The 144,179-nt window shown below is 38.0% G+C and overlaps 1 long non-coding RNA gene and 1 pseudogene across 1 annotated transcript; both read right to left on the bottom strand.

Moving 5' to 3' along the window:
- Window positions 1-41,503: 41,503 nt before the first annotated feature.
- Window positions 41,504-107,473, bottom strand: LOC123390659. The gene is made up of 4 exons (XR_006605202.1): window positions 107,453-107,473; window positions 75,155-75,175; window positions 68,607-68,627; window positions 41,504-41,534 (listed from the first exon to the last, which is right to left on the bottom strand). It is a non-coding gene; the product is annotated as an uncharacterized LOC123390659 (long non-coding RNA).
- A 26,733-nt stretch (window positions 107,474-134,206) lies between these two features.
- On the bottom strand, window positions 134,207-135,635 carry LOC101688491 (annotated as a pseudogene).
- Window positions 135,636-144,179: the final 8,544 nt, after the last annotated feature.

Raw genomic sequence — 144,179 nt, forward strand, 5'->3', positions numbered from 1 at the left:
TCTACTTGAACAGCCATATAATAGCTGTTAGCCTATAATATAATAGCATATAATAGCTTCAAGTGTTTTTCTTTAATAATTTTTAAAAAAAATTTTTAAGCATAACAGTATTCATTGTTTTTGTACCACACCCAGTGCTCCAAGCAATCCTTGACTCTCTGATACCCACCACCTGGTACCCCTAACCTCCCACCCCCCCCACAACTTCAAACTTCAGTTGTTTTTCAGAGTCCATAGTCTCTCATGCATGGTTAACCTCCCCTTCCAATTTCCCCCAACTCCCTTCTCCTCTCTAACACCCCTTGTCCTCCATGATATTTATTATGCCCCACAAATAAGTGAAACCATATGATAATTGACTTTCTCTGCTTGACTTATTTCACTCAGCATAATCTCTTCCAGACACCTAGGCTTTAAAACAATGGGTAGGTAAAAATGATTATGAATTTATAATGTGCCAGTTTGTGGAAAGTATTAAACCCACTTCTAAAAAAAAAAACCTGTAATAAGGCAAAGCTTAATTTATTTTAATTTTCTACAACTCATTTTTATCTGAGTGTAATTGAGAGACAATGTTGTTATTTTTCTGATGGCAACATGCTGATTCAACAAGTTAAACATTATTCTAAGCTCTCTACAGGTGTACCTATCATCTTACTAGGAGCCTATCTCCCATTCTCTTCACCCTCTTTGGCCCACACTGCACTCCATCTCCCCTCTGGCAAGCATGGGTTTGTGCTCTGTGTTCAGAGGTCTGAATCTACCTTTCGTTTGTTTGCTTATTCTTTTGTTTTGTTTTGAAAGACCCCCTCTCCCCTTGCTAAAGGCTTGCTTAAGTAACCTGATGTCCCCACAGCACCCCTCTCCCCTTGCTGAAGGCTTGATTGTTCCCATAGCCGAATGACAACATATATCCTGCACAAGCAGGAGGTCTGTGATCACCCGGTCTATCAAAAGAAAAGACAAATAAAAAGTAAAATGTAACTGGGACTTTCCAGAGTGCTGACCCAAGGAACCACCAGAACGCCCTGACCCCAACGCCCAATCATGCCTGAATCAAATTAATCAATTAGACTCCTGTAACCATGCATATCTGCTTCTGTAGGATCGCTTCCCGCCACCGCCTCCCGCTAGAACAAACCATTATGTCCTTGCCTTGAACACAGTGCCTGACAATGCTTGATTTAAGTTAACCAATCAGATCCCTGTAACCAAGCATCTGCTTCTGTAAGCTCGCTTCCCGCCACCCCAACCCTGCCCTATATAATCTGCTCCCCAACTTCGCCTGGCGCGCTCAGCCCACAAAGGCTGATGCGTCCGCAGGCGCCTGTGTAACCAATAAATCTCTTGCAACTTGCATCCAGTGGAGGCTTGGTGTCTGCTTCTTGGGTGCGGATCGAGGGTCTTTCAGTTTGTGTTCCACATATGAATAAAATCATGCAGTATTTGTCATTCCCAGTCTGACTTCTTTCACTTAGTAGAAAGCCTTCTAGATCCATCCTTGTTATCACAATTAGCACAATCTCATCCTTTGTTCTGGCTGCATACAATTCTATTGTGTTTATACATACTCCCCCTTGTCTATCTGTCAATGTACTGGTAGATGGCTTCCATATCTTAGCTATTATAAATAACATTACAATAAATATGGGGGTGTTTATGCCTTATCAAATTCGTATTTTTATTATCTTTACATAAACACTTGATGAGAGAAAACAGAACAAAGCCTAGAATTTCCTGTGACTCATAGGTTATAGGCTTACAGATTACAACACTTCTGCAGCTCCCTTAAGGATTTCCTTTCATGTTTGACCACTATAGCTTTGTTCTTTTTAGTTTTATTTCCCTGTGGTAACCATAAACAGCCCCACCCAAAATATGATTGCAATTACCTTACGAACATTGGTTCACCAATATACATCTGAAGGGTCTCAGGATTAATGTTTTCCTAGAACATAGTAAATAAATTTATCTTAAGAGCAGCTCCCTCCTCAAAATCCTGGAAGCCTTGCTTCCAAATTCCCTTATCTCTTATCCCCTTATCCTTTATCCCTATCTCTTACCCCCACTAACTAAAATGTATAAGATCAGTCACAGCTCACAGTCTCTGTGCAGCTCTTTCTGCCCATGGGTCCTTTCCCTGTGCTCTAATAAAACCACCTTTTGCATGGAAAACTCTCAAATATTATATCTTGACCATTTGCTCACCAGCCTCACATCATTTTGGTGTCCAACATGGGGCCTTTCTTCTTATCTGGACTTCAACATCAGTGCAAAGTTCTCTTCCTGTGCTTCCATTTGAGGGACTATTCCAGGAATAAGGTCTCTTATCAGAACACTTTCATGTTGATTGCTCAAGATGCAACCATCTAGCCCATGGCTGATCTCAGGGGAGGGAAAAAAGCCTGCATTTTAACTGGATGCTAGTACCCTAGCTTCTAGTAATAAGACCCAAGAAACTTGATGCCTTCTCTTTATTCCAATCTTAATAAAAAGCTGTCTTCATTGGGCACAAGACAGCCACCTAAGTCACTAGAATGCCTGCCAACCTTAAGACTCTCCTCTGAGGTTTCTTCTTCATTGGTCCAATGTGGTCTCTTCCACATCACTTATCTAGCCACTTCTGGCCAAAAGAGAGCTATCCAAAACTGAATTAAAACCCAGCAAAGTGCTGTTTCCTAGGGAAGTTGCTGTAAAGACGACATGTGTTATGATGTTTCTTAGACCATGATGGATTTCTGTCTTTACAATTTTCCATCAGTGTCCTCTAATTACAGCTTGAATCTTACTTTTAGGTAATTTATCCCCATAAAACTTTTCTAGTGTTTTCCATAGGTTAAAAATGGCAGGTTCTTCATAGCATGTCACGGTATTTCAGCCAATTCACCAGCACCGATTTGTAGTCTAGATTGCTGTGGGGAGGTGGGGGTCAAGAACATCCCTCCTACATCCCTCCTACAAGGCTGGAAGTGTTCACAGCAGTTTTGTTCTAGGAACACCTCCAGTCACTTTGACACTGGGATCCTCTGACATATCCTGTATAAGACGTCACGGGAGTATGGGGGATTTTCTTGCTAATGGACCTGCTCTGCTTCTCTAGGAACATGGGATCTTCTTTAGTCCCCAAGGGCTCTCCCTTGGGGTGTCTTTTAACCCACTACCATCAATTCAGATCACAAGATTTAAGACAAAACTGATTTTCTCTGTAACCATTCATGGCCTCAGTTCTCCTTATTAAATGAGAAAAAAATGGCCATTCATGAGACGCTGAGATCTACCATTTAGATCTCTTCTGCAGGAAAAAGGGCAAGTGGACTGAGGTATGCTATGTCCAGGCCTTCATGACCCTAAATCAGGATCCTGACATTGACAGAATATGTTTGGCCCCTCTTCAGGCTAATAGTCCCCCTTCCAACTTGTTGGATGATGATATCTAAATAAGCCTACTCCTTCTAATAAACACAGCTTGACAGAGGAAACTAATAATGGGGACACTGGCTCTTTCACTGTTCTTCCTCTTAATAGACTCAGGTTATTCTTCTTGTATGTGGGTTCTTCTTCCTCATTCATTTACTGATTAATGGTTATGATAATTGGAGCCAATTATCAGTTAGTCTACCTCAAAACACAGCCCTGAAGGAATATTCCCACACAGGTGCCAAAACTCCTTTTGTTTCAAGGACATTCCTGTCTTCTCTGACCTGAAATGGACTCCCTAATTTCACTTTGTGTTGATGGCAGGTGAAAAATACATATGTTCCTTGGTCTGAGCTGATGAGCTTTAAGAATGGGAGTCCTCTTTATTTTGTCTTTTTTTCCCCCTCGTGTTAGTCACTCTACCATAGAGTGTGATCAAAAGTCAATTATGATCCCCAAACTAGACAAGGATCTCATCAAAAAAGAGAGCTATAGATCAATATCCTTGATGAACACAGATGTGAAAATACTCAAAAAAATACTAGCCAATAGGATTCAACAGTACATTAAAAGGATCATTCACCACGACCAAGTGGGATTTATCCCAGGGCTGTAAGGTTGATTCAACATCCGCAAATCAGTCAGTGTGATACAACACATCAATAAAAGAAAGAACAAGAACCATATGATACTCTCAATAGATGCTGAAAAAGCATTTGACAAAGTACAGCATCCCTTCCTGATCAAAACTCTTCAAAGTGTAGGGATAGAGGGCACATACCTCAATATCATCAAAGCCATCTATGAAAAACCCACCGCAAATATCATTCTCAATGGAGAAAAACTGAAAGCTTTTCCGCTAAGGTCTGGAACATGGCAGGGATGTCCATTATCACCACTGCTATTCAACATAGTACTAGAGGTCCTAGCCTCAGCAATCAGACAACAAAAGGAAATTAAAGGCATCCAAATCGGCAAAGAAGAAGTCAAATTATCACTCTTCACAGATGATATGATACTATATGTGGAAAACCCAAAAGACTCCACTCCAAAACTGCTAGAACCTATACAGGAATTCAGTAAAGTGTCAGTATATAAAATCAATGCACAGAAATCAGTTGCATTCCTCTACACCAACAGCAAGACAGAAGAAAGAGAAATTAAGGAGTCAATCCCATTTACAATTGCACCCAAAACCATAAGATACCTAGGAATAAACCTAACGAAGAGGCACAGAATCTATACTCAGAAAACTATAAAGTACTCATGAAAAAAATTGAGGAAGACACAAAGAAATGGAAAAATGTTCCATGCTCCTGGATTGGAAGAATAAATATTGCGAAAATGTCTCTGCTACCTAAAGCAATCTACACATTTAATGCAATTGCTATCAAAGTACCATCCATCTTTTTCAAAGAAATGGAACAAACAATTCTAAAATTTATATGGAACCAGAAAAGACCTCGAATAGCCAAAGGGATATTGAAAAAGAAAGCCAACGTGGGTGGCATCACAATTCCGGACTTTAAGCTCTATTACAAAGCTGTCATCATCAAGACAGCATGGTACTGGCACAAAAACAGACACATAGATCAATGGAACAGAATAGAGAGCCCAGAAATAGACCCTCAACTCTACGGTCAACAAATCTTCAACAAAGCAGGAAAGAATGTCCAACGGAAAAAAGACAGCCTCTTCAATAAATGGTGCTGGGAAAATTGGACAGCCACATGCAGAAAAATGAAATTGGACCATTTTCTTACATCACACACAAAAATAGACTCAAAATGCATGAAGGACCTCAATGTGAGAAAGGAATCCATCAAAATGCTTGAGGAGAACACAGTCAGCAACCTCTTCAACCTCAGCCACAGCAACATCTTCCTAGGAACAACACCAAAGGCAAGGGAAGCAAGGGCAAAAATGAGCTATTGGGATTTCATCAAGATCAAAAGCTTTTGCACAGCAAAGGAAACAGTTAACAAAATCAAAAGACAACTGACAGAATGGGAGAAGATATTTGCAAACGACATATCAGATAAAGGACTAGTGTCCAGAATCTATAAAGAACTTAGAAAACTCAACACCCAAAGAACAAATAATCCAATCAAGAAATGGGCAGAGGACATGAACAGACATTTCTGCAAAGAAGACATCCAGATGGCCAACAGACACATGAAAAAGTGCTCCATATCACTCGGCATCAGGAAATACAAATCAAAACCACAATGAGATATCACCTCACACCAGTCAGAATGGCTAAAATAAACAAGTCATGAAATGACAGATGCTGGCGTGGATGCAGAGAAAGGGGAACCCTCCTACACTGTTGGTGGGAATGCAAGCTGGAGTAGCCACTCTGGAAAACAGCATGGAGGTTCCTCAAAATGTTGAAAATAGAACTGCCCTATGACCCAGCAATTGCACTATTGGGTATTTACCCTAAAGATACAAACGTAGTGATCCAAAGGGGCACGTGCACCCGAAAATTTACAGCTGCAATGTCCACAATATCCAAACTATGGAAAGAACCTAGATGTCCATCAACAGATGAATGGATCAAGAAGATGTGGTATATATACACAATGGAATACTATGCAGCCATCAAAAGAAATGAAATCTTGCCATTTGTGACAACATGGATGGAACTAGAGCATATCATGCTTAGTGAAATAAGTCAAGCAGAGAAAGACAACTATCATATGATCTCCCTGATATGAGGAAGTGGTGATGCAACATGGGGGCTTAAGTGGGTAGGAGAAGAATCAATGAAACAAGATGGGATTGAGAGGGAGACAAACCATAAGTGACTCTTAATCTCACAAAACAAACTGAGGGTTGCTGGGGGGAGGGGTTTGGGGTGAAGGGGGTGGGATTATGGACATTGGGGAGGGTATGTGCTTTGGTGAGTGCCGTGAAGTGTGTAAACCTGGTGATTCACAGACCTGTACCCCGGGGATAAAAATATATGTTTATAAAAAATAAAAAAATTTAAAAAAAGTCAATTATGGAGGAGACAAGATGGCAGAGAACTAGGAGGAGGTGCCATTTCAACCTGTACCCTAAAGTGAGCTGATTACCTACCAAAGAACTCTGATCACCCATGAAATCACCTTGAGATTAGAATTATACATGTCTGAATTTCTACAGGGCAGAAGATGCCAGTGGGCACGTAAAGCAGAGTGGGAATGCCAGACTCATATCAGAAGATAAACAGATGGGGGAGGGAGCCACCAGAAGCGACCCATTGGAAAGTAATACCCCAATATGAGAGTGCCCAGCTACTGGGAACCAGCATTAACTTGGAGTCTGGTTGAAAGCACTCAAACAGAGCAAAGGATCTTGGGGGTAAATGGTGGGAATTGGGGTTGTTAGGGACAGGGGCTTAAGTCCCGGGACCCAGGTCAGCCACCCCTGGTGCTCAGCTAGAGTACGTGCATTGAAGAAACCAGGTCTTGGTCCCTGAGCCAGGAGTGCACCTGAGAGCGCATGGGGTGTGGCTCCTGTGAGGGGCTGGGAGCCTTGCCAGCCAGCAGAAACACAGCCTTTTTGCACTCCCCATATGCACACTACACCACGCTACCAGAGTCTGAGTTGCACCACACACCCTCCCCTGAGAGAGGTGTGTGCAGGTGCCAGCCCTGTGCTCTTGGTCCCGGAAATTCTGAGTACTCACAGCCTTGGCCAGTGGGAAAATCTCAGTATGTGATCACTCACTGCTTGAGACCTCTCTGGTGGTTTGGAGCTGCCCATACAGCCACCGCTGTCACTGTCGTGGTTTTGCGTATAAGCAGGAGTTCCTGTGTCCCCAGGGACCACAACTCAGAAGTGCTCTGCCATAGACCAAGGGGTATTTTATGTGCTCTGGAGCATCCAGAGGGGATCAGACTGAGGCTTCTCTCTGAGAGGGAGGTCTGAGTACAGTTTGCCTTCCTCTAAACCTCTAAAAACCATCGGAAGCATCAAGGCAAGAGAAAACAAATGAACAAAAAAACAAACAAAACCTCCAGAGGACAAAGGCCTGAAAAACCAGTTTCCTCAGAACCCCCCCCCCCTTGAGGGAGGTGGGAAGACTTAACTCAGGAAACACTGCCTGAAAAGCCACAGTGCAGGCCCTTCCCCAAGGAAGCCAACCAAAAAAAAAAAAAAAAAAAAAAAAAAAAAAAGACAAGAGAACAACCACCACAACTTCACAGATACAACTTTTATTTTAATTCATTCCCACTATTCTGGTTCAATTTTTTATAGATAATTTTTAGACCTATTTACCATCACAGTGAGATGTCCAGTACATCGAATTCCATAATAACCTTTCAATCTGAACTTTTTGATACATATACCTGCACTTTTCTTTTGCTTTTCTATTTTTTAAATTTCATTTTAGTTTATTCTTTTTTCTTACGTATTATGAAGTTTTTTTTTATTTTTTCAGCATAACAGTATTCATTTTTTTAAATTAAATTAATTTATTTATTTTCAGAAAAACAGTATTCATTATTTTTTCACCACACCCAGTGCTCCATGCAATCCCTGCCCTCTATCATACCCACCACCTGGTACCCCAACCTCCCACCCCCCCGCCACTTCAAACCCCTCAGATTGTTTTTCAGAGTCCATAGTCTCTCATGATTCACCTCCCCTTCCAATTTACCCCAACTACCTTCTCCTAACACCCCTTGACCTCCATGATATTTGTTATGCTCCACAAATAAGTGAAACCATATGATAGTTGACTCTCTCTGCTTGACTTATTTCACTCAGCATAATCTCGTCCAGTCCGGTCCATGTTGCTACAAAAGTTGGGTATTCATCCTTTCTGATGGAGGCATAATACTCCATAGTGTATATGGACCACATCTTCCTTATCCATTCATCCGTTGAAGGGAATCTTGGTTCTTTCCATAGTTTGGTGACCGTGGCCATTGCTGCTATAAACATTGGGGTACAGATGGCTCTTCTTTTCACTACATCTGTATCTTTGGGGTAAATACCCAGGAGTGCAATGGCAGGGTCATAGGGAAGTTCTATTTTTAATTTCTTGAGGAATCTCCACACTGTTCTCCAAAGAGGCTGCACCAACTTGCATTCCCACCAACAGTGGAAGAGGGTTCCCCTTTCTCCACATGCTCTCCAACACATATTGTTTCCTGTCTTGCTAATTTTGGCCATTCTAACTGGTATAAGGTAATATCTCAATGTGGTTTTAATTTGAATCTCCCTGAGGGCTAATGATGATGAACATTTTTTCATGTGTCTGATAGCCATTTATATGTCTTCATTGGAGAAGTGTTTGTTCATATCTTCTGACCATTTTTTGATGTTTGCCTATTTCGTGTATGTTGAGTTTGAGGAGTTCTTTATAGATCCTGGATATCAACCTTTTGTCTGTACTATCATTTGCAAATATCTCCTCCCATTCTGTGGGTTGCCTCTTTGTTTTCTTGACTGTTTCCTTTGCTGTGCAGAAGCTTTTGATTTTGATGAAGTCCCAGAAGTTCATCTTCGCTTTTGTTTCCTTTGCCTTTGGAGACATATCTTGAAAGAAGTTGCTGTGGCTGATATCGAAGAGATTACTGCCTATGTTCTCCTCTAGGATTCTGATGGATTCCTGTCTCACATTGAGGTCTTTTATCCGTTTTGAGTTTATCTATGTGTATGCTGTAAGAGAATGGTCGAGTTTCATTCCTCTACATATAGCTGCCCAGTTTTCCCAGCACCATTTATTGAAGAGACTTTTTTCCACTGTATATTTTTTCCTGTTTTGTCGAAGATTATTTGATCATAGAGTTGAGGGTCCATATCTGGGCTCTCTAGTCTGTTCCGCTGGTCTATGTGTCTGTTTTTATGTCAGTACCATGCTGTCTTGGTGATCACAGCTTTGTAATAAAGCTTGAAATCAGGTAACATGATGCCCCCGTTTTGTTTTTGTTTAGCATCTCCCCCTTCTCTGCTGAATTAATGTGCATGATATATTTAATTAACTAATTAATTTAATTTAAATTTTTTTTTCTTTTGACGCATACTGATAAAATATTTATTATGTTATGTTAGTCATCATACAGCACATCATTAGTTTATTGTTCCATGAATCATTATTTGTATTTAACATTCAGTGCTCACCACAACATATCCCCTCCTTAATACCTATCACCTGGCTACCCCATCCTCCCATCCCCACCCTTCTGAAATCCTCAGATGGTTTCTTGGAGTCCATAATCTCTCTTAGTATCTCTCTCTCTTATTCCCCCTCTCCCGCTTCAATTTTCCCTTCCTTTCCCTAATGTCTTCCATGCTATTCCTTATGTTGCACATATGAGTGAAACCATATGATCTTTGTCTGCTTGACTTATTCACCTAGAATATTCCCCTCCAGTCCCATCCAGGTCAGTGCAAATGGTGGGTATTCATACTTTCTGATGGCTGAATAATATTCCATTGTATATATGAACCACATCTTCTTTATATATTCATCTATTGAAGGACATGTCAGCTCCTTCTACATTTTGGCTATTTTTCCTGAATTAAAAAATAAAAAAAGATTATATTGGCCTGTGGGTGGCCCAGTTTCTTAAGCAGCTGCTTTTGGCTCAGGTAATGACCCCAGAGTCCTTGGATCAAACCCCACATTGGGCTCCCTGCTTAGTGGGGACATTGCTTCTCCCTCTCCTCCCTGCTCTTGCTGCCTCTTTCTAGCCATTGGAGTGGGTGGCATGGTGGAGTGTTGAAAATCTCAAGCAGTTTCCTTGCTGAATCTGGAGCCTGATCAGGGGCTGGATCCAACCACTCTGAGATTATGACCCGAGCTCAAATCAGGAGCCAGATGCTTAACTGACTGTTGCAGGTGCCGGTGTTTTAAAGTGTGTGTGTGTGTGTGTGTGTGTGTGTGTGTGTGTTTTAAGATTTTATTTATTTATTTACGAGAGAGAGAGAGAGCATGAGAGGAGAGAGGTCAGTGGGAGAAACAGACTCTCTGGCAATCAGAGAGCCTGATGTGGGACTTGGTCCCAGACTCCAGGATCATGACCCGAGCAGAAGGCAGTTGCTTAACCAACTGAGCCACCGAGGAGCCCTAAAGTACGTGTTTTAAAGTATGCATTGTGTACTTGTATTTTGATCTCCCCCATTTGTTTAAGAAAAGCTAGCTTTCATGATGGATATGTGACTAAGGATTGAGAAAACATAATTTGAGTGAAATCTGGGCATACATTCTTCTTTTGAGGTTGTTACACAGCCTTTCAGGTGTGTTAAGCTTTATGGCTTGACTTTTATGGGAAGGCTGTAGCATCATGGCTGTGTGTGTGTGCACACGTGTAAGAAATAAACACATCAGGGAAGGTTTCCATAAGATATTTCCCTGTAACTCTTGCATCAGTGTATTTCACCCATAACCAGTAAGGAGATTGAAACAGTCATTCAGAAAACTAGATATAGACCCCAATGTGTTCAGACTTCTCAAAGCCTAAACAAGAAACATGTGGTTCTTTTGTAGATTGGTGGAAGGAAAAGTTCCTGCCTTGTGACTTACTTTGAGTTCTTTCTGGGTCCTCCTACTGCTGCTCCATGGTGGCTGACCTTTCCTCAGCTTGCTGTGGTGACACAGATGTTGGCCCCATCAGTGGTGGTGGGTCTAGATGGAGTGGTCAAAATCACATAAGTGGGTTGGTGGGTGGGATGATATAGGATGTTAAGAGATACTATTCAGTTTGGAGTCCAGTCTTGTCCTTTTGGATCAGTTTTTAATTACTTCTCCTTGTAGATAGGGTGTGTGCTTGAATCATAAGATTCTAATCTCAGGAGGCTTACCCCTGCCCACATGCATCTAGTAGTCTGGTGGTGGGGGTGGTTAACGTGTGCCTTGTTATAGGGCAAGGGAGACCTCAAATGATTGGCAATTGTCTCTGCAGTGTCTGTCACTCTGGATCCGGGATCGACACATCCAAACCTTTCTGTTTCTAATGAAAAGTCTTGTGTGACCTGGAAGGATACAACTAAGGACCCAGGAAAACACTGTAGCATCTTAAGTCAGGAAGACATAACATCAGGGTGCTGTGTCTGGGTGGTGGATATCAAGAATGGAGATAGAAGTGAATGGTCTATGGGTGTCTGTAGAAAAGATGTAGAGAGGGCATACTGGTACCAAGAGTGCTCAGAAGGGGGCTTCTGGGCTGTGGGAGTATATTTGCAAAATTACTGTGCATATTCCAACTTTGTAATTCTGCTATTCTGTAGACAAGTTCCTCACATGTTGAGGGTTTTCCTGGATGTTGAGGAGGAGATGTAGGCTTCCACAATATGACTGATGGTTCCCATACATTCTTCTTTGCTCTAGCTTCCTCCTCTGGGACTCTATTTCCATACTTGATGTTGAAGTCAGGAGACATGTCCCTCACCATCTGCTCTGTGGTGGGTGGGCCTGCAGATACCCCTGTGACCTTTCCTTCTCCTTTGGAGGATCCTATGAGCCTCTCAGGGCAAGGTCTCAGGTCAGGATCTGATGTTGATGGTGCTCTTCCAGGGTCTGAATCTCCATTACTCCCCTGCAGCCCTGAAGTTATGTTCCAATAGGACCCCAACACTGTCCCAGATTCCTCATGGTGACTATTTCTGGAGTTGCAGACACCCTCGGTCAAAGCTTCTGGGTAGGTCCTGGATGACCTAGAGTCTTGCCTTCCTGGTTATGAGAATTGTCAGTTCACACCTTATGCTCATGTAGGAGAAGTTAAAAGTTGACTATTGTTTGTGCTGATTTGGAGTATGTTGAATTTTCCTATTGGAAGTCATATTTGTTTTGGTAATAAAAATTATTTCGTGGAGTCTTTATATTGTTTCTATATGAAAGGAGGTGAGGGCTGAATGACTGCAGAATTACATGGATTACATGGTGGGTTTTTTTTGTTTGTTTGTTTGTTTGTTTTTTTGTTTTTTGTTTTTTGTTTTTTAATCTAGCTTTAGTTGTGCAGATGAACCCAGAAGCGACAGGAGGGTTATCAGCTATATTTTAGAAAATCTACACTCTGGCCAGAGACATTGGCCATCCAAAAATTTCTAGAGAAATTGATGGCTGATGACTTTAAGAACAGATAATCTAATATTTTATTGTATAAACTTCCTATTCTGAAATAGATGAGAGACACTTATCATACCTTAGTAAATTTCTGTTACTTTGAAAAACTGTGCTGTGTTAAATCAAGTAATGAAGGATGAGGATCTGGGTTTCCCTTTTGTGTCAACACCAGTTGGAAAGAACAGAACTGCTACCAGAATAAAGTGTTCGTGGTGAAGAGATTTTCAGATGCCAAGTGAACTGAAGAAAGCGTTGATCATGAGCACGGTTCCAGGATCTATATACTGCCTCTCAGTACTTCCACTCCAATGATAAAGGTATCAACTACACAAGTATAAGAAATCCAGACTACTTGGACTCAGCCCTTCGGGCACAAAGGTGTATTTACTCCACAGGTAGAGAATTCTGATCTGCTATGCTTCTGGGAGAGAAGAGAAGACACAGAATTAGAAATGGAAGAAGGAAGTCACAGATAACATTTTCTGCCTATGACCCATGAAAGGTCTGTAGTAAGTACTGCATATTTTTTTTTCTTTCTTGTCATAAAATGTCTTTATTTGTATTTATGATCATTTTCTTCCTCTCTTTTCTTACCCTTATGATTTTATTCAAGTTGTTGATGGATATATTAAAACAGAGCCTCTACAGGCTCTGTTTGTATAGGAGAACACAGGCAGAAGATTCTTTGATTGTCTCCAAAGCCAAGGAGAACAAAAGCAAAAATGAGCTTCTGGGACTTCACCCAGATAAAAAGTTTGTCACAGCAAAGGAAACCATCAACAAAGCTAAAAAAACAGAATGGGAGAAGTTATTTGGAAATGATAAACTTGCTAGCAGGTTTTATCCAGAATCTGTAAAGAAGATATTAAACATAACAAATATGAACTAAATAATTCAGTTAAGAAATGAGTAGAAGACACGAGTAGGCACTTTTTCCAAAGACATCCAGATGGCTAACAGACACAAGAAAAGGTGCTCAACATCATTCACATGAGGAAATACAAATCAACACCACAATTAGATACCACCCTGATAGTTCAGAATGGCCAAAATTAATGACACAAGAGACAATAGGTATTGGCAATGATGTGCAGGAAGGGGAATCCTCTTTCACTGTTGGTGGGAATGAAAACTGGTGCAGCCACTCTGGAGAAAAGTATAGTAGTTCCAAAAAACCTAAAAATGGATCTACCACAAGATCTACCTATTACACAACTAGGTATTTAGCCAAACTATGGAAAGAGCCCAAATTCCTGTTGACTGTTGGGTAGTAAAGAAGATGTGGTATGGGGCGCATGGGTGGCTCAGTGGGTTAAGCCACTGCCTTCGGCTCAGGTCATGATCTCAGGGTCCTGGGATCGAGTCCTGCATCGGGCTCTCTGCTCGGCAGGGAGCCTGCTTCCCTCTCTCTCTCTCTCTGCCTGCCTCTCCATCTACTTGTGATTTCTCTCTGTCAAATAAATAAATAAAATCTTTAAAAAAAAAGAAGATGTGGTATGTATAATATATATATATATATATATATATATATATGATGTGGTATATATATATATATAACATGATGAAGGGAGGGAATATGACCATAAAGATGAATTTTTTTTTAATCTAAAAATGGAATTGATAAGATATTGGTTGGGAGAGTAAAGAATAAGAAAGTGGAGAGTATTTGCTCAGGCTGGAGACTAGAAGAAAGCCCTGTGATAGATTTAGGGTATATTTTGATCTATAAGAAGAAGTTGTATCCCATTTTTTTTTTTAAGGAGAAAAAGCTCTATGTGTATACAAAAAATAAAGTTAGATACAATTAAGGATAAAATATGAGTATAATAATGAAGGTTCAAAAAATATTTTTTATGAAAGGTATTGTTAAGATAAACTAGTTAAAAACATTAAAAGAGGAAAGAGTAAACGTTTAAAAAATTAGCATAAGAAAAAAATAAAATTAAAAAAAAATAATTAACTTTGCAAGTCTAAAGAATCATGGGGAGAAAGCCATGAATTCCATACTTCACTTTCTCCTCCTCTGGAATTCCATTGTTTTCCTTGGTAAGTGAATTTGGTCTTGGCTGGATTTCTTGTTGATCTTCTCCGGGAAGAGCCTGTTGTGATTTTCAAGTGTCTTTGCCTGAGGCGAAATTGTCCCACTCTTACCAGGGGCCAGGCTAAGTAATCTGCTTGGGTTCGCTTTTAGGAACTTTTGTTCCCTGCATACTTTCCATAGAGTTCTGGAGGACAGGGATGAAAATGGTGGACTCCCAATCTCTGACCCAGAGGAGCCAAGAGCTCAGGGCCCCACTCCTCAGTGTGCCCTTGGAGAAAAGTGCTCAATCACTCCCATCTCACTGACCTCCGGCTGTACTCCCAGCTCATCCAGCATGTGACCAAGCATCTCTATCTCTGGGACACAACCACGCCTGGAGTCTCCAAACCCCACAGATCCCTGCGCTCTTCCAGGATGGTCTCCCTGGATCTTGTGGGGTCCCTGCTCACAGAGAAGTGGCCTGAGCCATGGATCACAATTTAAGGTACCCTGAGTTGAGAGTTCACTCCTCAACTCTGTCTCTATAGCCAGCTTCCCCACTCTAATACCTGTGAGCTCTGCAACACACAGACACCCTGGATCCTTCTGTGACCCCACGGGACCTGAGACAATGCTGTCCCTGCGTGGGCTTCACCCCGGCTTAGCCTCTGGAGTGATGTTCCTCAGTGGAGCAGACTTTTAAAAGTTCTGATTTTGTGCTCTGTTGCTCTGCCACTTGCAGGACGCCAGCCCCACCCCTTGCAGTCTATCTTCCCATCAGTTTGTATTCACTTCTCCGCTGGTCCTACCTTTCAGAAAGTGGTCGATTTTCTGTTTCTAGAATTGCTGCTCTTCTTCTCTTTGATCTCCAGTTGGATTTGTAGGTGTTCAGAATGGTTTGATAAGCTACCTAGCAGATCTCCTACTACCTGATGTCATCTCAGACTGCTACTTCTCTGCCATCTTGACTCCTCCCCCATTTATTTCTTTGACAGAGAGAGAGCACACAACCCTAGGTAGAGGTAGAAGGAGAAACAGACTCCCCAATGAGCAGAAAGCCTGCTGTTGAGGTTGATCCCAGGGCCTTGGGATCATGACCTGAGCCAAAGGCAGATGCTTAACCAACTGAGCCATCCAGGCACCCAAAAATTTCCTGAGGATTTTCTCAAACTTCCCAAAGGCTTGAGTCATAAATGAAATCTTCTTGACTAATTAGACTTGCTTTATTTGGTATGTTAAGTTATCTGGGAAGAATTGTCAAACAAATAATTGTAAGCTTTGCCTTATGTTGTATGGGTAAATGCTATAATAGTTCTAGAAATTGTATGAAAAGTTTTAAATTATATTCTAGTATAAGGTCATCACTTCACATTCTAATTATTAAAGCATCATGTGTCATAACAAGAACCAAATTTCTTGATCAGCTATATTATAATGAACTATCATACCAGATCTTTAAACATGTTCATTTTTTTTTCTTTTTATTTATTTATTTTTTCATTTATTTATTTTCAGCATAACAGTATCATTATTTTTTCACCACACCCAGTGCTCCATGCAGTTCGTGCCCTCTATAATACCCACCACCTGGTACCCCGACCTCCCAACCCCCTGCCACTTCAAACCCCTCAGATTGTTTTTCAGAGTCCATAGTCTCTCATGATTCACCTCCCCTTCCAATATACCCCAACTCCCTTCTCTCTAACTCCCTATGTCCTCCATGCTTTTTGTTATACTCCACAAATAAGTGAAACCATATGATAATTGACTCTCTCTGCTTGACTTATTTCACTCAGCATAATCTCGTCCAGTCCCGGTCCATGTTGCTACAAAAGTTGGGAGATTATCTCAAAAGAATTTGCTGTGGCTGTTGTCAAAGAGGTTACTGCCTCTGTTCTCCTCTAGGATAGCAAAGCAGATTTTCAAAGGTTTATATCACCAATAACTAGTCTTGCTTAGCTTATGTAAATAATTAAGCCAAGTTTGTTAAAATTGGCTTGTTTATCAAATGCATTAATATTGATTTTATTATCTTTAATAAAGAGGGTGATTATAGAGAAAAAATGTTTCAATATCTCATCTCTATAGACACTAGATTTTAATAATCTTTATTATAAAGTAGATCCCGAATTCTTCTGGCTTCCTCAAATATCTGGCTATGGGTCTCAAATTAAGGTTTCCAGTCTTCTTTCATTCTCTTAACATCATTAAAAACTAAAATTGCCATTTTCCCTAAATTCCCCAAAACTGATGCTGGGCAACTTGAGGTCAGATTCAGAGAAATTGCAACAAAACCCACGTCCAGACAATCCTCTGTGCCTATTACTCTACTAGCCATTCAAAAGGATCAATAGAGACATTGAATTATAAGCCAGAGAAACCCATTTGATTCCTGCTGTCTGCTACCAATACATCTGAGGATGCTTCAAGGCTGACATCTGAAGAATCTTCTCACTGGCAGCACTCAAGATTCAGACAATGGGTGTGCATTTGCTCCAAGAATTAATCTATATTTTTCTTTTGTTCCATATTAATTACCCGATTGCTTGCTAAAGAAAACAGAATCTACATGATGGCTAGCAGCACCTGCCACACATTAAAGAGTTAAATGATATTCAAAATGTCATTACATTTTTTTTTTTCATTTTTTAAAAAAATTTTATTTTTTATAAACATATATTTTTATCCCCAGGGGTACAGGTCTGTGAATCACCAGGTTTACACACTTCACAGCACTCACCAAAGCACATACCCTCCCCAATGTCCATAATCCCAACCCCTTCACCCCAAACCCCTCCCCCCAGCAACCCTCAGTTTGTTTTGTGAGATTAAGAGTCACTTATGGTTTGTCTCCCTCCCAATCCCATCTTGTTTCATTGATTCTTCTCCTACCCACTTAAGCCCCCGTGTTGCATCACCACTTCCTCATATCAGGGAGATCATATGATAGTTGTCTTTCTCTGCTTGACTTATTTCACTAAGCATGATATGCTCTAGTTCCATTCATGTTGTCGCAAATGGCAAGATTTCATTTCTTTTGATGGCTGCATAGTATTCCATTGTGTATATATACCACATCTTCTTGATCCATTCATCTGTTGATGGACATCTAGGTTCTTTCCATAGCTTGGCTATTGTGGACATTGCTGCTGTAAACATTCAGGTGCACGTGCCCCTTTGGATCACTACGTTTGTATCTTTAGGGTAAATACCCAATAGTGCAATTGCTGGGTCATAGGGCAGTTCTATTTTCAACATTTTGAGGAACCTCCATGCTGTTTTCCAGAGTGGCTGCACCAGCTTGCATTCCCACCAACAGTGGAGGAGGGTTCCCCTTTCTCCGCATCCACGCCAGCATCTGTCATTTCCTGACTTGTTGGTTTTAGCCATTCTGACTGGTGTGAGGTGATATCTCATTGTGGTTTTGATTTGTATTTCCCTGATGCCGAGTGATACGGAGCACTTTTTCATGTGTCTGTTGGCCATCTGGATGTCTTTTTTTGCAGAAATGTCTGTTCATGTCCTCTGCCCAATTCTTGATTGGATTATTTGTTCTTTGGGTGTTGAGTTTTCTAAGTTCTTTATAGATTCTGGACACTAGTCCTTTATCTGATATGTCGTTTGCAAATATCTTCTCCCATTCTGTCAGTTGTCTTTTGATTTTGTTAACTGTTTCCTTTGCTGTGCAAAAGCTTTTAATCTTGATGAAATCCCAATAGTTCATTTTTGCCCTTGCTTCCCTTGCCTTTGGTGTTGTTCCTAGGAAGATGTTGCTGTGACTGAGGTCAAAGAGGTTGCTGACTGTGTTCTCCTCAAGCATTTTGATGGATTCCTTTCTCACATTGAGGTCCTTCATGCATTTTGAGTCTATTTTTGTGTGTGGTGTAAGAAAATGGTCCAATTTCATTTTTCTGCATGTGGCTGTCCAATTTTCCCAGCACCATTTATTGAAGAGGCTGTCTTTTTTCCGTTGGACATTCTTTCCTGCTTTGTCGAAGATTTGTTGACCGTAGAGTTGAGGGTCTATTTCTGGGCTCTCTATTCTGTTCCATTGATCTATGTGTCTGTTTTTGTGCCAGTACCATGCTGTCTTGATGATGACAGCTTTGTAATAGAGCTTAAAGTCCGGAATTGTGATGCCACCCACGTTGGCTTTCTTTTTCAATATCCCTTTGGCTATTCGAGGTCTTTTCTGGTTCCATATAAATTTTAGAATTGTTTGTTCCATTTCTTTGAAAAAGATGGATGGTACTTTGATAGCAATTGCATTAAATGTGTAGATTGCTTTGGGTAGCAGAGACATTTTCGCAATATTTATTCTTCCAATCCAGGAGCATGGAACATTTTTCCATTTCTTTGTGTCTTCCTCAATTTTTTTCATGAGTACTTTATAGTTTTCTGAGTATAGATTCTGTGCCTCTTTGGTTAGGTTTATTCCTAGGTATCTTATGGTTTTGGGTGCAATTGTAAATGGGATTGACTCCTTAATTTCTCTTTCTTCTGTCTTGCTGTTGGTGTAGAGGAATGCAACTGATTTCTGTGCATTGATTTTATATACTGACACTTTACTGAATTCCTGTATAAGTTCTAGCAGTTTTGGAGTGGAGTCTTTTGGGTTTTCCACATATAGTATCATATCATCTGCGAAGAGTGATAATTGGACTTCTTCTTTGCCGATTTGGATGCCTTTAATTTCCTTTTGTTGTCTGATTGCTGAGGCTAGGACCTCTAGTACTATGTTGAATAGCAGTAGTGATAATGGACATCCCTGCCATGTTCTAGACCTTAGCGGAAAAGCTTTCAGTTTTTCTCCATTGAGAATGATATTTGCGGTGGGTTTTTCATAGATGGCTTTGATGATATTGAGGTATGTGCCCTCTATCCCTACACTTTGAAGAGTTTTGATCAGGAAGGGATGCTGTACTTTGTCAAATGCTTTTTCAGCATCTATGGAGAGTATCATATGGTTCTTGTTCTTTCTTTTATTGATGTGTTGTATCACACTGACTGATTTGTGGATGTTGAACCAACCTTGCAGCCCTGGAATAAATCCCACTTGGTCGTGGTGAATAATCCTTTTAATGAACTGTTGAATCCTATTGGCTACTATTTTGTTGAGTATTTTCGCATCTGTGTTCATCAAGGATATTGGTCTATAGCTCTCTTTTTTGATGGGATCCTTGTCTGGTTTAGGGATCAAGGTGATGCTGGCTTCATAAAATGAGTTTGGAAGTTTTCCTTCCATTTATATTTTTTGGAACGGTTTCAGGAGAATAGGAATTATTTCTTCTTTAAATGTTTGGTAGAATTCCCCCGGGAAGCCATCTGGCCCTTGGCTTTTGTTTGTTTGGAGATTTCTAATGACTGTTTCAATCTCCTTACTAGTTATGGGTCTGTTCAGGCTTTCTATTTCTTCCTGGTTCAGTTGTGATAGTTTATATGTTTCTAGGAATTCATCCATTAGCATGGTAAATTCTTTTCCACCCCCTCACTTTAAATCTGGAGGTGTCTTCGGGCTTACAATGAGTTTCTTGGAGGCAACATATAGATGGGTTTTGTTTTTTTTATCCATTCTGATACCCTGTGTTTTTTGACAGGGGCATTTATCCCATTCACATTCAGGGTAACTATTGAGAGATATGAATTTTGCCATTGTATTGCCTGTAAGGTGACTGTTACTGTATATGGTCTCTGTTCCTTTCTGATCTACCACTTGTAGGCTCTCTCTTTGCTTAGAGGACCCCTTTCAATATTTCCTGTAGAGCTGGTTTGGTGTTTGCAAATTCTTTCAGTTGTTGTTTGTCCTGGAAGCTTTTAATCTCTCCTTCTATTTTCAATGATAGCCTATCTGGATATAGTATTCTTGGCTGCATGTTTTTCTCGTTTAGTGCTCTGAAAATATCATGCCAGCTCTTTCTGGCCTGCCAAGTCTCTGTGGATATGTCAGCTGCCAATCTAATATTTTTACCATTATATGTTACAGACTTCTTTTCCCGGGTTGCTTTCAGGATTTTCTCTTTGTCACTGAGACTTGTAAATTTTACTATTAGGTGAAGGAGTGTGGGCCTATTCTTATTGATTTTGAGGTGCGTTCTCTGAACCTCCTGAATTTTGATGCTCGTTCCCTTTGCCATATTGGGGAAATTCTCCCCAATAATTCTCTCCAGTATACCTTCTGCTCCCCTCTCTCTTTCTTCTTCTTCTGGAATCCCAATTATTCTAATGCTGTTTCATCTTATGGTGTCACTTATCTCTCGAATTCTCCCCTCGTGGTCCAGTAGCTGTTTGTCCCTCTTTTGCTCAGCTTCTTTATTCTCTGTCATTTGGTGTTCTATATCACTAATTCTTTCTTCTGCTTCATTTATCCTAGCAGTGAGAGCCTCCATTTTTGATTGCACCTCATTAATAGCTTTTTTGATTTCAACTTGGTTAGATTTTAGTTCTTTTATTTCTCCAGAAAGGGCTTTTATATCTCTCAAGAGGGTTTCTCTAATATCTTCCATGCCTTTTCCGAGCCCGGCTAGAACCTTGAGAATTGTCCTTCTGAACTCTAGATCTGACATATTACCAATGTCTGTATTGATTAGATCCCTAGCCTTTGGTACTGCCTCTTGTTCTTTTTTTTGTGTTGAATTTTTCTGTCTTGTCATTTTGTCCAGATAAGAGTATATGAAGGAGTAAGTAAAATACTAAAAGGGTGGCAACAACCCCAGGAAAATATGCTTTAACCAAATTAGAAGAGATCCCAAATCGTGACGGGGTAGAAAGGGGATAAAAAGAGGTTCAAAAAGGAAGAAAGAAAAAAAAAAGAAAAAAGAAAAAAAAAGAAAAGAAAAGAATTAAAAAAAAAGAATACAAATTAGAAAAATATATTAAAAAAAGTATATATTGGATAAACTTTCAGAAAGTGGTTGTTTTTCTGTTTCCAGAATTGCTGTTCTTCTTCTCTTCGATCTGCCGATGGATTTTCAGGTGTTTGCAATCTTTCGATAAGCTATCTAGCTGATCTCTGGCCAGCTGAAGTAGTCTCAGCCTGCTACTTCTCCGCCATCTTGACTCCTTATTCTCAAAATGTCGTTACATTCTTAAACACTGAAGTTACACTGATGTGCAAAGCACTTTTACAACTTTGAATGGCCTTGGGTATTTTGACAGCTGCAGAGGCTGGTACATGTACCATTATAAAACAGAATGTAGTTTATATATTCCAAATTATCACATGTATCACAAATGTAACAGGATTTCTAAACGATAGGAGTACTCAGATAGATCCTTCACATGATCTCTCCCTCTCCTTTAATGATTGGTTGAACTCCTGGAATGGAGGAGAATTTTGGTCAACTATCAAAGGTCATTTTCATGTACTTCTCTTTTTCATAATACTATTAACCTTATTTTGTTGTCTTTTCTTGTGTCTGCTTGGTGCTAGGATTCTTGCACTGCTATAACTTCTAGCTGAGAGATGTTCTTTTCTACTGAAAGAGATTCATATATGTCATCTACCTTGGATTTATTCAACTGCCTCTGCCTTTCATATTCCCATATATAAATTCCCACTGACCAATATTGGCCCATATGTAGGGACCTCTCTACACCCCTGTTCAGCAAAAAGAAGTTATAGAAGATAAGACCTTCTAGCCTAAGCAACACTAAAGAATTAAGGGTCCAATTGTTCAAGGGAAAAAATGATGAGGAGAACAAAAGCAAGAGAAATGTAGATAAAATTATATTCCTTACAGCTTTCAGTCCATTGATACATATCTGAGACAAGCAGAATGTGACATTCCTTAAGGAATTCATGGCTTATTTAATGTTGATGTTTTGCTAGACTTAAAGTGACTTATCTTGACAATAGCCAGACTTATCTTGACAATAGCCAGACCTCAGGATCCCATATGTCCCCTTAACATACAGGAAAGTCTCTAGAGACTTCCCTTATCTTTACCCCCAATTAAGAAATATCTAATCAGTTTCACATCTCCGTGACAGGCCAGTTCTTTTTGCCCGTGGATCCTCTCCCCATGCTATAATAATAGCAGCTTTTTGCACAAAAATGTCTCAGGAAATCTTTGTCAACAGTTGCCTTGGTGGCCACATATAAAATTTGAATTAGGATGCCTCCTCTTCTTATTCCTTTCATTTCCCTGGCTGATCTCAGAAATGGCTTCAGTTGACAGCTCCACAGATGACTGAAATTTATATCTTCAGCTCAGATCTCTCTGAGAGTCTTACTTCTTGATACAATAGTCAAGTTGATATTTCCTCTTGCATACTACAAAGGCAGGCACATTAAACTCAATATGTACAAAATAGAACTCTCTCTCAAATCTATCCATTTCTATCTCCACTGCCACCACCAAGATACCTTCATCTTTCATATAGGTGCTCATAGTAACATCTGAATTGGGTCTTCTTTTTTTTAAATGATTTTATTTATTTATTTGACAGAGATCACAAGTACACACAAAGGTGGCAGAGAGAGAGGGGAAGGCAGGCTCCCTGCTGAGCAGAGAACCCAATGTGGGACTTGAACCCAGGACCCTGAGATGATGACCTGAGCCAAAGGCAGAGACTTTAACACGGAGCCACCCAGGTGCCCATGAATTGGGTCTTCTTGTCCCTTGTCCCTTCTTCAGACTGTCCTCTTGCAGCAAGAGTGATTTTTGTTGTTATTGAAAATGCAAATCCAATCAAGTCTCATTAAAAAACTGTCTGTACCTCTTTGATTAGGTTTATTCCCAGGTATCTTATGGTTCTTGGTGTTATAGTAAGGGAATCAATTCTCTAATTTCCCTTTCTGTGTTTTCATGGTTAGTGTATAAGAAAGGAACTGATTTCTGTACATTGACTTTGTATCCTGCCACATTACTGAATTTCCGTATGAGTTCTAGTAGTTTGGGGGTGGAGTCTTTTGGGTTTTCTATATAAAGTATCATGACATCTGTGAAGATAGAGAGTTTGACTTCTTCATTGCCAATCTGGATACCTTTTATTACTCTTTGTTGTCTGATTGCTGTTGCTAGGACTTCTAATACTATGTTGAACAAGAGTGGTGAGAGTGGGCATCCTTGTCATGTTCCTGACCTCAACAGGAAGGCTGTAAGCTTTTCCCCATTGAAGATGATACTCGCTGTGTGTTTTTCATAGACAGCATTTATGAAGTTGAAGAATGTTCCCTCTATCCCTATATTTGGAATAATTTTAAACAAAAGGGGATGCTGTATCTCGTCAAATGCTTTTTCTGCATCAATTGAGAGGACCATGTGGTTTTTCTCTCTTCTCTTATTGATTTGTTCTATCACATTGATTGATTTGTGAATATTGAACCATCCTTGAAACTCAGGGATGAATCACACCTGGTCATGGTGGATAATCTTTTTAATATGCTATTGGATCCTATTTGCTATATTTTGTTGAGAATCTTAGCATCCATATTCATCAGGGATATTGGTCTGAAATTCTCCTTTTTGGTGGAGTCTTTGCCTGGTTTGGGGATCAGGGTAATGCTGGCTTCATAAAAAGTGTCTGGAAGTTTTTCTTCTGCTTCATTTTTTTTTTTTTAACAATCTCAGGAGAATAGGTGTTATTTCTTCTTTGAATGTTTGGTAGAATTCCGCAGGGAATCTGTCAGGTCCTGGGCTCTTGTTTTTTGGGAGGCTTTTGATCACTCTTTCAATCTTGCTACTAGATATTGTTCTATACAGGTTGTCAATTTCTTCCTGGTTCAATTTTGGGAGTTTATTGTTTTTCAGGAATGCATCCACTTCATCTAGGTTGCTTAACTTATTGACATATAACTGTTAATAATAATTTCTGATGATTGTTGTGTTAGTTGTGATCTCTCCTTTTTCATTCATAATTTTATTAATTTGGGCCTTCTCTCTTTTCTTTTGGATTAGTTTGGCCAATGGCTTATCGATCTTATCTTTTCAAAAAACCAGCTTCTAGTTTCATTGATGCATCCTACTGTATCTCTAGTTTCTATCTCATTGATCTCTGCACTAATCTTGATTATTCCCCTTCTTGTGTGGGGATTGGCTTAATTTGTTGTTGATTCTCTAGTTCCTTAAGGTGTAAAGTCAGTTGGTGTATTCTGGATTTTTCAGTTTTTTTGAGGGAGGCTTGGATGGCTATGTATTTCCCCCTTAGGACCACCTTTGCTGTATCCCACAGGTTTTGAACCAAAGTGTCTTCATTCTCATTAGTTTCCATGAATTGTATAAGGTCTTCTTTGATTTCCTGGTTGATCCAAGCATTCTTAAGTAAGGTGGTCTTTAGCTTCCAGGTGTTTGAGTTCCTTCCAAACTTTTCCTTGTGGTTGAGCTCCGGTTTCAAAATATTGTGATCTGAGAATATGCAGGGAATAATCTCAATCTTTTGGTATTGGTTGAGCCCTGATTTGTGACCCAGTCTGTTGTCTATCCTGGAGAAGGTTCCCTGTGCGCTTGAGAAGAATGAGTATTCTGTTGTTTTAGGGTGAAATGTTCTTTGTATATCTATGAGGTCCATCTGGTCCAATGTGTCATTCAATGCTCTTGTTTCTTTATTGATTTTCTGCTTGGATGATCTGTCTATTACTGAGAGTGGTGTCTAAAGATCTCCTATTATTAATGTATTCATATCAATATAACTCTTTATCTTTTTTTAAAGATTTTATTTATTTATTTGAAAGGCAGAGATTACAAGTAGGCAGAGAGGCAGGCAGAAAGAGAGAGAGGAGGAAGCAGGCTCCCCACTGAGCAGAGAGCCCAACGTGGGGCTCGATCCCAGGACCCTGGGATCATGACCTGAGCCGAAGGCAGAGGCTTTAACCCACTGAGCCACCCAGGTGTCCCATAACTCTTTATCTTGATTAACAGTTGTCTTATGTATTTGGCTGCTCCTATATTGGGTCATGAATATTTAAAATTGTTATATCTTCTTGGTGGATAGTCCCTTTAAGAATTATGTAGTGTCCTGGGGCACTTGGGTTGCTCAGTGGGTTAAGCCTTTGCCTTTGGCTCAGGTCATGATCTCAGGGTCCTGGGATCGATCCCCACATCGAGAACTCTGCTCAGTGGGGAGCCTGCTTCCTCCACTCTCTCTGCCTGCCTTTCTGCCTACTTGTTACCTCCCTCTCTGTCAAATAAATAAAATATTTTTAAAAAAATTATGTAGTGTCCTTCTGTATCTCTGACTACAGTCTTTTGTTTAAAATCTAATTTATCTGATATGAGAATCACTATCTCAGCCTTCTTTTGACGCCCACTGGTATGAAAGATGCTTCTCTATCCCTTCACTTTCAGTCTGAATGTATCTTTAGGTTCAAAATGGGCCTCTTGTAGACAATATATGGATGGTTCCTGTCATTTTTTCCAATCTGCCACCCTGTGTTGTTTTATGGGCACATTTAGGTCATTCACATTAAGAGTGATTATTGAGAAATACATTTTTATTGACATCGTGTTACCTGTGAAGTCTTTGTTTCTACAGATTGTCTCCATATATTTCTGTTCAGTAGTATTCTTAGGATTTTTCTTCTTTTATAGAACCACCCTTAATATTTCCTGCAGTGTCGGCTTGGTGGTCACATACTCTCTTAAACTTTGCCGGTCTTGGAAGCTCTTCATCTCTCCATCCATTTTGAATGTCAGTATTGCAGGATAAAGTATTCTTGGCTGCATGTTCTTTTCATTTAGTGCCCTGAATATGTCTTGCCAGCCCTTTCTGGCTTGCCAGGTTTCTGTGGACAGGTCTGATGTTATTCTGATGGGTTTTCCTCTGTATGTAAGGAACTTCTTTGCCCTAGCTGCTTTCAAGAGCTCCTGTCTATAATTATGATTCATCATTTTTACTATCAGTTGTCTTGAGGTATTTCTAGATTCTATGATCTTGTGGGGATGCCTTTCTGCCTCTAGGACACAAATGCTATTTCCATTCGCCAGATTGGGAAAATTTTCATGGAGAAATTCTTCAACTGTATCGTCTAGTCTCCCTTCTTTTTCCTCCCCCTCAGGGATTCCAATAATTCTGACATTGGTACATTTCATGGTGTCATTTATTTCCCTAATTCTGCTAATTCTTGCTGCTGTTCCCATTCCCATTTGCGTTTAGACAAACCTTCTCTGACTTTTGCCATTGATTCTTGGACTATTCCCAAGTGGTCAGTGAAGAAGCAACATTCCTCATTTAAGGAAGCACATACCCCTCTTGTTGTAAGAAGACTAGGTCGAATCCCCTTTTGTTTTGAAGGACAGCCTAAGATAAAGTTGTTAGGAATATTGGAGGTGGGAAATAGAGGTTTTTATCTGTTCTATGTCTAGATTGATTGCTGCTTTGAGACTGTTATAGTGGGAATGCTGTATGACAAGTGAAGCAATACATGCCCCCACTCCTGCTAAAACAATTCCCAACAGTGTGGCAATGGTGATAGCTGAGATGGGCTCTCTTTTATCCCATCTGTGAGTAACTGCACTGAACCATTGAAGTACCTTTTCATCTGAGTGGTAGATAATTTTAGGAAGTAAAATTATACTATACATATACATATATACATATAACTATTATATGTACTATTATAGCACACAGAAACCCTTTGTCTTATTTAGAACCTGACCATGAAAGCAGGGGATTAGGCCTGCAGAACATGCCCACCAACCATTTTGAGGAGATAGGTGGTAGTCTAGGCTAGATATAGATCTTGTATCATTACATAGGGACTGGTATTGGGGTGAGGCGTTGCCTATACAGAGTCCCTGACCCGACACTGATTGTAAAGTGGGCCTTGAGTCTTTTGATGCCATCTACAGGCATTAGGGTCAGAGGTTGTGTTATACTGATCCAACATCACGATTCCCTCACAGAATGGAGGCTGGATGTCATAGCTGAGCAAGCCAGATCAGCTAATATTGGGCTTGGTTGCACTGAGGAACCTGTACGCTTGGAACATCGGGTCCCAAAATGGATGCGGAGAGGGGCTGAGGAAGGGAGGATCTTATGGGAAGGAGGTTGGGACAGGAGTGATTGTGTCTGCATCAAGTGTCTTATTGGATGGCATGGTAGGTACAGGGGATGGTGGTGGGGATATAGGAGTTGTCTGAGCTTTGGGTGGAGGAGGTGCTAACACAGGGTTTGGACCTAAGGAAATTGGGTTAGTTTCTCTGGCCAGGAGTCTCACAGTAAACAGGGTTCCAGGGTCAGTTTTTTCCCATCTTGAGCATCTCTGGAAGTCAAATAGTTTCTAAGACCCCAGGTAAGTCCCATCTGCCATCTGGTATCTAGTTTGATGGCCTCAGTGAATTTTAGGGTGATTGGATTACAGGTTTTAGAGCCAGGGTTGTCTTTTACCTGTGATGTGTAGGTTTGAATTTTTTGTAAGGTGTGGTTTCTTTTAAGGGTAATTAAATCATCTTTGTAGGGGGCCATCCACCAAATTTCGCCATTGGAGATACAGCTCCAGCTGGCACAGTAAAACTGGGAGGGGACCCCACACTGTCTTGCCTTTAAGTTATCCTGGGCAAACAGAAATACTGTTTCTGCAAAAACCATGGTTGGATCAGGCAATGGCCGCATGTGTCCTCCACATGGAGTATCTGTAACAAGTCAAAGGTCAAGTCAGGAAACCAAGCTTGTAGTGGGGGCAGTTTTTGAGAGGGAATATACAATTTCTCCTCTAGAAACATCTATCACCTGCCAGGTTAGGTTAAGTCGTCAGTGGGGGTTCGATCTGGCATGAAGAGGACCTAGTATAAGCAACATTAGTGAGGTAAATAAGAACGGCGCAGTTTTAGCTTTAGGGGATTGTCCTTGTTTGGTTGGCTTTTCCATTCTGGAACAAAGTCCTTGAGAATGGTGTGTGGGTCAGCTGGCTGGACGTGGGTATAGTGGACCCAGGGAGTAATCCCGTCAACCTTGAGAGCTGTGGGAGTGGTCAGGATCACGATGTAGGGTCCCTTCTAGCGTGGTTGAAGTGTCTGGTGTTGGTGTCTCCGGACGTACACTCAGTCACCCAGCTGATGGGGGTCTGGTGGTGGCTCAGTCTCATAGAGGGCCCTCAGATTAGGCCATACCTATTCATGGGTTTATTGTAACATTTGGAGGGAGAAAAGGAGTTGGTGATCATCAAACTCAGCAAGCACCTCAGGTTTTAAATTGGGAATAATAGGTGTAGGAATACCAAACATGATCTCATAGGGAGTAAATCCCATCTTATGTGGGGAGTTTCATACCCTATAGGACAAAGGGGAGGAGAGTCATCCAGTCCCTGCCAGTATCCAGGGTTAATTTAGTTAGGGTCTCCTTTAATGTTCTGTTCATCCTCTCTACCTGTCCTGAGCTTTGGGGCCTGTATGCATAATGTAATTTCCAATCTACCGCAAGTACTAGTGCCACTCCCTGTGTTACCTTAGAGACAAACCCTGGTCTGTTGTCTGATCCAATCTTAATGGGAAAACCATACCTCGGAAAGATGTCTTCCAGTAGTTTCTTGGTCATGGTCTGTGCTGTTTCATGTTTGGTGGGAAATGCCTCTGTCCATACTGAAAAAGTATCTACAAACTCTAGGAAATACCTGTATCCGTATTTTCCAGGTTTTACCTCAGTGAAGTCCACTTCCCAGTAGGCTCCTGGGCGGTCCCCCAGGAGCTGGGTGCCTGGGTTAGATTCATGGGCAGTCGCATTAGTTAACTTACATGTGTGGCAGCTTGCCACAATCTGTTCGATCTTTGATTGGGAGTCTTTGATGGTGATCTTTGCATGTCGCACCAAGTCTTCCATTTTTTTTGTTCCCATGTGGGTACTCTTATGAATTTTGGATAGGACTTGCCATCCCAGTTCCTCTGGTAGGATTATGCTGCAATCTGCAGCTCTCCACCAGCCATGTAAGCATTGTGTCATGGGCAGATGTCTAATCCATTGTAAGTCTGAGTCAGTGTAGTTGGGGCTGCCTGGCAAGTTCAGTGCCCCAGGATCAGGCAGTGTGGTCACTAAGACATGGGCCACCGAAAGAGCTGCCTCTTTTGCCTTTAAGTCAGCTAGCTGGTTTCCCCTTGCCACTGGCATGTCTGCTTTTTGGTGTCCTGGACAATGGATAATGGCCAGTGCCTTAGGCAGTCAGAGAGCCCTTAGGAACTCAAGATTTTCTACCTTGTTTTTCATAGTCTTTCCTTCTGCTGTTAAGAGCCCTCTTTCTCTATAAATTGCTCCATGGATGTGGGCTGTAGCAAAGGCATACCTGCTATCAATATAGATGTTTATCCACTTGCCTGCTCCCATTGTTAGTGCCTTGGTTAGTGCAATCAGTTCTGCACGTTGGGCAGATGTCCCAGCCACCAATGGTTCTGCCCAGTCTCTGTCTCTGTGGTCACAGCTTCCCCCACATACCTGATTCCTTCCCAGACAAAGCTGCTGCCATGTGTATACCAGGTGTCATCTGCATTTGGCAGTGGTCCGTCCTGGAGATCAGCTCTGACTTCGTGCACCTGAGTCAGGATTTCTTGACAGTCATGTAAGGGGGATTCCCAGTCAGGGTTAGGGAGCAGTGTCACTGGGTTTAGGGCGGTTGACGCCTGGAACAAAATTCTGGTAGGGTTCAAAATCAAGCCCTGGTAATGGGTCAAGTGGGCATTGATGATCCATCAGTCCGGGGGTTGTTTGAGTACCCCTTCAATGACATGTGGGGTAGTGACGTATAGTTCCTTCCCCATAGCTAGCTTATCTGCATCCTTAACCATGGTGGCCACTGCAGCAATAATTTTTAAGCATGGAGGCGATCCAGCAGCTATAGCATCTAATTTCTTTGAGAGGTAGGCCACTGGTCTCTTCTAGGAGCCTATGTATTTTTTTTTTTAGATTTTATTTATTTATTTGATAGAGAGAAATCACAAGTAGATGGAGAGGCAGGCAGAGAGAGAGAGAGGGAAGCAGGCTCCCTGCTGAGCAGAGAGCCCGATACGGGACTCAATCCCAGGACTCTGAGATCATGACCTGAGCCGAAGGCAGCGGCTTAACCCACTGAGCCACCCAGGCACCCCAAGGAGCCTATGTATTGAATTAGGACTCCCTTTGCCACCCCTTCCTTATCATCCACATAAAGGTGGAAGGGACTGGGGCCAAAAGTAAGGCTTGCTTAAGGTCACTGAAGGATTTGTTCATGGCCTCAGTCCATACAAAGTCCTGTTTTTGTTTGGTGGCCTTGTAGAGGGGCCTAGCTATGTCAGTGAAACCAGAGATCCACAATCACAGAACCCAGCCGACCCCAAGAATTCACACACCTGGTGAACATTTTGAGGCTGTGGTATCCTTATGACAGTCTCCTTCCATGCATCTGTTAACCATCTTTGTCCATCTTTCAATTTTTACCTCCATTCTGCAAATCTGGGCCTTCTTAGCTGAAGCCTGGTACCCCAGAGTTGCTATCGCTTGGAACAAATCCTTGGTGCCTTGTAGGCATGTTTCCTGGTCCTCTGCTGCCAACAGGATATTATTATCTACATATTATAATAGAGTCAGATTAGGGTGCTTGGCACGGAACTCACCTAAGTCTTTGTGCAGTGCCTCATCGAAGAAGGTGGGCAAATTCTTGAATCCTTGTGCAGTCGAGTCCAGGTGAGTTGGATATCAACATCATTGATCAACATCATTGATAATAACTATCAACATCATTGATAACATCAATATCAAATGTTATTGATGCCCTTCTCTGGGCCCGCCCATTTAAAAGCGAAGAGGTCTTGGCTCTTTGGGGCCAAGGGTAAGCTGAAAAAAGTGTCCTTTAGGTCTAGCACTGTGTACCAAGTCTTGTCCAGGGGCAAGGTGGAGAGGAGATTATAGGGGTATGGGACTGTAGGGTGCATGTCTATCACCCATCGGTTAACTTCCCTCAAGTCCTGGACTGGTCTATAATCATTAGAGTGTGGCTTTCACACCAGCAGCAGGGCAGTGTTCCATGCCGACTGACAAGGTTGCAGTATGCCCGAGTCTAGCAGTCGCTGGATGTGTGGGGTGATCCCCGTCAATGCTGTGAGAGGCATGGGGTATTGTTGGACACTGACTGGATCTGACCCTGGCTTTAGTTCAATGTATATATCTGGCCAATGTTGGGCTAGTCCCGTTTTCCCAGTTTCTGCCCATGCTTAGGGAAACTCCTGCAACCAGTGGTCAATGTCAGTCATTGGTGTTGGGGGTGTTTGGTGAAGTGGTGAAGATGATATTCATCCTCGAGGGTCATGACAAGCACCTGGATCGGGTACCCTTCTTTATCCAGAATTTTTATCCCTTTAGGGTGGAAACTAATTTGGGCTCCCACCTTGGTGAGTAAGTCCTGGCCTAACAAGGGGTAAGGGCACTCAGGGATGACCATGAAGAAGTGGGATACCCAGGCCCCACCAAGATCCACCATTCTTTGGGTAGTGCATGAATATTGTTTAGTGCCTGTGGCCCCCTGTACCCATAAGGTCTTATTTGTCAATTTCCCTTGAGGTTGTAGCAAGACAGTGCTGTGCCCTGGTGTCTACTAGGAATTTAATCAGTTGCTCCTCCACTTTAAGGGTTACCCTGGACTCAGGGAAGGGTGCCAAACCCCGATCCCCCTAGTCATCTAAATCTTCGACCTCCAAGATAGTAGCAGATGCCTTTGGTTTTTTGTTGGGGCACTCCTTTACCCAGTGGCCTTCTTCCTTGCAATAAGCACATTGGTTTATGTTCAGTTTGGGGCATTCTCAACAGTGGCCATCCTTCTTACCTGCTCCTGAATCCAACTTCTTGAGACATCTCTGTTTTGCATGTGAGTCATCCGTGGTTGTGGCCAGTAGGATCTTAGCCAGGTTCCGGGTCTGTTAGTCATTTATCTTAGCCTGTTGTTCCCCCAGGCTCTCTCTGTTATTGCAGACTCTTTCTGCCACTACTATCAGATCCTGTAGGCTCTTTTCTCCTAGTCTTTCTATCCTCTGTAGTTTCCTTTTAATGTTTGGAGCAGTTTGGTTAACAAAACCATAATATTGGAAGCTTTGGTTTCTGGGGCCTCTGGATTCATAGGGGTATACTGTCTGAACACCTCTATGATCCTTTCTGGGAATGCCACCAGACTCTCCTCTTTACCCTGTCTTACATCGTATACCTTGGCCAGAATGGTGGGTTTGCATGCTTCAGTCTTGAGACCTGCCATAAGAGTCTGGCGGTAGACGCGGAACCTATCCTTACCTTCAGCCAAATTGTAGTCCCAAGTGGGGCAAGACAAGAGGAAAGCTGCGTTTATGAGATCAGGGTTCTGAGTTGGCTGTCTGTCGTCACCCAGGATGGACCTTCGGGCTTCCACCTGGATCCTTTCTCTTTCCTCAATGGTAAAGAGAACCTGCAAGAGCTGCTGACAGTCATTCCAGGTGGACTGGTGGGTGAAAAGAACAGTATCCAAAAGACGAATAAGATCCTTTGGGTTATCAGAGAACTTTGCATGTTGGATTCTCCAGTTGTATAAGGAAGGACAGTGGAATCGGCTGGTCCCAGGTTTGGGGTTGGGCTGCCCGATGGGTCCATCCATGTGTCCTCACCGCTGGTCCATGCATGGGGGTCCCTCATCTGGGAAGGGGAGTGGCACTCCCTTGGCAGCCCCTGGTGCTTCTATTGGAGGGGCAGATGGGTGGGGGGAAACCTGGTAAGGGTGGTGGAAGAATCAGGTCCTCCGTGAAAGTGTCCTGAAGTACCGGGTGAAAGGAGTCTTTGGTTTGGATGCCACTTCCTTGTCAGACTTAGGATTTGGGTTCCACAGGGCTAGAATCTTGGATGTAAGTCCTGCTTTGGGAAGGAGAAAAGGTTTAAGCCTTATATCCTGCCAGACCAGGATATAAGGCACTTGGTCAGGGTGGACATGTGGTTTTTCTCTGAAGATGATGACCTTAACCTGTAAAACAATAGGCAGTTGAAAAGTTCCCTGCCAGGGCCATCCAACAATAAAGGATGGACATTCAGACATGCAGAAAGTTTGAAACTTTCCCTTTCGTATGTCCATGCTCAGGTTATGAGCTCTTTCCCTGATGTCTGGGAAGTGGTCAACCATCAGAAACAGAGGGGTCATCTGTGTCTGTCTCATTGAGTCCTCAGTCCACACCAAGACAAAGACACCAATGACAATTAACAAGAACACACTCACACAGACAAAATCCGGCGCAGCCATGAAGAAAAAACTGAAAGTAAGTTGAGGGGTGGTCCTACCACAATGGCAGCCAACTCTCCTCACAGATGAGGACTTCGTCCCCCAGGCAGGGGCAAGAGACGTCTCCCACGACCCCAGGTCGACCGCCCACCAGCGCGTCCACTTAAGCGAATGTTGACCCAGATATAGCTTGGAATTCCTACAGGTAAAAATGCAGATTGGAGCTCCCAGAAAGTATGTGTGCAAACAGGTAAAAATGATTCCAATCATCAGTCGACCAGGACTCTCCAGGTCAGGGTCCTGGGGGTCTCTCAGATCCGGGACGCACCCCCAAATTTTATCCCCAAGTTGCAAGCCCAAGAGACCACCAAAGAGCCAACACTGACACAAACACACGAGGGTCTTTATTTGGATTCGAGTCCAGGATCACAACTGTTACTGGCACAGCAGCACAGGAGCAAGAGCCCCAGACCTGCCAAGCAAGGAGTTTTTATGTGTGGTTGCCAGAAGCTTGCAGGGGTTGGGGGGAAGTGGGGAAATTTCAGACTTCCCTGCAGTAAGCTGATTGGCTGTTGCTGGGGTGTTTGCAGTGTTTGGTATAGCAGTTTTTCCTGTAATTAAAGTAGAGTTTGGCATAGCAGTTTTTCCTGTAACTAGAGTTCAGCCCCTGGTCACAGGGACCTGAGATGACTGTCAAAATTAAGATGTCTGTACTTTTGCTAACACTAAACTTGAGGTGGGATGGCCTTAATTTTCTTGGCCTCCACAGTTCTGCTGGCTGGTGAAGCTCCCTCCCTCATGGGTGCTGCCACCCAGATGCTCTCAGGTGTACCAGTGGCTCAGGGACCAAGACTCTCTCTGTCTCATTGCCAGCGGTGGTTGTCCTGGGTCAGTAGGCTTAAGCCCCTGTCCCTAACTGCCCAATTCCACCAATTTCCCCCTACAATCCTTTGCTCTTTTTGAGTGCTTTCAACCAGACTCCAAGTTAATGCTGGTCCCCTTTCACAGGGCACTCTCATATTAGGGTATTACATTCCAATGGGCCACTTCTGGTGGCTCCCTCCCCTTTTGTTTATGTTCTGATATCAGTCTAATGTTCCCATTCCACTTTACCTGCCCACTGGTGTCTTCTGCCCTGGTAGAGATCCAGAAGTATATAATTCTAATCTCAGGCTGATTTCATAGGTGATCAGAGTTTACAGTAGGTAATCAGCTCACTTTAAGGTTGAAACAGCACCTCCTCCTACTTCTTCACCATCTTGACCCCTCTGGTGGATAATATTTTTAAGGTACTCTTTGATCCCATTAGCTAGGATCTTGTTGAGAATCTTAGCATTCATATTCATCAGGGATATTGGTCTCAAATTCCCCTAAGAGGCAAAAGATCTGTACTCAAGGATTTACAGAACACTCATGAAAAAATTGAAGACACAAAAAGATGGAAGACCATTCCGTCTCATGGATTGAATAATAAACAATGTTAAGGGCGCCTGGGTGGCTCAGTGGGTTAAGCCGCTGCCTTCGGCTCAGGTCATGATCTCAGGGTCCTGGGATCGAGGCCCGCATCGGGCTCTCTGCTCAGCAGGGAGCCTGCTTCCTCCTCTCTCTCTGCCTGCCTCTCTGCCTGCTTGTGATCTCTCTCTGTCAAATAAATAAATAAAATCTTTAAAAAAAATAAATAAACATTGTTAAAATGTCTATTGCCTAGAGCAATCTATTCTTTGAATGCCATTCCGATCAAAATTCCACTGGTATTTTTCAAAGAGCTGTAGCAAACAATCCTAAAATTTGTATGGAACCAGAAGAGACCCCGAATTGCTAAGGAAATGTTGAAAAAAAAATGGGGGCATCATGTTGCCTGATTTCAAACTTTACTACAAAAGCTGTGATCACCAAGACAGCATGGTACTGGCACAAAAACAGACACATAGACCAGTGGAACAGAGTAAAGAATTCAGACATGGACCCTCAACTCTATGGTTAAATAATCTTTGACAAAGCAGGAAAAAATATACCATGGAAAAAAGACAGTCTCTTCAAAAAAATGGTGCTGGGAAAATTGAACAGCTATATGTAGAACAATGAAACTTGACCATTTCTTACACCATACACAAAGATAAACTCGAATTGGATAAAAGACCTTAACGTGAGAAAGGAATTCATCAGAATTCTAGAGAAGAACAAAGGCAGTCAACCTCTTCAACATCGGCCACAGTAACTTCTTTCAAGATATATCTTCAAAGGCAAAGGAAACAAAAGTGAAAATGAAGCTTTGGGACTTCCTCAAGATCAAAACCTTCTGCACAGCAAAGGAAACAGTCAACAAAATGAAGAGGCAACTCACGAAATGGGAGAAGATATTCACAAATGATAATACAGACCAAGGGCTGATATCCAGGATCTATAAAGAACTTCTCAAACTCAACACACACAAAACAGATAATCATGTCAAAAAATGGGCAGAAGACATGAACAGACACTTCTCCAATGAAGACATACAAATGGCTATCAGACACATGAAAAAATGTTCATCATCACTAGTCATCAGGAGGATTCAAATCAAAATCACATTGAGATGTCACCTTACATCAGTTAGAATGGCCAAAATTAACAAGAAAGGAAACAACGTGTATTGGAGATGATGTGGAGAAAGGGGAACCTTCTGACACTGTTGGTGGTAATGAAAGTTGGTGCAGCCACCTTGGAAAACAGTGTGCAAATTCCTTAAGAAATTAAAAATAGAGCTTCCCTACAACTCTGAAATTGCACTACTGAGTATTTATTCCAAAGGTAGAGATGTAGTGAAAAGAAGGGCCATATTTACCCCAATGTTCACAGCAGCAATGGCCACAGTGGCCAAACTGTGGAAATAACCAAGATGCCCTTCAATGCATGAATAGATAAAGAAGATATGGTCTGTATATAAAGTGGAGTATTATGCCTCCATCAGAAAGGATGAATACCCAACTTTTGTATCAACATGGACAGGACTGGAAAATATTATGCTGAGTGAAACAAGTCAGAGAGAGTAATTTATCATATGGTTTCACTTATTTGTAGAGCATAAGGAATAACACAGAGGACATGGGGAGATTGGGAGAAGGGATTTGGGGAAATTGGAGGGGAGAAAAAGCATGAGAGACTGTGGACTCTGAGAAACAAACTGAGGGTTTTGGAGGTGTGGGGGGTGCAAAGTTGGGTGATTCTGGTGGCAGGTATTACGGAAAGCAGGTATTGCATGGAGCACTGGGTGTGGTGCATAAACAGTGAATTCTGGAACACTAAAAAGAAATTTTAAAAAATAAGCATAATGTTTAGACCTAGAAATTGTCTATGAACTTAATAGAATTTTTTTGTATTTTACCAATACAAGATCAAATACTAATAAAAAATATTTTATTAAAAAAAAACCTTTCTGTAGTTTCTCAATTAATCAAAGATGAGAGACAAATTTAACATATCCTAAAAGGCTCTAGATGGTGTGGCTTTTGGTCTGCTTCTTCAGCTTTAAAAAATATATATATTTCTTGTTGAACTGGGTGTACAAGTCTTCTGTCAGTCTCTGTTACTGAGAATCTTTGTTCAAGGAAAGATGCCTTTATACTGCTATCCTTCCAGTGTAGTATACTGTTCTCCTTTCTCTCTCTCTCTCTCTTTTTTTTTTTTTTAATGATTCCTACTCCTCTTTTAGCTCTCAATTGAAGCACTATTTAAGATTAAATATTCCTTAACCTGACTCACTAGCTAATGATCTTCCTATTGCAGGTCATTTTCACAATGGTTCTTGTTATGTTTAGTGGATAAAATTATTTTAATTCTTTTAGGCAGTTATTTCCCTGCTTTTTGGCACCCAGCCCCAAATAAGGGAACCTAGATAAGGCAGGAAGACTCAGCACTCCTAGTTAGCAGAAAAGGAGGTGGGGGATGGTTCTGGGCTTTATAAGGTCTCCACTAGCCATCCCTGTCAGCAGAACCAGCCCTGGATTTCCTATTGCCTTCATATGTAACCCCATTCCTACGTCCCAGCCTTTCACCAGCTCCATTTCACTCTCCCTTCTTTATTCTACACCCAGTTGTTACTGGCTTGACCCTCTGAAGTCAGATGACCTCTCATAGAAGTTTCTGCCTGTCAATATGACCAATTTTTAAAGATTTTATTTTAGAAAGATAAAGAGAGAGAATGATCAGGGAGGAGCAAAGGGGAAGGGAGAGGGAGAAAGAATCTGAGGCAGACTCTACACAGTGCAGACCCCTATCTGGGTGTGGATCCTAGAGGTCTGGGAGATTAAGTCCTGAGCCAACGCCAAGAATAAGACATTTAACTGACTGAACCACCTTTGTGACCTTCAATCTGAACTTTAAAAAACCAAACCAGAAGCCTCTGCCTGTCCATCTGATCTTTTAGAAACTTAACAAACTGCTAGAACAGAAAAAAAAAAAAAAAAAAAATGATGACACCTGGATAAGTTTGAGTCAGAAAGTGGTAGAACTGCTGGACAGCTACCTCAATGTCATTATACTGTTAAAACCCCACTGTATTCATCTCAAGCCCTCATATAAAGAACTCTCTTTCCCCTGTTTCCAGAGATAAGGCTTTGAAAATTATACCCAGAAATCTTTTGTTTATAAAACTAAAAATGACTTTGAGCAGGAAATGTCGGGAGCCAGTACAGGAGGCCTACTATAAGAGCTGTAAGGGACTGAATATGATTGGCTGTTCATTTAGGTCCACTCACGCGGGAGGTGCATGAGCACTGCGGTGATTGGCTAGGCGGGCTAAGCTGCGGGTGTATATATGCTTGAATGTACTTGTAGAGGGGCGGGCCCACCGGGAGCCAGGCCGCGCCGCGCTCTGCGGGCCGGAGGGGGCCGCAGCGCGGACCCTGGCTGCGGCGGGCGCCGAGGGGCGGCGCACGGCCCTGGAGGCGGCGGCGACGCCCGAGCGGGGCGGCGGGAGCTGCGTGCTGTGCTGCGCCAGAGGGAGAAGAAGATAAAAAGAAGCCATTAAAGAAGTTTGCCTCCATGCGTGTCTCCGTGTCGTTCTTGCTAGCGAGAGCGACAAGGAAATATACCTCGTGTTGGCTTTGTCTGTAAGTTATCATCTACCCTGACTTGTGCTTAGCTTCCCATCCATCTTTTATGCCTGACCACTATCTTATCCACACTTCCCTGTTCTTAAAAAATAAATGCCATTATAAGTGCAGTTTCATGTGGTTATGATTGGATTAATATCTTTCCCACTAGAATAAGTTCAATGAGTGCATAAGCCATATTTAATAGTGCCCACCAGGGTGGTGCCTGGTATGTAATAAGTGATTGGTCAATGAATCAATTCAAATGGGGTGTGTGTGTGTGTGAAATATGCAGTTCAAACTACAACCTTGGACCTCACAGAATTTTAAGAAATCTACATACAGAGAGGGAGAGTTTTTATCTGTTGCCTATGAAATATATCAATGAAAACTGAAGTCTCTACAGAACTCTAGTTTCTTATTCCAATCTTATTTTCTTCTTGGAAGGAAGTATTTGTCAAACTTCATCATTTAGATCCCACCATTTGTCCTAATTTTTCACAATATCTAAATAGAATTTATGCTATTTTATATTTATTTTTTAATTGATTCACCTTAATCTCATCTTAACCTAGAATTTCAAAAATCATGAGCTTGATAGGCTGGATATATTACTTTCATTCACATAAAAGTAAATATTAACTATTCTTATTAAAATGTTTACTGGGGGCCACCTGGAATCATCTTCTACATCAGTGGGGTCTTCATCCCCCTTTGTGTCCTTATCCTTGGGGAGCTTTGCTGTCTGCAGGTTCTCTGTTTTACTCTCTTCCTTTATAATAGACTTTCTATGTCCTAAATTTTTTTCTCTCTCACTCATTTCCTAGTCCATTCAATTTCATAAACATTGTGGTAGGCACTGAAGATGGAGATCATGGTAAAACACGAATCTTCCTTCAAGGAGTTTATACTCTGGTAGAGGAATTACTAATTCAGGTATCTCAAACAATATACAAAATCTACCTATCTTCTTTTGATGCCCAGCTCAAATTCTACTGCCTATGAAAGTCTTTCTTGTATTACCCCCCCAAACAAAGAGGTTTTCCTTTTCTGAATTTTTCCTGTTGTATTTATTGCTCTGAATTGATATTTCTATTTTCAACATGGTTTATTCTTCCCATTTATGTTTGTCCTATTGAGAAAGATATTTTGCATACCTTTATGGATGTTGCACTTATTAGAGACTACCTAAACAGCTATTTGGTTAGACAGGAAAACCCCAAACTTTTTGAGAAAATATAGATGTAAATTTCTTTAATCAGAGTTTTATTTAATTTTTATTAATTGTATTTTCCTGAAAATGATACATCATGAACATACATTTTGAAAAACTCACATTTGGCAGCTGAAGTTTGAAACTGAGAGATCTAAAAATAAGCAATTTCTGAAGGAGATGTTGCTAGATTACAAGCAAAGGAAAAGAAAATTTGTGATTAAAAAGAATGTAAGGAATGTATTATTTTCGTCTCTATCATAGAAAATGGGCATTTAGTTTTTTGAAGTTTATGTGTTGTAGCAAAATTATTCAATTGTTTTGTTAGTTTATGAAATGCGGAGTTTTCCTCAATGAGACCCTTTTCTTACTGCCCATTTTCTTTCCCTTGCCTTCTTTTGGGTCTATGTTCTTCTTGTCCTCTTTAGCCACCTTTATTTTATCTTTTTGTTTCATAGAATCTCCTTTCATATCCTTGTCTTCTGTCTTGTCTTCACCTCTTTTCTTGTCTTTCTCCTCTGTCCTGTCATCATCCTCCTTTATGTCCTCATCTCCATTCTTGTCTCTGTTCTCTGTCCTGTCCTCATCTCCCTCATTGTCATTGTTTTCATCCTCTTTTATTTCCTCATCTTCATCCATGTCTTTGTCCTCATCCTCCTTTATGTCCTCATATACATTCCTATCCCTGTCCTCTCTCCTGTCCTTATCTTCATTCTTGTCCTTGTGCTCATCTTCCTTTATGTCCTCATCTTCATTATTGTCTTTGTCCTCCTCCTCCTCTATGTCCCCATCTCTATTCTTGTTCCTATCCTCTGTCCGGTCCACATCTCCCTTATTGTCCTTGTCCTCATTCTCCCTTATGCCATTATCTCTACTCCTTTCCCTGTCCTCTGTCCTGTCTTCATCTCCTTTATTGTCCTTGTCCTCCTCCTCCTTTCTCTCATCTACCTTTGTGTCCCTGTCTTCTGTCTTGTCTTCACCCCCTTTTGTGTTCTTGTCCTCTTTCCTATTTTCATTTCCCTTATTGTCCTTGTCCTCATCCTTCTTTATGCCATCATCTCCTTTCTTGTCCCTGTCCTCTGTCTTGTCTTCATCTCCCTTTGTGTCCTTGTCCTCTGTCTTATCGTCATGTCCTTTCTTGACCTTATCCTTTTTGTTCTTTTCCTTCTCCTTGTATTTATTCTCCTTTAAGTCTTTATCTTTCTTCTTGTCTTTATCCTCCATGTTCTTATCTCCCTTATTTTTCATGCTTACCCTTTCTTCTTCTTCACCTTTATATTTTTCACCACCTCCTTCCTTCAATTGCCCCTTAGCTATTTTCTTTTCCTTGTCCATGTCTTTCTCAGTATCTTTTCTTTTGTCTCTTTTTACTCTTCTCTCTTCTTTACTCTGAGTTTTCTCAGGATGCTTTTCAACTTTCACTCCAGTTTTCTGTTTTTGTCTCTTTTCATAAGTCTTCTCGGGGCCACTTACTTCTCCCTTATGTTGGTATTTAGGACCATTTTGGCTATTTTGGTATGGGACTATCTGAATTCTCAAATGTATATCCTGTTTTGGGGTAGTTTTCCTTGATTCTGTAGTCCTAATTTTAACTTCTGTTTCTGAATCTTCTTTCAAATTATCTGAAAATATAATAGATAATGTAATAAAATGCATAACTCATATCTTAGTTTTTCTATTGTCAACTTTAGTTACCAAACACTTATACTTTGCTTTAAGTTTGAAACAATCTATTTGTTTTCCCAATAATATAAAATTTGTGCAGTTGTACACATATGAAGGTTTAGATAAGAGGTTCTTGAAATACAGACTGTTCAGGAATTGAACTGAAAAAAAGGGAAAAATATAACACAAAAAATTAGTGATTCTCAGTAGACTAGGACTGGAGTGTATGATTAAAATAGAAATGTAATATGAAAAGGATAACTTCCTCTGAGAAAATTATATTATTAAATAATATTTATAATTTCTTAAGGAAGCTCCATATCCCTTTGAGTGTTAAGTTGTCAATCTGAGAGAAAATGAGGCTGGAACTTTCCTTAGCTACCTTATAGATTTTCAGGAAGTCTGTTGTTTGTTTGTTTGCTTGCTTTTTTGTTTGTTTTTGAAATATTTATTTTCTAATGAGCATACAAGATGAAAATTCAATAAAAATATGTAAATATTTTACTCATACAGAACCTCATAGCATGACCCCTTGTCAAGCAAACTACACATGACTCTCAGAATATACAAATAGTTTTTTTTGGGGGGGCATAAAACAAATGAAATTAAATTAGTTATTTTTTTTTTGTTTTGTTTTTTGTTTTAATTTTTTAAATTTATTTTCAGTGTAACAGTATTCATTGTTTTTGCACCATGCCCAGTGCTCCATGAAATATGTGCCCTCTCCAATACCCACCACCTGGTTCCCAGGAAGTCTGTTTTAAAAGTAATTTAGATAGGGAGAGGATCAAGATGGTGGGGAAATAGCAGGCTGAGATGACATCAGGTAGCAGGAGATCAGAGAGATAGTTTATCAAACCATTCCAAACACCTACAAATCCAACAGGAGATTGAAGAGAAGAAGAGCAGCAATTCTAGAAACAAAAAATCGACCACTTTCTGAAAGGTAGGACCAGCGGAGAAGTGAATACAAACTGATGGGTAGAGAGACTGTGGGGGTGGGGCTGGCTCCCTGCAAGTGGAAGAACAATGGAGCACAAAATCAGAACTTTTAAAAGTTTGCTCCACTGAGGAACATCACTCCAGAGGCTAAGCCGGGGTGAAGCCCATGCAGGGACAGCCTGGTCTCAGGTCCTGAGGGGTCACAGAAGGATCCAGGGTGTCTGAGTGTTGTAGAGCTCACAGGTATTAGAGCGGGGAAGCTGGCTATAGAGACGGAGTTGAGGAGTGAACTCTCAACTCAGGGTACCTTAAATTGTGATCCATGGCTCAGGCCACTTCTCTGTGAGCAGGGACCCCACAAGATCCAGGGAAACCACCCAGGAAGAGCACAACCAACCCAAAGAAATACAAACAAGTATAAGAAGATATTATGGGCAAATATACGCCAGCAAATTTGACAATCTGTAAGAAATGGATGCATTCTTAGAGACATTTAAACTACCACAACTGAACCAGGAAGAAACAGAAAACCTGAACAGACCCATAACCAGTAAGGAGATTAAAGCAGTCAAATCTCCCAAAAAACAAGAGCCAAGGGCCAGACGGCTTCCCAGAGGAATTCTACCAAACACTTAAAGAAGAATTAATTCCTATTCTCTTGAAACTGTTCCAAAAAATAGAAATTGAAGGAAATCTTCCAAACTCATTTTATGAGGCCAATATCACCTTGATCCCAACACCAGGCAAGGATCCCATCAAGAAAGAGAATTACAGACCAATATCCTTGATGAACACAGATGTGAAAATTCTCACCAAAACACTAGCCAATACTATCCAACAGTCCATTACAAGGATTGTTCACCACGACCAAGTGGGATTTATTCCAGGGCTGCAACATCTGCAAATCAATCAATGTGATACAGTGCATTAATAAAAGAAAGAACAGGAACCATATGATACTCTCAATAGATGCTGAAATGTATTTGACAAAGTGCAGCATCCTTTTCTCATTGAAACTCTTCAAAGTGTATGAGTAGAGGCTACATACCTCAAAATCATCAAAGCCATCTAAGAAAAACCCACCACAAATATCATTCTCAATGGAGAAAAACTGAAAGCTTTTCTGCTAAGGTCAGGAACACAGCAGGGATGTCCATTATCACCACTCCTATTCAACATAGTATTAGAAGGCCTGGCCTCAGCAATCAGACAACAAAAGAAATTAAAGCCATCCAAATCGACAAAGGAGAAGTCAATCACTCTTTACGGATGATACAATATTATATGTGGAAAACTCAAAAGACTCCATTCCAAATCTGCTAGACCTTGTATAGGAATTCAGCAAAGTGTCAGGATATAAAATCAATGCCCAGAAATCAGTTGCATTTCTTTACACCAACAAAAAGACTGAAGAAAGAGAAATTAAGGAGTCAATTCCATTTACAATTGCACCCCAAACCATAAGATACCTAGGAATAAACCTAACAAAGAGGCAAAGATCTGTACTCAGAAAATTATGATGTGCTCATGAAAGAAATTGAGGAAGACACAAAGAGATGGAAAAATGTTCAATGCTCATGGATTGGAAGAAAAAATATTGTGAAAATGTCTATGAGACCTAAAGCAATCTACACATTTAATGCAATCCTTATCACAATCCAATCCATTTTTTCAAAGAAATTGAACAAATTATCCTAAAATTTATATGGAACCAGACGAGACCTCGAATAACCAGAGGAATGTTGAAAAAGAAAGCCAAAGTTGGTGGCATCACAATTCCAGACTTCAAGCTCTATTACAAAGCTGTCATCATCAAGACAGTATGGTACTGGCACAGAAACAGACACATCGGTCAATGGAACATAATAGAGAGCCCAGAAATAGACACTCAGTTCTATGGCCAATGCATCTTCGACAAAGCAGGAAAGAATGTCCAATGGAAAAAAGACAGTCTCTTCAACACATGGTGTTGGGAAAATTGGACAGCCACATGATAAAGGATGAAACTGGACCATTTCCTTACACCACACATGAAAATAGGCTCAAAATGGATGAAGGACCTCAATGTGAGAAAGGAATCCATTAAAATCCTTAAGGAGAAGGCAGGCAGCAACCTCATCCATCTCAGCCATAGCAACTTCTTCCTAGGAACATCGCCTAAGGCAAGGGAAGCAAGGGCAAAAATGAACTATTGGGACTTCATCAAGATCAAAAGCTTTTGCACAGCAAAGGAAACAGTCAAAAAAACCAAAAGACACCTGACGGAATGGGAGAAGATATTTACAAACGACATATCAGATAAAGGCTAGTGTCCAAAATCTATAAAGAACTTAGCAAACTCAAAACCCAAAGAACAAATAGTCCAATCAATAAATGGGCAGAGGACATGAACAGACATTTCTGCAAGAAGACATCCAGATGGCCAACAGATACATGAAAACATTCTCCACATCACTCAGCATCAGGGAAATACAAATCAAAACCACAATGAGCTACCACCTCACACCAGTCAGAATGGCTGAAATTAACACATCAGAAAATGACAGATGCTGGCGAGGATGCAGAGAAAGGGGAACCCTCCTACACTGTTGGTGGGAATGCAAGCTGGTGCGGCCACTCTGGAAAACAGCATGGAGGTTCCTCAAAAAGTTGAAAATAGAGCTATCCTTTGACCCAGCAATTGCACTGCTGGGTATTTACCCTAAAGATACAAATGTAGTGTTCCAAAGGAGCACGTGCACCAGAATACTTATAGCCACAGTGTTCACAATAGCCAAACTATGGAAAGAACCTTGATGTCCATCAACAGATGAATGGATAAAGAAGTGATTATATATACATATATATACATATATGTATATATAGTGGAATACTATGCACCTATCAAATAAATGAAATCTTGCCATTTGCAATGACGTGGATGGAACTAGAAGGTATTATGCTTAGCGAAATAAGTCAATAAGAGAACAACTATCATATGATCTCCCTGAGATGAGAGAGTGGAGATGTTTCATGGGGGGCTTGAGCGGTGGGAAAAGCATAAATGGAACAAGATGGGATTGGGAGGGAGACAAACCATAAGAGACTCTTAATCTCACAAAACAAACTTGAGGGTTGCTGTGGGGGTTTCAGGGAGAGGGTGGTGGGGTTATGGACATTGGGGAAGGTATATGCTATGGTGAGTGCTGTGAGGTGTGTAAACCTGGTGACTCACAGACCTGTATTCCTGGGGCTAATAATACATTATATGTTATTTAAAAAAATAAAATTAAAGTTGAAAAGAAATGATAATCATTGATGTGAGGTCCAGTTCCTGAGTCAAAAATATAACTTTCATTATTTTATTATACATATTATATTTGCTATAGGTTTATGTGTGAGAAAATCATCCAAGTTTTCAAACAGATTTCTTCAACAGAGCTTTGTTAATCCATAATCCACATTGTTGGAGGTCATTCTTTGATAACTTACTACCTTATATGTTGGGTTTTATTTTATTATTTTATTTCCTGAAATTTCTTCTCCAGAAAGGATTTCTGTATTTTTCATATCAAATATATGGAGTACTATAAATAGGTAGCTTAACATATCTCAACTAACATATATGCAACATTTTAGAAACTGTCTATGTTGTATTCTCCCCTAATTTTCTATTAAACATCTGGATATTTAATACAGATATTTTCTGTACATATCTTACTGTGTAGGATGATTAAAGTAGATATTAGTTTCACTAATAACTAATGAACACCAGAAATAAATATTTCCTTCACTCAAAAATAAAAAAAAGTGGTTTAGGGATAGTAGCATTACTTAAGGTGGCACAATAGCTTGTTCTTTTAGTACCTAGGCTAATAATAGGAATATTTATTGCTGTGCGATACATAGAAAACTAAAATTAATATTTTTACAAATAGGAAAACAAAAGCATGATTATTTGTTTTATTGAAATCCAGGTTAATTTAGTTAATCCTTTCATGATTAATTTCTATTTTAATTGATCTGAGTGTTTGCTTCTGCTAAGGTTCATTGCCCCTTTCCTTATTTAACCTAGACCAAATAGGACAAGTAGTTACAAAAATATGATAGAAAACATATTTTATGAAATAATGAGAGTTAGGAGTCTTCCCCATTGGGAGTGGGTTAAGAGTTTAGTGAGAGCTCATATTGTGCATCATAGTATCATCCCTTTATAAATGTCCCAGATATTTGGAACTGGACAGTCAGATTTATACAGTTGGTACTGCATATTGGTTCATGCACTCTCTAACGGGCTCTTCTCTTTGGTTGGAGCCGAGGTGTGTGTTTTATGTTTGGGTGTTGCATTATCTGTATTGGGCAATAACCTCTATCCATATTTCCTCCTCTATGTATTTTATTAGTAAAGGAAAGTTAGGAGTTGGGGAGCTGGAATACATAGAATCTTGAAAGTTATGTGAATAAGCATAAAGTAATTCATGATTTATAAAACTGGACAGGTGATGTTGAGGGTAGAGAGATGGGGTAGGATATTATGAAGGGAATTTTCAATAGGGCTTCTAACCTGGAATATTAGCACTGTGGAATAGGCCTGTTTCTTGTTTTGAGAAAGCTTGTTAGACACAGTTCAGTAGTGGAGAGATCATTGGATGAGGAATTTGAGTTCTGTTATTATGTGACCTTTACCAAAAACTCCCACATTTTTGTATCTTAACTTTTCATATGTACAGTGAAGTTAATAACACTGGCCTTGTTTACATCATACAGTTATGTGGGGACAAAATGACAAAAAGTACATTAGTGCACTTTAAAAATTGCTGAAATAATAGACACAAATACATTTGAGGTTAACAACTTGCAACACAAGAGGAAATTTTACCATTAAACATAATTAGTACAGTGGTCTTTTTTTAAATATAATTTTTTATTTTTTATAAACATATATTTTTATCCACAGGGGTACAGGTCTGTGAATCACCAGGTTTACACACTTCACAGCACTCACCAAAACACATACCCTCCCCAATGTCCATAATACCACCCCCTTCTCCCAAAACCCCCTCCCCCCAGCAACCCTCAGTTTGTTTTGTGAGATTAAGAGTCACTTATGGTTTGTCTCCCTCCCAATCCCATCTTGTTTCATTTATTCTTCTCGTACCCACTTAAGTGGGTACGAGTAGTACAGTGGTCTTTTAATTTAAAAACATTTCATGAGGGGTGCCTGGGTAGCTCAGTGGGTTAAAGCCTCTGCCTTCAGCTCAGGTCATGATCCCAGAACCCTGGGATCCAGCCCATATTGGGCACTCTGCTTAGCAGGGAGCCTGCTTCTGCATCTCTCTCTGCATGCCTCTCTGCCTACTTGTGATCTCTGTCTGTAAAATAAATAAACAAAATCTTAAAAAAAAAAAAAGTATTTTATGGTTCTATGTCCATACTATTGATTGTTATAAAATGTTAGCACAATAGTACATTTATGTAATTTCATAATTTTAAGCCAGTCTCCTATTGATTAATATTATGTGCAAATTTTAATTATTGTAAATGATAATGTCGTAAACTACCTAATACATATACCTTAAGAAAGTTTTTTTTTTTTTTTTCTTAGAAAACATTTCTGGAAAAAAAAAAAAAAGAAAACATTTCTGGAAGCATAATTTCCTAGTTAATGGATGTGAACATCTTATATTTTGAAACATATTGTCAAATGCACTCTTGAAACATTAAACAAAGTTACCTTAGTACTACTAGGGCATAGAAATAAAAATGTGCTCGACACCCAAAAGACTTTGTAAATCTTTACAATCTTTCACAGATAGTTTTTTTTTTTTAAAGGTCTTATTTGTATTTCTTTGATTAACTAGTACTTTTGGATTTTCAGCATTTACTTATTGCTATATTACCTGTATCTTTTGCTTTATTTTTTCCCCCAGAGATCATTATATATTGAGGCTGTAAAATGTTTATGTGGTATGAATCTTGTTTTCTTAATTTCTATTTGCCTTTCAGATTTATTCACAGTGACTTTTTTTTCACATAGAAGTTTAAAAATGTAGTCTAATTAATCAAACTTTTAAATTAAATTTTCTGTATTTTATATCATTCTTAGAAAATAATTTTGTTTGTTGATAGCACTGTAAGATGTTAATTTACAAAGTAAAAAATATTTTATGACGCACATAGGTTACCAAATAATCATTTTTTTAATTAAAAATAGAATTACAAAATGATCCAGTAATTCTACTACTGGGTATTTACCCATAGAAAATGAAGAAAATAATTTGAAAAAATATACACAACCCCCATATTTATGGCAGCATTATTTATAATAGCTAAAATGTGGAAACAACCCAAGTGCAATAAATAGGTGAATGGATAAAGAATAGATGAATGGTATATACATCTATAGGTAGTGGAATATTACTTAGCCACAAAAGAGAATGAAATCTTGCCATTTGCAATAACAGGGATGGATATAGAGGGTATTATGCTAAGTAAAATAAGTCAGAGAAAAACAAATACCATATGGTTTCACTTCTATGTGGAATCTAAAAAACAAACAAAATAAAACAAAAACCAAAAACAATCCAGAAAACAAAACAAATGAACAAACACAAAAACCCAGTCTCTTAAATACAGAAAATAAACCGTATTTACCAAAGGGGAGGCAAGTGAGGGAATGGGTAAAATAGGTGAAGAGGATTAAGAGGAACAAACTTCTGGTAATTAAATAAGTCATGGGATGAAGAGTACGGCATAGGGGATATAGTTGATATTATTTTAACAATGTTGTATGGTGATAGATGGTAGCTACACTTATCATGGTAAGCATTAGTTCATGTATGGTGTTGTTGAGAATCACTGCTTTACAACTGCAACTAATATAACATTATATGTCAATTATGCTTCATTATAAAAGTCTATTCATAATATAAGACACCTTTATAATGGAGATATTGATTAATATTAAAGACTTAAAAACTTCCAAATCTAGACTTCAGTTTTTCTAGCAAGTAGGCTAGTATCAAAGAAAGAGAACAAAATCTGAAGTCAAAGCAACTAGTTTTAAAAACTGGTTTATCGGGGCGCCTGGGTGGCTCAGTTGGTTGGGCGACCGTCTTCAGCTCAGGTCATGATCCCGGAGTTACGGCATCGAGTCCCACATCGGGCTCCCTGCTTGGCAGGGGTCTGCTTCTCCCGCTGACCCTCCCACTTCTCATGCTCATCCTCTCTCTCACACTCTTTCTCTAAAATAATTTTTTAAAAAATTTAAAAAATTTTAAAAAATTGGTTTATCACTTAACAGTTAAACAACATGTGAAAAACTCTCTGAGCCACAGATCTATTAAATATATTAAAGAAATACTCATTACCTAACCATAACTTGTTATTTTCTGGTGCCTATTAATTCTTCAGTAAATATTTGTTTAAAATTAAAAAAAGGTATTTCATGGTTGAAAAATGTAAATTATGAGAAAATTTGAAAAAACAAACAAAGAGGTTCAAGGACAAGAAATATCACCTGTAGTCCCACAACTCAAGGATTGACACCTTTGATTTATTTTATTCTAGGTCTAGATGCTTAGATTTTTTTTTTATTCATTTTTTATTTTTTATAAACATATATTTTTATCCCCGGGGTACAGGTCTGTGAATCACCAGGTTTACACACTTCACAGCACTCACCAAAGCACATACCCTCCCCAATGTCCATAATCCCACCCTCTTCTCCCAAACCCCCTCCCCCCAGCAACCCTCAGTTTGCTTTGTGAGATTAAGAGTCACTTATGGTTTGTCTCCCTCCCAATCCCATCTTGTTTCATTTATTCTTCTCCTACCCACTTAAGCCTCCATGTTGCATCACCACTTCCTCATATCAGGGAGATCATATGATAGTTGTCTTTCTCTGCTTGACTTATTTCGCTAGCTAGATGCTTAGATTTTATTTTAAATCTTTCTCTCCCTTTTCCTTCCTTCCTTCCTTCTTTCCTTCCCTCCTTCCTTTTTCCTTCCTTCTATCCTTCCTTCCTTGGTTCTCTTTCTAAAGTTGTGACCTAAGTATAAATGCATTCTAAACAATTTCATGCCAGGTTTCACTCTATTAAAAGCCTTTTTCCATATTATTGCAATTGCATGAAAACAGTTTTAATTGTGCTATGATTTTTTTTTTTTGCATAGTAAATATGTCATAGTATTTCAGGTTTATATTATTTGTGAGAGGGAACAAGTATATCCTTTCATGTACTAACACATGGTAATGAGTGTGGGAGATTTAGTAATTATCTTGTCTATCTAGAAATATTTGCAGTGACTTTGCAAGGCCAATTATATATATATAATCTAAGGAAAAACATAAAACTGTGTTGATATTAAACTCAATTATCTGAAGAAAGCATTTAAATGAGGCAATCACTATCCCAAACATGTTATAATTTGGAGGCATTTGGTAGCTTTTATTTATTCAAGGATATAAAAACAAATCTTAGTGATAACAAATTTCATTATAATTATGAATTATTTTCAATAATGCCATAAAGAAGTGAATGCCCTACTTGAAAACTTACTTACTTTCAAAAACATGTTTGGCAATATTGTGTTTATAATATTTACATCTATATTCACTAGGAATATTGGTCTGTGCTTTTCTTCTTGTTTCCTTAGCTGGCTTTCATACCAGAGTAATGCCTGTCTTATAAAATGAGTTAGGAACTGTTTTCCTCTATTCAATTTTTTGGAAGAACTTGAGAAAGATTGACATTAATTATTCTTTAAATATTTCATAGGATTTACTAGTGAATTCATCTAGTGCTGGGGTTTTCTGTATTGAGAGTTTATTTCCCCCCCTTTACTGTTTCAGCTGGTCAGTTGTTTGTTTACAGGAGTGTATTTATTTCTTGTAGGTTATCCAAGGTGTTGGCATATAATTGTTCATTAAAGTCTCTCAGAATCCTTTGTATTTTTGCAGGATTGTAATATATTTCATTTCTGATTTTGAGCTTTCTTTCTTTTATTCTTAATTGAGCTACAGATTTCTTAATTTTGTTTATCTTTTAGAATAGCCGCCTTTTAGTTTTGTTATTTTTTCCTTGTTTCTATTACATTTATTTCTCTTCTAATCTTTGTTATTTCCTACCTTCTACCAGCTTTGGGTTTAGTTGTTGTTTTTCCTACCTCCTTGAAGTGTAAAGTGAGGTTGTTTATTTGCAATCTCTCTTTCCCCCTAATGTGTTTCTCGCAAAACTTCCTTTTTAGAAATGTAACCCAAATGTTTTATTATTTTGTGTTTACATTTTTATTTGTTTTAAGAGATCACTTTTTAATTTAATTTAATTTTTTTCATTTATTTATTTTCAGCATAACAGTATCATTATTTTTTCACCACACCCAGTGCTCCATGCAATCCGTGCCCTCTATAATACCCATCACCTGGTACCCCGACCTTCCACCCCATTGCCACTTCAACCCCCTCAGATTGTTTTTCAGAGTCCATAGTCTTTTCATGATTCAACTCCCCTTCCAGTTTATCCCAACCCCCCTCTCTCTAACTCCCCATGTCCTCCATGCTTTTTGTTATGCTCCACAAATAAGTGAAACCATATGATAATTGACTCTCTCTGCTTGACTTATTTCACTCAACATAATCTCTTCCAGTCCCATCCATGTTGCTACAAAAGTTGGGTACTCATTCTTTCTGATGGAGGCATAATACTCCATAGTGTATATGGACCACATATTCCTTATCCATTCATCTGTTGAAGGGCATCTTGGTTCTTTCCACAGTTTGGCGACCGTGGGCATTGCTGCTATAAACATTGGGGTACAGATGGCCCTTCTTTTCACTACATCTGTATCTTTGGGGTAAATACCCAGGAGTGCAATGGCAGGGTGATAGGGGAGTTCTATTTTTAATTTCTTGAGGAATCTCCACACTGTTCTCCAAAGAGGCTGCACCAACTTGCATTCCCACCAACAGTGGAAGAGGGTTCCCCTTTCTCCACATGCTCTCCAACACATGTTGTTTCCTGTCTTGCTAATGTTGGCCATTCTAACTGGTGTAAGGTGATATCTCAATGTGGTTGTAATTTGAATCTCCCTGAGGGCTAGTGATGATGAACATTTTTTCATGTGTCTGAAAGCCATTTGTACGTCTTTATTGGAGAACTGTCTGTCCATATCTTCTGCCCATTTTTTTGATATGATTGTCTGTTTTGGTTGTGTTGAGTTTGAGGAGCTCATTATAGATCCTAGATATCAACCTTTTGTCTGAACTTTCATTTGCAAATATGAAATGAAAGTTCCATGGGTTGCCTCTTTGTTTTCTTGACTGTTTCCTTTGCTGTGCAGAAGCTTTTGATGTTGATGAAGTCCCAAAAGTTTATTTTCGCTTTTGTTTCCTTTGCCTTTGGAGACCTTTCTTGAAAGAAGTTGCTGTGGCTGATATCGAAGAGATTACTGCCTATGTTCTCCTCTAGGATTCTGATGGATTCCTGTCTCACATTGAGGTCTTATATCCATTTTGAGTTTATCTTTGTGTATGGTGTAAGAGAATGGTCGAGTTTCATTCTTATAAATATAGCTGCCCATTTTTCCTAGCACCATTTATTGAAGAGACTTTTTCCCACTGTATATTTTTTCCTCTTTTGTCAAAGATTATTTGATCATAGAGTTGAGGGTCCATATCTGGGCTCTCTACTCTGGTCCACTGGTCTATGGGTCTGTTTTTATGCCAGTACCATGCTGTCTTGGTGATCACAGCTTTGTAGTAAAGCTTTAAATCAGGTAACGTGATGCCCCCAGTTTTTTTGTTTTTCAACATTTCCTCAGTGATTCAGGGTCTCTTCTGATTCCATACAAATTTTAGGATTATTTGCTCCAGCTCTTTGAAGAATACCAGTGGAATTTTGAACAGAATAGCATTCAAAGTATAGATTGCTCTAAGCTGTATAGACATTTTAGCAATGTTTATTCTTCCGATCCAAGAGCATGGAATGGTCTTCCATCTTTTTGTTTCTTCTTCAATTTCTTTCATGAGTGTTCTCATGAGTAGTTCCTTGAGTACAGATCCTTTACCTCTTTGGTTAGGTTTATTCTCAGGTATCTTATGGTTCTTGGTGCTATAGTAAATGGAATCAATTCTCTAATTTCCCTTTCTGTATTTTCACTGTTAGTGTATAAGAAAGCCATGATTTATGTACATTGACTTTGTATCCTGCCACGTTGCTGAATTGCTGTATGAGTTCTAGGAGTTTGGGGGTGGAGTCTTTTGGGTTTTCCATATAAAGAATCATGTCATCTGCAAAGAGAGATTTTGACTTCTTCATTACCAATTTGGATACCTTTTATTTCCCTTTGTTGTCTGATTGCTGTTACTAGGACTTCTAATACTATGTTGAACAAGAGTGGTGTGAGTGGGCATCCTTGTCGTGTTTCTGATCTCAACGGGAAGGACGCAAGCTTTTTCCCATTGAGGATGATATTTTCTGTGGGTCTTTCATAGATCGATTTGATGAAGTTCAGGAATGTTCCCTCTATCCCTATACTTTGAGGTGTTTTAATCAGGAACGCATGCTGGATTTTGTCAAATGCTTTTTCTGCATCAATTGAGAGGACCATGTGGTTCTTCTCTCTTATTAATTTGTTCTATCACATTGATTGATATGCGAATGTTGAACCATCCTTGTAGCCCAGGGATGAATCCCACCTGATCATGGTGGATCATCTTTTTAATGTACTGTTGTATCCTGTTGGCTAGGATCTTGTTGAGAATCTTAGCATCCATATTCATCAGTGATATTGGTCTGAAATTCTTTTTGGTAGGGTCTTTGCCTGGTTTGGGGATCAGGGTAATGCTGGCTTCATAGAAAGAGTCAGGAAGTTTTCCTTCTGCTGCAATTTTTTGAAACAGCTTCAGGATAATAGGTGTTATTTCTTCTTTGAAAGTTTGGTAGAATTCCTGAGGGAATCGATCATGTCCTGTGCTCTTGTTTTTTGGGAGATTTTTGATCACTGCTTCAATCTCTTTACTAGATATTATTCTATTCAGGTTGTCAATTTCTTCCTGATTCAATTTTGGGAGTTTATAGTTTTCCAGGAATGCATCCATTTCATCTAGTTTGCTTAGCTTTTTGGTATATAACCTGTTGATAATAACTTCTGATGTTTGTTTTTACTTCCTTTGTGTTCGTTGTGATCTCTCCCTTTTCATTCATAATTTTATGTATTTGAGCTTTCTCTCTTTTCTTTTGGATTAGTGTCTCCAATGGTTTATTGATCTTATTCTTTCAAAATCCAGCTTCTAGTTTCATTGATACGTTCTACTGTATCTCTGGTTTCTACCTCATTGATCTCAGCTCTAAACTTGATTATTTCCCTTCTTATGTGTGGAGTGTTTTTGATTTCTTGTTGATTCTCCAGTTCTTTAAGGTGTAGAGACAGCTGCTGTTGTGTTCTGGAGTTTTCAATTTTTTTGAGGGAGGCTTGGATGGCTATGTATTTCCCCCTAGGACCGCCTTTGCTGTATCCCATAGGTTTTGGATCAAAGTCGCTTCATTGTCATTGGTTTCCATGAATTGTTTCAGTTCTTCCTTGATATCCTGGTTGATCCAAGCATTCTTGACCAAGGTGGTCTTTAGCTTCCAGGTGTTTGAGTTCCTTCGGAACCTTTCCTTGTGATTGAGCTCCAGTTTCAAAGCATTGTGATCTGAGAATATGCAGGGAATCATCTCAGTTTTTTGGCATCGGTTGAGTCCTGATTTGTGACCCAGTATGTGGTCTATTCTGGAGAAAGTTCCATGTGTACTTGAAAAGAATGAGTATTCTGTTGTTTTAGGGTGGAATGTTCTGTATATATCTATGAGGTCCATCTGGTCCAATGTGTCATTCAATGCTCTTGTTTCTTTATTTATTTTCTGCTTCGATGATCTATTTCTGAGAGAGGCATGTTAAGATCTCCAACAATTAGTGTATTCATATCCATATGACTCTTTATCTTGATTAACAGTTTTCTTATGTAATTGGATGCTCCCATATTGGGGGCATAGATATTTACAATTGTTAGATCATCTTGGTGGATAGTCCCTTTAAGAATGATGTAGTGTCCTTCTGGATCTCTGACTACAGTCTTTAGTTTAAAATCAAATTTGTCTCATATGACAATTGCTACTCCAGCCTTTTTTTGAGGCCCATTGGCATGAAAGATGCTTCTCCATCCCTTCACTTTCAGTCTGGGTGTATCATTAAGTTCAAAATGGGTCTCTTGTAGACAACATATGGATGGGTCCTGTCGTTTTATCCAATCTGCAACCCTGTGCGATTTTATGGTCGCATTTCGGCCATTCACCTTGAGGGTGATTATTGATGGATATGTTTTTATTGACATCATGTTACCTTTGAAGTCTGTCTTTCTGTAGATTGTCTTTATATTTCTGTTCAGTGCTATTCTTGGGCTTTTTCCTCCTTTAAAAAGCCCCCTTAATATTTCCTGCAGTATCGGCTTGGTGGTTGCATAGTCTTTTAAGCCTTGCCAGTTTTGGAAACTATATCTCTCCATCCATTTTGAATGTCAGTCTTGCTGGATAAAGTATTCTTGGATGCATGTTCTTCTCATTTAATGCCATGAATATATCTTGCCAGCCCTTTCTGGCTTGCCAGGTCTCTGTGGACAGGTCTGACGTTATTCTGATGGGCTTTCCTCTGCACGTAAGGATCTTCTTTGTCCTAGCTGCTTTCAAGAGGTTCTGCCTACAATTTTAATTCTTCATCCTTACTATTAGGTGTCTCGAGGACTTTCAAGAATCTGTAATCTTGGGGGGAAACCTTTCGGCCTCTAGTACATGAATGCTGGTTCCATTTATGAGATTTGGAAAATTTTCATGAAGAACTTGTTCCACTCTATCTTCTAGACTTCTTTCTCCTCCCCTTCAGGGATTCCAATAATTCTGACGTTGGAACGTTTCATGGCATCATTTATTTCCCTGATTCTGTTTTCGTGGCTTCTAAGCTGTTTGTTCCAGGCTTCCTCCTGATCCGTTCTATCTGTTTGTCCTCCAGATCACTAATTCTATCTTCTGTCTCAGTTAGAGTTGAGAGAATTTAGATTAGATTGGAACTCATTGAGAGCATTGTGAAGCTCATCCCTGGTAGCTTTCCGCTCTTCCCTAATATTGAAAACATTATCTCTGGTGTTTTCAGTTTGGCCCTAATCAATTCTGATTGGTCACCCATGGCTTTCTCCAACCTAGCTATTGCTTGGATAATTGTTAGCCTGAATTCTCTTTCTGACATATTGTCTATGTTGATAGCCATTAGCTCTGTTGCAGAAGGTCCATCCTCTGTATATTTATTCTGTTGGGCATTCTTCCTCCTAGTCATTTTGGTGAGAGATGGATGAACGGGTGTAGCTGGGTGTATCGACTGTAGTGCAGTCAAGGTGCACCATGGAATGCTCCTGAGCAATCAGGGTTCCCCACCCAAATGTGAGGAAAAAGAAAAGGAAAAGAAAAAAAGAGAGAGGGAGAGAGACAGGAAAGAAAGGTGAGATAAAAGAGAAGGTTTAGCCCAAATGGGCCCCAAGTTAAGATTTATGAAGTATACAGACATGGACAACCAAAAAGACTGATAAAAGTATATGACAAGAGAAAAAAATATATATATATATTTGCATATATATATATGCAAATAAAGGAAGAACCTCGTCAAAAAGAACCCTGAGTGTAAGATTTATATACTATCAGGACAAACACAAAAACACAGAAATACTGGTGGAAGAAAAAGGTGGGAGAGTGGTTGTAAATTCTCAGTGTGAGTAAGGAAGGTTGTTTTGATTCTTCCTGGATGTATCTTGATATCTTTCTTAAAGGATTCATCTTTCCTAAGATAAGGGGGGATTAGGAATTGGTTTACCTATAGGGGTGGCATTTTTTGGGGAAAGGGGATTACCTTGAAGTTTAACTCTATATGAATATTAGAAAATAAAAATTTAAAAAAAGGAATAAACTAAACTAAACTAAAATTAAAAAGAGAAATATAAAAAATAGAAATACAAAAGGAAAACACAGGTGTATGTATCAAAAAGTTTAAGTTAGAAGGTTATTATGGAATTTGATGTACTGGACATCTCACTGTGATGGTAAATAGGTTAAAAAATATCTATATAATAATAAAAAATTAACTATATAAAAAAATGAGCCAGAATAGTGGGATCGAATTAATAATAAAAATTGTCCTATGAAGTAGTGGTGGCTGTTCTCTTGTCATCTTTTTGTTTTTTTTTTTTTTTTTCCTTTCCTGGTTGGTTTTCTGGGGGAGGGGCCTGCCATGTGGGATTTTCAGTTCCTGAAGTTCTCTCAGCTAAGTCCTCCCGCCCCGCTCAAGGGGGTGGGCTCTGAGGAAACTGTTTTTTTCAGGATTTTGTTCTCTGGAGGTTTTTATATTTGTTCACTTTTGTTTTTCTCTCTCGCCTTGACCGCTTTTGATGGTTTTTGTAGGTTTAGAGGAAAGAAAACTGCACCCTGACCTCCCTCTCAGAGAGAAGCCTCAGTCCAGCTGCAGAGCCCATATAAATATCCCCTTGGCCCTTGGCAGAGCAGGTTCCCAGTCACGGTCCCTGGGGACTCAGGATTTTTTGTTTGTACCCAAAACCATGGCAGCAGCGGCTGTCTGGGCAGCTCCAGACTGCCAGAGAAGTTCCAAACAGCGATCACACACTGAGATATTCCAGCTGGCCAGGGCTGGGAGTGCCTGGTCTTTCCAGTCTGAGAGCACCTGGCTGGCATTTGTGTGCACCTCTCTCAGGGGTGGGCACTTGCGTGGGAACTGCAAAAAGGCTGTGCTCTTGTTGGCTGGTGAGGCTCCCAGTCCCTCACGGGAGCTGGACACCATGCACTCTCAGGCGCGCTGGTGGTTCAGAGACTGAGACCTGGTTTCTCTGCTGCACTCTCTCTGGCTCTGTGCCAGGGGTGGCTGTCCTGGGTCTGGGGACTTAAGCCCTGACCCTAACACCCCGATTCCTGCAATTCTCCCCCCCCCAGTGATCCTTTGCTCTTTTTGAGCGCTTTCTACCTGACTCCTGAGTTAATTCTGGTCCCCAGGCACAGGGCACTCTCGTATGGGGATATTACTTTCCAATGGGTCACCTCTGGTGGCTCCCTCCCCCTTTTGTTTATCTTCCCATATCAATCCGACTTTCCCACTCTGCTTTACCTGCACACTGGCGTCTTCTGCTCCAGTAGAGATCCAGACGTGTATAATTCTGATCTCAGGCTGATTTCGTGGGTGATTGGAGATCTTTGAAGGTAATCAGCTCACTTTAGGGTGCAGGTAGAATGGGCGCCTCCTCCTACTTCCCTGCCATCTTGTCTCCCCTCAGAGATCATTTTTTAAATTACTTTTTTAACCCATTGGTTGGTCAAGAATCTTAAATTTTCATAAGTCAATCAGAGAAAGAAAAATATCATATGATCTCCCTGATATGAGGAAATGGAGAAGCAACATGTGGGTTAGGGGGTTAGGAGAAGAATAAATGAAACAAGATGGCATTGGGAGGGAGACAAACCATAAGTGACTCTTAATCTCACAAAACAAACTGAGGGTTGCTGGGGGGGGGGGTCGGGAAAAGGGGGTGGGGTTTTGGACATTGGGGAGGGTATGTGCTATGGTGAGTGCTGTGAAGTGTGTAAACCTGGCGATTCACAGACCTGTACTCCTGGGGATAAAAATACATTATACGTTTATAAAAAAATAAAATAAATAAAAAAAGAATGTTTGATTTTCATAGACTGAATTTTCCAGTTTTTACCCTGTTATTGATTTCTAGTTTCATACCATTGTGATAGGAAAAGATACTTGGTATAATTTCAGTCTTCTTAAATTTGTAAGTCTTGTTTTATGACCGAATTTATTACCTAGTCTAGATAATATTCTATAAGTAATAAAATAGCATATGTGTTCTGCAGCTATGGGACGGAGTGCTGTGTATATGCCTCTTAGGTCCACTTGTCAAAAGTATAGTTCTAGTCAAATATCTCCTTATTTATTTTGTCTGGAGGGTCCATCCATTTTTGAAAGTGAATTATTGAAATCCCCTACTATTTTTGTATTGTTACCAATTTCTCCTTTCTGATCTGTTTGTATTTGCTTAATATACTTAGGTGGTCTATATTGAGTGCATATATATATATTATTTATTTATTTGAGAGAGAGACAGTGAGAGAGAACATGAGCAAGGAGGTCAGAGGGAGAAGCAGACTCCCCATGGAGCTGGGAGCCCGATGTGGGACTCGATCCCGGGACTCCAGGATCATGACCTGAACTGAAGGCAGTCGTCCAACCAACTGAGCCACCCAGGCGCCCAAGTGCATATATATTTAAAATTATTATGTCCTCTTGATGAACTGACCCATTTACCATTACATAACAAATTTTATTTCTTGTTGCAGTATTTGACTTCAAGTCTATTTTATCTGTTTACGTATAGTCTTCCCTGTTCTCTTTTAGTTTCCATTTGTGTAGAATATTTTCCATCCTTCACTTTCAGACTAACTGTTTGCTTAAAGCTGCAATGTGTCTCTTGTAGGCAGCATTATTTTTTTTTTTAAGATTCTATTTATTTATTTAACAGACAGAGATCACAAGTAGGCAGAGAGGCAGGCAGAGAGAGAGAGGGAAGCAGGCTCCTTGCAGAGCAGAGATCCAGATGCGGGGCTCGATCCCATGACCCTGAGATCATGACCTGAGATGAACGCAGAGGCTTAACCCACTGAACCACCTGTAGGCAGCATTATAATTGGGTGAATTTTTTTTTTTCATTCAGTCATTCTATTATTGGAGAATTTAATCTGCTTACCTCTAAATTAGTTATTGAGAGCTAAGGATTTACACTTGTTATCTTATTCACTTCTGGGTGTTTTTGGTTCATTTGTTCTTTTATCCCTCTCTTCCTATCTTCTTGTTTTATTTTATGATTTTCTATATTTCTGTGCTTCTCTTCTCTTCGCCATTTATGTATCTACTCTAGATTTTTGTTTTGTGATTACTGGGAATTTTACATAAAAATCTTATAGTTATAACAGTCTATTTTTGGCTAATAACAATGTAATTTTGATCATATATGAAAAATCTACAATTTTATTCTTCTTCCCCACATTTTATGTTTTTGAGACCATAATTTACATCTTTTTTTTTAAAAAATTATTTATTTGACAAACAGATCACAAATAGGCAGAGAGGCAGGCAGAGAGAGGGGAAGGGAAGCAGGCTCCCTGCTGAGCAGAGAGACCGATGTGGGGCTCGATCTCAGGACCCTGGAATCATGACCTGAGCCGAAGTCAGAGGCTTTAACCCACTGAGCCACCCAGGCGTCCCTACATCTTTTCATATAGTGTCTACTAACAAATTTTAGATGTCATAATTTTTAATATTTTTTAAGTGTCTTACACATCAGTATTAGAATTTGACTATTATGAATTAGACTACATTTTTAAAATATTTTTTTCATTTATTTGAGAATGAGAGAGAGAGAGAGGGAGCAAGAAAGCACAAGTAGGATGGGCAAAGGGAGAGGGAGAGGTAGGCTCTCCACTGAGCCCAGTGTGGGGCTCAAACCTAGAACCCCAGGATCAGCACCTGAACTGAAGGCTTAATGGACTGAGCCACACAGGTCCCCCTACATACTACTTTTACCACAGTGTTTTATATTTTCATATTATTATTATCCTTAATTGCAAGTGAATAAGTCCTTTCAGAATTTCTTGTAAGGCAGTCTAGGTGATGCACTCCTGCTTTTGTTTTTCTTTTTTTCTCCTTTATTTCCAAAGGATAGCTTTGCTGGGTAAAGTATTCTTGGTTGATTTTTTTTCAGCACTTTGAATGTATCAAATCACTCTCCCTTGTCCTGCAAGGTTTTTTGATGAGAAATCCATGAATAGCCTTGTGAAGAGTTTCATGTATGTGACAAGTTTTTTTTTCTCTTGTTGCTTTCAAATTTTTTTTTTCCTGAAAATTTATTTATTTTTGAAGTGATTAACCACAGGTACAACATATGATATTTCACTTTCTCTTTCACTTGACATTTTTACTTTTCATAATTATTTAAAACATATTTTTCAGAATCTTTCAGTCTGGATATGTGCGTATATTAGGTAGATTAAAATAGGCTCTATAATAAAATTTTGTAAGAATTTCCTTCTATTTACATTAAATGTCAGCTATTCAACAAGTAAATATTTTATTTTATTTTTATTATATGTTTTCATTTAGTTTTATTATACTGTGACTTGGAAAAGATCCCTTTGGGTTATATCTGCTTGGAGACTTATAAGCTTCATATATTTGTATATCCATATGATTTGGGAAGTTATTAGCCATTATTTCTTTAAATAATTTTTCTATCTCTTTTTCCCTTTCTTCTGGGATTCCCATATGCATAAATTCCTTCATTTGATGGTATTTCATAACTTTGTCCTTCTTTTGTCTTCTTCTTCGTTCTCTTTTCTTTGTTCTCTTACCACATAATTTCAGATAACCCATCTTTGAGATAACAGATTTTTTTTCTGCTTGATCAATTGTGCTGACAATGCTCTTTATTGCATTTCTCACTTCATTCATTGTATTTTTCAGCTTTAAAATTCCTGTTTGATGCTTTTCTGTGATTTCTGTCTTTGTTGAGTTTCTCATTTTGTTCTCATGTTGTTTTCCAGATTTCATTGAGTCACATAAGTCTTGTAACTTGCTGAACTTCCTTAAGACTGTTTTTGTGTTGGGCGCCTGGGTGGCTCAGTGGGTTAAGCTGCTGCCTTCGGCTCAGGTCATGATCTCGGGGTCCTGGGATCGAGTCCCACATCAGGCTCTCTGCTCAGCAGGGAGCCTGCTTCCCTCTCTCTCTCTCTCTCTGCCTGCCTCTCCGTCTACTTGATCTCTGTCAAATAAATAATTTTTTTAAAAAAAGACTGTTTTGTGGGTTTTTTTTTTAATTATTTGTTAAGCAATTCATAGGTCTTCATATCTTTGGGTGGTTACTGGAGCTTTTCTAGGTTCCTCTGGTGGTGTCAGATTTGCCTGATTCTTCACGGTCTATGTAACCTTGCATTGATTTCTATGCATTTGAAGGAAAAAAAACACCTTTTCCTGTCTATACAGACTAATTTCATTAGATAAAGTTCTTTACCTGTCAGTTTTAAGAGTGATGGGACTGCCTCTGGGATCTCAGGCAAGTGGAGATGAAGCTGTCATGTGGCTGTTGCCAGATCTACAGTTGAGTTTGTGTTTGGCAGGTCTGTTATGGGGGTGAGGTAGATATGGTTCCTCCTCAATCTCCAGGTGGATAAGCCTCCTTTAGACTACACTCAAGCAAGGCTGGAGTTAAGTCATAGGGCCATTTCTGGGTCTGCAGTCAAGTCAGGCAACAGTAGGCCTATTGCCTGGGGGTGTAGATCCCACTGGGTTCCTGAGTGAGTGTACTCTGGGTCTCTGGATGAGCCCTGTGCTGGCAGGACTGGCTTCCAGGGCAGGAGAGCAGAGCTCGGCAAGTTCACAGGACTGCTTCACACTCTGTAGTCAGAACCAAGGCCAGTTGCTGACCTTCAATCAGGGATTGGATGAGTGTGTCTCTTGTACATTATCTGCTTAAGCATTACTTTTTCTGGACTGCAGTAGAGTGGGGCTGGAACTGATCTCAGAATTATTTCAGGATTGACAGCTGAGACTTTAGAAAGGAAATAGGAGGGAAAAGTGCTTCATTTTCTCTCATTATTGCTAGAATTGGAAACCTATCAGAACCTGTTACAAATTCTAAATTTGCTGCCTTGAATTTCACAAATTCTCTTTAATTTTAAAAATATATTTTCTTCTTTTGTCCCCCATCTTCTGTTGCTGTAAACTCTGGTGTGGTAAACTCTGGTGTGGTAAACTCTGGTGCTCTAAACGCTGGTTAGTTTCTGTTAATGACTTTTTAACAAGTCACAGGAGATCATTTCTTTGCCCTCTAAGGAATGTCCCTCCTTTCAGAATTTATAAAAAAACTAAAGAGTTGAGCGAAAAGACAATGGAACTCAAGGTCCAACAGAATTAGAAGTAAAACAAAACAAAACAAAACAAAACAAAAAAAACTGAGCACAGAAGAATGGATGGGTGACCTATGGACAATGGAATTGAGAAACAATGCATTATTAGAGAACACAGAGGACACTGGGGGACAGAAAAAGTACAGACAAAAATAATAATTTGAATATTCTATTGTTTGCCGAAGATTAGTTGACCATAGAGTTGAGGGTCCATATCTGGGCTCTCTATTCTCTTCCATTGATCTGTGTGTCTGTTTTTGTGCCAGTGCCATGCTTCCTTGGTGATCACAGCTTTGTAATAGAGCTGGAAATCAGACAATGTGGTGCTCTCAGGTTTGTTTTTCCTTTTCAACATTTCCTTGGCGATTCAGGGTCTTTTCTGGTTCTGTACAAATTTTAGGATTATTTGTTCCAGTTCTTTGAAAAATGCCATTGGTATTGCACTGCTGGGTATTTACCCTAAAGATACAGATATAATAAAAAGAAGGGGCACATGTGCCCCAGTGTTCATAGCAGCAATGTCCACAATAGCCAAACTGTGGGAGTAGTTGAGATGCCCTTCAAGAGATAAATGGATGAAGGAGATATGGTCCATACATACAATGGAATATTACTCAGCCATCAGAAAGGATGAATTGCCACCAGTTTGCATCAGCGTGGATAGATCTGAAAGGGATTATGCTAAGTGAAATAAGTCAAGCAGAGAAAGACAATTGTCATATGGTTTCACTTATATGTGGAACATAAGGAATGGCAAGGAATGACATTAGGAAAAAGAAGGGTGGAATCAGAGGGGGAGATGAACCATGAAAGACTATGGACTCTGGGAAACAGACTGAGAGTATTAGAAGGACGGGGTGGGGAGATAGGTTAGCCTGGTGATGGGTATTAAGGAGGGCACCTATTGTAAGGAGCCCCAGGTGCTGTGCGTGAATGATGAATCATGGAACACTACATTGGAAACTAATGAAGTACTGTAGAGTGACTAACATAACATAAAAAAAGTAAAAAAATAAAATAAAATAAAATCTACATTTAAAAAATAAATATATGTGGGGGTGCCTGGGTGGCTCAGTGGGTTAAAGCCTTTGCCTTCAGCTCAGGTCATGATCCCAGGTTCCCGGGATCAAGCCCTGTGCCAGGCTCTCTGCTCAGCAGGGAGCCTGCTTCCCTTCCTCTCTCTCTCTGCCAGCCTCTCTGCCTACTTGTGATCTCTGTCTGTAAAAAAAAAAAATAAAATCTTTTTTTAAAAAAAATAAAAAAATAAATGTAACATGGAAATAAAAAGCAAAATAAGAGGTGCTTGGGTGGCTCAGTGGGCTAAATCCTCTCCCTTCAGCCAGGTCATGATCCCAGGGTCCTGGGATCGAGACCCACATCAGGCTATCTGCTCAGCAGGGAGCCTGCTTCCTCTTCTCTCTGCCTGTGTCTCTGCCTACTTGTAATCTCTGTCTGTGAAATAAATAAATAAATAAATGAAATCTTTTAAAAATTAAAAAAAAGCAAAATAAAATAAAAATAAATAAATAAATATTTTCTTGGGTCAAGAATCTGGTTCATCCTCATAAGGTCGTCTCAGAAATGAGACCATGAAGCAATACCTTTTCCTTTATGCATTTATATTTTTTGCCACAATAAGCTGGTACAATGGACTTGGTGTTTGTGTCCCTCCCAGATTTATATGTTGAATCTTAATTCCCAATGTGATGGTAGGTAGAGGTTGGGCTTTTAGGAGGTAATGAGACCGTGGGGGTGGCATTCTTATGAATGGATAATATTAGTATCCCTATAAAGGACCCCAGAGAGAGGTCTCCCATTTTTTGCTACAGTAAGGAGATGGCATTCTGCAACCTGGAGGGGGTTTCTCACCAGAACCTGACCATACTAGCACCCTGATACCAGACTTCCAGCCTTCAGTACTATGAAAAATAAATTTTTACTGTTTGTAAGCTACTTGATCTATGGTACTTTGTATAGCACCCTAAACTAAGACAAATAGAATGTGAAAGCAGGATTTCTTTCTTTGTTCTCATGTTCCCATCATTGTATTGGAGAGAAGGAGGCCCACTTTAAGTCTTTTATTATTTTACTCAGTCTTATGGCTGAAACCGTTCAGAGACATTTAACATGTTCTCTCTCTCCCCCCCACTCCTCCTCCTCTTTCTTCTTCTTCACTTCTTTCATTCATTTTTCTTCTTGTCTCCTTTCCCCTATTTCCTTATTGTTGTTTATAGCTCTATTTTTTTTGTTTGTTTGTTTGTACAATATGTTCACTAATGTTGATAAGCTACTTAAGCATTGGTAATGATTGTCTCAGATTCAGGCATTATTTTTTCCATTAATCTGGGGAATTGTCTTTTACAAAATATTTTTTTTTAATTTTTTAAATTTTTTATTTTTTATAAACATATATTTTTATCCCCAGGGGTACAGGTCTGTGAATCACCAGGTTTACATACTTCACAGCACTCACCAAAGCACATACCCTCCCCAATGTCCATAATCCCACCCCCTTCTCCCAAACCCCCTCCCCCCAGCAACCCTCAGTTTGTTTTGTGAGATTAAGAGTCACTTATGGTTTGTCTCCCTCCCAATCCCATCTTGTTTTAACTAAAACATATGTTGACAGCAAGGAGATAAAGGGTTAAATATGAGATCGAAATTATTGTGTTAGAAGTGATTGGTTCTTGAGGAAACCATCACTTAAGGAGAAAAATTATCTCTGCATTTTATCACATATTTTTCTGAAGTCAAAACACAAAAAAATGGGTGTCTTGGTTGGAGTTTTTGAATAATTTCTAATGATAGATTACTCTTAATTTTACTACATTTTTGTCTGAAATGCTACAATTTTATTCAAAGTAAAGCTTGCGGGAGAGGGAAGAGAGGAAAGTCAGTTCCAGATTCTATTTTCTCAGCTGTTTTGGAATTTGAAGTCATTTAGATTAAGTCATCTTTCATACATGTTCTTTAACTCCTCCATTTTCCACATTTCCTAGTCTAAGATTTTTACATCTCTTATAGATTCTGTTGGAGATTTTGTTAGTTTTTCCTGATAACCTCTTATAATCATTCCAAGGAAATCATTTGTCTTTTATTTATTCTTTTGGATAAGTGATGGATTTCCTTTTAGGAAACATAATAAACTAAAGGAATATTGGGTAAATACACCAGTCTCAAGGTAAAAGTAAAAATAATCATATCAGAAATTTTCCCAGAACCCTCAGAATACCTTTGATTAGTGGAATTAACAAATAGGAAGAAAACATATGAATGGATATTAAAGATATTGACAGACAGAAATAAGAACAACGTATTAAAAAAAAATTCCCCCCATGAAGATTAATTCCTATTCTATAGTCTTAGAAAAGGAGCAATAAAAGTGAGCTTTTTAGATGAGAGATGACAGAGATTAGCATCCCATTTGTATTAATCATGTCCTCTTATTGTAATAGTGGTGGGTTGTGGGATGGCCATTTGATAGGGAGCATTGATATCTCTCAGAGGGTTGGTTGCTGTAACATTATTTTACTTAAAAAATCATTTTTCTCTTTGTTTTTCTTTCTATATATTCAGCTCATTTATTTTTAAGTATTTCCTTTTCACTTGTTCAGTATGTTTTTTAGAACATTTTTCAGACTTACCAGGAGTCTATAATAAACATATAGCTGAAATAAACTAAAGAAATAACTTAGATAACAGATACTGGATCAGTGACTGAGTTACTATTTAAACCATAATTTTTTTTTTTTAGACCATAAATTATTTTTCTAAGAAATAGCAAGCTCTCACAGTTATATTGAAGTATGCTATGGGTTGAATATTATTATTTTAAGAATGACTTTTGGTTTTTGGTTTTTCTGAACCCTAAGTTTGATAAGCCTTCAGGAACAGTTGAGTAGATGAAGCCCATTTTAGTTTTTCACTTCTTTCCTGAGTCCAGAATTGAAAGCTTTCAGTAGATTGATATTTACACACTACCACGTCTCTCCTTTCTTTTGTTTGATCTGCCACAACTCTCTTTCTTATTTTATTCTCTTCAATCTTCCTGTTCATATTTAAAACTCTGAATACTGTTTTTCAAGATAAATAACAATTTTATGATAAGCAAATTATTTTGTGATCTCCCCCCATTTTAAAAAGAGATTTTATTGAATTATCTCTGCACTAAACATGGGACTTAAATTCACAACTTCAAGATTAAGAGTCACAAGACCCCCCCAGCTGAGCCAGCCAGGTGCCCCAGCATCATTTCCCTTTATGTTAATTTTCTTTTAATCACAAGGGTGAGTTCTTTAAAAATGACACTACTCTCACAGCAGGAAGAAGGAATGATAAGCTCTCATTTTCCCTGTATAAGGGATAATAGTAGTCTCTTAACATTGCTTGAGACCAAGGTATTTTTATTCAAGAGGAAATTATTAGTCATTACTACAGAATTTTCTAAAATTAAATATTTCATTTTAATGTTTTATTTTTGTACATGGTATATATTTTATGTTGATAATATTTTCTTAAGTACATCAGTGATCTGGACCTCAGGGCCATCAAATCATCTATGACATGTGCATAGGGGTTTTAGTTCTGGCAAAGACAGAACTTAAGAGGGCTGGACAGGGGTCTATCAATCCTCTCCAATGACCACTTTTTGTCACTCACCATCTTGTTGGAAATTAAAACTCCTGAAGGATTGTAACTGTTGTCTTACTTTAAACCAAAATTCCCTAAATTCATCAATTAATTTCTTCCAATTATCTTTTTAGGTTACTTTATTGCTTCTGTTCTTTTTAAACATATACATAAAATATATTAAATATTGGGAAATGCTTCTGTTATTAATTGTTGTTTCAGTTAGTGATTTAAACATTTCACTGTGTAAAAATTTCTCAGTGAACTGTGGAACTTCTGGATAAAAAGGAAAAAGGGAAAGGAGACAGATATGTGAGACTGAATTGAAATAGAGAGCCTGAGTTGAAAAAGGCATTTTGTGAAAAATTCCTTGGATTCTACAGGAGACTGACATATACTAGAAAGAAGAGATGCAAAGGAACTTACTTGTGGGTACTGGAGTTGACCCTAAAAAACAAAACCAAGAAAAATAAGATTTTTTTGGTATAATATACAGTTTCCTACCATATTTTTCCAGAAAGACTTTTTAAAAATGGGACATTTACAGAGCACCACACCAATCCTACATTTATTTCTAAAGCAACTTGGCAATTTTGATGGGCCTGGAGAAAAAAACAGAAAATAGCACTTATTCTACATGTTTTTCATATATATTTAGCTATTTAACTATTTCATTTATAGTTGAACTATTTATGAAATAAAATTTTTCAGTATTTGAATTTTCTTACCACATTTAATTCCCTCAGATTTCCTCATGTAATCTGCTCCTGCTATCTGTCTTAGTCTGGGGGTCAATTTGCTTTTGTTATTTTATTATTATTATCATTATCATTATCATCATCATCATTATTATTATTCGGTACATGTATCTCAGAGTGCAAAGTCAAGAAATTGCTCACAATAGGCTTAACACATTTCCCCTGGTGATGTTATTACACATTACATGAATATATATATTTTTCTATTAATGAGGAATATATGCTTTCTAAAGATTATCAGTAAACTACATATTTCAAAACAATTTGAAGAGTTTTCCAAAAGCTAGAAATGGCAGCCCTTAGATAGTATAGAAGACCAAAATGTATTATGAGGAGAAAACAGCAAGAAAGCCAATGAATAACACCTATTCTCCCACAGAAAAATACCACTATTTGAGGTCATTTTGTCTGGCACATATTGAAGAAAATTAACATTAATAATCTATTCCTTCTTTCCTTCATTCTGTCAATGTTCATCAAGAAATATTTACCAATTTTGTATTCCAGGCACTGTACTCAACACATGGGATCTAGCTCTGAGTGAAAGACTCTGTTTTTAGGAGCTTCTGACCAGAGGTGTCAGGCTTAAGCTTTAGGATGTGCACAGAAATGTTTCACTTCTATTAAAGGTAAATTTAAAATTAAAATTAAAATAATTTCATTGAATCCATAAATGCGTATTTTTAAACTTTCAATTTACTATTCAGATGAGTGGGAAAGAAATAGAAAAAAATGGCAGTATTTCAAAGACATGAAAATGTTAATATCCCGATCTCTTAATTTAGAAAAGCTTATGCATCAGCAAATATATTTCCATTCTGAAAGTAGACACAAGGTTATTTCATAAAGCAAAGCTGAATTTGCTCAGCACTCTTCAAAAGGGAGTTGAAATTCAGGCTCTCCTACATTGAAGCTTCAATTAAAATTTTCTTCTTCCATTTGTCTTTTCACTCCTTCATCTTAGCCTTTATTTTTTTCATGAAAAACATTTAAATGGGAAATATGTCCTGTTTATTATTATCAGATTATTATATAGATCAATAGGATAATTACATGTTTTAAAGTCTATATCCATTTTAATAATTAGTGCTTTTTTGCAGAGAAAATTAGAATTTATAACCTAAAAACAAGTTCCTTTTAGGTTTTCCAACTGTGCATAGTATATAGTCATAAAATATAAAAACTAGATGTCCCCCCCTCCTGGCACTTCGGGAATAGTTTCTTATGACAGTCTTCCTAAGGGAGATTTTACATCCCTCTGCTGAACTCTTAGGATTTTTGGCTTACGCTTGCTAAGATATTCCACTTTTTAAAAAATTTTATTTTAATAAACATATAATGTATTTTTAGTCCCAGGGGTACAGGTCTGTGAATCGCCAGGTTTAAACACTTCATAGCATTCACCATAGCACATACCCTCCCCAATGTCCATAATCCATCACCCTATCCCAACCCCTCTCCCCCCAGCAACCCTCAGTTTGTTTTGTGAGATTTAAGAGTCTCTTGTGGTTTGTCTCTCTCCTGATCACATCTGGATATTTCACTTTAATTTCATCCCTTTCTCATCTCAAACATGAAACCTGGTTCGTGTCAAAACCCACCTAACTGTCCATGAGAGAGGCCTTAAATGTGAAGTGATCATCTAACCATAGAAGTAGTTGCCCTCTGAGTCCTGTTATCACATTGTTTTCAGACTCATTTGCTAAAATGCAATTCTGTTTGTATTCTTTGAAAACTTATTGCAAGACCAAACTCTTAATATAACATTTAATTTCATCCCTTTCTCATCTCAAACATGAAACCTGGTTCGTGTCAAAACCCACCTAACTGTCCATGAGAGAGGCCTTAAATGTGAAGTGATCATCTAACCATAGAAGTGGTTGCCCTCTGAGTCCTGTTATCACATTGTTTCCAGACTCATTTGCTAAAATGCAATTCTGTTTGTATTCTTTGAAAACTTATTGCAAGACCAAACTCTTAATATAACATTTAACATCTCATGAAACCTGGTTTGTCAAAACCCACCTAACTGTCCATGAGAGAGGCTTTAAATGTAGTGATCATCTAACCATAGAAGTGGTTGCCCTCTGAGTCCTGTTATCACATTGTTTCCAGACTCATTTGCTAAAATGCAATTCTGTTTGTATTCTTTGAAAACTTATTGCAAGACCAAACTTTAATATAACATCCTTTATAATTTAGTCTTATACCCTTCTCCAGACTTCTTTCCTCCTGACAGCAACACCTCCCTTCTGTTACTAGTCTTTAAACCCAACACAGAATCAGAGGAAGATGACAGTGAGAACAAACTGGAGGACATTCCATTTACAAAATTTTAGTGAATGATTCTCTCCCTGATACAGACTTAGAGAAAGACACTGCCTGAATTTCATGAAATATTACATAATTCCTGTCTCAGTAACATCCCAGATGCTTCTCTCCAAATGGCATTTACTACCTTCTGTATCATTTTAAGTTGCCTTATTACACCCAGGCCCCAGGGCTTCTCATTGTTATTATGAAGTTCTCTATACTTGGGATCTGATATTTTGACTTCTGTTTTCAGTGTAATCTTCCATAGTGTACACTATTGTCTGTGTTTCACTGATGAAGTAAATTGCCTAAAGTTCTCCAGCTCTTAATTGGATATGAATCCATTTGAACCCTAGCAGCCTGGCTCCAAAACCCTTACCTCTAACATTGTTGTTTTATCCCCACCCTTCTCCCCAGGTCCATGTTGACCTCTTTGGCACTTTAATCCTTGACATCCATATCTCCTTCTTGAATTTTACTTCTTTGACACTTTTCCTTTACATGATTTTTTTCTTTTCTTTCTTTATTTTTTTGAGGGAGACAGAGAAAGTCAGGGAGTGGTGGGAAGGGCAGAAGGAAAGAGAATCTTAAGCAGGCTCCATACCCAGGACAGGGCCCAATGTGGGGCTCAATTTCATGACCCTGAGATCATGTACATGATTTTTAATTTCTCGCTCCTTCTTTTTGTCCTGTTCTTTTCTGCTGTGGGACATTCTTTTAAACTAGAGAGGATTGTTAACCTGTCTTTAGCTACAGACCAAGAAGGTGGAGGTTCTGTTCTGAGAATCCAAATTTGACACCACATTACTTTATTTCTTTCCAAGATTTATAGATAAATGAAAAGAATATGATTATCTTCCTTTTATAAAACAAATGCTTAAGGGTCTGCTATGTTTTATGTGGTAGTATAATATATACTGGGGATGAAGAAATGAACAGAGGAACACTGTGCCTGTACTTGCAGACTTAGCAGTTTAGTAAAGAAAACAGGCACATTAGCAATTAGTTTCATCAATGTGGTGGACATTCATACTAAAGGAGTACTCAATCTATATGGTATCAAAATTCTCTAGAAATTATTAAGATCTCCTAAATGAAAGATAGCTTGGTGTACTGGGGGGTTTGACTTTAGGGACCAGTACTGTGTAGAAGAGCATTAACAGGTATATTAAAATCTTAATGTGAAGATAAAACTTTAGATCTCATAAAATAAAGTAAAATGCTGGAAAACACCTTCAATGGTCTTGTGTTGAGGAAAGACCTCATTAGAATCCCCAAAACACAGAATTTGAGAAACAAGTGTATTTGATTATAATAAAATTATATTTCTTTTTAACTAAAAACATCATAGACAATGTTTACAGACATATAATAAATTGAGAAAATATATTTTCAAAGTATAAAAGTCACAAAAGATTAATATCTACATTATACAAGAAAGACCTGCAAAGTAATAAGAGCAGGAACCTGAATGGGGAAAAAAAAGGCAGAAAAGATGAATAGGCAATTTATGAAAGGAAAGTCTGAATGGCTATGTACATGAACTCACCACTAGACACCAAAAAGCAAATTAAAATAACAACAAAGAGCTTTGCTGTACCAAACAGAATGGCCAAAATTAGGATGACAGATAAAACAAAGTGCTGTGTAGGATATCAGGTGAAGGGAATATTTCTCCAACAACTGGTGAGAGGATAGATTATTACATTAGTTCTGGAAAGCAATCTAGGAAAGAAATTAAGTATCTGTACATCTCATCAGTAGCACTACTCCCAGTTATAATTCTAGAGAAATAACTCACAAGATCTAAAGAGAACTCACTCTAGATGTTGATTTAGGCAAAAAGCTTGTGAGAATTGGCCAGAAAGCCCCTGCAGACTGGCTTCCAGTGGCCGGTGCCTTCGGGTGAGCCTGCTGGGCCTAGAATGGAGTCCCCCGTGCTGTCGCCCAAAGCCTACGGGAACACTCTAAAAAGTGGACATATGATACTGATGGGTAGGATATAATAAGGAGGGCAGATTGAAGATTCAGCAGAATTGGATGACTGATGGGAAGAACTCCTAGTATTGATAAGAATTGGTGGAATCCAGATCCTGGGGGGAGGAGCTGATATTAATAGTAGAGACATGGCTATCATTGTAGAAAAAGGGAAGATTAGTGGAAGGCTTTCACCTGTGGATTATAGGCACATCTCATTTTATTGTGCTTTACTTTATAACACTTCACATATATTGTGTTTTGTATACATTGAGATTCAAGACTTTAGTGGAAGAGGTACCTGAAGAGATGGTGGAAATAGTAAGAGTATTAAAAATCAGAAGTAGAGCCAGAAGATGTGACTGAATTGCTGCAATCTTATGATAAAACTTTAGTAGATGAGTTATTTCTTATGGATGAGCAAAGAAAGTGATTCCTTGAGATGGATCTGGTGAAGATGCTGTAAAAACTGTTGAAATGACAACAAAGGCTTTAGAACATTACATAAACTCAGTTGCTTTTAAAGCAGTGTCAGAGTTTGAGAAGATTGACTTCAATTCTGAAAGACGTTCTACTGTGGGTAGAATGCTATCGAACAGCATCCCATGCTATAGAGAAATAATTAATGAAGGGAAGAGTCAACTGATGCTTCAGACTTCATTTTTGTCTTATTTTAAGGAATTGCCACAACTGCTCCGAACTTCAGCAACCACAGAATCAATCAGTCAGCAGTCATCAACATTGAGGCAAGATCCTCCACCAACAAAAAGGTTGTTTCTTGCTGAAAGCACAGATGGTGGTTAGCATTTTTTAGCAATAAAGTATTTTTAAAATTAAGTTATTTTTTTCATTTATTTATTTTCAGCATAACAGTATCATTATTTTTTCACCACACCCAGTGCTCCATGCAATCTGTGCCCTCTATAATACCCACCACCTGGTACCCCGACCTCCCACCCCCCCCTTGCCACTTCAACCCCCTCAGATTGTTTTTCAGAGTCCATAGTCTCTCATGATTCACCTCCCCTTCCAATTTACCCCAATCCCCTTCTCTCTAACTCCCCATGTCCTCCATGCTTTTTGTTATGCTCCACAAAAGTGAAACCATATGATAATTGACTCTCTCTGCTTGACTTATCTCACTCAGCATAGTTATTTTTTTAGACATAATACTATTGTACATGAAATAGACTATATGCACTGAGAAACCAAAAAAATTCATTTGACTTGTTTTGTTGCAATATTTGTTTTATTGGGGTAGTTTGGAACTGAACATACAAGTTCTCTTAGGTATGCTTATTATTTGGTGGCACAAACCTGAGGATTATGTGTGTCTTTTTTTTTTTTTTTTTGTCTTTCAACATGATGCATAGCCTCTATGGAGAGTGAGAGGTGTGAAGAAATTTTAATTTCATTTATATCATGAGGAAATTTCAATAGTTTCTTTGGAAAATGGGAGTGCAAGTGGATGGGGGAAAGATACTGTGACCAGCTTTGAGTGAACACCTGAGGCTGGCAGCTATGAAAAAACAGAGGGACAAGCATGCATAGTGGTGACACGCTCCAGTTGCACCTCCAAGTATTGAGTGATAGAGTTGCTTGTTATTTAAAAACTTCTTCACTCATTGTATACTCTTTTATTTTTCTATCTTCCCTGTTATGTTTTAATTTATTTAACTTAAAATTTGGTATGTTTCCCCTGAGTAAGATATTATTAGGTTTTACTATTAACTGATTTGATATGGATTGATAATATCCTTTGTAGATTATTCTTTCTACAATTAAATAGTTTAGTTTCCAGAAATTTAGCAAAAGTACTAATTTGTTCTCTACTGAAAATGACAACCAGCAAAGTTAATAATAATCCCATCTACACTGTAATAATCCAAAATATAACATAATTACAAATATCACAATGTTACTTACTGGGAAGTGGTGGAGCTTGTGCTGAAATACAAGAAATATAAGTTTTGTTAGGCACTTATGGGCACAGTATACCTACCCCTATTAATCTTACATGAGGGAATCTTTTAATCAAAAGCTATAAGCAAAAGGACTTCTGTATCAATTACTTTGATGTTGGGGTTCCTGACAAAATATTCACTTAGAAAGTATGTCAGATGCTCAATTCTGGTGTTGGAAAGGAAGTAGGACCTTAGTACCCACTAAGCTGTTGTGATATCCACACTGTAATATCCTTTACAAGTGAAGAACTTGTTTGTTTGTTTATATTGAAACACAGTTGACACGTGATGTTATATTAGTTTCAGGTGTATAATATAATTACTTGGTAAATCTGTATGTTATGCTGCTCTTCTAATTATTTTTTTCTTTTACCTCTTTTTTTTTTCCTTTTCTGAATTTTAATTCCAGGATAGTTAACATAGAGTGCTTTATTAGTCTCAGGTGTACAATATAGTGATTCAACAAATCTATACATTATTCAGTGCTCATCAAAATAAATGTATTCGTAAGTCCATCTACCTATTTAACCCACCCTCCTAAACACCTCTCTTCTGGTAAACATCAGTTTGTTCTCTATAGTTAAGGGTCTATTTGGAGGGGCGCCTGGGTGGCTCAGTGGGTTAAGCTTCTACCTTTGGCTCAGGTCATGATCTCAGGATCCTGGGATCCAGCCCCACATCGGGTTCTCTGCTCCGGGGAGCCTGCTTCCTCCCTCTCTTGCTCTGCCTAACCCTCTCTGCCTGCTTGTGATCTCTGTCTGTAAGTAAATAAATAAAATCTTAAAAAAAAAAAAAAAGAGTCTCTTTGCAGAAGGGAGTTGAGGGAAATTGGAAGGGGAGGTGAACCATGAGAGACTATGGACTCTGAAAAACAACCTGAGGGTTTTGAAGGGGCGGGGGGAGGGAGGTTGGGGGAGCCAGGTGGTGGGTATTAAGGAGGGCACGTATTGCATGGAGCACTGTGTGGTGCAAAAACAATGAACACTGTTAAGCTGAAAAGAAAAAGGAAAAAGAATCTATTTGGAAGGTGGGCAGGGGAAGCAGGCTCCCCGCTGAGCAAAGAGCCCGATGCAATGCAATGTTGGGCTCCATCAGAGGACCCTGAAATCATGATCCAAGCAGAAGGCAGAGGCTTTAACTCACAGAGTCATCCGAGCGCCCTCAATTTTTAGTTTTTGAGTAATCTCCATACTGTTTTTCAGAGTGGCTGCCCCAGTTTCCCTTCCCAAACATTGCAAACAGTTTTCTCCACATCTTCATGAGCAGTTTTCTTGTGGTTTGTTTTTGTTTGTTTGTTTGTTTCTTTGTTTTCCCATTCTGATGGTGAGGTGATATCTCAATGTCGTTTTGATTTGTATTTCCCTGATGATGAGTGATGTTGAGCATTTTTTCATGTGTCTGTTGTCTATCTGGATGTCTCCTTTGGAGAAATGTCTGTTCATAACTTCTGCCCATTTTTAAAATTGGATCATTTGTTTTGTGATGTTGAGATGCAAAATAATCTTTTTTTTTTTTTTGCTTCTAATCCTTTATCAGATACGTCATTTGAAAATATTTTCTGCCACTCATTAGTTTGTCTTTTAGTTTTGTTGATTGTTTTCTTTGCTGTGCAGAAGCTTTTTATTTTGATGTTCCAATAGTTTATTTTTTATTTTGTTTCCCTTGCCTTGAGAGATATATCTAGAAAAAAATTTGCCATGGCCCAAGTCAGAGAAGTTATTGCCTGTGTTCTCATCTACGATTTTCTTGGTTTCAGGTCTCACATTAGTCTATTTTGATTTTACCTTTGTTTATGGTATAAGAGAGGGGTCCAGTTTCATTCTTCACAGGTAGCTGTCCAGTTTTCCCAATATCATTTGTTGAAGAAAATTTCTTTTTTCTATTGAATTTTTTTCCCTACCTTGTTGAACATTAATTGACCTTATCTGAACTATGTATTTTGTTCCACTGGTGTCTATTTTTGTGCCAGTACCATACTGTTTTGATTACTACAGCTTTATAATAAACCTTCAAATTTGAGATTGTGAGTTTGCCAGTATTGTTCTTTTTCAAGATTGTTTTGGCTTTGGAGTCTTTTGTGTTTCCATATAAATTTGGGGGTTATTTGTTCTAGTTCTGTAAAAGATGTCGTTGGGGTTTTGGTGAGGATTGCATTAAATGGGTAAATTGCCTTGGGTAGTACAAACATTTTAACATATTTGTTTTGCTATTCTATAGGCATGAAATGTTTTTCCCTTTCTTGTTTCATCTTCACTTTCTTTCAACAGTATTTTATAATTTTCCGAGGTTCAGAGGCTACATGTCTTTCACTTCCCTGGCTAAGTTTATTCTTAGGGATTTTATTATTTTTGGTATAATTATAAATGGAACTGTATTTTTTTCTTTTAATTTCTTTTCAGTGCTCCAGAATTCATTGTTTATGCATCATCCAGTGCTCCATGCAATATGTGCCCTCCATAATACCTGCCACCAGGCTCACCCTACTCCCCACTTCCATCCCTCCAAAACCCTCAGATTGTTTCTCAGGGTCCACAGTCTCTCATGGTTCATCTGTCCCTACAATTTCCCCCAACTTTCTTCTCCTCTCCATCTCCCCATGTCCTCTGGTGTTATTCCTTATGCTCCACAAATAAGTGAAATGACATGAGAATTACTCTCTCTGCTTGATTTATTTCACTCAGCATAATCTCTTCCAGTCCCGTTCATGTTGATACAAAAGTTGGGTATTCTTCCTTTCTAATGGAGGCATAATACGCCACTGTATACACGGACCATATCTTCTTTATGCATTCCTCCGTTGAAGGGCATCTTGGTTCTTTCCATAGTTTGGCGACTGTGGCCATTCCTGCTATGAACATTGGGGTAGAGATGGCCCTTCTTTTCACTACATCTCTACATTTGGGGAAAATACCCAGCAGTGCAATTGCAGAATCATAAGGAAGCTCTATTTTTAATTTCTTAAAAATCTCCACACTGTTTTCCAAAGTGGCTGTACCAACTTGCATTCCCACAAACAGTGTCAGAGGGTTCCCCTTTCTCCACAACCTCTCCAACATTTGTTTCCTATCTTGTTAATTTTGGCCATTATGACGTAAGGTGGTATCTCAATGTGATTTTGATTTGAATATCCCTGATGGCTAGTGATGATGAACATTTTTTCATGTATCTTATAGCCATTTGTATGTCTTCTTTGGAGAAGTGTCTGCTCATGCCTTCTGCCCATTCTTTGACGTGATTCTGTCTTGTGTGTGTTGAGTTTGAGGAGTTCTTAATGGATATCAGCCCTTTGTCTGGAATGTCATTTGAGAAAATCTTCTCCAATTCTGTGGGTTGCCTCTTTGTTTTGTTGACTGTTTCATTTGCTGTGCAGAAGCTTTTTATCTTGATGAAGTCCCAAAAGTTCATTTTCTCTTCTGTTTCCTTCACCTTAGGAGACATATCTTGAAAGAAGTTGCTGTGGCCAATGTTGAAGAAGCTACTGCCTATATTCTATCTAGGATTCTGATGGATTCCTGCCTCACGTTGAGGTCTTTTATCCATTTTGTTTATCTTTGTTTATGGTGCAAGAGAATGGTTGAGCTTCATTCTTCTACATATAGTTGTCCAATTTTCATAGCACTATTTATTGAAGAGACTGTCTTTTTTCCACGGTATATTTTTTCCTGCTTTGTCAAAGATTATTTGACCATAGAGTTGAGGGTCCATAACTGGGCTCTCTGCTCTGTCCACTGGTCTATGTGTCTGTTTTTATGCCAGTACCATGCTATCTTGGTGATCACAGCTTTGTAGTAAAGATTGAAATCAGGTGAAGTAATGCCCCCAGTTTTTTTTTTTCTTTTTCAACCTTTCCTTAGCAATTCAGGGTCTCTTCTGATTCCATACAAATTTTAGGATTGTTTGCTCCAGCTCTTTGAAAAATGCTAGTGGAATTTTGATTGGAATGGCATTGAAAGTATAGATTTCTCTAGGCAATATAGACATTTTAACAATATTTATTATTCCAGTCCATGAGTGTGGAATGGTCTTCCATCTTCTTGTGTCTTATTCACTTTCTTTCATGAGTGTTCTCATGAGTAGTTCCTTGAGTACAGATCCTTTACGTCTTTGGTTAGGTTTATTCCCAGGTATCTTATGGTTCTTGGTGCTATAGTAAATGGAATCAATTCTCTAATTTCTCTTTCTGTATTTTCATGGTTAGTGTATAAGAAAGCCACTGATTTCTGTACGTTGACTTTGTATCCTGCCACATTACTGAATTGCTTTATGAGTTCTAGTAGTTTGGGGGTGAAGTCTTTTGGGTTTTCCATATAAAGAATCATGACATCTGTGAAGAGAGAGTTTGACTTCTTCATTGCCAATATGAATACATTTTATTTCTCTTTATTGTCAGATTGTTGTTGCTAGGACTTCTAATACTATGTTGAACTAGAGTGGTGAGAGTGGGCATCCTTGTCATGTTCCTGATCTCAAAGGGAAGGCTGTGAGCTTTTTCCCATTGAGGATGTTATTTGCTGTGGGTTTTTCATGGGTAGATGTTATGAAGTTGAGGAATGTTCCCTCTATCCATATACTTTGTAGCATTTTGATGAGGAACAGATGCTGTGTCTTGGTGTCAATTTTTTTTTTTCTGCATCAATTGAGAGGACCATGTGGTTCTTCTCTCTTCTCTTATTGATTGTTCTATCACATTGATTTGTGAATATTTAGCCACCCTTGCAACCCAGGAATAAATCCCACCTGGTCCTGGTGGATAATCTTTTTAAGGTACTGCTGGATCCTATTAGCTAAGATCTTGTTGAGAATTGAAGCATCCATATTCATCAGGGATATTGGTCTGAAATTCTCCTTTTTGTTCGGGTCTTTTCCTGGTCTGGGCTTCATAAAAAGAGTCTGGAAGTTTTCCTTCTTCTTCAATTTTTTGAAACAACTTCAGAAGAATAGGTATTATTTCTTTGAAAATTCCCCCAGAGAATGCTAGGTCCTGGGCTCATGTTTTTTGGGAGGTTTTTGATCACTGCTTCAATCTCCTTCCTAGATACTGGTCTATTCACATTGTCAGTTTCTTCCTGATTCAGTTTTGGATGTTTATAGTTTCCAGGAATGCATCCATTTCATCTAGGTCACTTAAGTTATTGACATATAAGTGTTGATAATAATTTCTGATGATCATTTCTGTTTCCTCAGTGTTAGTTGTGATCTTTCCCTTTTCATTCATAATTTTATTAATTTTGGTCTTTTATATTTTCTTTTGGATAATTTTGGCCAATGGTTTATCAATCTTATTGATTCTTTAAAAAAAAAAAAGCATCTAATTTCATTGATGCATTCTCCTGTATCTCTACTTTCTATCTCATTCATTTCGGCTCTAATCTTGATTATTTCCCTTCTTGTGTGTGGGGTTGGCTTACTTTTTTTTGATTCTCTAGTTATTTAAGATATAAATACAGCTGGTGTATTCTGGATTTTTCAATTTTTTTGAGGGAGGCTTGGATGGCTATGTATTTCTCCCTTAGGACTGCCTTTGTTGTATCCCATAGGTTTGGATGGAAATGTCTTCATTCTCATTGGTTTCCATGAGTTGTTTAAGTTCTTCTTTGATTTCCTGGTTGACTCCAGCATTCTTAAGCAATGTAGTCTTTAGCTTCCAGGTGTCTGAATTCTTTCCAAACTTTTTCTTGTGGTTGAGGTCCAGTTTCAAAGCACTGTGGTCTGATAATATGCATGGAATAATCTCAGTCTTTTGGTATCAGTTGAGCTCTGATTTGTGACCCAGCATGTGGTCTATTCTGGAGAAAGTTCCATGTGCATTGGAGAAGAATGAGTATTCTGTTGTTTTAGGGTGGAATATTCTGTATATATCCTTGAGGTCCATCTGTTCCAATGTGTCATTCAATGCTCTTGTCCCTTTATTGATTTTCTGCTTGGATAATCTGTTTATTACTGAGAGTGATGTGTTAAGATCCCCTACTATTAATGTATTCATATCAATATGAGTCTTTATCTTGATTCATAGTTGTATTATGTACTTTGCTGCTCCCATATTGGGAGCATAAATATTTACAATTGTTAGATCCTCCTGGTGGATAGGTGTGGAGCGGGACTCAGACCCCAGTGGCACAGCTTGTGTGCCAAGTCCAAAAGGCTGTGGTTCTAGACAGTGCCTGCTGGTGTCCATGCCAGACTCTCTCATGTGAACCACTGCCACCCAGATGCTGTCATTCTCGATGGTGGCTCAGGGAACAAAGCCTGACTTCTTTGCTGCGCTCTCTCTGGCACAGCACCAGACACCACTGGTGGTATGTGGTTAGTTGTTCGCTGTCCTGGGCCTGTTAGCTTAAGCCTGTGTCCTTAACTCCCCAATTCCACCAATTTCCCTTTAATATCTTTTGTTCTTTTTGAGTGTTTTTAACTAGAATCAAAGATAATGCTGGTCCCCAATCACAGGGTACTCTCATGTTTGGGGTACTACTTTCCAATGGGTCACTTCTGGTGGCTCCCTCCTCCTTTTGTTTATCTTCCAATATCAGTCCCATGTCCCCACTCCACTTTACCTGTCTACTGGCATCTTCTGCCCCCGTAGAGATCCAGAAGTGTATAATTCTACTCTCAGGATGATTTCATGGGTGATCAGAGTGCTTTGGTAGATAATCAGCACACTTTAGGGGACTGGTTGAAACAGCGTGCCCTACTTCTCTGCCATCTTGCCCCCCTCCAGAACTATTTTCTTAATTCATCTTTCTACAATTTCATTAGTAGTTCAGAAATGCAACAGATTTCTGTATATCAATTTAGCATCGCATGACCTTATTTGAATTTATTTACCAGTTCTATTAATTTTATGGTGAGGTCTTTAGGGTTTTTTAATATACAATATCTATCATGTTACCAGAAAATAGTGAATATTTTACTTATTTACCAACATGGATGCATTTTATTCCTTCATCTTGTCTAAGTGCTGTCGCTAGGACTTCCAGAACAATGTTGAATAAAAGTGGTGAGAGTGAACATCTTTTTATTCCTGACCTTGTGGGAAAAGCTCTCAGTTGTTCCTCAATAAGCATGTTAACTGTGGATTTTTCATATATGGTTTTTATTATGTTGAGGTTTATTCCTTCTAAATACACTTTGTTGAGGGATTTTATCATGAATGGGTGTTGTACTCCATCAAATGCTTCTTCTGCATCTATTGAAAAATCATATGGTGTTTATCCTTTCTCTTGTTGATGTGATGTATCATATTGATTGATTTCTCTATATTGAACCACTTTGTATCCCAGGAATAAATCTCATCTGATTCCGGAGAATGATTTCTTATTTAATATATTGTATGTGGTTTGCTAATATTTTTTTGAGGACTTTTGTATCCAAGTTCATCAGAGATATTGGTCTGTGGTTCTCTTTTTTGGAGTGTCTTTATCTGGTTTTGATACCATGGTAATGCTGACCTCATAGAATGAATGATTATTATTATTATTTAAATTTTATTATTTTAAAATAAAAAATTTAAAAAATCAAATTATTTTTATTTTATTATTAATACTACTATTTTATTATTTTGGAATAATTTGAGAAAAATAGACATTGTCTTTTGTTTGTTTGTTTGTTTGTTTAATTTGAGAGAATTCACTCATGGAGCCATTTGTTCCTGGACTTTGATTTGTTGGAAGTATTTTGATTACTGATTCAATTTCACTGCTGGTAGTTAGTATGTTCAAATTTTCTATTTCTTCCTGAGTCAGTTTTGGGAAGCTGTATGTTCCTAGGAATTTATCCATTTCTTTTAGGTTGTCCAATTTGTTGGTATATAATTTTTCATAGTACTCTCTTATAATACTCTGTATTTCTGTGGTTTCGGTTGTTACCTCTCTTGTTTGTTTTCTGATTCTATTTATTAGAGACCCCCTCTCTCTCTCTTTTACTATTTTTTTGATGAATCTGGCTAAATGTTTATCTATTTTTTTTATCTTTTCAAAGAACCACCTCCTGGTTTCAATGATATTTTCTGTTTTTATTTGTTTCTATTTCATTTCTTTCTTCTCTAATCTTTATTTCCTTTCTTATACTGCTTTTGGGTTTTATATGTTCTTCATTTCTAACTCTTTAGGTGTAAGTTTAGGTTGTTTGAGATTTTTCTTACTTCTTGAGATAAGCCTGTATTGTTGTAAACCTCCCTCTTACAGCCACTTTTGCTGCATCTCCAAGATTTGGAATCACTGTTTTCTTTTGTCTCCATTTATTGTTTTTTAATTGTCTCTTTTTGGTTGACACATCCATTTTTTAGTAGCATGATATTTAACTTCCAAGTATGGTGTTCTTTCCAATATTTTTTTTTCTTTTTATTGTGATTGACTTCTAGTTTCACAGTGTTGTGGTCAGAAAAAAAATGCGTGGTATGACTTATATTTTGAATTTGTTGAGACTTGTTTTGTGGCCTAAAATGTGATTTTGTTTTGGAAAATGTTCCATTTACTTGAAAATATGTTCCATATGGATACTTGAAAATATGTGTTTAGAGTTCTGTTTCTGCTGTGTCATTCACACATAAAATGTTTTTTTTTTTATCTGTTAGACTTATATCTTTATTTTTTTAGTGTGTGTCATTCAAAGCCATTTTTCCTTACTGCTATTCTGTTTAGATGATCTATCCACTGATTTAAGTGGGGTGTTAAAGTCCCCTGCTACTATTGTGTTACTATTGGTTATTCCATTTATGTTTGTTGTTAAATACTTTATATATTTGGTTCTCTCATCTTGCATCCATAAATATTTACAATTGGCATATATCTTCTTGTTGGATTATACTGTTTATGGTTATGTAGTGTCTTGTCTTTTGTTATAGCCTTTGTTTTAAAGACATTTTGTCTGATATAAGTATTGTTATTTCAGCTTTCTTTTCACTTCCATCACATGATAAATGTTTTTTGCACTTCACTTCACTTCAATTCACTTCACTTTCAATCTGCTAATGTTCTTATATGAAATTATTCACTTGTAGGAAACATATAGATAGGTTATTTTTTATCCATCCTGTCATCCTGTCTTTTGATTGTTTAGTCCATTTACATTCAGTTTAATTATTGATAAGTATGTGCTCATTGCCATTTTGTTACTTATTTTTATGGTTGTTTTGTAGTTTTTTCTCTGATCCTTTCTTCTCTTCTATCACAGTTTGTTGTTGTTGTTGTTGTTGTTTTTATGTGATGTACTTGGATTTATTTCTCTTTATTTTTTTTGCATATCTATTACTGGTTTTGATTTGTGGCTACCAAAGGTTAGTATGAACATCTTCTGCATATAACTGTCTATATGAAGTTAAAGATTGCTTAAGTCTGGACACATTCTTTATACCTCTCTCCCTGATCATGGTTTGGGTATAATGTGTCATACATTTCATCCTTTTATTTTGTGGACCCCTTGACTGATTTTTTTTCCCCTTGACTGATTTTTAAACATATACCTAATTTTACTACTTTTGTGCTTCCTATTTTTCTTATTCCTGTTTATGGTTTTCTTTTCCACTCAAAGTGACCACTTACATTTCTTGTAAGGCTAGTTTAGTGGTCATGAATTCCTCTAACTCTTGTTTGTCTAGGAAAATCTTTATCTCGTCTACCTGAATAATAGCAGTGCTGGATAGAATATTCTTGGCTGTGTATCTTTCCCATTCAACACTTTGAACACATGATGCCACTCTCTTCTGGCCTACAAAGTTTCTGCTAAAAAAAAGAGCTGATAACCTTAGGATGTCTCCCTTGTATGAAGCTATTTTCCTTTCTCCTGCTTCTTTTAAATCTCTCTCCTTTCATTACTTTTTGCCATTTTAATTCCTATGTCTCTTGATGTGATCCTCTTGGGGTTGATTTTGTTGGGGGCTCTCTGTGCCTCCTCATATATTTCCTTTCCCAGATTTGGAAAGTTTTTAGCTATTATTTCTTCAAATAAATTTTCTGCCCTCTTTTCACTCTCTTCTCCTTCTGGGATCCCTATAATGTGAATGGGCTTGATAGTGTTGCTGACTTCTCTTAATCTATTTTCATTTCATATTCCTTTTACTTTCCTGTGTTCAGCTGGATTACCTCCCAATAGTTTGTCCTCCAGGTTGCTGATCTGTTATTTTGCTCCCTCTAGTTTACTACTTTTTTCCCTCTAGTATATTTTAATTGCAGCTATTGACTTCTTTATCTCCGATTTGTTCTTTTTCTGTTTTCTAACTTAGTTAAGGGTTTCACTGAGGTCCTTCCCTCTTTTCTCAAGTCCAGTGATTATCTTTATGGCCGTTACTTTAAGTTTTCTATCAGTCATATTACTTATCTTTGTTTTATTTGGCTATCTTATTAAAATTTTGTCCTGTTCTTTCATTTGGGACATATTCCTCTGTCTTTTTATTTTGTCTAATTCTGTGTCTGTTTCTATGTGTTTGGGAAGTTAGCTACATCTTCTGCTCCAAAAGGTAGTAGTCTCAGGAAGAGGTCCTATAATAATAGCCTGTAGGGCACTGTCTCCTATTCAGAACCTGATGCTTCTTGGTTGTCTCCAATATGAAGTGTGTGCAACCTACTATTGTGGCTATTTGCCTTCAGTCTAGTGTTCTGCAATGGGTCTCTTTGCCTGTGGTGGGCAGAAATTGGTCCTGTGTTAATGGGCCAGTCTGGGACTGTCATGGGCTTGAATTGAAACAGAGAAAGAATTTTACAGAGCTACAGTTACATCAAATTCCAGGGAGCTTTCTCTGTGTTGTCCTCTGGGAAGCTCTCATTGGTGGGTGGGGCCTACAGTTAGATCAGATGTTCATCCCAGCCCATTGCTGACTCTGCAGTAGAACTGGTGTGTATGTGGTTTTCTTCACTTCTCATTAGGGCAGGAGTCACTTTGGGGTGGTGCTGGCCTCTGCTGTGACTGCTTGCACACTGTCACATTTGTTACACCACTTTGGATGACTCTGGCTAAAGGTGCATTGGATAGAATGGGCTCACAGGAGAATACAGAGGTATGGTGTACAATGCCAACAAGGCCCATGCATGTCTGTTTTGGGAAGGGAATGCAGATTTCCAGGAGAACTTCTGAGGCTGAAGTGGAGCTGGAGAGTTGGTATCTACTGAAGAGTGCAAGGGAGGGCATACCGTTAGCAAACTAGATGAAAATTGTTCAGAGTGTGCTAGTTCCCACAGATGTTTATGTATCTAGGCTGGGAGATAGGGTAGGAAATGGAGCTTGCCAGCTCTTTTGTTCTTGGAAAAGTCTCCCAAGTATCCCTATAGCTCCAGCATTCACTCTGAGATTACTAAACATATCTCCGTTCCATATATCCCAGGCATTTTTCAGACTGCTGCTTCTCTGCTGCACCTCAGCAAGACTATTTATTGTGCTGTCTCTTTAAGGCAGGGACTCACTATCCTAACATTCTCTGGCTTTCCCAGAGTCAAGCCCACTGGTTTTTAAAGATCTAGGTGTTAAGTTCCAAAGACTGTGGGAACTTGTGAAGTTAAATTCCCAATTTTTAAAGCCAAATATGGGGATTTATCTCACATTGTGGGTAGCTTGTATCTGAGATGGGGTCTCTTCCTATCTCCTTTCCACTCTAGTGGTCTTCCTCTCTCCCAGGTACAGTTCCATGAATAAATATGGATCTTGACCTCATTTATCTGATGTAGCTTTCTCTGCATTCAGCAGCATCTTCTCTCCCAGTCTTTGGGTCATTTGCTGGGTTATTTATATCAATGTGGGTACAAACTAGGTGTATCCAGGGAACAAGGTAATCCTAGGATCCTCCCCAATCTTCCATGGAAGTTGTTTATTTCTTCACAAAATTTCTGAAAAATCTATATTCACTTCAGATTTTACGTAGTTTAGATATGCATTTATTGAATATATCTGTGTAATAGTTACATTTATGGAAGCACAAACATGTTATATAGGTGTTCATTCTTTTTAACCTCTCTTATGTGTTTTGTAGAGATTTCAAAGCTTGGCAAATGCCTGTTGCTGTTGTTGCTTTTTCCCCCTTTCCTCCTTTTATAGTTTTCTCATTTCTTACTCTAACTTTTCTTACCTATGGTCTTCTTTGTCAGTTGCCATCTGACAAAGAATATTCAAAAATGAATATGTGATTCAGGCCATGACTTTTTTCCTCTACTTTTTATTCATTTAATTAATCAATGTAGTTTTAGTCTATAAATTAGTGGGCAAATACTTCTTGATTACATAAAAAGTACTTAGAAAGACTAGGGACTTCATGAAAAATTGAGAATAAATTATCATTATAAGAATCAATTATAGGACATCAGGTAGCAGGAGAACAGCTAGATAGCTTATCAAACCATTCCAAACACCTACAAATCCAACAGGAGATCGAAGAGAAGAAAAGAGCAGCAATTCTAGAAACAGGAAATCAACCACTTTCTCTGGTGGAGAAGTGAATCCAAAGCAAGGGGAAGATAGACCGCAGGGGGAAGGGCCAGCTCCTGGCAAGCAGAACTTCAGAACTTTTAAAAGTCTGCTCCACTGAGGGACATTGCTCCAGAGGCTAAACAGGAGTGAAGCCCACATGGGAACAGCATGGTCTCAGGACTTGCAGGGTCACAGAAGGATCAGGGGTATCTGAGCATCACAGAGCTCACAGGTATTAGAGCAGGGATGCTGGCTACAAATATGGAGCTTAGAAGTGAGCTCTTGACTCATGGTTACCTCATTGTGATCCATGGCACAGATCACTGCTCTGAGCGTGGGGACCCCACAAGACCTGGGGACACTCCTCTGAAAGACTGCAGGGATCTGTGGGGTTTGGAGACTCCAGACAGTGCTGTATGCCAGAGACAGAGATGCTTGGTCATCGGCCGGATAAGCTTGGAGCGCAGCCAGAGGCCAGGGAGATGGGAGTGATTGAGTGCTTTTCTCTGAGGGCTCACTGATGAATGGGGCCCTGATATCTCGGCTCCTCCAGCCAGAGACTGGGAGTCTGCCATTTTCATTCCCATCCTCCAGAACTCTATGGAAAGCATTAAGGGAAACCAAGCAGACAACTTAGCCTGGCCCCTGGTAAGGACGGTGCAAATCCGCTTTGGGCAAAGACACTTGAGAATCATTACAACAGTCCCCTCCCCAAGATGATCAGCAAGAAATCCATCCATGACCAAGTTCACTTACCAAGGTGAACAATGGAATTCCAGAGAAGGAGAAAGCAAAGCATGGAATTAAGGGCTTTCTCCCCATCATTCTTTAGTCTTGCAAAATTAATTATTTTTTTTATTTTATATTTTTCTTCTGCTATTTTTTTAAACTTTTACCCTTTCCACTTTTAAAGTTTTTTAACTAGTTTATCTTAAAAATGCTTCAAGAAATATTTTTGAAACTTCATATTATTATAGTCACATTTTATCCTTCATTGTATCTAACTTTATTTTTTGTGTACATAGAGGGTTGTTTCTTCTAAAAAAATTTGGGATACAAATTCTTCTACTAGAACAAAATATACCCTAAATCTAGCACAGGGATTTGTTCTAGTTTCCAGCCTGAGCAAATTCTCTCCACTTTCTTTTTCTTTATTCTCCCAACCAACTAATATCATCAACTCTTTTTTAGAAAAAATTTTCAACTTTATAGTCATATTCCATCCCTTCATCATGTTTACCCTTAAATATGTTTTTCATTTCTTTAAAATTTGGGGTGGCCTAAATACTCCCAAAACTAAGTGAGTGAACCTGTACTATTCACCAGGCCAATATATATGTATATATATATATATATATATATATATATATATACATATATATTCATAAAAATATTTAAAAAAGAAAAAATATAAAAAAGAATATATATATACACACATATGTGTGTATCATTATAAGAATCAATATCATTATGATACACATATAATTATCATACACATAATTCTTATATACACATATAATACACATATAAGAATCATTATCACTATCACACACATTATAATTATCATACACATATGTGTGTATATATTATTTTTATATTTTTATTTATATTTATATTTATTGTATATTTATATTTAGATATTTATATTTTATTTATTATTTTATTTATATAATAATAAAATAATATTTTATTTATTATTTTATTTATATAATTATATTTATTATATTTATATATTTGTATATTTGTATTATATGTTATATATTTATATTTTTATTTTTATTTTTATTTTTTCTTTATTTTTTTTAATTTAAAAAAATTCAGAAATTAATTTCTTTTTACCTTCTTCCCCCCCCCCCCATGATTTGGAGTCTCCTCTGATTTGATTAAAGCACATTTTACTGGGGTCTTTACCACCCTTTTAGTATTATATTCACTCCTTCATATATTCTTATCTAGATAAAATGACAAAGTGGAAAAACTTACCACAGAAAAAATAACAAGAGGTAGTATCAAAGACCAGGGAACTAATCAATATGGACATTAGTTAAATGTCAGATCTGGAGTTCAGAATGACAATTCTCAAGGTGCTATCTGGGAAAATATAAGAACTAACATCTAACCAAGTTGAAATAAAAAAAGCTATTAAAAAAAGACAGTCTCTTCAATAAATGGTGTTGGGAAAACTGGAAAGCTATATGTAGAAGAATAAAACTCAGCCATTCTCTTACACCATACACAAAGATAAACTCAAAATAGATAAAAGACCTGAACATGAGACAGGAATCCATCAAAACCCTAGGGGAGAACATAGGCAGTAACCTCTTTGATATCAGCCACAGCAACTTCTTTCAAGATATGTCTCCAAAGGCAAAGAAAACAAAAGCCAAAATAAAATTCTGGGACTTCATCAAAATCAAAAGCCTCTGCACAGCAAAGGAAACAGTCAAGAAAACAAAGAGGTAACCCATGGAATGGGAGAATATATTTGCAAATGACAGTACAGACAAAAGGTTGATATCCAGGATCTATAATGAACTCCTCAAACTCAACACACACAAAACAGGCAATCATATCAAAAAAATGGGCAGAACATATAAACAGACACTTCTCCAATGAAGATGTACAGATGGCTATCAGACATATGAAAAAATGTTCATCATCACTAGCCCTCAGGGAGATTCAAATTAAAACCACATTGAGATATCACCTTATACCAGTTAGAATGGCCAAAATAGCAAGACAGGAAACAACATGTGTTGGAGGAGATGTGGAGAAAGGGGAACCCTCTTCCACTGTTGGTGGGAATGCAAGTTGGTGCAGCCACTTTGGAGAGCAGTGTGGAGATTCCTCAAGAAATTAAAAATAGAGCTTCCCTAGGACACTGCAATTGCACTCCTGGGTATTTACCCCAAAGATACAGATGTAGTGAAAAGAAGGGCCATCTGTACCCCAATGTTATAGCAGCAATGGCCACGGTCGACAGACTGTGGAAAGAACCAAGTTGCCCTTCAATGGACGAATGGATAAGGAAAATGTCGTCCATATATAGTATGGAGTATTATGCCTCCATCAGAAAGGATGAATACTCAACTTTTCTAGCAACATGGACAGGACTGGAAGAGATTATGCTGAGTGAAATAAGTCAAGCAGAGAGAGTCAATTATCACATGGTTTCACTTATTTGTGGAGCATAACAAATAGCATGGAGGACAAAGGGAGATAGAGAGGAGAAGGGAGTTGGGGGAAATTGAAAGGGCGGTGAACTATGAGAGACTATGTACTCTGTAAAACAATCTGTGGGGTTTGAAGCGGCAGGGGGTGGGATGTTGGGGGAACCAGGTGGTGGGTATGAGAGAGGGCACGGATTGCATGGAGCATTGGGTGTGGCGCAAAAACAATGAATACTGTTATGCTGAAAATAAATAAATTTTTTAAAATGAGGTGCAATAAAAATGGAGGCTTTTACTGCTAGGATAAATGAGGCAGAATATAGAATTAGTGATATAGAAGATGAAATGATGGAGAATAGAGAAGCTGAGCAAAAGAGAGACAAACAACTGCTGGCCCATGAAGAGAGAATTCGAGAGATAAGTCATACCTTAAGACAAACAACATTAGAATAAATGGGATTCCAGAAGAAGAAGAAAAGAGAGCAGGGAGCAGAAGGTATATTGGAGATAATTATTGTAGAGAATTTCCTTAATATGGCAAAGGGAACAAGCATCGAAATCCAGGGGGTGCAGAGTACCCCCCTCAAAATCAATAAGAATAGTTCCACACCCTGTCATATAATAGTAAAATTTACAAGCCTTAGAGACAAAGAGAAAATCCTGAAAGCAGACCAGGACATGAAGTCTGTAACATACAATGGTAAAAATATTAGATTGGTAACAGATTTCTCCATAGAGACTTGGCAGGCCAGAAAGAACTGGCATGATATATTCAGAGCCCTAAATGAGAAAAACGGCCAAGAATACTATATCCAGCTAGGCTATCATTGAAAATAGAAGGAGAGATAAAAAGCTTCCAGGACAAACAAAAACTGAAAGAATTTGCAAACACCAAATGAGCTCTACAGGAAATATTAAAGGGGTCCTCTAAAAGCAAAGAGAGAGCCTAAAAGTTGTAGATCAGAAAGGAACAGAGACAATATACAGTAATAGTCACCTTACATGCAATACAATGGCACTAAATTTATATCTCTCAATAGTTACCCTGAATGTAAAAGGCTCAATGTACCAGTCAAAAGACACAGGGTATCAGAATGGATTAAAAAAAAATCAATATGCTGTCAACAAGAAACTCATTTTAGACCTAAAGACACCTCCAGATTTAAAGTGAGGGGGTGGAAAACAATTTACCATGCTAATGGACATCAGAAGAAGGCTGGAGTGGCAATCCTTATATCAGATCAATTAGAATTTGAGCCAAAGACTATAATAAGAGATGAGGAAGGACACTATATCATACTCAAAGGGTCTGTCCAGCAAGAATATCTAACAATTTTCAATATCTCTGCCCCTAACATGGGAGCAGCCAACTACATAAACCAATTAATAACAAAATCAAAGAAACACATCGACAATAATAAAATAATAGTAGGGGACTTTAACACTCCCCTCACTGAAATGGACAGATCATCCAAGCAAAAGATCAACAAGGAAATAAAGGCCTTTAAATGACACACTGGACCAGCTGGACATCACATATATATTCAGAAGATTCCATCCCAAAAGCAACAGAAAACACATTCTTTCTAGTGCACATGGAACATTCACCAGATTAGATCACATTCTGGGTCATAAATCAGGTCTCAATTCATATCAAAAGATTAGCATCATCCCAGCCTATATTTTCAGACGACAATGCTCTGAAACTAGAACTCAAGCACAAGAGTAAATGTGGAAAGAACCCAAATACATGGAGTCTAAAAAGCATCCTACTAATGAATGAATGGGTCAACCAGGAAATTAAATAATAATTGAAAAAATTCATGGCAACAAATGAAGATGGAAACACAACGGTTCAAAATCTGTGGGACAGAGCAAAGGCACTCCTGAGAGGAAAATATATAGCAATATAAGCCTTTCTCAAGAAACGAAAAAGGTCTCAAATATACAACTTAACCCTACACTTAAAGGAGCTGGGAAAAGAACAACAAAGCCTAAATCCAGCAGGAGAAGAGAAATCAAAGATCAGAGAAGAAATCAATAAAATAGGGGTGCCTGGGTGGCTCAGTGAGTTAAAGCCTCTGCCTTCAGCTCAGATCATGATCCCAGGGTCCTGGGATCAAGCCCTGCATTGGGCTCTCTGCTTCTTCCCCTCACCCTGCCTGCTTCTCTGCCTGCTTGTGATCTCTGTCTGTCAAATAAATAAATAAAATCTTTAAAAAAAAGGAAATCAATAAAATAGAAACAAAACAAAACAAAAAACAAAAACCCAATAACAATAGAACAAATCAATGAAGCTAGGAGCTGGTTCTTTAAAAGAATTAACAATATTGATAAAACCCTGGCCAGACTTATCAAAAAGCAAAGAGAAAGGACCCAAATAAATAAAATCATGAATAAAAAAAGAGACATCACAACCAACACCAAAGAAATACAAACAACTATAAGAACATATTATGAGCAAATATACACCAGCAAATTTGACAATCTGGAAGAAATGGATGCATTCCTAAAGATGTATAAGCTACCACAACTGAACCAGGAAGAAACAGAAAACCTGAACAGACCCATAACCAGTAAGAAGATTGAAGAAGTCATCAAAATCCCCCAACAGGGTGCCTGGGTGGCTCAGTTGGTTGAACGACTGCCTTCAGCTCAGGTCATGATCCCAGGCTTCCAGGATCGAGTCCCACATTGGACTCCTGGCTCCTTGAGGAGTCTGCTTCTCCCTCTCATCTTCTTTCTCATGCTCACCCATTCTCTCTCTCAAAAAAAAAAAAAAAAAAAAAAAAAGAAAAAAAAGAAAAAGAAAAGAAAAGAAAAAAAACTCCCAACAAACGAAATCCCAGGGCCAGAAATCTTCCCAGGGGAATTCTACCAAACATTTAAGGAAGAATTAATTTCTATTCTCCTGAAACCGTTCCAAAAAATAGAAATTGAAGGAATCACCTTGATCCCAAAACCAAACAAGGATTCCATCAAAAAAGAGAATTACAGACCAATATCCTTTATGAGCACAGATACAAAAATTATCACCAAAATACTATCCAGTAGGATTCAACAGTACGTTAAAAGGATTATTCACCACAACCGAGTGGGATTTATTCCAGAGTTGCAAGGTTGGTTCAATATCCATAAATCAATCAATGTGATACAATACATTAATAAAAGAAAGAACAAGAACCATATGATACTCTCAATAGATGCTGGAAAAGCATTCGACAAAGTACAGCTCCCTTTTTCTGATCAAAACTCTGCAAAGTGTAGGGATAGAGGGTACATACCTCAGTATCATCAAAGCCATCTATAAAAAACCCACCGCAAATATCATTCTCAAGGGAGAAAAACCGAGTGCTTTTCCACTAAGGTCAGGAACATGGCAGGGATGTCCATTATCACCATTGCTATTCAACATAGTACTAGAAGTCCTAGCCTCAACAATCAGACAACAAGAAGAAATTAAAGGCAGCCACATTGGCAAAGAAGTAGTCAAACTATCACTCTTTGCAGAAAATATGATACTATATGTGGAAAGCCCAAAAGACTCCCCTACAAATTTGCTGGAACTTGTAGAGGAATTCAGTAAAACGTCAAGATATAAAATCAATGCACAGAAATCAGTTGCATTACTTTACACCACAAACAACACAGAAGAAAGAGAAATGAAGGAGTTAATCCCATTTATAATTGCACACAAAACAATAAGCTACCTAGGAATAAATTTAATCAAAGAAACAAAGCATCTGTACTCAGAAAACTATAAAGTACTCATGAAAGAAATTGAGAAAGCCACAAAGAAATGAAAAAATGTCCCATGCTCATGGATTGGAAGAAAAAATACTGTGAAAATGTCTATGCTACCTAACACAATCTACACATTTAATTTAATCCTTATTAAAATACCATCCATTTTTTCAAAGAAATGGAAGTAATAATCCTAAAATTTATGGAACCAGAAAAGACCTCAATTAGCCAGAGGAATATTGTAAAAGAAAGGCGAAGTTGGTAGCATCACAATTCCAGACTTCAAGCTCTATTACAAAGCTGTCATCATCAAGACAGTATGATACTCGCACAGAAACAGACATGTAGATCAATGGAACAGAATAAAGAGCCCAGAAATAGAGCCTCAACTCTATGGTGAATGCATCTTCGACAAAGCAGGAAAGAATGTCCAATGGAAAAAAGACAGTCTCTTCAACAAATGGTGTTGGGGAAATTGGACAGCCACATGAAGAAGAATGAAACTGGACCATTTCCTTATACCACACATGAAAATAGGCTCAAAATGGATGAAGGACCTCAATGTGAGAAAGGAATCCATCAAAATCCTTAAGGAGAAGGCAGGCAGCAACCTCATCCACCTCAGCCATAGTAACTTCTTCCTAGGAACATCGCCAAAGGCAAGGGAAGCAAGGGCAAAAATGAACTATTGGGACTTCATCAAGATCAAAAATTTTGCACAGCAAAGGAAACAGTCAACAGCTGTTTGTTGTTGATATTTGCAACAAATTGTTGAAATTGTTGTTTGTTGAAGATATTTGCAAACAACATATCAGATAAAGGGCTAGTATCCAAAATCTATAAAGAACTTATCAAACTCAACACCCAAAGAACAAATAATCCAATCAAGAAATGGGCAGAGGACATAAACAGACATTTTTTTTGGTAAAGATTTTATTTATTTATTTGTCAGAGAGAAGGGGGGGGAGAGTGAGCACAGGCAGACAGAATGGCAGGCAGAGGCAGAGGGAGAAGCAGGCTCCCTGCCGAGCAAGGAGCCTGATGTGGGACTCGATCCCAGGATGCTGGGATAATGACCTGAGCTGAAGGCAGCTGCTTAACCAACTGAGCCACCCAGGCATCCCGATGAACAGACATTTCTGCAAATAAGACATCCAGATGGCCAACAGACACATGAAAACGTGCTCCACATCACTCGGCATCAGGGAACTACAAATCAAAACCACAATGAGATACCACCTCACACCAGTCAGGATTGCTAAAATGAACACATCAGGAAATGACAGATGGTGGCAAGGATGCCGAGAAAGGGGAACCCTCCTACACTGTTGGTGGGAATGCAAGCTGGTACAGCCACTCTGGAGAACAGTATGGAAGTTCCTCAGAAAGTTTAATATAGAGCTACCCTTTGACACAGCAATCACACTACTGGGTATTTACCCTAAAGATATAAATGTAGTGATCCAAAGGGGGCATGTGCACCTGAATGTTTAGAGCAGTTATGTCCACAATAGCCAAACTATGGAAAGAACCTAGATGTCCATCACAGATGAATGGATATAGAAGATGAGGTATACCTATACAATGAAATACTATACAGCCATCAAAAGAAATGAAATCTTGCCATTTGTGACAACGTGGATGGAATTAGAGGGTACTATGCTTAGCGAAATAAGTCAATCAGAGAAAGACAGCTATCATATGATCTCCCTGATATGGTGGCGGGTTTGAGGTAGGAAAAAAAATAAATGAAATAGGATGGGATCAGGAGGGAGACAAACCATAAGAGACTTTAATCTCACAAAACAAATGGAGGGTTGCCAGGGGGAAGGGGGGTTGAGAGAGAGTGGTGGTGTTATGGACATTAGGGAGGGGTATGTGCTATGGTGAGTGCTGTGAAGTGTGTAAACCTGGTGTCTCACAGACCTGTACCCCTAATAATTCATTATATGTAATAAAAAAAAATTTTAAAGAATCAATTACAGAATTTTATTTAGTTTTGTAGATTCAACAACTTAAATATAGAAAATTTATTGGTTAGTTTAGAAAAAATATTAATTAGGGGAACATTTGTTGGAAATTATTTTAACATATTACATTAGTATATTAAACTATTTACCACATTTAGGCCTCTGGACTCTTCCTCGGTAGTAATAATATTATGCAACTTAGTTATAAATATATTACTACAAACTAATTATTTTGCCTTATTTTGGGGGGGAAATAAAAACTTTTATATCATGAGCTCAAACATATAATTTATTTATTTAGACTCACTTATCTTTCCTCAGGGAATACCCATGCACATTGTTTCTTTACTAACATTTGTCGTTTTTATCAATTCTCATACAATTTTGTTAACTAATAAATCTGGATATTTATATTTCATTTGTAAATGAGTACTAAGCTTTAATATTTCACCAATTATTTATTCTTTCAAATTTCTGTAGTGTAAATTAACTATACATGTTCTTTGACCTTTGTTAATAATAAAATGAGTATGCATCTATCCTGCTGAGATTCATTAAAAAACCATATATATGACAAGAATGGACCTGGAGGGTATTATGCTAAATGAAATAAGGCAGACAGAGAAAGACAAATATTGTGTGAATTCACTTATATATGGAATCAAAAAAAAAAAAAAAAACAGCAAACAACTACTAAAAAACAGGTTCATCCATACAGAGAACAGATTGGTGGTGGCCAGAGATGGGAATGGTAGGGTGGATAAAATTGATGAAGGAAGTCAAAAGGTACAAACTTCCAGTTAAAAATATTTCATGTGAATGTAATGTACAAATGGCAACTTAAGTTAATATTTAACTTAATAATGCTCTATCTTGGGGTGCTTGGATGGCTCAGTCAGGAAGCATCTGCCGTCAGTTCAGGTAATGATCTCAGGGTCCTGGAATCAAGCCTCATAGTGGGCTCTCTGCTCACCAGGGTGTCTGCTTTTTTCCTCTCTCTCTCTATGCCCTCTATGCTCATGTTCTCTCTCTCATTTGCTCACTCTCTCTCAATAAATAAAAATGTAAAAATCTTTAAAAAATTTTAATACTCTATTACGTATTTGCAAGTTGCTAAGAAAGTAGATTGCAAAATTTCAGATCACAAGAAAAAAATGTAACTATCTATGGTGACAAATGTTAACAAGACTTATTGCAGTGATAATTTCACAAAATACACACATACCAAATCACTATGTTGTACATCTAAAACTAATCAAATGTTATATGCCAGTTATGTCTCAAAAAATATATATGTAAATTTGTTCTTCATCCCCACCTCCTAGCTCATCAGTCTCCTGGCTCCCTAAAGCCCTCTTGAGCTCTAAGAGCAATAAAAGCATCTTCTGTTATATTATTATTTATTATTTTATGTATAAGTATGAATTTATTATCTCTCTTGTCCTCAGTTCCTGAAAACACTTCAGAACCATAATAATGAAATGGGTGTCTTGGTGTTCACAGTAATCCCCATTCCAACGTAACTGGGCTTAAGCTAATGAATTGACTTTTGGAAAACTCCAAAAGATAATGGCTGGTTGCCAGAGGAACCAACCTTGAATAGAAACTTTCAAACGAAGTTTTGGTCCACTCCTTGATTTCTGTGGAGGGGTTGAGGTTGAATCTATCACCAGTGGCCAATGATTTAGTCAATCATGTCTTTATAATGAAGCATTCATAAAAGCTCAAACAGAGTTTATTTGGAGAGCTTTTCAGGTTGGGAAACCAGAATGTTTCCACATGTCTTCATACTGGGCTCCAAGCTCCAGGAGGACAGATGCTCTTTTGTTTGGAACTTCAACCTACTTCTTTATCTGCTTTTTGCTTTGAATCCTCTAATATTCTTTGTAGTAAACCAGTAATCTGGTGAGTAAACAGGTTTTCTGAGTTATCTGAGCCTGTCAAACAAATTAGTTGAATCTAAGGGAGGGTTTGTGGAAACTTCCCATTTGTAGGACATTCTTAAGATGTACAGATAACAACCTGGACTTTTGACTGGCAGTGGAAGCAGTCTTGTGGGACTAACCTTTTATTTGTGTTATCTGATACTATCTCAGGGAAGATAGTGTCAGAATTGAGTTGAATTGTAGGACATCCTACTGGTGTTCAGAGACTTACTTGCTTGATGTGGGAACCTCTCCCCAACATGGGAAATTTTGTATAGAACCAAAGAGTGCTTTGTTGAATTACAATAGTATTGCCCTGTCATCCTAAACACTTTTTCCTAATATGTTGCTTTGATTCTAATTATTTATTTTGCTGGTATTCCTCTTAGGTTCATAGAAAAAACTTGCTCTGTTAATTTAGAGAAGAGTGAGTTGTCTTCAAGGAGACCATTTCAATATATATTTTCTTGTTGAAGTGAATGTATACTATTTGGGGCCCTTACAAGAAGTTAGATAATTTAATTTCCCTTCTCTCTTGCTTGTTGGATCTAAATCTTTGCCTATCTATAAATATCATATTGGGTTCTGTTTTAGTATTGGCAGAAATTTTAAATTACAAGTAGAATAACACTTATCTTAAAATATAATTATTTTGCATCATTTGGTGATCATGACAGTGAGAAGTAATGAGAAATATGATTGTTGAGGTTTTTCTCAGTTGAAACTAATAATGGAAGTTGTTATTAAAAGTGGCTCAGACCCTCTGCAGATTTGTAAAAAGAACCTAATGATGGGCAGTGTAGGTCTTTTAAAAAAGATAAATAAGGAAATAAATAAATGAATTTTATCTTTATGGAAAACTATAACAAAGAATTTAATGGAAGTTTGTAAATCAGAACAAAACTGTTATTCTTGCAATTTGCAGAGAATGATCCCATAAAGAGAAATCAAGGAATTTTCAGAAGAGATGAGACCACAATGAGTAAAAGGTCATTTTAAGACTTGATGCATCTTGGAAGTCTCATGTTCTTTCATTATGGACGAACTCTGTGGAGTCATGAAAGAGAAAATGAAATATTTCATGGTAGAATATTATTACATTTAAACTTTAGATCTTTTTCATCACTTTCTACTTTTATTTCTTTAACCTGGACTTTCCTCCTCTGTATAAATTCCTCTGCTATTTTACTGTAAAAATAATTTTATTTGTTGTGTGGTATATGTTGTTTTAGTTAATTAGTTCTGGTAGACTCTTAGGAACTTCCAAAACTGCTCATTATGAAGGTTAACATTGTAGAAGAAAAAAAAGGTAAATTGATATTTGTAAGGTTTTAGAAGATAAACTTTGGCCTCCCATATAAATCTCAGACTTAGCACCATGCTGTAGTACATAACTTCAGTTATAATAATGCTGACTATAAATGTATTGCTTTCTTTCTTTGGTCACTGTCACCCTACCCCCATAAAATTGTAAGAAGTTCCATGAGGACAGGTATCATCTTTGTTTCACTTGGTAATATCACTGTGCCTGTTATGTAATGAGTCCTAAATCGATGCTCAATGAAAGATAACAATGTGGACTAGAGGCTTGTAGTTATAAATGCACTGGAGCTATAGATAATTGCAATGAACATTGGAGTTACAGGTGTGGAAGAGGTTGCTCAGGAAACTGGGGAAGTAAACAGTCTTATGAGAGAGTTCTGAGGAACCAAAGCACTTGAGAAAGTGGAAGAGAATATGAGTAACAGTGAGATTGATACAGAACAAGAGAGGTGGGAGGGAAAACAAAGGAGAGTCCAATGTGGTGTCAGGGGGGAAAGAGTGCTTTAAGAAACAAGGAGTGGATCCCAAATGAGATTATTTTGAGGGGAAATGAACAATAAAAAACATGAAATGGATTTACTAAGGATGGATCACATTGGCTTTGTGTGGTAAGTGGAGATGGAAGTCACTTGGTGGTAGGCAGAGAAGTGAATGTTGAAATAGTAGAGGTAAGGAGTAAGGGCAATTGATGAAGTTTAGCAATGATGTAGAGGAGAAAGGGCATGACTGGGTTGGAGGAGATGGATAGGTCATAGAAAAATGTAAAAAATTTGTATAATGATGTTGACATATTTAAATGTGAATGGATTGAATCCAACAGGAGGGAGAATTTGAAGATATAGAAAGGTGACATTTCAAGTCAGCATGTCCTCTAAGTGGGCAAAATGGCGTGGGATATAGAACCCAGTGAAGTTGGGTATTCATTCTTTCTGATGGAGGCATAATACTCCATACTGTATATGGACCACATCTTCCTTATCCATTCGTCCATTGAAGGGCATCTTGGTTCTTTCCACAGACTGGCGACCGTGGCCATTGCTGCTATAAACATTGGGGTACAGATGGCCCTTCTTTTCACTACATCTGTATCCTTGGGGTAAATACCCAGGAGTGCAATTGCAGTGTCCTAGGGAAGCTCTACTTTTAATTTCTTGAGGAATCTCCACACTGCTCTCCAAAGTGGCTGCACCAACTTGCATTCCCACCAACAGTGGAAGAGGGTTCCCCTTTCTCCACATCCCCTCCAACACATGTTGTTTCCTGTCTTGCTATTTTGGCCATTCTAACTGGTATAAGGTGATATCTCAATGTGGTTTTAATTTGAATCTCCCTGAGGGCTAGTGATGATGAACATTTTTTCATATGTCTGATAGCCATCTGTGCATCTTCATTGGAGAAGTGTCTGTTTATATGTTCTGCCCATTTTTTGATATGATTGCCTGTTTTGTGTGTGTTGAGTTTGAGGAGTTCATTATAGATCCTGGATATCAACCTTTTGTCTATACTGTCATTTGCAAATATATTCTCCCATTCCATGGGTTACCTCTTTGTTTTGTTGATTGTTTCCTTTGCTGTGCAAAAGCCTTTGATCTTGATGAAGTCCCAAAAGTTCATCTTCACTTTTTGTTTCCTTTGCCTTTGGAGATATATCTTGAAAGAAGTTGCTGTGGCTGATATCAAAGAGGTTACTGCCCATATTCTCCTTTAGGGTTCTGATGGATTCCTGTCTCACACTGAGGTCTTTTATCCATTTCAAGTTTATCTTTGTGTACAGTGTAAGAGAATGGTCGAGTTTCATTCTTCTACATATAGCTGTCCAATTATCCTAGCACCATTTATGGAAGAGACTTTTTTCCACAGTATATTTTTTCCTGCTTTGTCAAAGATTATTTGACCATAGAGATGAGGATCCATATCTGGGCTCTCTACTCTGTTCCACTGGTCTATGTGTCTATTTTTATGCCAGTACCATGCTGTCTTGGTGATCGCAGCTTTGTAGTAAAGCTTGGAATCAGGTAACATGACGCCCCCAGTTTTATTTTTGTTTTTCAACATTTCTTTAGTGATTCGGGGTCTCTTCTGATTCCATACAAATTTTTGGATTATTTGCTCCAGCTCTTTGAAGGATACCAGTGGAATTTTGATAGGAATGGCATCAAAAGTATAGATTGCTCTAGGCAATATAGACATTTTAACAATGTTTATTATTCCGATCCAAGAGCATGGAATTGTCTTCCATCTTTTTTTGTGTCTTCTTCAGTTTCTTTCATGAGTGTTCTGTAGTTCCTCGAGTACAGATCCTTTACGTCTTTGGTTAGGTTTATTTCCAGGTATCTTATGGTTCTTGGTGTTATAGTAAATAGAATTGATTCTCTAATTTCCCTTTCTGTATTTTCATTGTTAGTGTATAAGAAAGCCACTGATTTCTGTACATTGACTTTGTATCCTGCCACGTTGCTGAATTGTTGTATGAGCTCTAGTAGTTTGGGGGTGGAGTCTTTTGGGTTTTCCATATAAAGAATCATGAGTTGAGGGAAATTGGAAGCGGAGGTGAACCATGAGAGACTATGGACTCTGAAAAACAATCTGAGGGTTTTGAAGGGGCAAGGGTTGGGAGGCTGGGGGAACCAGGTGGTGGGTATCAGAGAGGGCACGGATTGCATGGAGCACTGGGTGTGGTGCACAAACAATGAATACAGTTACACTGAAAAAAATAAATTAATTAATTAAAAAAAACAGTGAAGGAGTTGATTTTTGAGAGGTAGACTATTTCTATCCTTGTAATTGGAAGAAAGAAATAAATGTATTTCACTTGCAGATTATTTGGTGGTAGAAACTTAGGGATAATATCTGATGTTTTAAAATTTTTCTGCAGTATGAGGCCCAGAATTACCAAGAGTATGGCATTGGTATAAGGTTTTTTGTTTGTTTGTTTGTTTGTTTGTTTTTTAGCATGACTTTGTTTTTGAAATCTTCTATAGATAATGGGAGAGCAAGTTGATTAAGGAAATATAGAATAATTGTGATACAACTTCTAGTATTCATCTGAGGTTAGAGTTTATGCATGAATTAAATTGTGTTATTGCTGTGTGTGGTTATAGGATATTTTCTAGCAAAACACTGCAATTCATTTGTAAATGTGCAGAGGAGATGCTTGCATTGGTCCATGAGGTAATTTTGTCAATCTCTTATGATGTAAGAACAATGGGTCAGGGGTATTGAAGATTTTCTCCTATAAGTTGTAAAGGGACTATTCATGTAACTTAATTGGGAGAGAAAGGAACTGAAGCCCCAAGAATGTTAAACAACAGTGGAGTCATTAGAGTGGTCATGAAACTGAAGACATTAGCAAAGTCATAACTGGTGCTGCAGTGATAAACCTAGAAGGTTAGTGTCTCAGAAGTGTGATGCTTAGGGACATAAATAATCCAAAAGTAGCCATATGAAAGGGTGTCCAAAGTGGAGATTAGTATTCCTTTGTAGTGTGGATATCTGTCTTGAGAATTGGGAGTATTGCCTGAGTCATCCACCTTCATCTGATTTAGTATGTTCACTGAACTTTCAAGGGAAAGGGAAACAGTGGATCTTTTACCAGTCAGGGAATAATGTGAGAGGACCATGAAGTTAATAGATACACCAGAAAAGGGGTAGATGGTTGTACTGCTAGGTTAAGGAATTTTAACCATGACAATGAAATTCTAGATATCAAATTTTAGGATTCTTGGTAAAATTACTGACTCAATCTTTTTACGAACAGATTAGATCTCCTTCATTCTGTATTAAAAGCCAGAATACCAGTCAGTTTATATAGACATGTTCTTCTACTTATGTCCTCCAGTTTCAACAATCCTTCAAGTTAAGCTAGTCAGTAAATCTTTTGAAAATAGGTCCCTCTCACCTCCACAGTCACTGCCCTTATTTTGTTTTCAGGTCTGGAAGTGATATTCACTACTTCCTAGAATATTTAGTTTATCTATATTTCCCCCCTACTCTTGGCCTCCTTCTGTATATCTTACCTTAATTCTGCCCCTTGTATACTAAATAAGCATTGCTTATATTCTGCTTCTCTGACATCATGGTGAAGCCCATATGCTTTTCTTTGAGGTCTGGTTTACTTACAAGCTGGTCATCTAATTCCATATGTTCTTCCTGTAAGCTTCCAGGTAGAGAAAAGGAAACTCATACACTGTTAGGAATGTAAATTGGCACCATCATTATGGAAAACAGTGTGGTACTTCCTCAAAAATTGAAACTAGAACTACCATGTGATTCAGCAACTCCCCCCCCACTTCTGGATATATATGTGAAAAAGATGAAACCAGAATCTTAAAGACATGTCTGCATTCCAATGTCCAATGTAGAATTATTCGTAATAGCCAAGATACAGAACAACTTAAATGTACTTTGACAGATGAATGGTAAAGAAAATGTATATGTATACAATGGAATGTTATTCAGCCATAAAAAGAAAGGAAAACCTGCTATTTTTGACAACATGGGCATTATGCTAAGTGAAATCAGCCAGACAGAATGAGACAAATTCTACATGCTATCACTTACATGTGAAATCTAAAAGAAATAAAAAAGAGTCTATTTTTAGAAATAATGAATAGAATCATGGTTGCTGGGACTGGAGAGAGGGAAAAATGGAGAGATGTAGGTCAAAGTGTACAAGCTTTCAGTTATAAGAAAAATAAGTTCTGAGGATATAATGTACCACATGGTGATGACTACAGTTAATGATACGATTTTGATATTGAATACTTTGAAAGTTGGTAAGATTAGATTTTAAACATCCTTTTTTTTGTTGTTTTATTTTATTTTTTCAGTGTTCCAAGAGTCATTGTTTATGCACCACACCCACAGCTCCATGCAACATGTGTCCTCCTTAAAAACCACCACCAGGCTCACCCGTCCTCCCACCCCCTTTCTCTCCAAAACCCTCAGTTTGTTTCTCAGGGTCCACAGTCTCTCATGCTTCCTGTCCCTCTCTGTTTTCCCCCAATTCACTTACCCTTTCCTTCTCCTAATGTCTTCCATTCTATTCCTTGTGCTCCACAAGTGAAACCATATGATGATTGACTCTCTACTTGACTTATTTTACTCAAATGATATCCAAGATCTATAAAGAACTCAAACTCAACCTCCCAAAAATAGATAATCATGTCAAAAAATGGGCAGAAGACATGAACAGACACTTCTCCAAAGAAGACATACCAATGCCAACAGACACATGAAAAAATGTTCATCATCACTAGCCACCAGGGAAATTCAAATCAAAACCACACTGAGATACCACCTTACACCAGTTAGAATGGCCAAAATTAACAGGATAGGAAACAACAAGTGTTGGAGAGGATGTGGAGGAAGGGGAAACCTCTGACACTGTTGGTGGGAATGCAATTTGGTACAGCCACTTTGGAAAACAATGTGGAGATTCCTTAAGAAATTAAAAATAGAGCTTGCCTATGACCCTGCAATTGCACTACTGTGTATTTACCCCAAGGATACAGATATAGTGAAAAGAAGGGCCATCTGTACCCCAATGTTCATAGTAGGAATGGCCACAATTGCCAAAATGTGGAAAGAGCCAAGACACTCTTCAACAGATAAATGAATAAAAAAAGATATGGGCCATATATACAATGGAATATTATGTATTCATCAGAAAGGATGAATACCCAACTTTTTTGTCAACATGAATGGGACGGGAGGAGATTATGTGGAGTGAAATAAGATTTTAAACATTCTTATCACACACGAAAAGAGTTAAGTGTGAGGTTAAGTGTGGACATGTTAATTATCTTGATCTTGGTAATCATTTACAGTCTTGGTAATCATTCACAATGTATATGTATATCAAATCATCATGTTATACATTTTAAGTATATACAATTATATTTGCCAATTATCAATAAAATTGAGGGAGATTTTTAAAAATAAACCTCTAATTGTGTTTTTATATAATTTTTATAAAACTAAGACTTACGTCATATTCTATTACGTCCTTCTTAATTAGGCCTCACACACTTTCCTGTCCCATTCACTCCAGCTCCATATTGAGGATCAGAGGAAGATTAAATTCTGAAGATTTTGGAGATCTTTTTATTTATAAAATCTTTCTGAATATTTTTCCTTTCTGAGTTTAGATAGGAGTTAGATATTGACTGACTTCCTGGATATATATCCTGCTCATTATCTACCAAATCTGATAGGTTTCTGACCAACAGTTGTTTAGACATTTTGTATTCTTTTAAGGTATATATATATATATATATATATATATATATATATTTTAATGTGGAGAAGGGGAAACCATATTTAAAGGTGTATCACTTCAGAGCTGTTAACATTGTTAATGATTCTGATGCTGCGTGATTTTGAAGTCGGCTTTCCCAAAGTTCACATATCTGATAACTTTTAACTGTGTCTCCCTTATTTATCACAAAATCTGAGTTCAGGTGATCTTTTGCTAAAATTTTAATTGTTTTCTTTTATTAGTACCACCCACTTGGCATGTATATATAAGGCTGGGGGTAGTACTCCTATTTGATTTTTTATCCACGGTAAGATGATTAAAGTCAGTTTGAATTTGTTTAACTTTGTTGTTTCTATTTTATTACCCCATCTACTTTTATTTTCTACTCTTTAAACAGCTTATTTGTTTAAAAAATTTAAACAATTATTTGTTAACTTATTATTGAGCAACACATTTTCCTCTTTTTAATCTTCCAACAGGAATCTTATGAAATGATACACAAACAGTACAAACACTTCTGCCATGGTTATTTTATAGCTCTAAGTCCTGGCCAAAAAGTTCTTTATGAGCTGTGTGCCATAATTGGTGTCAAGATTGGAGAAAACTATGGTGATATTCTCATTTCATCACTACCTGCTGTAGTGGCCTCTTTGTGATATCCCTGCTATGTGAGACGTTTATGACTAAGACTCTTTTTTGAAAGGGAACCTGTTATTTTCCCTAATCACCTATTTTTATCTTTGACCAACTCATATTCATTTTTTATTTCTGTCACTTATTTCTGGCTTCTCAAATGTTCTTTCTCTTTTTCCTCAAATGTTGGCTCTTTTCTATATAGACTCCAGTCTACTTTATTTATTTATTTATTTATTTATTTGAAAGTTGTTCTTGCTCGTTTTGAGGAGTACATCCTCTTAGCTATTTTATAATTTTTTTTCAGCAAACTGTCAGTAATATCTAAAAATCCTCACTAATGGGAAGTTAATACACAATAAGAAATACTAACATGCTATTTTCAAATTTTCCACAGAAGTAAAATTGCCAGAGAAATCAAAAAAATCTTCATGCACTTATTTCTCCAGAAATCTTTTGTGTTGAAACATAGAAACAGCTTAAGGGTAAATCTCTCAGCAGTTCCTAAACTATAAACAGACATAAGAGAGTATAATTTAATTTGTAGATTAAACTATTATGCTTCTTTCAGTTATTTTAATCTCCAATTTCCTTATAATACTAAGGGTTCCTTAGCATTTATTAAAGCCTATTAAGGAATCACACATTGTTTTGCAGTTTGTTTACAGTTTTAAAATTAAAATTTCTTACTAATTAGCAAGCTTTGATTATGAGAGGGAAAAGGTAAAAGGAGATTTAATAAAATTAATTTTAACAACACTGGACATAGATGCAAGTAGACTCAGCAAAAGCACACAACAGCTAAAAAGTGAAATGACCCTGGAGTAGAGACATGGAAAGGGAACTTACCACTGGTTCTCCCAACTCTACCTGTAATAAAAGAGAAATGAATGAGTAAAAAAGATTATTCAATGTAACTTTTTCATGAATTGCAAAAACTTACAATAACTAATAATAACTGATTGAATAACATGTGCCCAGGCATGGATCCAAGTGTTTAACTATTTTAATTGCCACAGAACTCCCATAAGGTGGCTACTATTACTGTCTTCATTTAACCAGTAAAAAATCTGGGGAGAGAGAGATAACTCTTAGGCATCTACCTAAGATCAGACATCACTTAAATGGTGGGCTCTGCATTTATAGCTAACCACCAAAACCAAAGAGGCTCTACTTTTATGGTCTTTTACGTATTAGTATTGTCCTGGTTCTTTAAAGTTCCAGCTTTAAAGTTGGCTGCTTTGGCGTTATAATCTGAGATAACAAAATCTTTTTAAACACTAATTCCTTGACTTTTTAATACTTGATCTTCCTCTTTTTTTTTTTTTAATTTTCCGTTAATTGTCTTCAATATTTTCTGAGGCAGAGAAGATTATTAACCTTATACCTTTTAGAATTGAGAGAATATTTTCTTTTTCCTGATTATAAAACTAATGTTCAGTAAGTGTCTATCATATTTTAGACATCATACTAGATGTCTCCACCTTAAAGACTAAGTAAGTCTAGTGGAGGAATTTTTTGTGTTACTCAGTAAATGCAGTCATGATGGAAGAATTCACTAGAGGTACTACAGGATATTAAGGACAAAAAGTGCAACAAACAACATTGTTTTGTTGTTGTTGTTGTTGTTGTTATTGCTATTTGTTTTCTCTAAATCTTTCTAATGTGTTAGTACCCTTTAGGAAGTTGTACTCTCTCTTTTTAGAAAATAGTCTACTGTAATAGGAATATTTGTCTTTGTGGAGTCAGTCTGGGATAGTGGGAAAGAACATGGGCAGTTGAATTAAAAACTTAAATGTGAAAGTTAAAATACCAGGGTATTGGAAGAAAATGACAGATCATCTTCACAACCTGGCATGTAGGCAAGGATTTCTTTGAACCCCCAAGATACAAACCATAATGTAAAAAACTGTCATAGTTGAACATATGCAAATCGGATATTTTTCAACAAGAACATCATAGAACATCATACTTCAAAGATTTGGAGAAGAATAGTTTCAGAGTTCAAAAGTCACAAGGAATTGATATTAGAATATTGAAGGTGTAATGGGCTGAATGTCTGTGCTTCTCATACCCTATTCATATGTAGAAGATTAAGCCTACAATGTGATGTTTTTAGGAGGTTCAGAGGTAATTAGGTTTAAGGACAATTGCAAAGGTGGAGTTCTCATGATGAGATTAGGGCTCTTTAAAGAGAAACCCCAAAGAATGAAAGAAGACAGCAAAAGAGTGGCTGTCTCTGCATCAAGAACAGGTACCTTACCAAGAACCTGACCCAGCTGGCACCCTTATCTCAGACTTCTAGCCTGCAAATCCATGAGAAATGTTTGTTGTTTAAGCCACCCAGTATGGTAGTCCATTACAGCAGCCTGAGCTAACACAGAAGGAATGGCTATAAAGGAACATGAAACAGATAAGAAACCAGTTAGAGAAAGAATGATGAGTATGTGAGTAGGCAACTTATGAAAGGCTAATATATAATGAAACATGAACAATTTAAATAAATTAAAGACCAACACTTTTGAAACACCCTAAGTAATTTAAAGTGATGAATATTTAAATATAATTATTCAGTGTTGGGTCTAATTCTGAATTTTCTTCCCAGGTGTAGGATTTTAAGCATTTTCTTTGATTTTAGTAAGCCTGTTTCCTCACCTGTAAATTCTGCCAGATAGTGTGTGTCTCATAAAATTCTTATGATTTGATTAACACTTAAAAATGTCCAATTAGGGGAGAGACAAGATGGTGGGGAAGTAGGAGGAGGTGCCCTTTCAACCTTTACCCTAAAGTGAGCTGATTACCTTCCAAAGAACTCCGATCACCCACGAAATCAGCCTGAGATTAGAATTATACACGTCTGGATCTCTACTGGAGCAGAAGATGCCAGTGGGCAGGTAAAGCGGAGTGGGAAAGTCTGACTGATATTGGAAGATAAACAAAATGGGGAGGGAGCCACCAGAGACAACCCATTGGAAAGTAATATCCCAATACAAGAGTGCCCTGTTTCTGGGGATCAGCATCTGGAGTCTGGTAGAAAGCACTCAAAAAGAGCAAAGGATCACCGGGGGGAAATTGTGGGAATTGGGGTGCTAGGGACAGGGGCTTAAGTCCCCAGACCCAGGACAGCCACTCCTGGCCCAGAGCCAGAGAGAGTGCAGCACCAGGTCTTGGTCCCTGAACCACCAGCGTGCCTGAGAGCGTGTGGGGCCCGGTTCCTGTGAGGGGTTGGGAGCCTCGCCAGCCAACAGAATCACAGACTTTCTGCAGTCCCCACTCGAGTTCCCTACCGTGCCATCAGAGTCCAAGTCACGCCCGGAACCCTCCCCTGAGAGAGGTGCCCGCAGGGGCCATCCCGGTGCTCTCGGATGCGGAAAGACCAGGCACTCCCAGCCCAGGCCAGCGGGAAAATCTCAGTGTGCAATCTCTGCTTGGAACCTCTCTGGCAGTCTGGAGCTGCCCAGAAGCCTGCAGCTGCTGTGGTCAAGGGGGGATTTATTTGGGCTCTGCAGCCAGACTGAGGCTTCTCTCTGAGAGGGAGGTCAGGGTGCAGTTTGCTTTCCTCTAAACCTACAAAAAACATCAAAAGCGGTCAAGGTGAAAGAGAAAAACAAAAGTGAACAAATATAAAAATCTCCAGAGAACAAAAGCCTGAAAAAAGAAACAGTTTTCTCAGAGCCCACCCCCTTGAGGGGGGCAGGAGGACTTAACTCAGAGAACATCATTGACTGAAAACCCACGGGACAGGCCCCTCCCCCAGAATACCCACCAGGAAAGGGAAAAAAAAAAAAGAAGAGGACAAGAGAATAACCACCACTACTTCATAGGACAATTTTTATTCTTAATTCATTCCCACTATTCTGGCTCATTTTTTTAAATATAGATAATTTTTTAATTATATAGATAATCTTTTAACCTATTTACCCTCACAGTGAGATGTCCAGTACATCAAATTCCATAATAACCTTCTACCCTGAACTTTTTGATGATATACCTGTGTATTCTTTTGCATTTCTATTTTTTAAATTTCTTTTTTTTTTATTTTAGCTTTGTTTAGTCTAGTTTATTCCTTTTTTAAATTTTTATTTTCTAATATTCATATAGAGTTAAACTTCAAGGTAATCCCCTTTCCCCAATCAATGCTACCCTATAGGTAAACCAATTCTTAATCCCCCTTTATCTTAGGAAAGGTAAGTCCTTTAACAAAGATATACAAGATACATCCAGGAAGAGTCAAAACAACCTTCCTCGCCCACACTGAGAATTTATAACCGCTCTCCCATCTTTTTCTTCCACCAGTGTTTCTGTGTTTTTGTGTTTGTCCTGATAGTATATAAATCTTACACTTGGGGTACTTTTTGATGAGGTTCTTCCTTTATTTGCATATATATTTATGCAAATACATATATATATATATATATATATATTTCTCTTGTCATATAATTTTGTCAGTCTTTTTGTTTGTCTCTTTTTGTTTGTATACTTCATAAATCTTGGGGCCCATTTGGGCTGAAGCTTCTCTTTTATCTCACCTTTTGTTCCTGTCTCTCTCTCTCTTTCTTTTTTTCTTTTCCTTTTCTTTTTTCTCTCATTTGGATGGGGAACACTGATTGCTCAGAAGTGTTCCAGGATGCACCTTGACTGCACCACGGTTGATACATCCATCTACACCCATTCAGCCTACTCTCAACAAAATGACTAGGAGGAGGGATGCTTAACAGAAGAAAAATACAGGTGATGGGCCTTCTGCAACAGAGCTAATGGCTATCAACATAGACAATATGTCAGAAAGAGAATTCAGGCTAACAATTATCCAAGCAATCACTAGGTTGGAGTAAACCAAGGGTGACCAAATGGAATTGATTAGGGCTGAACTGAAAACAACCAGAGATCATGTTTTCAATGTTAGGGAAGAGCTGAAAGCTACCAGAGATGAGCTTCACAATGCTCTCAATGAGTTCCAATCTAATCTAAATTCTCTAAAAGCTAAGGTAACTGACAGAGAAGATAGAATTAGTGATCTGGAGGACAAACAGAGAGAAAGGATCAGAAGGAAGCCTGGAACAAACAGCTTAGAAGCCATGAAAACAAAATCAGGGAAATAAATGATGCCATGAAGCGTTCCAACATCAGAATTATTGGAATTCCTGAAGGGGAGGAGAAAGAAAGAAGTCTAGAAGATATAGTGGAACAAGTCCTTCATGAAAATTTTCCCAATCTCGCGAATGGAACCAGTGTTCATGTACTAGAGGCTGAACGGTCTCCACCCAATATTATACATTCCAAAAAAAAAAAAAAATCATGACACCTGATAGTCAAATTGAGGAATTATAATTGTAGGTATAATCTCTTGAAAGCTGCCAGGGCAAGGAGGCTCCTTACTTACAGAGGGAAGCCCATCAGAATGACGTCAGATCTGTCCACAGAGACCTGGCAAGCTAGAAAAGGCTAGCAAGATATATTCAGGGCACTAAATGAGAAGAACATGCAGCCAAGAATACTTTGTCCAGCAAGACTGACATTCAAAATGGATGGAGAGGTAAAGAGTTTCCAAGACCGGCAAGGCTTAAAAGACTATACAACCACCAAGACAACACCACAGGAAATATTAAGGGGGGTTCTATAAAAGAGGAAAAATCCTAAGAATAGCATTGACAGAAATATAGAGACAGTCTACAGAAAGAAAGAATTCAAAGGTAACTCAATGTCACTAAAAACGTATCTATCAATAATCACGCTCAATGTGAATGGCCTAAATGCGCCCATAAAATGGCACAGGGTTGCAGATTGGATAAAACGACAGGACCCATCCATATTTTGTCTACAAGAGACCCATTTTGAACCTAAAGATACACCCAGACTGAAAGTGAAGGGAAGGAGAAGCATCTTTCATGCCAATGGGCCTCAGAAGGCCGGGGTAGCGATTCTCATATCAGACAAATTAGATTTTAAACTAAAGACTGTAATCAGAGATACAGAAGGACACTACATCATTCTTAAAGGGACTATCCACCAAGATGATCTAGCACTTGTAAATATCTATGCCCCCCAATATGAGAGCAGCCAATTACATAAGAAAACTGTTAATCAAGATAAAGAGTCATATTGATATGAATACACTAATTGTAGGAGATATGAATACACTAATCGTAGGAGATCTTAACACGCCTCTCTCAGAAATAGACAGATCATCGAAGCAGAAAATCAACAAAGAAACAAGAGCAGTGAATGACACATTGGACCAGATGGACCTCATAGATATATACAGAACATTCCACCCTAAAACAACAGAATACTCATTCTTCTCAAGTGCACATGGAACCTTCTCCAGAATAGACCACATACTGGGTCACAAATCAGGACTCAACGGATACCAAAAGACTGAGATGATTCCCTGCATATTCTCAGATCACAATGCTTTGAAACTGGAGCTCAATCACAAGGAAAAGTTCAGAAGGAACTGAAACACCTGGAAGCTAAAGACTACCTTGCTTAAGAATGCTTGAATCAACCAGGAGATCAAAGAAGAATTGAAACAATTCATGGAAACCAATGAGAATGAAGACACTTCGGTCCAAAACCTATTGGATACAGCAAAGGCGGTCCTAAGGGGAAAATACATAGCCATCCAAGACTCCCTGAAAATAATTGAAAAATCCAGAACACACCAGCTGTCTCTACACCTTAAAGACTGGAGAATCAACAACAAATCAAACCAACTCCACACATAAGAAGGGTAATCATCAAGATTAGAGCTGAAATCAATGAGGTAGAAACCAGAGATACAGTAGAACTATCAATGAGACTAGAAGCTGGTTTTTTTGAAAGAATCAATAAGATTGATAAACCATTGGCCACACTAATCAAAAAGAAAAGAGAGAAAGCTCAAATTCATAAAATTATGGATGAAAAAGGAGAGATCACAATGAACACCAAGGAAGTAGAAACAATCATCAGAAGTTATTATCAACAGTTATATGCCAATAAGCTTAGCAACCTAGATGAAATGGATGCATTCATGGAAAACAATAAACTCCCAAAATTGAACCAGGAAGAAATTGACAACCTGAATACACCAATATCTAGTAACGAGATTGAAGCAGTAATCAAAACCTCCCAAAACTGGAACAGATTATGCTGAGTAAAATAAGTCAAGCACAGAGAGTCAATTATCATATGGTTTCACTTATTAGTGGAGCATAACAAATAGCAGGGAGGACATGGGGAGGTAGAAGAGGTGAAGGAAGTTGGGGGAAATTGGAAGAGGAGGTGAACCATGAGAGACTATGGACTCTGAAAAACAATCGGAGGGGTTTGAAGCGGGGGGGTGGGAGGTGGGGGTACCAGGTGGTGGGTATTATAGAGGGCACGGATTGCATGGAGCACTGGGTGTGGTGCAAAAATAATGAATACTGTTAAGCTGAAAAATAAATAAATATTTAAAAAAATAACTCCCCCCCCCCCAAAAAAAAAAAAACAAGAGCCCAGGACCTGATGGATTCCCTGGGGAATTCTACCAAACTTTCAAAGAAGAAATAACACCTATTTTCCTGAAGCTGTTTCAAAAAATGGAAGCAGAAGGAAAATTTCCAGACTCTTTCTATGAAGCCAGCATTACCTGATCCCCAAACCAGGCAAAGACCATACCAAAAAGGAGAACTTCGGACCAATATCATGAACATGGAAGCTAAGATTCCCAACAAGATCCTAGCAAACAGGATCCAACAGCACATTAAAAAGATTATCCATCATGACCAGGTGAGATTCATTCCTGGGCTACAATGATGGTTCCACATTCGCAAATCAATCAATGTGATAGAACAAATTAATAAGAGAAGAGAGAAGAACCACATGGTCCTCTCAATTGATGCAGAAAAAACATTAGACAAAATCTAGCATCCGTTCCTGATTAAAACACTTCAAAGTATAGGGATAGAGGGAACATTCCTGAACCTCATCAAATCTATCTATGAAAGACCCACAGCAAATATCATCCTCAATGGGAAAAAGCTTCAACGGGAAAGTTGAGATCAGGAACACGACAAGGATGCCCACTTTCACCACTTTTGTTCAACATAGTATTAGAAGTCCTAGCAACAGCAATCAGACAACAAAGAGAAAAAAATGTATACAAAATGGTAATGAAGCTTCAAACTCTCTCTCTTCACAGATGACATAATTCTTTATACATAAAACCCAAAAGACTCCACCCCCAAACTACTAGAACTCAAACAACTATTCAGCAATGTGGCAGGATACAAAGTCAATGTACAGAAATCAGTGGCTTTCTTATACACTGACAATGAAAACACGGAAAGGGAAATTAGAGAATCGATTTCATTTACTATAGCACCAAGAACCATAAGATACCTGGGAATAAACCTAACCAAAGACGTAAAGGATCTGTACTCGAGGAACTACAGAACACTCATGAAAGAAATTGAAGAAGACATAAAAAGATGGAAGACCATTCCACGCTCTTGGATCGGAGGAATAAACATTGTTAAAATGTCTATACTGCCTAGAGCAATCTCTATACTTTTAATTCCATTCTGATCAAAATTCCACTGGTATTCTTCAAAGAGCTGGAGCAAATAATTTAAAAACTTGTATGGAATCAGAAGAGACCCCGAATCACTAAGGAAATGTTGAAAAACAAAAATAAAATGGGGGGCATCACGTTACCTGATTTAAAGCTTTACTAAAAAGCTGTGATCACCAAGACAGCATGGTACTGACATAAAAACAGACACATAGACCAGCGCAACAGAGTAGAGAGCCCAGATATGGACCCTCAACTCTATGATCAAATAATCTTCGACAAAACAGGAAAAAATATACAGTGGAGAAAAGACAGTCTCTTCAATAAATGGTGCTGGGAAAACTGGGCAGCTATATGTAGAAGAATGAAACTCAACCATTTTCTTACACCATACACAAAGATAAACTCAAAATGGATAAAAGACCTCAGTGTGAGACAGGAATCCATCAGAATCCTAGAGGAGAACATAGGCAGTAATCTCTTTGATATCAGCCACAGCAACTTCTTTCAAGATATGTCTCCAAAGGAAACAAAAGCGAAAATGAACTTTTGGAACTTCATCAAAATCAAAAGCTTCTTCACAGCAAAGGAAACAGTCAAGAAAACAAAGTGGCTACCCACGGAAAGGGAGAAGATATTTGCAAATAATAGTACAGACAAAAGGTTGATATCCAGGATCTATAAAGAACTTCTCAAACTCAACACACACAAAACAATCATATCAAAAAATGGGCAGAAGATATGAAAAGACACTTTTCCAATGAAGACATACAAATGGCTATCAGACACATGAAAAAGTGTTCATCATCACTAGCCCTCAGGGAGATTCAAATTAAAACCACATTGAGATTTCACCTTATAACAGTTAGAATGGCCAAAATTAGCAAGACAGGAAACAACATGTGTTGGAGAGGATGTGGAGAAAGGGGAACCCTTTTCCACTGTTGGTGGGAATGCAAGTTGGTGCAGCCTCTTTGGAGAACAGTGTGGAGATTCCTCAAGAAATTAAAAATAGAACTTCCCTATGACGGTGCAAATGTACTACTGGGTATTTACTCCAAAGATACAGGTGTCGTGAAAAGAAGGGCTATCTGTACCCCAATGTTTAAAGCAGCAATGGCCATGGTCGCCAAACCGTGGAAAGAACCAAGATGCCCTTCAATGGACGAACGATAAGGAAGATGTGGTGCATATACACTATGGAGTATTATGCCTCCATCAGAATGGTCAAATACCCAACTTTTGTATCAACATGGACGGGACTGAAAGAGATTATGCTGCGTGAAATAAGTCAAGCAGAGAGAGTTAATTATCATATAGTTTCACTTATTTGTGGAGCATGACTAATAGCATGGAGGACAAAGGGAGATAGAGAGTAGAAGGGAGTTGGGGGAAATTGGAAGGCGAGATGAACCATGAGAGACTATGGACTCTGAAAAACAATCTGAGGGTTTTGAAGGCGGGGGGAGGTCGGTGTACCAGGTGGTGGGTATTATAGAGGGCATGGATTGCATGGAGCACTGGGTGTGGTGCCAAAATAATGAATACTGTTATGCTGAAAATAAATAAAAAATAAATTTTAAAAAATGTCCAATTAAAGTTATTTTTATTTCCCTTTCACCCATTCTCTTCTGATATATACCGTTCTCTGTTCTCCAGTGTTCAAAGATTTAAATTTTGCTATATGGACAGAAATTAAAAACAAACTTTCCTCAATCATTCTTTTTCTTTTCCTTCTTATCTACCAAAGAGCCATTCCAATCAATCCCAGCACTTATTCTGTCCCCCCTTCCTTTTTTTTTCAATAGTGTTTTATTTTTGAAAAAAAAGTCAGTATTTTTTTTTTTTTTTTTTTTTTTTTTTTTTTTTTTTTTTTTTTTTTTTTATAATTTTTTTATTTTTATAAACATATATTTTTATCCCCAGGGGTACAGGTCTGTGAATCACCAGGTTTACACACTTCACAGCACTCACCAAATCACATACCCTCCCCAATGTCCATAATCCCACCCCCTTCTCCCAAACCCCCTCCCCCCGGCAACCCTCAGTTTGTTTTGTGAGATTAAGAGTCACTTATGGTTTGTCTCCCTCCCAATCCCATCTTGTTTCATTTATTCTTCTACCCACTTAAGCCTCCATGTTGCATCACCACTTCCTCATATCAGGGAGATCATATGATAGTTGTCTTTCTCTGCTTGACTTATTTCGCTAAGCATGATACGCTCTAGTTCCATCCATGTTGTTGCAAATGGCAAGATTTCATTTCTTTTGATGGCTGCATAGTATTCCATTGTGTATATATACCACATCTTCTTGATCCATTCATCTGTTGATGGACATCTAGGTTCTTTCCATAGTTTGGCTATTGTGGACATTGCTGCTATAAACATTCGGGTGCATGTGTCCCTTTGGATCACTACATTTGTATCTTTAGGGTAAATACCCAATAGTGCAATTGCTGGGTCATAGGGCAGTTCTATTTTCAACATTTTGAGGAACCTCCATGCTGTTTTCCAGAGTGGCTGGACCAGCTTGCATTCCCACCAACAGTGGAGGAGGGTTCCCCTTTCTCCGCATCCTCGCCAGCATCTGTCATTTCCTGACTTGTTGATTTTAGCCATTCTGACTGGTGTGAGGTGATATCTCATTGTGGTTTTGATTTGTATTTCCCTGATGCCGAGTGATATGGAGCACTTTTTCATGTGTCTGTTGGCCATCTGGATGTCTTCTTTGCAGAAATGTCTGTTCATGTCTTCTGCCCATTTCTTGATTGGATTATTTGTTCTTTGGGTGTTGAGTTTGCTAAGTTCTTTATAGATTCTGGACACTAGTCCTTTATCTGATATGTCGTTTGCAAATATCTTCTCCCATTCTGTCAGTTGTCTTTTGATTTTGTTAACTGTTTCCTTTGCTGTGCAAAAGCTTTTGATCTTGATGAAATCCCAGTAGTTCATTTTTTTCCCTTGCTTCCCTTGCCTTTTGCGTTGTTCCTAGGAGGATGTTGCTGCGGCAGAGGTCGAAGAGGTTGCTGCCCGTGTTCTCAAGGATTTTGATGGATTCCTTTCGTACATTGAGGTCCTTCATCCATTTTGAGTCTATTTTTGTGTGTGGTGTAAGGAAATGGTCCAATTTCATTTTTCTGCATGTGGCTGTCCAATTTTCCCAGCACCATTTATTGAAAAGGCTGTCTTTTTTTCCATTGGACATTCTTTCCTGCTTTGTCGAAGATTAGTTGACCATAGATTTGAGGGTCTATTTCTGGGCTCTCTATTCTGTTCCATTGATCTATGTGTCTGTTTTTGTGTCAGTACCATGCTGTCTTGATGATGACAGCTTTGTAATAGAGCTTGAAGTCCGGAATTGTGATGCCACCAACGTTGGCTTTCTTTTTCAATATCCCTTTGGCTATTCGAGGTCTTTTCTGGTTCCATATAAATTTTAGAATTATTTGTTCCATTTCTTTGAAAAAGATGGATGGTACTTTGATAGGAATTGCATTAAATGCGTAGATTGCTTTAGGTAGCATAGACATTTTCACAATATTTATTCTTCCAATCCAGGAGCATGGAACATTTTTCCATTTCTTTGTGTCTTCCTCAATTTCTTTCATGAGTACTTTATAGTTTTCTGAGTATAGATTCTGTGTCTCTTTGGTTAGGTTTATTCCTAGGTATCTTATGGTTTTGGATGCAATTGTAAATGGGATTGACTCCTTAATATCTCTTTCTTCTGTCTTGCTGTTGGTGTAGAGAAATGCAACTGATTTCTGTGCATTGATTTTATATCCTGACACTTTACTGAATTCCTGTATAAGTTCTAGCAGTTTTGGAGTGCATTCTTTTGGGTTTTCCACATATAGTATCATATCATCTGCGAAGAGTGATAATTTGACTTCTTCTTTGCCGATTTGGATGCCTTTAATTTCCTTTTGTTGTCTGATTGCTGAGGCTAGGACCTCTAGTACAATGTTGAATAGCAGTGGTGATAATGGACATCCCTGCCGTGTTCCTGACCTTAGCGGAAAAGCTTTCAGTTTTTCTCCATTGAGAATGATATTTGCGGTGGGTTTTTCATAGATGGCTTTGATGATATTGAGGTATGTGCCCTCTATCCCTACACTTTGAAGAGTTTTGATCAGGAAGGGATGTTGTACTTTGTCAAATGCTTTTTCAGCATCTATTGAGAGTATCATATGGTTCTTGTTCTTTCTTTTATTGATGTGTTGTATCACATTGACTGATTTGCGGATGATAGTAGGGGACTTTAACACTCCCCTCACTGAAATGGACAGGTCATCCAAGCAAAAGATCAGCAAGGATATAAAGGCCTTAAATGACACACTGGACCAGATGGACATCACAGATATATTCAGAATATTTCATCCCAAAGCAACAGAATACACATTCTTCTCTAGTGCACATGGAACATTCTCCAGAATAGATCACATCCTCGGTCCTAAATCAGGACTCAACCGGTATCAAAAGATTGGGATCATTCCCTGCATATTTTCAGACCACAATGCTCTAAAGCTAGAACTCAACCACAAAAGGAAGTTTGGAAAGAACCCAAATACATGGAGACTAAACAGTATCCTTCTAAAGAATGAATGGGGTCAACCGGGAAATTAAAGAAGAATTGAAAAAAAAAATCATGGAAACAAATGATAATGAAAACACAACGGTTCAAAATCTGTGGGACACAACAAAGGCAGTCCTGAGAGGAAAATATATAGCGGTACAAGCCTTTCTCAAGAAACAAGAAAGGTCTCAGGTACACAACCTAACCCTACACCTAAAGGAGCTGGAGAAAGAACAAGAAAGAAACCCTAAGCCCAGCAGGAGAAGAGAAATCATAAAGATCAGAGCAGAAATCAATGAAATAGAAACCAAAAAAACAATAGAACAAATCAACGAAACTAGGAGCTGGTTCTTTGAAAGAATTAATAAAATTGATAAACCCCTGGCCCGACTTATCAAAAAGAAAAGAGAAAGGACCCAAATAAATAAAATCATGAATGAAAGAGGAGAGATCACAACTAACACCAAAGAAATACAAACTATTATAAGAACATACTATGAGCAACTCTACGGCAATAAATTTGACAATCTGGAAGAAATGGATGCATTCCTAGAAACATATAAACTACCACAACTGAACCAGGAAGAAATAGAAAGCCTGAACAGACCCATAACCAGTAAGGAGATTGAAACAGTCATTAAAAATCTCCAAACAAACAAAAGCCCAGGGCCAGACGGCTTTCCGGGGGAATTCTACCAAACATTTAAAGAAGAACTAATTCCTATTCTCCTGAAACTGTTCCAAAAAATAGAAATGGAAGGAAAACTTCCAAACTCATTTTATGAGGCCAGCATCACCTTGATCCCCAAACCAGACAAGGATCCCACCAAAAAAGAGAGCTATAGACCGATATCCTTGATGAACACAGATGCGAAAATACTCAACAAAATACTAGCCAATAGGATTCAACAGTACATTAAAAAGATTATTCACCACGACCAAGTGGGATTTATTCCAGGGCTGCAAGGTTGGTTCAAAAAGTCAGTATCTTTTGAGGAGACTGAATTTATTGAGAATAAAATACTAAGCAGAATATGAGCCTTTTGGTGAAAATCACAAGTTTAGGAGTTTACCAAACAGATTAGGTGACACCAAAACTGAGAACAAAATAATTACCAGAAAATGGAAATTCATCAAAAAAGGAAACAAAGAAAATTTATGCTTTACAGATCAGTGACCCCTTATCAATCAAACCTGGGACCCAAGATAACATAAGTCATCTCAAAAGAACTACATTTTCTTATTTGTATGTTAGGATCTTCTACAAAGAATATGCATTCTTTCTTTATCCAAACAATAAATAAATTTTAAAAGGATCAGATGCCTTTTAAGCATCATCAAAGTAAATACAGATGTGAAATGTTTGGTTTGTCAAATTGTCACAATATCTCCTTTAAGAATCTCTGAGTTTGGAATTTCTACATCATTAGTACAAATTCAGTCAATCATTCTATCAGTGTGCTGCATTTAAAAAGACTGTATGGATGGCGCACCTGGCTAACTAAGTCAGTAGAATATGTGAATCTTGACCTCAGGGTTGTGAGTTTGAGCCCCACATTGGGGGTACATTTTCCAATAAACAAACAAGCAAACTGCTTGGATTTGGCCACACCCTTAGCACCCACAGTATTGAGACTCCCTAAAGGTCTCATTAGTGTAATCATTTCCTTGGACCTGTGAAGAATGATATTCAAGTGTCAATACTATCCTTAATGAGTCACCTCTAAGTCTAAAGTTAGTATATATCCATCCCCAATCTAACCAGTTGAAAATTGTCCTCAGATATACAGAGTTTAACAGGTTTATACTTAATCCTCTGTACTCTGATTTGTTATCCAAAAGTTGGCAGAAGTTTTTATTATATTGTATCAAACATGAACAGAATATTTAATATCAAATGTATGTTATCCACCACATGCCACTGAAAGGTCAATGGTACAATTTGGCTGACAAGTATATTAGGACATAAGAAGGAAAGAAAAACAAAACTTCAAAAATTACCCTATCCCAATCTCCTCTTGGTTATTAACTACCATGTTATAAATATTTCACTCTTTAATCATGAAAATTAGGATGATTTGGACTGCAGTGGAAGACATGACAGATGTGCAATAGGGAGGAGAAGCCAGTAAGAGACAACAACATGTAGGAGTTTGACACATAATGAAAAATATATAGAATTTCCAAATAAAAATGGTAGATTAACACACGTTCCTGCTTGAAATCATTCTGCAATTGTTCTAAAACAACAGTAGAGGATTTTTTTTTTTATTGCATAAGCTTACAAGTAAAAAGAACAAGGGAGAAGATTTAAAAAAAAAAAAAAAACTTGGGAAAAGAGGCTATTTAGTAGGTCAGGGAAGGATGAATCCTAAGTGGAGAAAGTCAAGAAACCACCTGATTTCACTGCAGATACACCACTATCCTCAAAAAAGATATAGGATGTGACAACATTATTATTTCATAGGATGAATACTGGGTAGTGGAATTGCCATATCATGTATAAGCATATCTACAACTTCACTAGGTAATGTGAAAATGATTTCCAAATCGGTTTTACTGATAACTTTGTTATTTTGGGCAATATCTCTTTCAATATTTTTTAGATGGGTTCTTTTCTTTTGTACTGCTGTAGTATCAAGGTATGATATTATAAGGTAATCTCTGAGCCAGCAAATTTTAGGAACTTACTCTCCTTTTCTGGGCTTCGCTGTGTCATTGTCTGGACAGTAAATAAAAATGAAGAACTATATAATTGTATAATGTTTTTTCCTCTTCCTCTGTGTTTTCTATTTCTCCAAGTTAAAATATAGAGGTCTCTTTCCTTCAATCCTCCTTGGGTAGCTACACTGTAGTGAGCATAGCATAATGTACAGTGATGTTGTATTTTACACCTGATGCTATTTTATACCTGAAAATAATGTAATATTGTATGTCAACTATATCCAAAAAAAATAAATAAATAAGGTATTTAATGGAAAAGTGAAGAAACTATGAGAAATGAGACCTTGAAATAATTTTTAGCATAGGATAAATGGTGCAAGTAGCCTGGTCATGGTCTAGTTTGAGTAGCATCTTTTGAAACAAGGTCTTTGGACAAGATTAAAATTAGGCATTTCTCATTCTTCCCCATGTGGTGACCAGAAGGTGGTGGCACTGGGAGACATTCTGTTTCTATGAATTTGAGAATGCTTTTTTGTTCCTGCCAGATTTGGAACCAAAAAATACCTGAGGCATTTTTTTCATGCCCATTGTCAATAAATCTGATAATCTTTTAGGCAAATGGCCTAAGCTTGCTCCAGTGTTCTGAAATGTTTCTTTTTTCCAGAGGGGATCATAATTTCTCACAGCTATGGCAGTCTTCTATGTTTAGAAGTGAAAAGCGTAATGTTTATAGTTGGCTTCCCTAAAGTTCAGTTTAAATTATATAAAAAAACAAAACCCATCTATATGTTGCCTCCAAGAAACACATTTTAAGCCCGAAGACACCTCCAGATTTAAAGTGAGGGGGTGGAAAAGAATTTACCATGCTAATGGACATCAGAAGAAAGCAGGAGTGGCAATCCTTATATCAGATCAATTAGATTTTAAGCCAAAGACTATAATAAGAGATGAGGAAGGACACTATATCATACTCAAAGGGTCTGTCCAACAAGAAGATTTAACAATTTTAAATATCTATGCCCCCAATGTGGGAGCAGCCAACTATATAAACCAATTAATAACAAAATCAAAGAAACACATCAAAAATAATACAATAATAGTAGGGGACTTTAACACTCCCCTCACTGAAATGGACAGGTCATCCAAGCAAAAGATCAGCAAGGAAATAAAGGCCTTAAATGACACACTGGACCAGATGGACATCACAGATATATTCAGAATATTTCATCCCAAAGCAACAGAATACACATTCTTCTCTAGTGCACATGGAACATTCTCCAGAATAGATCACATCCTCGGTCCTAAATCAAGACTCAACCGGTATCAAAAGATTGGGATCATTCCCTGCATATTTTCAGACCACAATGCTCTAAAGCTAGAACTCAACCACAAAAGGAAGTTTGGAAAGAACCCAAATACATGGAGACTAAACAGTATCCTTCTAAAGAATGAATGGGTCAACCGGGAAATTAAAGAAGAAATGAAAAAAATCATGGAAACAAATGATAATGAAAATACAACGGTTCAAAATCTGTGGGACACAACAAAGGCAGTCCTGAGAGGAAAATATATAGCGGTACAAGCCTTTCTCAAGAAACAAGAAAGGTCTCAGGTACACAACCTAACCCTACACCTAAAGGAGCTGGAGAAAGAACAAGATATATGAAAATTTTTAGTTGTTTGTCCTTAGTTATCATAAAATCTAAGCTCATGTGATCTATTACCTTTAAAAAATACTTTTCCTTATTGATGAACTTCTTTTGTTAGTATAAAGTGGGTCAATAGTAATTCTACTTGTTTCTTCTACTAAGATACAATATAGTCAGTTTGATTTCTTTGCACTTTGCTGTTTCCATTTTCCCACCTAGCTTTTCTTTTACTTTTTAGGAATTCTCTTCCTATTATATTTGTAATATTATTTCTAATTTATTATATTCTTTTAATTTTGGTACCTTAGAAGAAATGTGGGTATAGTCCATTTTTTTAAATTATTTGGCTTTCTGGTTTTTTTTTTTTTGAAAGGAAGAAATAAAATTTAATACTATTTGCAGATGACATCAACTGATATAAAAAATTCCTACAGGATCCAATTTTTATGGAGCCTCTGAAGCCCACTTTTGGATCTCTTGCTTAGTATTTCAAGGAGCAATCTCAGCTCAAAGTAAGTTAATATTAGAGTCTAGGACAACAAAGCAGTATTTTTTTTTTTTTTGCAGCATAACAGTATTCATTATTTTTGCACCACACCCAGTGCTCCATGCAACCCGTGCCCTCAATAATACCCACCACCTGGTACCCCAACCTCCCACCCCCTGCCACTTCAAACCCCTCAGATTGTTTTTCAGAGTCCATAGTCTCTCATGGTTCACCTCCCCTTCCAATTATTTGGCCTTCTAACTGAATTTTTGGACATTGTGTGTATGATTTAGAATATTCACTAAGACATATTAAAAAGTTATCCCTCTTCTTTGTGTTTTTCTTTTTTTTTCCCCACAGTTTTGACTTATTTTTATTGCTAGTTAAGGATATTCTTCTTTGTTACTGGTAAGTCAGCTAGCTTGACTGAGTGATGGTGTGCTTCTATATCTATTCTTCCTGTAAATCCTTTGGGTTAAGTTTTAAGATAATTGTCAATAACACAGTAAAACTTCTTGGCTTTTCCTCTACTGAAATACAATGGCAATAGAACTTAATAATAATCCTGTATATGTAGCAACAGACTATAACTGTGGAATTATAAATAAGATACTGTACTTACGAGGAAGTGCTGGGACATTTGCTAAAATAAAAACAAACAATTATTACTATTGTTATTATTATTATTATCTTAGCTATTAACTATACAACATATTTCCTTTGTAAATATACCTTGGGGAGTCCACAAAAATGTCACTCAAAAAGCACATATATTTATGCATTAGTTAATTTGCTGTTATGATTCCTAAAAAGCTTGTCCTTAATCAGACATGTAAGATATAGTTTTGAACTAGAGAGAACTTTGATTTGTAGTTTTTTAGACTAAATGGACCATCATCTACTCACTCATCTGCTATGGGTCTATAAAATCCCTGCCAACTGAGAAACTTTTCTTGGGACTCTATATTAAAGACTAGCTCATTCTTTTGTGCATTCTTTACATATTCAAATCTTTGAATAGCTCAGAATTCATGTAGTTTATATACATAAATATTATAAATGAGTTCATTCTTTCTACAAAGGAATTGATTCTTTCCCCCTAGACTCCCATGTGTCTTGAGAGCCTGCAAGACTCAAAAATTCTGCTTCTTTCCTTTTCAGTCATCCTCCATTTTTTTTTTCATTTCCGAACATCTCTCATCTTTTTCAGCTACTCTCTATTTGATTAAGAATTATCATATTGTTTCACTTACTTGTGAAACATAAGGAATAACATGGAGGACATTAGGAGAAGGAAGGGAAAAATGAAGGGGGATAATCAGAGAGGGAGATGAACCATGAGAGACAATAGATTCTGAGAAACAAACTGAGGGTTTTAGAGAGGAAAGTGTTGGGAGGATGGGTAAGCATGGTGGTGGGTATTAAGGAGGACACATATTGCATGGAGCACTGGGTATTATATGTAAACAATGAATCTTGGAACACTACATCAAAACTAATGATGTACTGTCTGGTGACTAGTGTGACATAATTAAAAAAGCAAACAAAAAAAAGAGGAGAAAGAATGCATGACTAACCCTTATAGACTTTTGTGCTACTTAAAACAATTTTTTGTTTGTTTGTTTGTTTTGTTGTTGGTTCAAAAACTCATCAGGAGATTTTTTTTTTTTTTTGCTTTGTGTTTTTAATTAGCTGGGTGAGAAATGGAGAAATATCAGAGTCTAGAGAAACTGTATTTTTAAAATGATAAGAATGTTAATTGCAGCATTATTTACAATAGCCAAGAAATGGAAGCAACCTAGGTGCCCACAGATGGATGAGTGGATAAAATAAATGTGGTGTAGTGTAGGCAGGAAAGAAAGGTGGTGGCAGATTAGGAGGACTATAGACTCCTCTTGTCCCATAAACACAACTAGATAACTATCAAACTATCTTGGCTAATCGAAAAATCAACCTGAAGACTGATAGAACAAAATCCACAACTAAAGGAAGAGAAAAGTCCACATCAAAGAAGATAGGAAGTGCTGAGATAAGGATTAGGGGAGAGACAGATCCTGGATGCTGCGGAAGGGAAAGACCTGTGGACTGGAGAATGGTGAGAGAGGAGTACATAGGAGAGAACATAGAAGAAAGTTTCTCCCAAAGCCCTTGGTTTTGAAAACAAGAGGGACTGAGTTTCATAAGTTCTTGCAATCAGCGAGGCTTAAAGTCTGGAGTTTTAAAGGAGTTTTGAAAGTAAATTTGGTTGGGATAGAGCCAGAGGGTACTACTGTGCTGTTCCTGGAGAGAAGGCAGACAAACCATCTGGGCATAGACAACTTGGAAACAGTGATCTGAAAAGTACCTAGAGAGTAGAAAAAGAGGTTATTTACTATTCCAGAGCACTTTTTTATTTTATTTTATTTTATTTTATTTTATTTTATTTTATTTCATTTCATTTATTTTCCAGGAGCACTTTTTTTGAGAGGCAGCATTCACCAAGAGGCTTTTTCAAGGACAGAGTAGCTGACTGGTGCCATTTGCCTCTCCTACCCCTCAGCATAATCACAGAGCCACTTGTGGGAAGAAGCATCAGTGCATGCTGCCTAACTTGTTTACACCAGGTTCCACACATCTGAGCCCTGGCTGGACTGCTGTTCTGAGTTACTCAAGTTTCTCAGATTCAGTGTGGCAGGCCCCTCTCCCAGACCACCAGCACAAACCCCTGCTTACTCCATGTCTTCCTACCACAGAGTTCAACAGGTTCTCATGGAGTTGATGTCAGGTTTCATTTCATAAGCACACCACAGTACACCTGGTTTAAACTTGCCACATTGAGCACAGGTAACCAATGCTATCCACAACTGGCTATGAGTGCCTCTGTGATGGCTGTCGTAGAGGCTAGAGCAGCCAAAATACAATAGCAGAGCTGACACAGCACACTCCAGAGATCTCCTGAAGCACCAGGCCCTGGACACAACATGACCTCTTCTTCATAAGGCTAATACTTGCAATAGCAGAATTTTTAAGTGGCTTTTCTAACACAGGGAAGAAGTCAGAGACTTAGACAAAATGTCAGGGCAGAAGAATTTATCCTAGGTAAAAGAACAAGATAAGGCCATGGCCAGAGACCTAAGGAAAAATATATATAAGTAACATGCATGATGGAGAATTTAAAGCAACAATCATAAGGATACTGACTAGGCTTGAGAAAAGAATGAGAGAGCTCGGAGACCATACAGTAGAGATAAAAGAGTTAAAAACCAATCAATCAGAGATGAATAATGCAATAAACAAGACTGGAAACAGGCATAATGCAATTCACAGAAGGATGGAAGAAATGGGGGAAAGTATTAGTGGCCTCAAAGACAAAATAATGGGAAATAGTGAAGCTGAATGAAGGAGAGAAAGAAGGATTATGCAAAGTGAGATAAGATTTGGAGAACCAGTGACTCCATCAAATGTAGTAACATCTCTTTTTAGGAGTCCCAGAAGAAGAAGAGAGAAAAGGGTGCATAAAGTTTATTTCAAAAAGTAATACCAGAAAATTTCCCTAATCTGGGGAAGAAAACAGAAATCCATATCCAGGAGGCACAGAGAACTCCTATCAAAATTAACAAAGCAGGCCAATTCTAGGATATACTGTTGGAGCCGATTCCATATTAAAACCTGTTAAACCCCTAGGGCCTGCCTGGGCCTGCTTAGCCAGATTGATTTCATGTTGCCTAAGTAGCCATTTTGTTATTGCCATATTGCCTAGGTAGCCATTTTGCTGTTTAATAAAGGCCTCAGCAGTTACTGATACCTGTCCCAGGTAACCAGTAAAACAGATAAAAGACATCCAATCAGCCAAAGCCACATATGTAGGTCTGTGGTTGTGCCCTATAAAAACAAGCCTATAAGATAAAGGGAGGTCACTCTCTTCAGAAGCAGCCCTGGCTGGTCTTCTAATGCTTGACATAGAATAAAGCTTTACATAACTTTCACTTTGTCTCAGTCTCGTTCCCCTGGTGGGTCAGTCTAACTTCTAATGCTTGGCATAGAATAAGGCTTTGCATAACTTTCACTTTGTCTCAGTCTCATTCCTTTGATAATGGACCCAACAATACTTTAATTAAACTTGCAAAATATAGTGATAAAGAAAAAAATCTTAAAAGCAGCAAGACAAAAGAAGCCCTCAACTTACAAGGGAAAACCCATAAGGCTAGCTGGAGATTTCTCAGCAGAAACTTGGTAGGCCAGAAGAGAGTGCTATGTTAAATTCAAAGCACTGAATGAGAAGAATCTACAGCCTAGAATACTCTATCCAGTATGGTGATTATTCAGATAGAAAAGACAAAGAGTTTCCCAAAAAAAAAAAAAAAAAAACACCATGGGAGTTCATGACCATTAAAGCATCCTGAAAGAAATATTAAAGGGGTTTCTTTGAATGCAAAGGCAAGATGAAAAGTGACAAAGGCAAGAAAATATCAGAGAAAATCTTCAGATACAACTACAAAATAAGTAATAAAATGGCCACAAATGCATAACTATCAATAATTACTTAGAATATAAGTGGACTAAACACACCAATTAAAATACTTAGGGTGTCAGAATAGATAAGCAAAAAAGGCATCTATTTGTTGCCTACAAGAGACTCATTTTAAACCTAATGACACTTGCAGACTGAATGTGAGGAGGTAGATAAACATTTATCACTCAAATGTACATAAAAATCTGACAAATTAGACTTTAAAACAAAGACTGCAAAAAAAAAAAAAGAATGAAAAGGGGCATTATATAATAACAAACATAAAGGAACACATTGATAATAACAGAATAATAGTAGGTGACTTTAAAACCACCCTTATGTCAATACATAGATCACCTAAGCAGAAAAGCAACCAGGAAATAATGGCTTTGAATGACACAGATGGATATAACAGATATATTCAAAACATTCCATCCTGAAACAGCAGAATACACATACTTTTCAAGTTCATACGGAACATTCTCCAGAACAGGTCACATCCTAGGTCACAAAACGGGCCTCAACAAATACAAAAGTGTTGAAATCATACCACACTTATATTCTAACCACAATGCCTTGAACCTAGAATTCAACTTCAAGAAAAATATCTTGAAAAATCAAAAACACATGGAGTTTAAATGACATACTACTAAACAATGAGTGGGTCAACCAGAAAATCAAAGAAGAAATAAAAAAATACAAGGAGTCAAATGAAAATGAGAACACCACAATCCAAATCTTTGGGATGCAGCAAAATGGTCCTAAGAGGGAATTAAGACATAGAAATACAGACTTAACTCAAGAAGTCATAAAAATCTCAAATACACAAACTAACCTTATACCTGAAGGAGCTGGAAAAGAAAAATAAACAAAGCCTAAAGCCAGCAAAAGAAAGGAAAAAATGAGGATTAGAGCAGAAATAAATGACATAGAAACAACAACAACAAAAACACCATAGAACAGATCAAAGAAGCCAGGAGTTGGTTCTTTGAAAAACAAATCAACAAAATTGTTAAATCCCTAGCCATACTTATCAAAAAGAAAAAAGAAAGGACCCAAATAAATAAAATCACAAATGAGAGAGGAAAAATAACAACTAATACCACAGAAATATAAAAAATTATAAGAGATTATGAAAAAACTATATGCCAGTAATGTGGATAACCTAGAAGAAATGGATAAGTTCCTAGAGACCTTTAAACTATCAAAACTAAAACAGGAAGAAATAGAAAACTTGAATAAACCAGCAAAAAATGGAATCATTAATCAAAATACACTCAATAGGGGCACCTGGGTGGCTCAGTGGGTTACGTCTCTGCCTTTGGCTTGGGTCATGGTCCCAGGGTCCTGGGATCGAACCCCACATCAGGCTCTCTGCTTAGCAGGGAGCCTGCTTCCTCCTCTCTCTCTGCCTGCTTCTCTGCCTACTTGCGATCTCTGTCTGTCAAAAAGATAAATAAAATCTTAAAAAAATGCACTCAATAAGCAAAAGTCCAGAACCAAATGGTTTTACAGGCAAATTCTACCACTTAAAGAAGCATTAATATCTATTTTTCTCAAACTGTTCCAAAAAATAGAAAAGGAAACTTCAATATTTATTCAATAAATCCAGCATTACCTTGAAACCAAAACCAGATAAGGACTTCACTAAAAAAGAGAACTATAGGCCAATATCCCTGATGAATATAGATGTAAAAATTCTCATAAAAATACTAGCAAACAGAATCAACAATATATTAAAAAATAATTTACCATGTTCAAGTGGGATTTATTTCTGGGTTGCAAGAGTGGTTCAATATTTGCAAATGAGTTGGCCTGATAACCACATTAGTGAAAAAGCATAAGAACCTTATAATCCTTTCAAAAGATGCAGAATAAACATTTAACAAAGTACAACATTCATTCATGATAAAACCCCCCACAAAATTGGTTTAGAGAGAATATACCTCAACATAATAAAGACCATCCTATGAAAAACCCACAGTGAAAATTGCTCTCAATGGGAAAAAAACTGAGAGTTTTTCCTTTAAGGTCAGGAACAACACAAGGATGTCTGCTTTCACCACTGTTATTTAACATAGTATGAAATAAAAGTCATCCAAATTGGCAAGGAAACTGTTAATATTTGCAGATGACACAATACTCCTTTATAGAAACCCTGAAAGACTCCACCCAAAAACTGCTAGAACTGATAAACAAATTCATTAAAGTTCCAGGTTACAAAATCAACATACAAAAATCTATTACACTTCTCTCCCCTCCTCTCTCTCTGCCTGCCTCTCTACCTACTTGTGATCTCTGTCTGCCAAATTAATAATAAAAAAATGTTTTAAAATCTATAACACTTCTCTACACCAATATTGAAGCAGCAGAAAGAGAAATAAAGGAAAATCAATCCCATTTACAAAAGCACCCAAAATCAGAAGTTGCCTAGGAATAAACCTAACCAAAGAATTGAAAGACCTATACTCTGAAAACTATAAAGCATTGATGAAAGAAATTGAAGATGCTGAAAAGAAAAGGGAAAGACTTTCCATGCTTATGGATTGGAAAAACAAATACTGTTAAAATGTCTATACTGCCCCCAAAATTCTACACCATTATTGGAATTGTTATCAAAATACCAACAGCAGGGGTGCCTGAGTGGCTCAGTAGGTTAAGCCTCTGCCTTTGGCTCAGGACATGATCCCAGGGTCCTGGGATCGGGCCCCACATCAGGCTCTCTGCTCAGCAGGGAGTCTGCTTCCCCCCCATCACAGCCTGCCTCTCTGCTTACTTGTGATCTCTGTCTGTCAAGTAAATAAATAAAATCTTAAAAAAAAATACCAACAGCATTTTTAAGAGAACTAAAATAAATAATTGTAAAATTTATATAGAGTCACAAAAGACTGTGAATAGCCAAAGCAACCTTGAAAAAGAAAAACAAAGCTGGAAGCAATGCAATTCCAGATTTCAAGTTATATTACAAAGCTGTAGTGATCAAAACAGTATGGTACTGACACAAAAATAGACATATAGATAAATGGAACAGAACAGAAAACCCATAAAAGAACCCAAAACTATATAGTCAATTAATCTTCAACAAAGATGGAAAGAATAACCGATGAGAAAAAGACAGTTTCTTCAACAAGTGATGTTGGGAAAACTGGACAACAGCTTACAAAAAAAAAAAAAGGAAACTGGACCACCTTCTTACAACAAACATATAAATAAGTGAAAAAGGACACAATGAGCCCATAAAGATTCTAGAGAAGATATTGTCCATAATAACGTCCTTATTGATATGTCTCCTGATGCAAGGGAAACAAAAGCAAAAATAAACTACTGGAACTATATAAAAATAAAAGCTTCTGCATGGTGAAGGAAACAGCCAACAAAACTAAAGGGCAAGCTACATAATGGGAGAAGATTTTTGTTAATGACATATCTAAAAAGGGCTAGCATCCAAAATATGTAAACTTAGATAAACTTATAAAGCTCAACACTCCCAAAATAAATAATCCAGCAGCATACAAGAACAAACATTATTCTAAAGCAGACATACAGATGACCAACAGACACATGAAAAGATACTCAACATCACTCATCAGCAGGGAAATACAAATCAAAACTATGATGAGATATCACTTCACACCTGCAACATGTATTGTTGTATTGCACTTCTGGTGGGAATGCAAATTGGTACAGCCACTCTGAAAAACAGTATGGGGGCTCCTCAAAAATTTAAAAATAGAACTACCCTATGAGCCAGGAATTGTACTAGTAGATATTTACCCAAAGAATACAAAAATATTAATTAGAAAGGATACATGAACACTGATGTTTATAGCAACATTATCAACAATAGTCAAACTATGGAAACAGTCATGTGTCCACTGACTGATGGATGGATATATATAAATATATATATATATATATATATATATATAAATATATATATATAAATTTTTATATAGATATATATAAAATAGAATATTAGCCAATGGAAAGAATGAAATCTTGCCTTTTGCAAGAACGTGGATGAAGCTAGAGAGTATTATGCTAAGTGAAATAATTCAAAGAAAGACAAATACGGTATGATTTCATTCATATGTGACATTTAAGAAGTGAATGAGCAAAGGAAAAAGGGGGGCAAATAAAAAAAAAACAGATTCTTAAATATAAAGAACAAATTTTTGGTTACCAGAGAACAGGTGGGTGGGGAGGTGAGTGAAATAGGTGATGGGGATTAAGGAGTGCCCTTGCTATGATGAGCACTGGCTATTGTATGGAAGTGTTGAATCAGTGTATTGTACACCTGAAATTAATGTCACACTATATGTCAACTAACTGGAATTTAAATAAAAACTCATCCTGGGAGGTTCTACAAGACCTGTCTTTCACCAGTACTTTTTTTTTTTTTTTTTTTTTTTTAGAATTTTTAAGAATATATTGAGTGATAGACGGCAATTACATCAAGTGATCTGAACAAACATGCATAGGTAACAAAACACTTCTCAAAGTAGAATATGCCGTCTCTAACCCATTTGGTTCCCTGTTTCATTAAGACTACTTGATTTTCTAGAGGAGAAAGAAGTGGCTTTCTCTATTTGTTAGTGGTCCAAGTTCTACTAAAGCTTGTGGGAGAACTACCTTCCATCAGGTAAATGTTTCTGTCTAGAAGACGATTCCAGTTCTGTCAGCAGAGGAAACTTGACATTAAAAATCTAGATCAAGAATCTATAGGATGAGTCACTGGAAAACTGAGTTGTACAGAGATAGGTAAAAACTATTTGAAAGGGGATGCCTGGGTGGCTTGGTTGGTTAAGCCGCTGCCTTCGGCTGGGTCAGGATCCCAGCATCCTGGGATCGAGTTCCGCATCAGGCTCCTTGCTCAGCAGGGAGCCTGCTTCTCCCTCTGCCTGCTACTCTGTCTGCCTGTGCTCATGCGCGCTCTCTCTCTCTCTCTCTCTATGACAAATAAATAAAACCTTTAAAAACAAACAAACAAAACAAAAAAACATTTGAAAGAATCTGTGAGCTTTAAGGTTAGTAACATCTTTTCAGGGATGTAGCATGTGAAGAGAACCACCAACACTACGTAGATAGTGAACAAAGCAGAAAAGTCTTTTGACTAAAGTGGGGAAGACAGTAGAAAAAAATATTTACACTAGAGAAAGGGTTCAGAATAAAATACTATTTACAGGATGTTAAAAAATTAATCTTCAGCCATAATGAGGTATTTTTGAGCTCTTAAAACTTTTGCTTTCTTCTCCTTTGTTTTTGCTCATGTTGTTTCCAATGTTTCTCCCTAGTTTGGAGAGGAGGTTGTTTGCAAGTTTTTTGTGGAAGCTAACTCTGTTTACATGTTCCTTCAGAGAATTATTTTCTTTAGATTGACCCCATGGTTTCAGTTTGCCTTTGTGGGGCTCATAGTTGAGGGCACGAGACAGACTTGCTTTGAAATCAAACACTGGCTTCTTGCTGGAGACTGGAGTCTGTGCTGCCTGAGTTGTCAGCTTGAATGGTGTAACGACAGAAGCAGAACTCCCAATTGTGGTCTTTATCTTGTCTATCCCGAGCACAGCCTGGCCTTTTGGGGTACTCCCAGATATGGCCACATGTGGAGGCTTTCTGGCTAAAGTCTTGGTCAGTGAATGCTTATGTTCATTATCTTTGGTAGCAGCTGAAAACCCGACATTCATTTTAGTTCCCCAGAGCTCGGAATGCTTGGCAGAGCCCCTCCCACACAAGGTGCTCCTGTCTGCAGTGCCCAGTGGCAAGCCCTGTGAGCAGCACTGGCTGGTGGGAATACAAGCCAAAGGGAGTCTTACCTGGAGAGAAACTGGAGTCACCCCTGTACCCTTGGTGACCGGCTGCTTCTTCAGTTCATGAAATGCATTGTATTCTTCATTTTTTTTTTCTTTTTTCTCTCAATATATTGATCGATGTACTCCATTTCCTTAAAATGAGCCTAATGAAGCTTCTTGAAGTTTGGAGTTGTGCTTATAGTTCTTTTGATTTTTCCAGGTTTGGAAAACCCATCTGTGTAGAGAGACTTCTTTCCTTCTGAAGGTCCTTTTAAATCTTCATTTCCACTTCTTCTTTGTCCTGAGGAAATGGCATTCTCCTCTCCTTGGCTCCCATCTGGTGGTGAAGGCACTTCTGCAACTGTTCTGAGATCCTGGTGTTCCTGCTTCTCTTGATTCTGGAATTCAGTGCGATCACTTACTTTTATCTCTGAATGATCCTGGGTGTCAGTGTTCCTGAGGACTGTCTTGCACCCTCTCCTGGTTTTGGTGCCATGACCAGATGGCTCTCTCTCAGCTCATTCCTGGCCACAGCTCTGCAGTTCAGCCTCATCACAGGATAATGCAGAGGTCTGACTTCCATCATGGAAAGAAAGACATTTATCTGCCACGTTCCGATTTTCTTTTCTTTTCTTTCTTTCTTTCTTTTTTTTTTTTTTTTTTTTGCCTCATGTTTAAGGTGGGCTTTGAAGGCTTTTAGCAACTTGTCTGCCTTCAGCTTAGTCCAGATGCCAAGATTTGTAGCTAAGTTCTGATGTTCTGAAGGTCGCTGTACTTGAAGGAGTCCAGCTCCTCAAGGGAGATTACCGCCCTGGTGAGCTGCATCTGGGCAGCCATGGTGAGGACGCCTACTCCACTTTCAGGCAGCTTTGTTCAAAACTCTGGTGGTCACCAGTACTTTGAAAAATAAATTTGCAAGGGGAACTCCAGCTAAAATAAAGAAAACGTGGTGCATGTGTGTGCATGCATGCGTGCACACACACATACACACACAGTGGAATGGTTTTCAGCCATAAAAAAGATGGAAATCTTGCATGTACAGCAACACGGATGGACTTTAAGGGAATCATGCTCAATGAAATAAGTCAGAGAACGACAAATTATGTGTGATCTCACTTATATGAGGAACCTGGACAAAAAAAAACCCAAATTCTTGGATACAGAGAACATACTGTGGTTGACAGAATTGAGGTGGGTAGAGGGTAAAATGGGTGAAAGTCATTAAAAATTACAAATCTCTAACTATAAAAATAAAGAAGTCATGGGAATGTAATATACAGAATGGTCAGTGCAGTTAATAATACTTATGGTGGGGTCCCTGAGTGCCTTAGTCAGTTGAGTGCCTTATGACACCAGGGTTGTTAAGTTTGAGCCTGGTATTAGACTCCATGCTAGGTGTGGAGCCTGATTAAGATTCTCTCTTTCTCTCTCCCTGCCCTCCACTCTCTTTCTTTCATTTTCTATACAGAAAATTTTAAAATAATACTCCCTGGTGTATTTGAAAGTGCTAAGAAAGTAGGTCTTAAAAATTTGTATCACAAGAAAAAAATTGTCATTATTTATGCTGATCAGTGTTAGTTATACATATTGTGGTGATCATTTCAAAATGTATACAAATATTCAATCATTATATGGTATACCTAAAACTAATATCATGTTGCATATCTAAGTTAAAAAAAAAACTATAACCATAATTCCAGACTATCATATAACTAAAAGATATAATAGTTGAAGAAAAGAAAAAGACTTACCAATTGGTTCAGCAAATCCTGATTCAGTGGAAAAAATATTGTCAGTTCTAATTATAATGTTATGTATTATCTTATTAACAAACAATTTTTCTATGGCTAAGTATCTGGACTGTATTTGAGATTGTAGCCATAATTACATAGTTGTAAATATATTTTCAGAAATTATTTTCTTTTCCTTTGTTTTATATTCTTAGTAATGCCCAAATTGGAATTTTGGGCTAAAATACATGAGTAATTAATTATTTTGGAGACTTGTTACTTATCTTTAAATCTAGAGGTAACTGAATTTAGAAATGAAAAAATGTTTTTGTATAGCATCTCTGATTTATTTATGCTCATGAAATGCATATTAAGAAATATATGGTACTGCATGGTGACTAACATAAGAAAAAAATAAAAAATTAAAATTAAAAAAATATATATCATAGTACCTAAAATTGGAATCCATTTAGTAATTTTTGAGGCTTAAACATTCTCCACATGTTTAGTTTGACTTTTAGGTTGGGTGAATTAACTGTACATGTTCTTCTACCATTTGCCAATAGAAAAGTTGTTGACCTAAAAAATGATGCATTTTTGGTAGGTCAAATTTGCAATAGTAATTATTATAACATTTCTACATAGTTTGTGTTGTTGGTGTCCCTGTTGTGTTCTAAGGGAAAACCTAGAGTTTGAGGTTTGGGTCTCCCTACTTTGGTAGAAGAGCAAAGAAAATGGTCTTTCTGGAGCCTATTAAGCTCCTACATTATTGTCTATTGCAATAGGCTTATACCAATTTTCAACCAAACAAGAAGTTATACCTCTTAATTTCCCTTCCTGTTACACTTTTATTAACTTTCCCCATCTCTTTGTATATGCTTGTGAATATCACATTGGATTCAGTATCAAAGACTGGTTTGATAATAGTATTTCACTTAATGAGTACAATGTATTAATTTTTTATTCTTAATCTTTCATCAGTTATTTATCTGTATCACAGAGAAAGCATATAGAAATATTAGCATGAGATTTTAAACATTGACACTGTAATAGCAATAGAGAGTAAAACTAGCTTACATTCTATGGATTTTAGAATTCCAAAGGGAACTTACTAATGGATGATGCTGGTTCTTTAAAACAGAGGGAAAAATAAAGACATGAATATTGTGTAGTATATGAAAATATATCCAATAAAGAAACTTCTCTAGGTTTTGAGTTAGAACAAAATGCTCACTTGTGCAATTTTTAGAGGGTGACTCCAAAAAGAAAAGTCAAGGGAATTTTAGTACAGTTGAAACTATTTGTGTTTAATGAAAGATAATTTTAATATCTGATTGATCCCAGATATTTTAATGTTCTGCTTGAAGGACCTCTGTTAAGACAGGTTATTCTTTGTGTACTGTATCTTTCTTGTCCAGGACAATGAAATATTCAAATCTTTTAGGAAGGTGGCATATTACAGTAGTATCTATCACTCTAATTTTCTTTCAAAACTCAACTCTTATCTTCTTTATAGTTCCCTTCTATATTTTGTTTTGAAAAGGATTTTTACTTTGTGATAGTCATATAACAAATTCCTTTAAGCTTTTCTACAAATTGTCAAGTGTCTCTAAAAAAGGCTCACTAATATGAGGAGAATGCAGAAAATGAGATAATAACATTGAGATTGCAAAATTGATTATGGCTACAGCCAGACTTATTTATCAAAAGATCTTTGTGCTCATGTTTTTCCAGATAGTACTTGCAGAAGTTACTTACTGGGAATTTTCTGAACAGCACCTGGAGAACAAAAATAAATAAAGGAAAATGGTTTGACCTACTATCATAGGCTTACCCAAAATACTTCTTTGTGTTATTATAACATCTAGCTTCTGAGCCAGCTAATGAGCTTTTATTTTGGAAGTTCTAGCAGAAACATAGGTCTATGGATTATTCTTACATTCACTTCCTCCACAATATTTTATCCTTTAACTGACATTTGGTGTACTGTGTATAAAGTTTATACATCTCTTTAGTTCCTTCTTCCTTTCATGTCTTTTAATTCAATGCCTGATTCCCTCCCTGAATCCACTGTATTTCACTTAACATGTTGGTATTTTTTTCTGCCTTAGTATGGACATTTACTATTTTTTTAAATAGACAAATAAGTTTTCTTGATATAACAATACATTCTTCATTTTTTCTTTCTACAAACCAGTTGTTTGCAATTAAAAGTTAATCACCAGTAACTCTAAATTAACTTTGATCTTCTGAAAATGATGCAAAACTTACCTCTGATTGCTGAATGTTGGCCTAAAATAAAATATAAGCAAGTGAGCATGGTGTGGTTTACTAACATGCTTGATAAGAACTTCATTTAGGCTTAAATTATCTTCAAGCACTAAATAATATCAGGTCATTTAGTTGCTTAAATTACCATGTGCCAAGCACTTATATAAGAGCTTTATGTAATTGAAATTATTTAATCTTCAGCAACATAATGATGAAGATTCTGTCCATAGAAATTACCCAATGTCCCACAGCTAATAATTAGTGGAGCCAGGAGCTGTCCCCAACAATCCAGGATCTAGTCTTGCTTTGAAAAACTATTTTTTTTTTTTTTTGGTAAATTTGGCACCATCATCTCAGTATTGGTCTGAGTCTTTAGACTTTTTCCCCCCTATAATGTTATAGTCCCATTTCCCTTATTTTCTTTAATGGTAAACCGGGAACTGGAATCTAGGTTTATTGTTCTCTACAGTCTTCATGTAAGTCAACCTTTCTTCCTTTCTTTCCTTTTCTTTCTTTCGTTCAGAGGAAATTCCTACAAAAGGAATCAGCCATTTTAATAAATAATTAATTAAATTAGTGCAGTCAGTACCCCAATATAATTGTGGACGAGAGGTTTTAAGAAGACAGAGAAAGGGTGCCCCTACCATTTTGGCCCACAGGTTCCATCCCTGTGCTTCAATAAATCCACTTTTTTGCAATATTTAATTACTGTTGCCTTGGAGCCCTGACGTTCTTTCCTACATCAAGAAAACACTACACATCTATCAGAAAATGAAAACAGGTAACTCTGGCCTTATGAGTTAAAAAGTGTTCCCCCGTTGGAGGAGTCAAGATGGCAAAGAAATAGCAGGCTGAGACTACTTCAGCTAGCAGGAGATCAGCTAGATAGCTTATCTAAAGATTGCAAACACCTGCAAATCCATCGGCAGATCGAAGAGAAGAAGAACAGCAATTCTGGAAACAGAAAAACAACCACTTTCTGAAAGGTAGGACCAGCGGAGAAGTGAATCCAAAGCAACAGGAAGATAGACCCCAGGGGAGGGGCCAGCTCCCGGCAAGCAGCGGAGCAACAGAGCACAAAATCAGGACTTTTAAAAGTCTGTTCCTCTAAGGGACATCGCTCCAGAGGCTAAACCCGGGCGAAGCCCACACGCGGTCAGCGTGGCCTCAGGTCCTGCAGGGTCACAGAAGTATTGAGGGTGTCTGAGTGTCGCAGAACTTGCGGGTATTGGAACGGGAAAGCCAGCTACAGAGACAGAGCTGACAGTAAGCTCACAGCTCGGTGTTACCTTGAACTGGTCGCAGGCTCGGTGAGCTCGGACCGCGGCTGGAGGTCAGGAAGACGGGAGTAACTGGCGCTTTTCTCTGAGGGCGCACTGAGGAGTGCGGCCCTGGGCTCTCGGCTCCTCCGGGCCGGAGACCAGGAGGCTGCAATTGGTATTCCCATCCTCCAGAACTCTATGGAAAGCGCTCAGGGAACAAAAGCTCCTGAAAGCAAAGCGGAGCTGATTACTCGGCCCCTGGTAAGGGTGGTGCAATTCCGCCAGGGGCAAAGACACTTCAGAATCACTACAACAGGCGCCTCCCCCAGAAGATCAACAAGAAATCCAGCCAAAACCAAGTTCACCTACAAAGAAGTGCGGTTTCAATACAAGGAGAGCAGCAGAATTCCAGAGGAGGAGAAAGCAAAGAACGGAACTCATGGCTTTCTCTGTGATTTTTTTTACTCTTGCAATTAATTTAATATTTTTTTTTTTTTTTTTTTTTCTCTTTTTTGCTAAACTTTTTTTTAACTTTTACCCTTTCCTTTTTTAATGTTTTTTAACCATTTTATCTAATATATATATTTTTTCTTTTTTATATTTTCTTTATTCATTTTCTTTTTTAAATTCTTTTCTTTTCTTTTTTTTTTTTTTTTTTTCCTTCCTTCTTTTTGAGCCTCTTTTTATCCCCTTTCTCCCCCCTCACTATTTGGGATCTTTTCTGATTTGGTTAAAGCATATTTTCCTGAGGTTGTTGCCACCCATTTAGTATTTTACTTGCTCCTTCATATACAAATATCTGGACAAACTGACAAGGCGGAAAAATTCATCACAAAAAAAAAGAACAAGAGGCAGTACCGAAGGCTAGGGAACTAATCAATACAGACATTGGTAATATGTCAGATCTAGAGTTCAGAATGAAAATGCTCAAGGTTCTAGTTGGGCTCAAAAAAGGCATGGAAGATATTAGAGAAACCCTTTCAGGAGATATAAAAGCCCTTTCTGGAGAAATAAAAGAACTAAAATCTAACCAAGTAGAAACCAAAAAAGCTATTAATGACGTGCAATGAAAAATGGAGGTTCTCACTGCTAGGATAAATGAGGCAGAATAAAGAAATAGCAATATAGAAGACCAAATGACAGAGAAAAAAGAAGCTGAGCAAAAGAGGGACAAACAGCTACTGGTCCACGAGAGGAGAATTCGAGAGATAAGTGACACCATAAGACGAAACAACATTAGAATAGTTGGGATTCCAGAAGAAGAGAAAGAGAGAGGGGAGCTGAAGGTATACTGGAGAGAATTATGGGGGAGAATTTCCCCAATATGGCAAAGGGAACGAGCATCAAAATTCAGGAGGTTCATAGAATGCCCCTCAAAATCAATAAGAATAGGCCCATACCCCGTCACCTAATAGTAAAATTTACAAATCTCAGTGACAAAGAGAAAATCCTGAAAGCAGCCCGGGAAAAGAAGTCTGTAACATACAATGGTAAAAATATTAGATTGGCAGCTGACTTATCCAAAGAGACCTGGCAAGCCAGAAAGAGCTGGCATGAATATTCAGAGCACTAAATGAGAAAAACATGCAGCCAAGAATACTATATCCAGCTAGGCTATCATTGAAAATAGAAGGAGAGATTAAAAGCTTCAAGGACAAACAAAAATTGAAAGAATTTGCAAACACCAAACCAGCTCTACAGGAAATATTGAAAGGGGTCCTCTCAGCAAAGAGAGAGCCTACAAGTGATAGATCAGAAAGGAACAGAGACCATATACAGCAACAGTCACCTTACAGGCAATACAATGGCACTAAATTCATATCTCTCAATAGTTACCCTGAATGTGAATGGGCTAAATGCCCCTAATCAAAAGACACAGGGTATCAGAATGGATAAAAAACCAAAACCCATCTATATGTTGCCTCCAAGAAACTCATTTTAAGCCCAAAGACACCTCCATATTTAAAGTGAGGGGGTGGAAAAGAATTTATCATGCTAATGGACATCAGAAGAAAGCAGGAGTGGCAATCCTTATATCAGAGCAATTAGATTTTAAGCCAAAGACTATAATAAGAGATGATGAAGGAAACTATATCATACTCAAAGGGTCTGTCCAACAAGAAGATCTATCAATTTTAAGTATCTATGCCCCCAACGTGGGAGCAGCCAACTATATAAACCAATTAATAACAAAATCAAAGAAACACATCAACAATAATACAATAATAGTAGGGGATTTTAACTTCCCCTCACTGAAATGGACAGATCATCCAAGCAAAAGATCAGCAAGGAAATAAAGGCCTCAAACGACACACAGGACCAGATGGACATCACAGATATATTCAGAACATTTCATCCCAAAGCAACAGAATACACATTCTTCTCTAGTGCACATGGAACATTCTCCAGAATAGATCACATCCTCAGTCCTAAATCAGGACTCATCTGGTATCAAAAGATTGGGATCATTCCCTGCATATTTTCAGACCACAATGCTCTAAAGCTAGAACTCAACCACAAGAGGAAGTTTGGAAAGAACAAATACATGGAAACTAAACAGCATCCTTCTAAAGAATGAATGGGTCAACTGGCAGATTAAAGAAGAATTGAAAATAATCGTGGAAACAAATGATAATGAAAATACAACGGTTCAAAATCTGTGGGACACAACAAAGGCAGTCCTGAGAAGAAAATATATAGCAGTACAACCCTTTCTCAAGAAACAAGAAAGGTCTCAGGTACACAATCTAGCCCTATACCTAGAGGAGCTGGAGAAAGAACAAGAAAAAAACCCTAAGCCCAGCAGGAGAAGAGAAGTCATAAAGATCAGAGCAGAAATCAATGAAATAGAAACCAAAAAAACAATAGAACAAATCAACGAAACTAGGAGCTGGTTCTTTGAAAAATTAATAAAATTGATAAACCCCTGGCCAGACTTATCAAAAAGAAAAGAGAAGGAACCCAAATAAATAAAACCATGAATGAAAGAGGAGAGATCACAGCTAACACCAAAGAAATACAAACTATTATAAGAACATACAATGAGCACTCTACACCAACAAATTTGACAATCTGGAAGAAATTGATGCATTCCTAGAAACATATAAACTACCACAACTGAACCAGGAAGAAAAGAGCCTGAATAGACCTATAACCAGTAAGGAGATTGAAACAGTCATTAAAAATCTCCAAACAAACAAAAGCCCAGGACCAGACGGCTTCCCAGGGGAATTCTACCAAACATTTAAAGAAGAACTAATTCCTATTCTCCTGAAATTGTTCCAAAAAATATAAATGGAAGGAAAACTTCCAAACTCATTTTATGAGGCCAGCATCACCTTGATCCCAAAACCAGACAAGGATCCCATCAAAAAAGAGAGCTATAGACGAATACCCTTGATGAACACAGATGCGAAAATTCTCACCAAAATACTAGCCAATAGGATTCAACAGTACATTAAAAGGATTATTCACCACGATCAAGTGGGATTTATTCCAGGGCTACAAGGTTGGTTCAACATCCGCAAATCAGTCAATGTGATACAACACATCAATAAAGAAAGAATAAGAACCATATGATACTCTCAATAGATGCTGAAAAAGCATTTGACAAAGTATAGCATCCCCTCCTGATCAAAACTCTTCAAATTGTAGGGATAGAGGGCACATACCTCAATATCATCAAAGCCATCTATGAAAAAACCCACCACAAATATCATTCTCAATGGAGAGAAACTAAAAGCTTTTCTGCTAAGCTCAGGAACACGGCAGGGATGTCCATTATCACCACTGCTATTCAACATAGTACTAGAAGTCCTAGCCTCAGCAATCAGACAACAAAAGGAAATTAAAGGCATCCAAATCGGCAAAGAAGAAGTCAAATTATCACTATTTGCAGATGATAAGATACTATATGTGGAAATCCAAAAGACTCCACTCCAAAACTGCTAGAACTTGTACAGTAATTCAGTGACGTGTCAGGATATAAAATCAATGCACAGAAATCAGTTGCATTCTCTACACCAACAATAAGACAGAAGAAAGAGAAATTAAGGAGTCAATCCCATTTACAATTGCACCCCAAACCATAAGATACCTAGGAATAAACCTAACCAAAG

Source organism: Mustela putorius, unplaced genomic scaffold (assembly GCF_011764305.1).
Source record: "Mustela putorius furo isolate JIRA1106 unplaced genomic scaffold, ASM1176430v1.1 tig00000135_pilon_pilon_pilon, whole genome shotgun sequence".
NCBI classification, from domain to species: Eukaryota; Metazoa; Chordata; class Mammalia; order Carnivora; family Mustelidae; genus Mustela; species Mustela putorius.